At 28.0% G+C, this 121,896-nt stretch overlaps 2 protein-coding genes across 3 annotated transcripts in view; one reads left to right on the top strand and one right to left on the bottom strand.

The window, feature by feature from the left end:
* Positions 1-12,239: 12,239 nt before the first annotated feature.
* LOC105847882 (SH3 domain-binding protein 5 homolog) lies at positions 12,240-59,186 on the top strand. Of its 2 annotated transcripts, none has more exons than XM_065809087.1 (7): positions 12,240-12,442; positions 26,665-26,727; positions 26,872-27,000; positions 28,503-28,664; positions 42,831-42,961; positions 58,270-58,312; positions 58,435-59,186. In XM_065809087.1, exons 1-7 carry the CDS (start codon positions 12,359-12,361, stop codon positions 58,918-58,920), a joined length of 1,098 nt encoding a protein of 365 aa, XP_065665159.1. In that variant the 5' UTR covers positions 12,240-12,358; the 3' UTR covers positions 58,921-59,186. The 2 variants fall into 2 exon arrangements, with proteins under 2 accessions (XP_065665159.1, XP_065665160.1); XM_065809088.1 differs by lacking the exon at positions 12,240-12,442 and adding an exon at positions 22,265-22,336.
* A 31,939-nt stretch (positions 59,187-91,125) lies between these two features.
* Positions 91,126-121,896, bottom strand: part of LOC101234406 (IQ calmodulin-binding motif-containing protein 1) — a 32,982-nt gene continuing 2,211 nt past the window's right edge. The window contains exons 2-13 of the mRNA XM_065809086.1: positions 119,185-119,274; positions 110,193-110,377; positions 109,669-109,759; positions 105,138-105,237; positions 103,326-103,418; positions 102,927-103,001; positions 97,552-97,660; positions 97,179-97,409; positions 95,904-96,074; positions 95,626-95,757; positions 95,379-95,423; positions 91,126-91,593 (exon numbers count right to left, since the gene is read on the bottom strand). Of these exons, the coding sequence (XP_065665158.1) occupies positions 91,297-91,593; positions 95,379-95,423; positions 95,626-95,757; positions 95,904-96,074; positions 97,179-97,409; positions 97,552-97,660; positions 102,927-103,001; positions 103,326-103,418; positions 105,138-105,237; positions 109,669-109,726 (1,311 nt within the window). The 5' untranslated portion in view covers positions 109,727-109,759; positions 110,193-110,377; positions 119,185-119,274 and the 3' untranslated portion in view covers positions 91,126-91,296. The remainder of the gene's footprint in view (positions 91,594-95,378; positions 95,424-95,625; positions 95,758-95,903; positions 96,075-97,178; positions 97,410-97,551; positions 97,661-102,926; positions 103,002-103,325; positions 103,419-105,137; positions 105,238-109,668; positions 109,760-110,192; positions 110,378-119,184; positions 119,275-121,896) is intronic.

Raw genomic sequence — 121,896 nt, 5'->3', positions numbered from 1 at the left:
TTTTTTAAATTTTAGTACGCAGAACAAAACTTCTAAAAAAAGTGAAATGTGGACTTCATATATATGTATATTGCCTATAGAGAGCCAAAGTAAGGTGGAGTCAAAGGCAAATCTACAAATAAGACTGAAGACTAAGGCTGAAATGTGTCAAATATCCGACTATCTTCATCAAAAACCCTCCCCCCTCCTTCTTCGTAAATTTGCCTCTGGATGGAGTCAATGATATTGGTAAGAGTTGCTATTGCTACGTGGTATTTACCAGTTTTGCAACAGTTTATATTTGAATTATCTCCAAAACATGATCTACAAAATCTCTCCTAAACTTGAAAAAATTTCTCCTGCCTGATCTTCTCTCTTTAAATTTTCAATTATGTGAACACTAAACAAAATATCTTTGGAATCCGGAGCATCTGGAGTGGATACACTTAATGCCAGTCTATCATTCATAAAAAAGCTGTTCTACTGCTCACAAACTTGCTTCACTAGTCAAGTATCAATGTGCAACATTCATCTTAATTAATTCATTTTAAATTTATTTTTTAGTTACATAAATTAAAATTAATGAAAAAAAAACATACAGTATAAAGCTTTGTGATAAGCAGTAAATTAGACAGTAAAATAGAATTGGGCAATAATTGTGCGACACGTTCAATAAAAAATGACTAGGAATAGTATTTGATATATCAAAATAAAAAGATTTCAATTAATAGTAAATACTTTGAAAATTTTCTTCCAAAAAAGTACAAAGAAATTTTTTTTAAGATGAAATTCATAAAATTTCTCGTTTTTCACAAAAAGCAGCATCAACGTAATCTTAGAGTTATTTTTCAGTTCTAAAATATTAAATTTAGTCTTCTTGGGTCAAATGACTTAGATTGGAGAGTATAATGTCTTTTCTTTTTTTTTTTTAACGTAGTCTAATGTATATATTCAAAAATGGTTTTGTTGTACCAAAACCATTTTGTTCAGGTTTAAATTATTTTGAAACTCTTGTAATATAAAATAATATATAATTTTTTATTGGATTAAGTGTATAAAAATGCTTGTACAAAGGGTCTATCTCTTTCTCTTTTCTTAATTTTCTCTTTCCGATTGCCTATGTCTGGAATAAGAGATGTTCTTAGACATTGGGCATAACAATCATTTGTTATTTTTTTTATTATTATTGTAATATGTCAAGCCAAAATGGTAGAAAAAATCTACAAGACTGTATTCTTTTGTCGGTAATAAGCCCACTTTTGTATTTGGCCTTCAGTTTTAAATTAAAAAACGCAAATATCTACTAATTGCTTCTTGAGAGAAATGCTTGAAAGGAAGACACTATTTGCAGGGATGTCACTAAGGGATGGTAGTGTAGGTATAGCCCCTCTACGAAAATTTTATTCAAAAATTAGCCGGAAAGTTTGGAACTGTAGTCATCAGGTTTGGACCATTACTTAGCATTCGGTAATTTTGTATTTTACTAACTCAAATCAAACAAAATGTGTTTAACTTTATAATTTTTTAATTTTTAGTATTTACTGAAGACAAAAATTAATCGACTCGTAATAATTATTAGAAAAATAATTAAAAAATATAAACTATCTGATAGAAAGTTTACTTAGTTTTGAACTTTGTTCACATTAAGACAAGTAAAATTATGATATGGCGTCTTATTGAAATAAAATTATTTTTTTAGCGATTGCAATAAGACGCCCCCCAAACTCACACAACTCTTAGTATTTGTATAGCGAGCCTAATTAAGGCCGTTTTCCACACGACGAAAAAAATCGCGCGAAGCGAATTTTTTCGCCATGACGAAACGCTATTTTAATTTCCACTTATAATTTTTTTCGCGCTACATTTTGTGTATATCAACAATAAAAATGGTAGCAATAAATTTACGCTGTATGCTTCTGAAAACAAAATTATTAAATTTAAAAATTTATCATTTAATTAAAGTTAGTTTTTTTATATATAAGAATTTAATTTAATATTTTAAAGGAATTTTAAAGAAAATAAACGCTAATAACCTCTGATAGGAACAGTTCTATTGAAAAACTGCAAGAAGCAACATTTGGTTCAACTCTACATGGAGAAACCTCTTCTTGTGAAATAAAACTTTCGGAATTGAAAGAATTATTAAATCAATCAATCAATCAATCAATCAATCATATGTATTCTGAAAATAAATTTTCACGGCTATTTACAAATAGTATTGAAATACTAATCTCAAGTAAATACCTTAAAAAAATAGTTTACTTATATACAATTAATCTTTGTAATAATAATAATAATAATAATAATAATAATAATAATAATAATAATAATAATAATAATAATAATAATAATAATAATAATAATAATAGTAATAACAATAATAACAATAATAATAATAGTAATAATAATAATAATAAAGTAATTATAATAATTTAAATAAATCGGTATTACTTTTCATACAGCAATCGTTTTTACTTACAAAGTTACAGTTACAAACACTAATAAACTGACAAAACGTAACAACTAACGAGGACATAAAAACTACTACTGCTAAAAAAATTATAAAGATTTAGTATTTATTTAATATTTATTAATATATTAATATAATCATAGTTGTTATAATATAATAATCAAAATATATTGCAAATATTATGACCTATAAATAAATTTACCATAAATAAATACAATTTAAACAGAAAAACACTGAGAAAATCAAAACAAAACAAAAGTTACATCAAACATTAAAAACAAAACAAAAAATTACCTTTGGCAAAAAAAAAACAAAAAAAAAGGATTAAAAAAAATAATAATACACGGTAGAATAAAACATATGTAATAAATGGCTAAAATGAAAATAAAAACAAATAATATGTAACTGTATAAAAAAATTTATATATCATTAAAAATAAATAATAATTGAAAATAAATAAATGACTAACAAAAAATAATAAGTAAAACTATATACGCTAAAAAACTGAAGAAAAATAAATAAATAATAAAATAAATAATCCTAAGAAATAAATGAAAGAAAACTAAAGAAATAAATGAAAAAATAAAAAAAATCTTGATTTGCCGATCGTTCCGATGTTTAAATAGTTTTTTTTTCTTTCTTTGCCACTCTTTTTATATATTTCATTCATTAACGTTTTTTTTCATTTAATTCATTTTTTTTAAACTTCTATTTTCATTACTTTTTTACTTATTTTCTTACAGATATTTCTTTTTCTTTTTTTCTTTTAAAACGTTTATTTATTCTTCTTTTTTGTTGATTTTATTTTTGTTTAATTTATAAATGTTTTCTTTTCCCTTTTACTTTTTTCCTTTCAAAAGTTATTTTCAACCGTTTGAAAAAAGCGTCCACCATTTGCGATGCCATTGCAAAGCCCTTAAATTCATCTTTATTTGATGAATTTACAAATGTTGACAATAATTCAGGGTGAATTCTAAGCAAGTCGATGAGAACGCCAAGTTGAGCATTTTGTTCAGTTGCCATTTTTAAAAAACAACGTGCATTCGTTTTTTTTCACTGTTGACATCACGTGATATAATATTCAAAATTTGATTGGTTTTCGCCGATGGCGATTCGCAAAAAGTCGAAATGATTTCGACTTTTTTTTTTCGCTGCAGCGAAATGCTTGATCAGCAAAATTGTCAAAAATGTTTAATGTGCGCATGCTTATCGACGAAAAAATTCGCTTCGCGCGAATATTTCGCTGTGTGGAAAACGGCCTTTAAGTAACTTACAACATAGCGAAACGCGCTGTTTTTTTGACAAAAATTTATTATTTGGTGCTAACCTTAATCGTACTAAAAGTCGGTAAATTAACAACAAAACTTAAACAAAGTCTCGAACAGGCGTTTCTTTAATGGGATCATAAATTAATTAATTTAAATTTCTTTGAAAACAGCAACCAATATTTTACAACTTTTGAAAACAAAATTTGGGTAGTCAAAAAAAGTTCGCACTCCGTGTCAAGGCCTTCTATAATTAAGGCTTTGGTTTGAAGCTATTAGTATGCAACTTATTTACTGTAAAAAAACTTTTTTTACAGTAAATAAGTTGCACACTACCAACACAAGATCAAGTGTCGAAAACCAACACTTGGTCTTGTGTTGCTTTCAAGTAACACAAGTTAATGTTGAATTTTATTAACATCGTTCCAAAGCGCATGCGTTAAATGCAAATTCTACTCTTTTGCTGACGCAAGATATGTGCTAAAAGTTTTTCAAAAAACGCATGCGTTAAAACCAAAAAAAATTGGAGTTTTGAAAAGTCGTTGTTTTAAATTAATATTTTAAATAACTTGAAAATTGTGTATGTTTTTAAGTTTTTTGTTTGTATTTTTTACTTGGAACATTTTCATCAATGTTAGAATGAACAATGGGTTACTTTTGTGTACTTTGTGAGCCAATCTTAGATTCACAATTTTTCAATTACAGTTAACCCATCAAAAATAATCCAAACAGAAAATATATCAACAATTGAAAGCTAAGTAGTAGCTCAACTGACCTTCAATACGCTTGAACGAATGAGATCAGAAAGTCATGCCAAATCTTTTTATGGAACAATAAAATTTAAAGCTTAAAAATACCATTTCGTTAAATCACCTTCTATTTCAAGAAAAATAAAAATGCTTAACTACAATACTTTGGACATTTTAACGTAGATTGGTTATCAAAGCTAAAGCACATCATGCCCAAAGGAACATTGCATTTGAAATATATTTTGAGATTTCTGATTCCATTATTACAGTAATCAAGGATAAAAAGTGGGAGGGTGTTACATCCCACCACCACCCCTACCACCGTAAAATCACCTCTGTTAAGTGGTACAATAAAAAACAAATGACTTAACAACTTGGCAATTTAAAAAATTCATAAAAAATTTACTGACATACAGATTTATGTAAAATTGGAAACGATTTTATGTCCAAACATGACAAAAGCTTCCACAGTTTGTTAAAGAAGATTTTAAACAGCTGAAATTTATTACCTTTTTAAATATTTTTAAAAACATACATTTTTTACGTTAAAATGAAACAATTGGTTTCATTTTAATGTAAAAAATATGGACATATATAGCACCTTGAATTACAATAGTTTAATAATATCGCATCTAGAGTACCAAAATTTTAAACATTTTATGCTGCGTTACTAAAACTGTCCCCTCCACCTTTTATAACTTGTCGACGGCCGTGTAATAATAACCATTAATAATAATAACAATAATTATAACAGCAATAATACGCTTATGATTATTATGTTCAAAGGTTTATTTTTAAAGCTAAAATGTATTTATTTATTTTTCCTATAAAATCCGGAAACAAAGCTTTTTTTTGCGTATCCGTTTCCGCACTTTTTAGTCATTAGCAAAGTGTGAGGCAGATTTCCGAGTTTGTTCTAATTTTGTTCTTATATTTTTGTAGTTTAAAACCGCGTGAAAAGTTTTTGTAAATTAGCGGAAAAAACAATTATTTTATACCACTTACAGAAATCATATGGTGTTTTACTAAACCACACAGCGTTTTAAAAACAATTGTTTCAAGAGTTTTGCGCAGTAAAAAATTTTTTACCTCGCAAACTCTGTAAACCTGCAATAAACCTTTATTAGCAAACACAATTATATTAATCGCATTTTATAGTAAATAAAGGGGTTAAAAAATTATAATTTTCTACGAATGTACAAAGTTATAACAAATTGATTATCGGTGCAGCCACGCGGTTTCATAAACCTCATTTTTATTTTTCACTTTTTTTTCCGTGAGTTTTAAAGTGCTGTGTTGTCTATCTTTGCAAACATTTTAAAAAAACAATCAAAATAGAACTACTACCTCGTAGTTCACTACTACCTCTTTGATTAAAATCGTGAACAAAATTAACTTTTTTAAATCTATTTATATACGAGAAAAATTTTGTCATATAAAAAATGTTTTACCAATACACACTTTTAGCAGTTTTTAAAACCAAAAAAAGCACGTGTTACATGTTTGGCTACATATAAACGTAAACTTGTATAATATAAGAAGTTTTCTTTAGAGGAATAAATTGCAATTTTATTTTAAAATATAACTTAAAAACCACACAGCGTAATAAAGTAGTTATGTAGTTACCTATTAATCGAGGTGTTTCAAGAGGAATTTTAAAATTGAAATCGATTCCACACGTGAACGATACAAATAAAAGTAAAAGAGCTTTACAAACCATTTTCACTACCATTAACTGTCAATAATATTGACACTTTCACTTGCCGCCATTTTTAATGAAAAGCATCCATATATGTAATACTTTACAGTTAAGCTAAATACAAATTTTCATAAACTAAAAAAACAAAACAGAAATGGTATAAAAAGGTAAAACATAATTATCAACAAGTTATTATGGCAACTAGCAATGTATCACTGATTGTAACTAACGTTTATTCAGGGAGAAGATTAATTGGGTTATATTATCCTTCCATGTGAATAGTTTCTTTTGTGTAGAAGTTTTTTTATTATAATTCAAACCAAAAAGGTCAAGCTTAACTAAATTAAAAGAAACAAAAACTGAAGAAGTTGTTACTAATTGTTTTATAAATAAAAGTCATCTCTTATTTTTATGCAAATGTTAGAGTGTTTAAGAAATAATATCTGGTCTTTTTTATTAACAAAAACTTTCCTTTACACAACTTTTTTTTACTCAAGACTCAAGAGAAAAATGTTTATCCGTTCCATTGGGATGTATGTAGCTCTTTGAGACATATGTAGCTAAAATGAAATAAAATGAAATCTTTTTTGTATTTATGTTTTTCTCAAAATTATGTTAGCAATATTTTTAAACCGTATATGGCTTAAGTTCCATTTTATACATTTCAAAATATAATAACTTTATAATCAAAGTTATAACTTTGAAGTTTAGGTTTTGTAAATTAAAGTTGTTATAAATTGTAAATATTGTAAATAACTTACTGTAAATTAAACCATTTTAAACTAAAAAAATTTTAAATAACAGAATAAAATTGACATTAAACTAGAAAAACTTTAAATTGAAAATGAATTAAATAAGTAATAAGGAAACTTACCTTACATAATTAATATAATAGGTCGAAATTTTTATCCTACGGTAATAATATCCAAACATTGTTTTAATATTTACAGATGCCGTCAACAAGTTTTTTCCGCGTTAGACTTTGTTGTATTGTTGCGTAACGTTTTAATTGGCGTTAAGTATTCTCTCTGCTGTAAAAACTCAATTACCAAAAAAAAAAAATTTGTCTAAAAAAATCTAAATTATAACTGACATGATTTGAATAAGTATTAATTTAAAATAAACTTTAATTTAAAAATATAAACTTTATTTACAACTATTATATTAATATCAACGAAGGTTTAAAAAAATACATTAAAAATTGCAAGTAGTCATAATTATAATTGCTACATACCAACACATTATTCCGCAATTTCAAATAGAAAAATTCAATAATAAAAACAAATAAAAAAGTTTGCAGAAGCAAAAAAAAAAAGTATAAAAATATATTTCTTAAGAAATCATTTTTTATCATTTTTACAAAATGTTAAATAAAATTAAAAATAAATCGAAGTAGATTTTTTAGCGTTTTACCACCTTATGTTTATATTGGTTTGTAATAAATTTATTGGAATTATGCAACCGTTGTACTACCGTCATATCAGAGTTATATTTCAACAGTCATATTCTGGTAGCAAAAAAATTGCATTTTTTAATGCGGTTGGTTAATGTCGTTGAATAAAAATTGTTAAAACTTGTATAAAAACTTCAAATTTCAAAAAATATTGATGATTCAGTCGTTACCGTCAGAATCAGTTTCTAAATTATTTTATATTCTATATTTTTATTATTGCATCAAAAAGAAATTTTATATCTATAAATCCTTTTTTACATTTTTTCGGAATATCTTTTAAATAATATATCCAATCAAAAACTTAAACTTACAAATTTAATGCATGACGTAAATTGGGACAATAAAACTAATTCTACACAATATATTTTGGAATTTGTGCAGAAAGAAATAAGAAAAAGATTGTCTGCATCCACTTACCACGCTACAACACCCTATTGATTTTATTCCAATTAAAGTAAATTATATTATCCCTACCTTCTCAGGATTTGTATTACAAGGTTTCCGCTGATCGAGGACATTTTTTTTTTTTTTTTTTTTTATTAAGCAAAAGTTTTAATGGCACCCTCTCCCTCCACCACGCATCTTCTACTTGCGCCGGTACTTATATATAAAATATATAAGTACTTTTCAGTATACCTTTAAAATTTGGCGACATAAAAGCAGCCACTCCACTTTTTTCCAAATTTAAAAAATAAAGTTTATATAAAACATAAAAATATTAGAAGAAAATTTTTTGCCTTTAGTTACCTTGTTTACAAAAATAAGTTTTGTAAAGTTTATTATATTTTCCGGGTGGTGTTCTGCTTTAGTTGAACCAGAGATTTCATCAGCAGGGAAAGCTGATTCAAGCCTTAATGCATTACATGTATCAAAAAAGTGGTCATATTTAGGAAGGATGAGTTTTATTTTGTGATATACAAACAATTACTAAACATCATTGTTTAGAAAATTTTGAGTAAAAATAAATTCCGTAATAGATAACTGCTGCTACTTTTCATATTTTGATGAAACAAGCTTATCAAGACTACGTGATTCGAAATGAAAGATGTTAAAAACGTTTTGATTATCGGAGAAAAGATTGTGAACAAGTTGACCCCCATTTTAGATAATGGTCAATAACACTCAGATTTGAGCTGATTATATTAGTTTTTGTGTGACCAAAAAAAGGCTGGAAATTTTGATTTATATAGGCATTGCATTTAGCAACTGCTGCCTTGTTGCTTTTTTTACTGGACCATACACATTATTCGCGCTAGTTATCCGTACGTTTAGCAGATATGATTCAACTGAGAGAAACGAATCCAGATATTGCAAGACTATTTTAGAACGGCATGTTTATTGTAAACAAAACAAAAAAATTTTTTTTTCAATTGGGTTAGACTTGAACATGAGCAAAATAATGAATGCGTCAAAGAAGAAGGAGGTTTTTTTTTTATTACAATAACAATAAAATGTCCATTTAAGAAGCTTATCTGAAAGTTTCAAATTGGTTGAATTTGTTTTGGTAATAATTTTTTCTTATTTATAAGTAAAACACCCATGCATTAAAAAGAAAAATTTCAAACTTTATTAAGGTGCAATTGGAATGACGGAAGATTCCCAAGAACTACTCCGCCAATGCGTAAATGAATTTAAATCAAATTTACTATACGCAGAAAACGATGAAGATGATTTTGTGGAAACAAGTTTTAAACATCATGAGCAAAATAAAAGTCATCAAAATTGATTTGGGTCCAAGTTACGAATTTAGTTGATGTAATTTCAAACATGGGTAATCCATTTAAAGAAGAAAGCCTATATCTTCTGGTGTTTGATACCCATGATACCAAAGACAAAGAAGTGGTAAATACTGTTAATTCAATTGAGAATTTCGGAGAAAAAACACTCAACCATTTTTTCCAAACGAGAATAAAGGAGTGTAAGGAGTGTATCTTTAATTCATTAAAACGAAATAAGCTACCACTTTTTAGTTATGTCAATACAAAAGGAAGTTAAAAGATCAATCGCAAATATTTATGCTCAAAAAAAACTGCTATTTGTTTTCGCAACTGTATCTTTCCTGCCAGATCCCAAATGTCAACCTTTATAAGTTTTTTGCTAATAAAAACCATACTTTTCCACCATCTCTTTTAAAAGAAGGACTGTTTCGCAGTCAAAATAAATCAGATATTTTAACTTGTTTCAATGATTTGCACAGCGCACTTTAAGATAAACCCATAGTTAAATGTATGATTATTAATGGAGCTGTAGTTTTAAATATTTTATCACCCAAATATTGTGAAAATTTTACAGATTTCACAACCAAGTTATTCTAGAAACTCATTTTGGAACTGTTACAATTGTATGCAAGAGCTGATATTATTTTGGACATTTACACAAAGAACAACCTTAAAGAATCAGTTGGAGTAAAAAAAGGACAAGGTATTCATCGTCATGCGTTGCCCTGATCAAAGATTCCAAATAATTGGCAGTCATTTCTTCGCGTAGGTCAGAACAAAAACAAATTATTTAAGTTCTTTTTAGTCCAAGTATCTTGTCTTCAAACAGATAGCTTGATTGTTATGACCTACGAGGACTCAATGATATCAAACCAAAATATCAACAAATCCAATCTTGAGTATTGCAAACATGAAGAAGCAGACACTCGTATATTTCTTCAAATATATGATACTGCTATAAATAGTGGACTCAAAAAGCCATGATCAGAACTGTAGGTACTGATGTTGTTGTCATTGGTAAAATTTAATATTTATACTTTAGATTATCTTTAAGTCAGAAAATATTTCATGTCATGAAAATAATTTTTATTAAAAATCACATGATTGCAGTTTTTTAAATTTAGGTTTAGGACTTTTTCATAAGCTACATTTAAAAGAGTTATGGATATAGTTTGGTACTGGTGAAAATCAAAGCCAAGTCCAAAGCGAAGTCCAAATCATAAATGTTTAACTCTATTTCAAGCATTGACAAGTTGCGATCAAGTTTCTTTTTTTGCTGGAAAAAGGAAAAAACTTTCCTGAAAAACTTGGGGAAAATTTGAAGATCTCACTTACGCCTTGAAATCAATTTCTATTTGTCCCTCAAAGGAAAATATCATCAATATTTTCCACTTAATTGAAAGATTTATTGTTCTACTATATGACCCTATAAGTTCTTACAGTTGTGTAAATAAATGCAGAAAAGATTTATTTTTCAAAAAAGGACCTTTACCAGACGCCATACCCGCACGCAACGCTTTGCAACTGCATATCTCTAGATCTGTTTACCACCTTCGTCTTTCTGGGCACAATTCATTGTGTAAAAATCCATCATTGCCTAATCCATGTGAGTGGGGTTGGATTATGGAAGACAAAATATTCACGTAATTGTTTAGACGACAATTCCGGAAGTTTCCAAAATGTGCAGTAAAGTTATACAATGTGGCTGTAAAATAGAGAAAGGTAGTTTAGGTCTTTGTAAATGTGTAAAAGCATTTCTTCTATGTTCCGCACTTTGCAAATGTGGTGGTGATTGTGAGCGTTTAATTCATAATTTACCAAAAGATTAAAGTAAAACGGGTTTTTTAAAGTTTATTTAAAATTTAGTAATTTTTGATCTATAACATTGCGTTTTTAACTATTTATTAAATATTAAAATTAAGTATTTTAGTATTATTTATAAATTTTTTTTTTAATTTTTTTTAAGGTTAAACTATTTGTATCATAAGAACATTTAACTATAATTGAAAAATACGATATCGTACAAAAAAATTACCATTTTACTTCCTGACTTTTAGGTTTTAAAAGACTTGCCTCTCGTTACCGATTTGTTTTTAACATACTGTGTTTTTATATTTTTTGCTGCGTTTTTAATGAGCTTTCGATTGATGCATAAATGACCGTTTTTAAGGATTTTTTTTTTCGCTATGGACTGGATCCGGTTGGCATATTTACATACTCCACAAGGCGATAGCACACATGCGTAAAAATCAAAATGCAAGACCGGAATTTTTTTTTTTTAATAATGATAGACTGCCTGCCCCAACCAAACCCTCAGTCGATGTAGCAGCACTCCCTTGCGGGTCAGGCTATTTGTCAGTCGATGTAGCAGCACTCCCTTGCGGGTCAGGCTATTTGTCAGTCGATGTAGCAGCACTCCCTTTCGAGTCATTTGTTCCATTTTTCGTACTTTTTTTATAAAGAAACATATTTTTAAATTTGAGCCTGACTCGAAAGGGAGTGCTGCTACATCGACTGACAAATAGCCTGACCCGCAAGGGAGTGCTGCTACATCGACTGAGGGTTTGGTTGGGGCAGGCAGTCTATCATTATTAAAAAAAAAAAATTCCGGTCTTGCATTTTGATTTTTACGCATGTGTGCTATCGCCTTGTGGAGTATGTAAATATGCATCCGGTTGCCATGAAGACAGGTGAAGCTATTTTAGAAGTGGGTCAGAGTCTTAAAATGATTATTTCAATATAATCAAAATGTAGGCCAAGTTTCATGCTTTTACCCAAAATAGCAAAAAAACATATAAATTTGTCACTAATTGACTGCACTATAATTTAGTTAATCATTAACTAAACGATCAACGTCATTTGACGCTAATAACAGACACCCGAATATCTGTTTAGTCGTCATACCCAGTCTTCAAGATTACGCAACATTTTGTTTATTGATGGAAGTGAAATCTAAAAAAAAAATTAACATTACTTTGTTTTTATTTTTCTTACTGTAAAGAATTAAATTGTTTTTGGTAATATTATGTGCGATGCAGTTAGAGAACAACCTGACGGTGATGATAATGCAGATGGCTTTGAAGAAGATAAACTAGATCCCAGAGTTGAGGTTAATTAGTTTCCTAACTTTGTGTTTATATTTGCCACAATTGGATTATCACTAAGACTAAGTGACTTACTCAAAAAATGATTAGAAAATAAAAGACAGTAAAATAAAATTTTAAGCAGACTATAGTTTTGCATTAATAAAAACTTGTCATTTTTTTATGGCTGCAACATCCATAAATGCTATGGATGATGTTTAAAATTGTAAAACTAGCAAATTTTATTTAATAAGAACTTTAAAAAATGTTTAATATAAGTCTAAGTACTAAACTATGTTATAAAGTATAAAATTTTCTAAATTTTCTTAAACTTTGTAAATTTTTTTAATTATTAAATGAAAAAAAAGGAAAAATATAGATTTAATCTTACTAAGAAAATTTATTAACATTTGTAAAAGTCAAATGTAACACTTTTCTAATAATGAAACAGATTTAAACAATGGTCTGCTAAAAATGCCCTACAGGAACATATTTAGAAGCAGAATTCCAAATTCAAATAATTAATATCATATTAAGCAATTAAGATGTTAAAAATTAAATCAATACTGTGACTTAATGACATCTTAACTTTAAATGACATAATACATCGGTGATCTAAATATACATTGTAAAAATTAGAAAAAGAATAATTACAATTTATTATACTTAAACTTTGTTTTGCTATAATAATTTTGTGTTAGTAATTATTACGCATATACTATATTTTATTCATGGCATTTATTACTAATGACTGATGTATAGGCATAAAATAATGTAAATTGGTCATATTTCTGAATATTTATGGAGCTAGATGCTAAATTTTTCAAGGAATTCTTATTTCACTAACTACTTCTAATTGATATTATGTCTTAGATTTTGCTGATTTCTTTACAGTACTTATTTCTATTTCTTATAGATATGATATTTGATTTTGATTTCTATACAGTACAAAGAACTGTATTGAAATCAGAAAAATCTAAGATATTTGGTGACTTTTTTAAAAATTTCCGTGTTATTTGACATGGAATCACTCTTACGTTATACTTGCATCAACTTCTCCGATTGAATACCTTAATTAAATTTTAGTAGTTTTGGTTTGAAGAATAAAATAGGCTGAGCATTTTTGATTCTGACAATTATATAGCAAACTACCATATAATTCCCATTTGCATAAATGCCATTTATCTTATGTTAGGCAAAAAAACTAAGTAAAAAAATGTTTCAACTTTAAGGGCAAATTTTTCCGAAACTTAATTGCGGATCATATTGAAATGTTTTACAAGAATTTGTGAATTCACTTTTTAATACAATAATAAAACGTCATTAGAAGTAAATGATTTAGAAAAATAAACATTTATTTTGATACCATAGAATTAACTTACATTACATTAATAAAGAGATTTTCTATCAAAAAAAGCTCATATCTCTACAACATATAATTATGTTTACCCTCATTAGAGAATAATATAATGAGTTGCCTAGTCATAATAACAGACACAAGCAAAACCCATGCAATTGGTCAACAAGATCCAGCATTCAGCATCACAAACTGGAAACAATGACTTAAGGGGTTAACAGATAGAATCTGTTTACTTCTTAAGTCTTTGCTTAAGAAGCCTTCTACAAGACAGTAGCTGGATGCGTTTAATGTCTGTCCAAAATGAGTATTTTTATCCAGACACCATCTCTAGCCTTTATTCAATTGAGAGCCCCAAGTCAGATGGCGTTTGAATTCAGAGTTGGCATCTCCTATTCTTTGCCTAAAAAGACATCCTACAAGACAGCAGGATATGAAACAGGCTGTACTGAGTTACATGTTACCAGTAGCAGGATAACCTGACCTGACATATGATGACGTTTCTTTCCAGATCGTTTCGTCTTGCGATAGAACTTTGTCTAATGCCGCTTTTATTATGACTGGCATAACATTTATTTTAAATCCCAAATGCATTAAACAAAATCTTTGTCCACAGAACAAATCAGTTAAATAAGCCCAGAGTTTCTCACCAATTTTCTTGCATGTAAGCTGAAGATAAATCAGTTATTTAAACATTTTCTCCAGTCCAGTGTGCTGGCAAACTTCCAGTCGAAGTTTGTTAGCATCTGTATTTCTTTGACGCACTAAAATATAGTATTTTATTAACCTTTATTTTTTTTTACCTGATTTAAAACTTGTTCTTATTTCATTTTTTAGGCAATTTTATAATTTAAGACAATAAAATGAAGTTCATTTAAAAATTTGAAAAGATTTATAAATTGTTTTTTTTTAAATTTGTATTATATTTTTACATTTTCTAATGCATTTTACAAAGGGAGACTTTAAATAAAACATTTGTGTTTCAAAACAAATAGAGTAAAACCGGGTCAAACTGCACGCCATATTATTCTGCACACTGATCTAAATTTTCAAATAAAAGCTAAACGGATATGGCTATGAAAAAAATAAAAATAGATTCAAATACAGAACTATCTCCTCTATTCGAATTGATAAAATTATATGCCGATTCAACTCCATTTTTTCTTTTTATATACAACTTTAACGGGGAGCCAAAAATTTTTATCGTTGCGAACAAAATAGCGCTTGAACTGAAACTGATATAAAAATAATTTTAGCACTATCATGTTGGAAATTTAATTTGAATTCTGATAGTATAATTTTTATGCAGCTAGAACAAAAGTAAAATAAAAAATCAAAAAAGTAAAAAAAACTTTTTTTTCTGACACTCAAACCGCACACTCAGTTAATTACTTAGTTTAGTTTTTCGCAAGTGACTAAGCGCCTATCTTTATCTAATTTACTTAGTGTTAGTTCCGGTTTAATTATGAATGTAATATAATGTTATTTGTTAATATAATAAACTTAAACTCATTAAAAAGCAATTATAATATTATTATTTCAATATAATCATCACTCACTCAATTAAATTTAACTCACTCACTTCAACTAAAAAAAGAAAAGCATACAAGGAAGACGATATACTAACCGCATTAACTGATATGAAAGAAAATAAAACATCACTGAGAAAAGCTGCATTCAAAAATGGCGTTCCAGTGTCAACGCTCAAAGATCGCAAAAGTAACAACAACAAAGGCTTCCGTGGTTCAGGTACAACAACGATACTCTCAAATGAAACAAAAAGATTGATGGTGCATGCGTTCCAATTACTTGGTGACTGGGGTTATGGTTTAACCCGAAATAAAAAACCTAGAATTTGTATGTGGCTACCTTAAACGCGAAAACCAATTGCACTTATTCAAAAATGGCAAGCCTGGTAAAGACTGGTTTTATGCCTTTATGAAAAGATGGTCAAACGAAATTTCAACAAGAAAAGCGGATAACTTAGCATCTAAAGAGCCACTTCTTTTATGCTAGAAATAATTGATAGTTATTCATTTAACGAATGCATTGCCAAGCAATATCAACAGACTGATATAACTTCTGGGTCGCATATTTGGAATTGTGATGAAACAGGTTTTTTGGGTGATCAAGGCAAAGCAACAGTAGTGTGTCGAAAAGGTACAAGGCGTGCATTTAAACTTACTGGCTACAATAAAAAAGTTCATTATACTGTTAACAATTGCTGCAACGCTGATAGGCATTTTGCACCACCATATGTGATATACAAAGCTAAAAGAAACTTTCATCCTGACTGGGCAAGAGGTGGCCCAGCTGGCACCAAATATTCAATTTTGAAATCAGGTTGGATGGAGCACAATATGTTAATTGAATGACTAAAAGAAGTATTTATACCGGAAACTGAGAAAATTGGTGGTATTCATATTTTAGTATTAGGCATACAACTCACATAGCCTTGGAAGTGGTATTGCTGTGCAAAAAACACAATATAATCTTGATTTGTCTACCAGAGCATTCTTCACATATTCTACCAACATTGGATAGAGGTGTCTATTGTCATTTCAAACAAGCATGGAAAGAAATTCTTTCAAAGTATTACAAAGACTCAAAATGTAAGAATTTAGATAAACAAAATTTTCCACCATTGCTCAAACTGCTGTACTAGAGTGGTAAATGTTTTACACGTTTGCACTTAATCGCTGGTTTCCAGTACACTGGCTTATTTCCACTTAATAAAAACAACATAAATCATAAGTCATTAGCAATCAAACAAATGTTTGATCTACCTTCATCAACTTTAGCAACCTCCGCAGCACCTACACCACCTTGCTCAGACACAGCTTCATCATCTTCAACAGCTGCCGAAGCACCTACTCCAACTACACACCGATAACCATCTTTCTCAACTACACCGGTTTAAAGTTTCGATAGGTATCAAGCATGTGTTGCGCGTTGCAATAAGAGTATCGAGATAGAGTTGAAGCAGTTTTTTCAAGCTAGAAATCAATCGCATGTTAAGAAATCGAAGCAGTGCAACATGTCAAAACTTGGCGGAAAATGTATTATTGAAGAAAATGTGATTGAGTTTCTCAAACAAAAAGATGAAGAAAAAGCAACAAAGGAAGCCTTGAAAGTTGCTAAACTTAACGCAAAGTGTAGACTCTTTATGCCAAGTACTCAAATGCCTGAGCATAACAATGCTGAGCAACCTTAGCAAAACAATAATGAAGAACAAGTACCAGCAGCCAAACGATTAAAAGTTGCAAAATGTAATAAGTGTAGAGTACAGTTATACACAGAAATGTTGCAATGCAAAAATTCGATGTGTAGGAAATGGCTGTGCAAAGAAACATGTTTACCAAAGAAATATGTAGTTGGAACTAAATTTTTTGGTTGCAAAAAATGTAAAAACTTTAATATAGTTTCTTAAATTTAAGTTGTGTTAAGAAAAAACAATTAAAAAAAAGTTAAAATTTAAAAATTTTAATGTTTTCTCAGGTGTGCGGTTTTATCAGAATGTCGCCTAAAACCACACAATTTTTTTTCTTTATATTTAATATTTTCAATAACTTCATTATTATTTTTTAACATATACTTATATTATCTTATGTAGTTTTTTTTTACCTATCTAATAAAAAAAAGAAGAAAAAAAAGTTATTTAATTTTTATTGATAAATGTGCGGTTCAACCCAGTTTTACTCTATTATTTATTATATTGATTTTTGAAATATTTGTCTACACATTTTTTTCTAAATTTTGTGTGTTATGGCCTGTTACTTAAAGAAATAGTTCAAATGATTTTTATGGTTGTTTAAAGATTTTTTTTTTTTTTTGTAAATTCACCTCCTCAAGGCCGAGATGGCCTTGAGGAGGTGAATATATGAATATAAATTGTGGTTATAACCCTCGCTCAACTCTATAACTCCAAAACACGAACCTTGAGGAACAAGGCTGCTGCGCAAAGAAATATGTTGATCCCGGTACTACCAAGGACATGGTAGTACAAGAACCGCTAGCTTATGATGCGAGCGCTCTACCTCTACACCACTACCGCATTTTTAAATGTAATAACAACAATGTACTTTAAAATTGCTTCAGAACAATTTTTAAAAGCTGGCATCGGACCTTCGGGCTCCAAAACAAAAACTGAATTAAAATTGTTATTGTGAGCATATATTGTTATAAAATTGTTATAGTGAGCATATATCGCTGGATATTATAAATATGTATTGTAAATATATATGTATATATATATATATATATATATATACCTATTCTAGATAAAAAAAAATATTGCATAAAAAATATTTGGCGTTCAAAATGTAAAAAAAAAAAAGGTCCTCAAATTTTAACATGGGCACCCAAATATGGTTGGCGCTATCTAGAACGATAGAATAGCCCCTGATATATATATATATATATATATATATATATATATATATATATATATATATATATATATATATATATATATATATATATATATATATATATATATATATATATATATATTGATATTTAAGGCTATTTTGTATTATAATAATAAAACAAAACTCATAGTCGTAAAAGAGTGCTCAATATTAAAAAGATACTTCAAATAGAGCGATATACATATATATTAACGAAGATATTGGTATTCAATGGTATTCAATATATAATTATTCAATATATAAGTATTGGTATTCAATATATAAGGTATTCAATGGCTGATGATTGCCGTATAGGCATGAAACTTAAAGTATTATAGAAAAAGTTGTTTTTTCTTTGTTAATATATCTATATATATATATACATATATATATATATATATATATATATATATATATATATATATATATATATATATATATATATATATATATATATATATATAATATATATATATATATATATATATATCAGGGGCTATTCTATCGTTCTAGATAGCGCCAACCATATCTATAGTTTGTTGTCTTTGGGAAGAGCGGAAGGAAAAAAGTGATTCTTACGCCAACACATACGTCACTTTTAATTACTTTTGACTTTCGTCCAACATTTGCGTGTTGGACGAAAGTAAAAACCATTAATTTAATTACAAATAAATCGTTTTTTAAAATAACCACAAAAACGCAAATTTAATTGACCAGAATGTTTTGAAAACATTCTGAATGTTTTTAACAATATAAACAATGTTTTTATTTTTATTTTTTTTATAAAATGTTTTTATTTTTAATTTTTTTAATAAAATGTTTTTATCTTTATTTTTTTTTTACTGTAAATCATGCGCGGAGTGTTGCTACATCGACTATCTTATAGCCTGACTCGCAAGGGAGTGCTGCTACATCGACTATCTTATAGCCTGACTCGCAAGGGAGTGCTACTACATCGACTGACAAATAGCCTGACCCGCAAGGGAGTGCTGCTACATCTACTATCTTTTAGCCTGACCCGCAAGGGAGTGTTGCTACATCGACTGAGGGTTTGGTTGGGGCCGGCAGTCTATCAATTAATAAAAAAAAACAATTCCGGTCTTGCATTTTAATTTTTACTTTTTGTCAACAAAATATGGAAAAAACTTTCGGACAACATTTACGGGTTGTGTATATATATATATATATATATATATATATATATATATATATATATATATATATATATATATATATATATATATATATATATATATATATATATATATATATATATATATATATATATATATATATATATATACATGAAGACCTTGTTGTTGTTGACATGAAAAAAGTTTGTCAATCCTTAACTACAAATTGTTTGCAGATGTTTTTAATAAATATTCAGTAAAAAACTCTATAAAAATCTATATCTCTAAAAATATCTCTGATAACAAAAATATTAAGACATTTTTTCGAGATATTTTAAAAAAATGTGCCTATATATGAATAATTTATTTTTATTGTACTAAAAATTACTTCTTTATTAATTATTACTTTTTGCTTTTCTTTTAAAGTTAAAGGTATATAGATACCTTTTACTTTAAGATAAAGATATATACTTTAACATATAAGAGTTCTATATATATATATATATATATATATATATATATATATATATATATATATATATATATATATATATATATATATATATATATATATATATATATATATATATATATATATATATAAATAAATATGTATATATATATTTATAAATAAATATATATATATATTTATAAATATATATATATATATATATATATATATATATATATATATATATATATATATATATATATATATATATATAATATACCTGCCTCTATTTGTAAAGATTTTTAAACATCTGAAACTTTAGATGTTAAGACAAAAAATATCTTAGTCTTAAGCCAATAATATAATTATTTAGATACGTAGCTATGAAAATAACTGTTTTGAGAATATTATAGGTCTGCTACACATTGATCAGTCAAAAATCTTTCATAAGCAAGTATCTTTTCAGAAGTTGATGGGATATTAACTACGTAACCATTTAACAAAAAAAGTAAAAAATGTTATGTGTGCACTAACAAGACAATTTACAATCCAGTTGCATCTTGCTGTTTTAACAGTTTTTTTAGTTGCATGTTGCTGTTTTGACTGCTAATATTTGACTATTAATAATGCCTAATAATTTTGCCAGTTATGTCCAATGGCATATCATTTCTCATTAAATGGTAGACATGTGTATGTAAATAATAAGTATCCACAGAAGAACCAATTCCATTTATAGCATTCAAAGTTAAAATAATATTGTCTTGAATATTTTAAATGCAGCAGATATCAAAATTTTCTTTCCTTTCTTAAGAAGGCTTAGTTTTATTAGTTGCAATTATTTTTATTTAAATCAACATCTTTTTTCCACCTTTTTTGTCTATAACACTCAATTCATTTTTACCAACAAAAAACCTTGTTCAAATTTTTTTCCAATGCTAATATAAACTTATATCACAGTCGTAAGTCTTATAAAAAATACGTTACACTTCATAGAGCAGCTATGCTTAAAAAAATTATTTGTAAGCATAGCTTTTAGAAATAAAATTAAAATTGTTGTTTTAATTTTATTTCTCTCCTTAAATACTCTCTATTAGAAAATACTTGTATTTATTGTATTTAAAAAATACAGTTGTATATATTCAAGAAATTAACTATGTGAAGCATTAATTAACTATATGATACATTAATTAAATAAGTAATGCAATAATTAATTATGTGATGCATTATCAAGCTAAACATTTTTTCTTTTAGTTTTATCTAAAAAATTAACTGTTTGTTATTTATAAAAGTTTACATCTACCATAATTGTAACTAATTAGGTTTGTAGGTATGCAATTTATATGAATTAGGAAAATACAAAGAATGGATAGAATTTCAACACACTGTACCTAAAAAAATATAGATGTATGTAATTTTTTTGAGCACGCTTATAGTAGAAACACAGTGGAACTTAACTAAAGTATGTTGTACACTAGACTACATTTTGGCAGGCAGTACAATAGATAATCACTCAATACTGCAAGTAAAGAAATTAAAAATAAGTTTTGTTTCAGTTGTTCACCAGCTGCTCTATTGCAAACCAAGGCATTCACAGTGGAAGTATTTAAAATCAACTCACTGTTCAATACATTTCTCTCTCTGTTCTAAATAGTTAAAAACTGCTGAATTCTTTTATCAAGACTAAAAAAGTTATCACATCAAATGCAATTAATCAGCAAATTTTTATTTTAATCAAGATGTAAATTAATGGTTGCATTCAGTAACACCAACATCCACATAGTTAATTCTATAAAAATCACCAATTAAAAACTTGTACAACTATTGACAGCTTTAGTTATTTTCCCAGTCTATTGAACAAAAGGAAAATTTCTTATAGAATTTAAAATCTATTCATAAATTTTTCTCTTGTTTAAGAAAAAAAATTATGAAATGCCCATTTTTCCCTCATTTGGGTTTGGTGACCCTAAAACTTGTTTTAAAAACTTTGATAAAAGTTGTTTTTTGTATTTTTATTTGATACCATACAAACATTTAGCCATACAAAAATTTGAGTTTTTTTTTAACATGCCTCAAAGTAACTCACACTAAAATATACTAAATTGATCTTATTCAATGCTTTTTAATTCACTTTAACACTTATGTTCCCTGATATAATTTGTGAATTAATTATAGTGTTATGTATAGATAAATTTTAAAAACTTTGATAAAAGTTGTTTTTTGTATTTTTATTTGATACCATACAAACATTTAGCCATACAAAAATTTGAGTTTTTTTTTAACATGCCTCAAAGTAACTCACACTAAAATATACTAAATTGATCTTATGTTAAAATGTTTTTCCAATGAAATAATTTTTTTTTTTTCACAAAACTCAAAATGCTTGAAAATATTTCAGCAATTTGTTTTGCTTTATTTGTTTTGTCATATTTTCTACTTGTTTATATTGATTCATTTAGTGTGCAGTTTCTAATAATTGTTCATTGTATTTTGAAAGAGCAGAATAGTGCATCTTTATGAAGAATCTTTGGTGTAAAGCTGTTGCACACTTTTATGCCAATACTAAATTAGAAGTAAACAAGTAAACTTCTTTAATAAAAGTAAACAAGTAAACTTTTTTAATGAATCAATTAAAAATGTCCACATTAAAAAAAAAAAATAAACTACTGTTGACAACTGATTTGTTTTTAAATTTTCTTTTATAGCTATTTATATTGAGTTTTTGTTTAATAATATAATTTATTTTTCACATACTGCTAATATATATATTTAGACAAACTGACCACAACAGTTCGCATCTTTTAACTTATAAAGCGTTTCAATAATTTGCGGCAAAGAGGTAAACTTAAAACCAAGAGAAAAAAAGCAATCCTAAAAAAAGGAAACAAAAATGTAACAAAGTATCAAGTTAAATTAAGTAAACTAAAAAATATAATAATTAAAAAAATTAAAAAAGTATTTTTTTTTTTATAAATTTTTTATACAACTTTTGTATTCTTTTTTTTTAGAGTCATTGTTGAAAAAAATATTATCTTTTAAAACAATTTAACCACAATTGAAAGTTTTGATATGCATTTTTGATGTGCATTGGTAAAAGCAGTAAAGTTTAGCTAAGACTTTTGAAAAACAAATTTAAAAATTGTCTGAGTTTCTAGCGCAAATTATAAAGTATTTCCTTAATATACTGTTGCAAAAAAAATTGTATATCAAAAAAATTTTTTTTGATATACAATTCCTCGACTTCTATCAATTTAGGTAATGGAAAATTTGGTAATGGAAAATATTAAATAATAAAATTTAGGTAATGGAAAATAACAAACACCCTAAAAATAAGAAAGCAAAAAGAGTAAAATATTTAGGTATATTATTTTTTTGACAACAATTTTCTTTTTTTAATATTCAATTTTTTTTAGCTTATTTTATTTAGATTTTCTATTTTGTATATAGTCTTTGGTTCTTTTCTTTGAGTATTGCTGTTTTATTCTCTAGTTTCTTATAGCTTTATTTTGCTGTGAGTTCTTAAAACGCTTGCTATATAGACACATGGTCAAGTTGTTTAAAAAAAAATTACTTAAAGTGTGGACAAACATGGCATGCGACCGCACGCGCTTCCCAGGAAGGCTTGATATATAGGTTGTTCCATTAAGATGGACAAAATTTAATAGTAAATAAAACAGTGTTATAGAGGAAAATTTATTGATTTCTTTTTTGGATAATGTAGTCTGATTCGTGGCAATTATTTGTAAAATATGATATCGGCCAAATGCCCGCCAAGGCTTTTATGACACAAATCCACCCGGTGGTCAAAATTTTCAATGACATTTCTGCATAGATGGTCGTTAATGTCATGAATATGCCTCATCTCATTCTTTAGCTCTTGAATTGTTGTCGGCTTGTTGGCATAGACTTTACTTTTGAGATATCCCCAAAGGAAGAAATCTAAAGGCGTCAAGTCGCACAATCTTGGTGGCCAATTCACTTCACTGTTTTGAGAGATTGTGCGACCAGAGAACTTCTCATTAAGTAAAGCCATTGTTGCATTGGTTGTGTGGCAGGTGGCTCCATCCTGTTGGAACCACAGATCTTCACAGTTCACATCATTCAATGCAAGCCATAAAAAGTTGGTAATCATGGCACGGTATCGCTCGCCTGTCACAGTTACAGAATTCCCGGCATCATTTTCGAAGAAATATGGCTCAATGATTCCGTTAGCAGACATTGCACACCATACCGTGACCTTTTGTGCATGAAGTGACTTTTCAACAATTTTCTTTGGATATTTATCAGCCCAAATGCGACAATTTTGTTTATTAATGAATCTGGAAAGATGAAAATCATCACTTCATCGCTAAAGATGATTTTTTGCAAAAAAGCAGGATCAACTTGCCTTTTCTCTCGTACCCAATTGACGAATGTACGGCGCTTCAAATGGTCATCAGGCTTCAGTTCTTGAGTTAATTGAATTTTGTAAGCGTGCATACACAAATCTTTTGTCAAAATTCGATGTAATGTTGTTGAGAGGTTCAATTCTTGTGCACGATGAAGAATTGAGGTGCCTGGATTCTCGGCCACATTCTCACGTACTGCAGCAATGTTCTCATCTGAACGGCATAATTGAGTACGAGTTGGTGTTTTCACATCTGTCACTGATCCAGTTTCTTTAAATTTTGCCACAATTTTTCCAATTGCACTGATGGTTGGTTGATTATGTTGACCAAAGAAATCGCGAAGTGCTCTAAATGCATTTGTGGTTGAACAACCATTTTTGTAATACTCTTCAACAACTTTAATGCGTTGTTCGTTTGTTAATCTTTCCATTATTTTAATTGCCAAAAGCTGTAGTTTTTGAATCTGGAAGAAGAAGAAAAAAATTATTCATCTTTAAAGTATAATTTGCATTAAACTTTTGTCTATCTTAATGAAACACCCTATATATATATATATATATATATATATATATATACACATACATATAAACCAAGCTTTCTCAGTAAAGTGGTGCGGTTGCATGCCTTATCAGACCATGTGCATAATATTTTGTTTTGACAACTTGACCACAGCACTTTGCATGTTTTAAATTATCAAGTTAAAAAAATGCACAGAAAAAACAAATGTAAACTTACACTAAAATCAAAAGTAAACAAACTATAAACTGAAAAGAGAAATAAAAACTAAAAAAAAAAAAATACAAAAACTAAATTAAACAAATAAAAATCTTAACGAATGAAAAAATGAATAAGAAATAAACCGAAAAAAAGAAAAGCATAAAATTTATGTTTTTATTTTAACTTAAAAGTCTTTTACTATGAAGAATTTAGAAAAAATCAAATTTCAAAGTTATTTAAGCCAAGCTTTATTACTTCGAAACTTGATTATTAAAAAATTTGAAACTTTGATATTTTCTTATGTCCACAAAGCAAACAAAATATAAAAAAATTCCTTTAGTAGGATTAGAATCATTGACCAAGGCTGATATAAATGCACCTCATAAATGACACAGTTAATCAACCTATGCTCTACAACAATGATAATGGAAAAATTATTAGCTTTAAACTATTAATTGGAACGCTTTTAAATTAATTAAGTTTTATTAATTGAGACTTTTTTAAATTTATTCGAAAATATATTAGTTTTATGCTTTTATTTTCTCTGGTTTATCCTTTATTTATTTTATCATTCGTTAAGTTAGTTTCTCTTTTCAATTTATTGTTTGTTTATTTTTAATTTTCTGTTTAAATTAAATTGTTTTTTCAGCGCATTTTTTAAAACATGCAAATGATCAGCTTATGCAAATTCTAACCAAATTGTAAAAAAAAAAAAAATTGCATGGATGATTATATAAGGCATGCGACTGCATGCCTTTCTTGAGAAGGTTTGATATAACCTATATTTTTAACAAGTAGTTTGTCTTATAAAGTTTTACATTTTTTAATGCCTGTTTTGCTATCGAATTTCCTAAAATATTCTTTATTCTATTTCCATTTAATTAATGTTAATCAAGTTTTCACAACTTTTTTTCACAGGTTTTTTTAAAAAAGATATAACATAGTCTAAATGCATACATGATATTAGCACTGTACCCATTGTATACATTAGAGTTATACATTAGTCATATAAATTTTATAAGCAATGCTTTACAATAAGCACCAATGGTAGAATGCTTGCATTTGTACGCAATATCTGCCACCCCCACAAAAGTTTTGAAGCTATTGGGTTGATAGTGGTCTATAATTTAAAATTTTAAAAACTGTTACATAAACTTGATTTATCTCTAAAGAAATTTTCAAATGCAAAAATCAAATACTGAAAGTACATAACTGACACATTTACAAATATAAATTATAATTAAATATGTTTAAATTAAATTATAATTAAATATGTTTAAATTTAAGTTGCTGAAATGTAATTTGTAGTATAAATTAATGACAGTTAGTTGTTCTTGAACAATTTGTTGTTCAACCTGAATACGTTCTTATTAATGCTTTTGTGAATTATCTTTTAATATAAAGATTATATTCATTAGTACTTGAATCCAAAGATAAATTAAGTTTGTAAATTTTACAGAAAGCAAGCAGTTCTGGTAATTTTATAAGAGGTTTGAGTATATAAAAATTTTTTTTAGATAATAAATATTTAAAAAAGGTTTAAACAACCTGATAATTATAGAATTTTTATGTTTCATACGTTTTGCTACTGTTAAAACTTATTCTTTTAAAACGAAAAAGTTCACTAATATTTCTAAAGAAAATATCAATTTCATTTTTAATTCATGTTGGATTATATTATTTAAATGTTATGAGTTTAGTTAATTGTCAGTTTAAATGTCATCAATTTAGTTAATTTAAATTTTGTTTAGTTTAAAGTTTTTATCTGGTATATGTAATGGAATTTTAATTTCTAGATTGAACTTGAAAAATTAAACAGCGCTTCAGACTTGATTAATATTTTGGAAAAAGAACTTGATGTATGTTTAAATATTTTGTGTTGATATATGTTTATTTATTTTAAATTACAAAATGTTTTCATTCAGGTAGCAGTTTTTTCTATTGTTTCTAATTTTTTCTTCAAAAAACTGCATATTTGCAATATACTCTGATTAATTTTCCAGGAAGCACGAACTGTTTTCCGTCAAAAGTTAAACGATGCTACTCGTGATCTTCAACAGTTGTCAAAATCATTAGGAAATAGTATTGATAAAGCAAGGCCATACTTTGAGCTGCTAGAGCAGACAAAAAAGGTTTTTTCCTAATTTTTATACACATTTACTATTTTGTTTTATGTATTTTTATTATTGTATAGTTTAAATGATAACATCAACTATTTTGTTAGAAATAAATATAAATTTGTAAAATTTAGCCAATGTATAAAATATGTAATTCTACTATTCAGTTACTTGTATTTGTACTTTGCAGACATAGCTAGAAGGCATTTGCAGTTAAGTTAAGTTGGTAGAAAAAGATATTTGCAGAACATAGATAATAGACAGAAGAGCATATTTCTATAACAAATGAGAAACAAATAAAAGATAAACCTAAAAAATAAAACCTTAGACCTGCATTAAAAAGTCATTAATGTAAGCTGGATCAAGATTTTTTAAAATTGATTTCCAATTCAAAGCATTTTTTACCCAAGGCATCTTTTTCTTTTCTTAAGATTTTTTATACGCATCAATCGAAGAGTGCTCTCAGTTAACCAAGTTTATGCTGCATGAGTTTATATTAGTAATTGCAAACACATTTCAATTAAATACAAATACAAATATTTAAGAAATTTTTTAATCAAGCACAATACAAATACAAATTAGCCTATTTTTACCAAATACAAAAACATGTATGTATTTGACCTGAACCCTGCAACTATGATAAGTATATCAACAGTATCCATAGCTTTGGCAGGTGTTTGTTTAATAAAATACCATACTATAGGTGTACAATAGTGTAATGGAGGTAGATTTATAAGCTTACTTAATAAGAAAGAATTTTTTTAATTTGATACTCATCATACAGGGCTTATTCTAGGAAAAAAATTTGGTTGGCGGTATCCCCTTGTTCTGGCGAACTTTAGCAGAAAATCAGCAAAAAAAAACAATATTTATTGTAAAAAAAAAAAAAAAAAAAAAAAAGGTACTCAAATTTTAATTTGGGCGGTGCCCAATTACAGTTGATGCTGTTGAAAAGGTCTAGAATTACCCCTGTCATATCCCTGGTAGTACTGCATCTAACTTTTTTCTTTCCTGTGTTAGTGTTGAGAGAGGGTTAAGTAGTGTTAGGAGGGGATCACGTAATGTTAAGTGAGGGTTGATTAGTGTTGAGAGACGGTTGAGTAATATTAAGTGAGAGTGGTTAAGTAATTTTAATAAGCAGTTGAATAATCTTGTGTGAGGGTTAAGTAGTGTTGAGAAAGGGTTGAGTAGTGTTAAGTACCAATAGTTTAAAAAATCCCCAAAGGCTATTTTTAGCCTTTTTGCTAGAAATAGCCTTGGGGAGGTTAATGTATGTAAAAAAAAGGTAAAGAGAAAAAATAGGGAATTTAATAATTATGATAAAATCAAATGATAGTTCTTATGATAGAACAGACAAAGAATTTTACCAATCTGAAGTTTAGTCATATAAATTATTTTAAACAATCACTGACCCTTATATCTTTTTTATCAGTCAAATGTTGTTTTGTAAATTGATTAATTTAAAAAAATGATTTCTTCTTGCTCACAAAACTAAAACAGTAAATTTTTTTTTACAGGCACAGCTGCAATGTTCTAGTGCTGTAATAGCATATGAAAGAGCTTGTGACATGCATCAAGGTGCCCGTAAAACAATTTCGATTGCTGAGGATAAATTAATAAACAACCCTGCATTGTTTGAACCAGCTTGGCAGGAAATGCTTAATAATGCTAACCTAAAGGTTTGTATATTGTCCATTTATTTAACCATAAAATCAAAAATTACAAATTTAATTATAATTTACAAAGTTAAGATGGTGTCACTCATATAGTTAAAAACTAGTCAATGGAGTGACACCTTAATAAAATTAACAAATAAAATTAAAAAAAAAAATTAAAACAAGGAAGTAATAAAGAAAGTAAATTACATTAATACAAGTAATAAAAAAAGAAGTAATAGGAACAATAATATTAAAAAAGTTGGAATCAGAACAAAAATATAAAGCAAAGAAAAATGAAAAAAAAAGAGAGAACGAACGGATGAGATAAGATGAGTGAGAAAAAATATTTAAGAGAAAACAAAAATTTTAATCACATAAGTTCAGAAGGATAGAGCGAGAGAAAAAATTTTTCGCAGAAAAATATAAAAAAGCAAAATAAAGGCAAACTTAAATAAAAAAAATATATACACACAATATTAAAGCCTATATTTCGCATGACATAGGTTAGTTAAACAAAAGTAAATATCAAGATAGAAAAAGCAACAACAACTAAATTAACAGAGAAAAATGCAAAAAAATAATTACATTCAACATTTTTTATATACAAAATACATAAATATATAATGACATATAAACAATGTACAAAACTAATTAAAATTGTTCTTTTCCTTTTCTTTCCATAAAATATTGGTGGTAGAAAAAATTTTAGTTCTTTTTTATTATTTTCCATTTTCGAAGACTTTTTTCTTTTAACTTTGTTTTTATTTGTTTCTGATTTTTTTTTCTTGTTTTTTCTTTTTGTTTATTTAAATCCTTTATTCATGTTTATACACTTATTTTTAAAACTTTTAGTACCAAAATGTTTTTTGATTTTTTTTTTCTTCATAAAACTTTTTATCTTTAAACAAACACTTCCTCCATGCGATGTTATTGCGAGCTGGGATAGCTCAGATGGTTAAAGCGCTGCTAAAAAGTTCTGAATAATTATTGGTAATAGCAGCAGGATTGCAGGTTCAAATCCCGGCTCCGCCTACTCAGTGTATGAGTAGTACTTCGGTACAAAGGGAACTCGTCTTGATTAGCTCTGCTATTAGGATGTTTCCTTCTTGGCTAGTAAATAAATAATCTAGTCAAGTAAATGAAAATTATCGTTTTTTTAAATAGTTTTTGTATAGTTTTTTTCTTTAATTAATATCAACATTTTTGAAGAATCAAGCTAATATTTCATGACAAATTGGATAAATCTCAACATGGATCACCTTAAATTTTAATGAAACTTCTTGAGTTATTGCATATCTATAAGATAAGCTCATTATTTTAGAACAAAGGTTTAAAAAAATCTTTGTTTTCTATTCTTTAAGGTTACTTTCATATAACTTTAACTTAAAAAAAAAATTGATCCCATAATGGCAGCTTATAAAAATACTTTTAACAATTGGGTTTGTACAGAAATAGTTATATTTCTTTACCATCAAAATATTTTTTTGCATTGTGCATCAATATTAAAGTTTTTTTGTTGTTGTCTAAACCATCTTCTGTGTGTATTAACATCTAGACTGTGTTTGCCAAAAGCTTCTTGAAGCATTCTACGATATTTAGCATGTAATGTATGTAATGTTGATACAAGAAAATTTAATGTTACATACAAGGAAAGTATGTAACATGAATAAATATGTGTGTTAAAAAACTTGGACAAATTTAAAAAAATAGTAAATAAAGTTATACAAATTAAAATCTAGTTCATTAAAAAAAAAAATTTCCTCAAAGCATCACCAGTTCATTTATTGTTTTTATTTCTGATATATTAAAAGATTTTATTTATTTATTTGCTTATTAATTCTATTGTTTCTTATATTATATTTAACTAGTTGTAAATCAATCAATTTTGATCTTTAATCATTGTTTTAAAAGTATATTTATTTATATGTTAACTGATTATGTAATGGTCGAAACCTGTATTTAAAAGTTAAATGATTTAACATGGTTTGCAATGAACAGGTTTTATGTGTGTAGCATCTAAGAAAATTTTTTAGATTGTGAATAAACACATATAGTAGAACAAGTTTCAAAATCTTTCAATTTTGTCAAAGTCAAATATTTAATATTCAAAAAAACTCTTTTCATATTGAGGGAGTTTTATATGGTCTTTGCTTCAACTTTTACATGGTCACCATGACCATACATGGTCACTTCTAAACCAAGATATTTTCCGATAAAATATGATTTTATTTAAGATTGCCCTTAATATTTTTTTAAAAATATTCATGGCTGGTTTGGGTTAAGCAATTTTTGATAATTTTTGACCTCCTCCCTCTCCCTCACACAACAGCATAACACTTCAGTAACAAGTTCCAATTGAGTCGTCACAAAACCACTCCCCTCTCCTCCTTTAGCTTGATGTAGTTTATGGACAACCCCTTATCTTAATACCATTTTCTTTTTAAAGTTGAAATAAAAAATGTTCTTCTAAAGTTGTATTTAGTTTTTGAAAGTTTTCTTTTCATAGTTGAAAAAAACTAAAAAATGTATATTATTTTTTTTAGTAATAGTAATATATATTTCTGCATAAATAATATTTCACAGAGTATTTATAAATATAAATTTATGTAAACTAACTGTGCAGCCCACCAACAGTAGATGGTGCACTATAATAGCCCGAGCTTAGTCTGTCAAGTAAAACCTTAAATTCATAGACTGATTTTGATTTTTTAACGTTATTCAGAAGATTGTTCCACTCCTTAACAATTCCGTTTATAAAAAAATTATGTCTGAGTTTTTAACAATCTCTCGCACAAAATTTCCTCTAATTTTTCCTGTTTTTTCCACTCTACTATTTCCAAATAATTTTTTAGCTTAAATATTTGGATCAGATCTCCACGATTTCTACTTATTTCCAGTATTGTTAGATTAAGTCTATTCATTTGCTCTTTATACGAAAAGTTTTTCATACAATGTGCAAATTTCGTAGCTCTTTGTTGAACTTGTTCAATTTTAAAGATATCTTAAAGATATGTTATACATGCAGGCATAGCAAATTCTAGATGCGGGCGAATATAAATGGTATATAGCCTTTTCCATATGTGCTCATTTCTTGATTGAAATGTTTGCTTTAAAAGCACAAGTATACTATTTGCTTTTGCTACTATGTAATTTACATGTGCATGGATTTTTAGGTCTTTGGATATAGTAACTCCTAAATCTCTTATTGTTTCGATTTTTTTAACTTTGAAAATACACCCATTAGCATTTGTGATTGAGTATTCATGATTTGGGTTTTTTTTACCTATATACATAACCATGCACTTATCAATATTTAGTTCCATAAACCACATGTTGCATTAAGTTAAAATTTTGTTAATACTATCCTGAAGTTCTAGCGAGTCCTTTAAATGTGTGTTTGGTTTTATAGGTTTTATTAACTTAGTATCATCAGCATAAATTAAACGTCGAGCTTTCTCGGTAAGTGGTTTATGTATAATATTATGTATAATACAAATAGAGTCAGTCCGAGAACAGTTCCCTGTGGTACACCACTTATTACATTCACCCAATCCGACACATTATGACCCATAACTACCCTTTGCCTCCTATTTGTTAGAAAAGCCTCAATCCAATTTAGCAATTTTTTATTTGAACCATACATTGATAACTTAAGCAGTAATCGACTGTGTGGCACTTTATCATAAGCTTTAGAAAAGTCTAAATATATCATATCAACACCATTTTTTCTAGCTATACATTTTGTCGCCAAATCTGTGCGTTTGAGTAGATTGGTTGTACAATATTTTTTTGGGATAAAACCATGTTGTTCCTTGGTGATTAAGTTATTTGTTGTTAGATGATGGTTTATGTGTTGCCTTATAAGATGTTCCATGACTTTACATGGAATCGATGTGGTAGAGACCGGTCTGTAATTGGATGGTACTAGTTTACTACCTTTTTTAAAGATAGGGCTAACATTCCCTTTAGTCCAAGCATTTTAATTATATCCACTATTATAAGAGACCTGAAAAATTAGTTGCAATGGTAAAGAAATGATTTTGCGCACATTTTTAAGACATACGAGCTGATTCCATCTCGACCAACCAATTTGAAAGGATTAAGCTTTGACAAATTTAATTGCACTTCATCAATTGTGAAATTTATGTTTTCTATTGGTTTAATAGCCAATTGAGATTAAAAGAAGGGCAAGCGCTCCGATTTATCTTCTTGTATAAAAACTGATTGGAATTGTTTGTTCAACGTGTTAGCTTTATCTTTACCTGTTGTTGAAATAGTACCATTTTGATTGTATAATGCATTAATTTTGTTAGATTTAATTGCTTGTTTTTTGGTTGTGTATGAATACAGACGCTTAGGATTATTTTTATCGTTTGCCGAGTTTCATTTTATATTTCTGAACACATTTTTTTATTTTATTTTTGACTGAGTTGTGTACTGCCTTATATTCTTTAATTAATGATTTAGATGTCCATCCTAAAGTGTTATTGCGATGCCATAAATTGTTTTTTTTTGTAATAATTTGTTTTACTTCGTAATTAATCCATTTATGTTTTTTGTTTATTTGACTCTTTTTTTTCACAATTTTTATATGTTTGATGCACCATTCTTTGTATTTAGCTAAAAAAAAAACTAAAACACTCTTCAATATTTTTATTATCAAACAAGATTGCCCAATTTGTTTCAGATATATCTTTATTCATACTTATATAGTCTCCATTTTTAAAATCAAGATTTTTACTTGTAAATTGTTTATCATTGTTAGTACTTATCACATAGTTATATTGAAGTATTAGGTGACATTGAAATGCATCACCTAATGGAGAAAGATTGTTTATGTAATCAATTCTGTGCTTGTTTTCGACTAAAATTAAATCAAGTAAGCTAGATGATTCCATATTGGATTTCCGATACATTGGTGTACTTACCATTTGTACTAAAGATTGTTCGTTTATTGTGTCTAAAAAATCGTTCTCCATGCTATTTATCTTTGAAATGATTTGTATTTCAGAGAGCCAGTTCAGATTTGGATAATTAAAATCTCCTGTTATAAGTAAGGCATCACAGTGTCCTCTGAAATAAAGATTTTGCGTATACGATCGATTTATTTATTATTTTTGCAGCTTGTAAGTCGTTATTTGGCAGTCTATAAATAGACCCAACCAACACAAATATAGATCCTATTTTACATTGACACCATACTTGTTCTATTGTTGTATCACATTGTTTTCTTGCTTCTTTGTTGTCAATTTCGTACGCAGATATATCATTTCGGACATATATGCTACTCCGCCGCCATGACATCTCTATTGCATTTGAACAAGTTATAGTTTAATAAGTTAGAGCAAGAAGTTGAATGAAACCATGTTTCAGTTATACATATTAGATGTGATTAGTATTTTTGAATCGAATCAGAAAGTTCCTCTATTTTTGCCTGATTCAATGATGTTGCATTAGTGTACATACAGTTTAGTGTTATTTGAGTCAATTTTGATGAAGTTTGGTTTAAAATGTTTACTTGTGGGAGTTTCTGTGGAGAGAATCTTTATTTTGTTAGAAGTGATTTTTGTTATTTTGGACAGAAAATTGATAGAATTGATCCTGGGATTGCTGTTGGTATGGTTGATGTTGTTGTTGATAATATTGCAAGCAGTTTATTTGTTGGTATTGTTGTTATTGTTGTTGATAAAACTGTGGTCGTCTTTGTTGGGTATTTTTATGTTGTTGATTGCATTCTTGCTGATCAAGTTGTACTTTCCCTCCTACCCAGTTGGAACAACCTGTACGTCGTTGATAATATCTGTTTTTATTAAAGCTTGATGTATTTGATGTATTTGAGAAGATTAAATTGATGGTTGTTTGTGAAACTCTTTAATTGTTGTTGACTGCCTTGTAGATTTTGTAATTTCACATGCTGGAATTGCCTCTTTTCAGCTAACAAATGAATGTTTGTTTGAATCTTCGTTTTGGGTCCTAGTGACATCAACGCAATGGACCCTATCACTGCGGATGACGAAACGAAAGGTATTGTTTAATTTATTATTAATATTTAAAGCTTTATTATACTTGTTCCTTTGCTTAAGGAGATGATTAAACTCTAATTATTCGGCTGGTGTTTGGTCTGGAAGTATAAACATGTCTTTAAATCTAGTATTTAATAGCTTTTTAGCAAGTGATAAAACCTCGTTCCTGCTTTCTCATCTACAAACTCCATTAAGAGTGGAGCGCAGTTAGGTGTTTTCTGGCTGGTTTTTGTATCCGGTCCATTTGATGTAACATTTTTTCTTTTTATTCTTAAATGCCATTTGACATTTACATTTTAATTAATGGCTTGTAAAGTTTCATCTAATTGCTTTTGTCATCTAATTCTACTTCTTTTGATAGTGAACTAGTTGATTCTATCACCCCAAAAAATATGACTTTATTTGCTCGGCTTTTGTTTTCATTTATTTTTACTGCAGTTATCAATGCCGCATTCTCAATAGTACCTGGTTTACTTCTTTTGATAGTGAACTAGTTGATTCTATCTAGATTTGTCTAGAAGCTCTAATGTGATATATACTCCGCTCTTTTCTGGATCAACTGATAGTTTTTTAACCATTTTCTTGTACTTTTCACAATATTAATGTTAAATTGTTTTATATCAACGTGATGACGGTGATTATAAATCAATAATAAAATACATCAATAAAAAAAAAAATGTAATAATAATAATTACAGCTCGTAATAGTATATAGTAACGAACAAAAAGATTTGAAAATATGTTTTAATTTTTGAAGAGTTATATAAGTGTATATAAGAAAAATACTAAAACAACTAGTTTATTTACCAAAATAAACTATTAATAAAATAAAATAAAAAAATACAAAAGACGTGAAGTGAAATATAAATGACGTCAAAAATAAACAAACAGTTCAACACAATCTTTTAAAATACAAAAGACGTGAAGTGAAATGACGTCAAAAATAAACAAACAACACAATCTTTTAAAAAAGTAAATCTACGGCAATTTGCAAATTAAAAAAAAATTCAAAATGTTATGCAAAAAAAAAAAAAAAATGCTAGAAAGCTATAAAAACAAATAGAAAGCAGAGGACTTATTGAACAAAATATAATATTAAACTAAAGAGAAAAATATATATCTATATCACAAAATTATCTGAAAATGAATAACTTTTAAATTTAAATCTTACTCAGCAAAAAAAAACATGTCTCAACACTTTCGAAGCGGAAGCGAATAAGGATATTTTAACTGAGCTTTACTAATATCTTTTAAAATAAAGGTTTGGCTCTAATTTGGGTCCAAGTATGGTTTACCAGTTCTGATTCCATGAAAAGATTTACACAGTTTAAAGTTTTATGGTTTTATATTTTTAAAAATTTTAGTAATTAATTAATCCATTGGTATTGGCATTGGCCACAAATGTCCAATCGATACATCACTGGTTGTTATGGAATAAGTAAAGTTGAGCACACTAATGTTATGGAAGTTACTATTATAGTTAAGGTATTTGGCCAAAGAAGTTCCTTGTACACATTTATGTGCATGTTCTACTAATCCAAAGCACCAATTTTTGGGGGTATAGATCAACTTTCCGAATTAGTTTTTATTATTGTTTCAGATCTATCCACTAGAGCTTCATGATGTAGTTGATGTAGAGTATACTATTCTTATCTTAGATGATGACATAGTCAAGCTAGATAAATGTGAGGTGCAAAGGTGTCCACTTGCCAACCTATCTGACTAGCATTCAATTTATGTGTTATTTAAACACCAATATTAAAGTCTTTCTCATTTTGTGCAGTTGGTATTCAATTGTATCATAAGTAGATCCATGTTTACTTACTATGCAGCCCATAGTTAATCACAAAACGCTTTCAATAAGCTTCTTTAAATGCTTAAAATCTACTTATGTTGGTCTGGTGGATCTAGGTTGACATTGCAATATTCAAAGTTTTCTATGGTGACTTCTAACCTGTTCCCTTATCAGTTGCGCCTCCAATTTAATAAACAAACATCTTATTATGTTGTAAATTTATCTAGTTTGCTTTATTATTATTATTAATTTTATATATATATATATATATATACATGTAAGGAGTACCACTAAATTGACTGTGGGTTTTTAGAATATGTATGTACATATGTTTATATATATATAATATATATATATATATATATATATATATATATATATATATATATATATATATATATATATATATATTTTGAAATATATAAAAAATCGTAGCTAAAATGTTCTAGAAATTTCCGCAATAAAATAACGCAAAACTGGTTAGGAGAGGTGGGACAGCAACTTTTTACTTTGTCTTGCTTCACCCCTGGAAGTTTTTCACAGGAAGACGTGCGATCGTCCAAGCAAATTATATTTTGCCTGGACTTTATATGACCAGGCAAATTATATTTTGCTTTGACGATTTAACTGCGGCTATTTCAAAAAGCATTTTAGAAACAGGCTGAATGAAAAATGTTATGAATTATAAGGGAGAGTGGGACCCGAATTTTTTTTTTCAGGGTAATTGCAATATCTTTTTTATTTGATGTATAAATTGAACCAAACTAGTCTTAACAAATAAAGCAGTAATTAGTGCCCCGAATCTACCCCATAAGATTGACAGAATGTTTTAATAAAGTATATATTTTTTGGTTTAAAAAGAACCCTGCTATTGGGGTAAAATGGGACAAGTGTGCGGGAGAAGCGGGACATTTGGGGGAGATGTGGGACTATATAAAAATGACTCCAAATCTAGTTAAATATTAATTTGAGAAAATTTTGATTTTAAAGTTAAGTTTAGTTTAAATAAAATGCGACAGTGGTGGAGTGTTAAAGCGCTTGGCTTGTAAGCGAGAGGTTCCGAGTTCAACTCTCACCACATCCCTGGAAGTACCACGCTCAACTTAGTTTTTCCGCGCAGGGGGTCTTTTTCGTAAAGGTTTGTGTTTTCGAGTTAAAGGGTTGAGAAAGGGTTGTAACCATAATTAAAAAAATATTAAAAAATGCAAAAAAAAATGCGTAGCCTCCTTGCCTGAAGTGGCCCTCTTAGAGAGGTGAATAATAGAAAGAAAAAAAATCAAATTATCAATGCCTTTTTCAATTAAATTAAGATTGCATTTTAAGAATTAAAATTTCTTTGTTAAAAAAAGAAAAAAGTTATTTTACATTTAAGATGCTAAAGTTCACTTGGAAAATTTCAGCTTTTGTTCTTGATGTTGTTCCAGCAAGTGGTTGAGGCAGGACTGCTTTTATATCATTAATATTCACACTACAAATGCCATTAATTCTAGGTTTGACAAATTTAGAAGTTTCTTTATTCTGGCATTTCAGGAAGCTGACCTCTACATCAAAATTTGTGTCTATTTCTTTCTGCACTATGCTTTGCAAAGAACATAATCACCGACACTCACATTTTGAGTAACGCAAAAAGAAATAGTTTCTAATTCTTCTTCAAACTCTAGTGAGTAACAATTAGCAGAAACATCATTTGTTATTTTGTTGAAATCTACATCAAGGTCCCTGTTCGATTTGCGTAATATGTTTTTCCTCATATTTTTAGATTTTAGAAGGACAATTTTTTTACCTTTTTTTTTTGTTTAATACTTCATTTTATATTTTTAAAATCTTTGGTGTTGATGTGGCTATCATACACTTTCCCTTTTTACGTCCACGTCTTGAAATCTTACGAGAAGGTTCCTGCAAAATATATTATAGTATTATATAATTTAAAATTTAAAGAAAACCTAAACTAAAAATACTTAGTTTAAATTACCTTTGGATAACCTCATACTCAGGAGAAAATACAGTTAAGTTTTCTTTTACTGCTTCATGTTGCACACCCAAACCTGTGATATCTGAAAGAATAGCACTTGTATTAGATTTCTCGCATGAGCCTTCGTTGCATGGTTCTTGAGGCACATCTCTATCTGTAACAACTGCTTCATGTTGCACATCCAAACCTGAGATATCTGAAGGAGTAGCAGTTGTAATCGATTTCTCACATGAGCCTTCACTGGATGGTTTTTGAGGCACATCTCTATCTGTTACAACTGATGGTTCAAATATCATCCCCATATACATGTCTATCATAAGGCCAAATTCCTGTCACGCGAAATCCTGACATAACATTTGTTGGTGTGGAAGATTTTTTGCATGCTTGTCGAATGAGACTGGCCATCTCATAAATTGTAATGGCTTGTCCTGCTAAGCATCCAGCTATTGGCAGCTGCATTAAAATATGTTTTCATTGGCATTTCAAAAGCTAGAGCTCTTACTCGATTTGGTGTAAGGCCATATAACATATCAGAACATGACTTTAGATAAGTGCTCAGTATTTGTTCTTGTGCAACAGAAAAAATCATAGAGTGTTGATAAATTTTATTTCAAATCAACTGTATAAAAACTAAAACTAAAATTAAATATCCCAATTAAACGTCTCAATATTTTTATTTTGAAAACTATAAAAAATCATAGCTAAAATGTTCTAGAAATTTCCGCAATAAAATAATGCAAAACTGTTAAGGAGAGGTGGGACAGCAACTTTTTTCTTTGTCCCACTTTACCCCTATGTAGGGAAGACAAAATAAGACTAAAGTTGCTGCCACACAGTTAAACCTAAAATATAAATTTAATTATTAAATGTTAGATGATAAGTGCATTTGCCTATAAAATAGAAAAAAAGGTGCAACAACAGTCGAAAATAAATACATACATGAGTTACTAGACTGTCAGCAAAAGTACTTTTTGGAGGTACTTTCAAAAAAAGGAGTTTTCACCACGTGCAAGGAGGGGAAATGATATCTAATAAAAAGAGCACATGAAATCTATACATTTACATTAAATAACAGTAATTAGGCGCTGCTGCGAAATAAAATTATAGGGGTGTCCCACTTCTCCCCACTCTCCCCTATCTTAGGTGAAATAAATTTTGTAAAATCTTTTAACAAATGTTTTTATATTAGCGAAACGCTTTTAAATAAAGTAACAATTTACTGTTTTTTTTTAAATTATAATTGACAGTTGTATATTTTTTTAAATTTATAATATATAAATTGTTCAAGTGTGCATTTTTTATTATAAACGTTATTAAAAAACAAAAAGTTGTTTTGTTTTTATAAACGATGGCGTTTTATGACAACGGAAGTCTTTTTAACAAATTTTAATATAAGAATAATTAAAGTTAATACATTTGAAAAGATAATTTGAAAAAAAAAAGACAAATGTTTTAGAAAGCCGTTACAATTAAATAAGTTTGATCTTAAATGCTTTTATATCATCGAAACATTTTAATGAAGTAACAAAACATGTATATATATGTATATATATACATATATATACAGTGTATATATATGTATATATATATATATGTATATATATATATATATATACATATATATATATATATATACATATGTATATATATACATGTATATATATGGATATATATATACAGTATATATATATACTGTGTATATATATACTGTGTATATATATACTGTGTATATATATGCTGTGTATATATATACTGTGTATATATATATATATGTATATATATATATATATATATATATATATATATATATATATATATATATAAATATATATATATATATATAAATATATATATATATATATATATATATATATATATATATATATATATATATATATATATATATATATATACACAGTGGGCAAAATAATTGTCCGTACATTAATGAAAAGTATCTATATTTGATCAAAACAACATTTAAAAGTATTTAGATAGTTGTAATTAAGAGTTTTTAAAGAAATATTATAATATTAAAGTAATTTTAAGTGTATTAGTTAAAAATATATTAATATATATGAAAAGTTATATAAGTTTATTTGAAAAGAGTTAAAAGTTTAAACAAAATTTGTCCGTACACTATGTTATTTTTTAAATTAAAATTAGTTAAAATTAAATTAATATCTTGTTGGACCACCATCAGCTTCAATAACTGCTCTACAACGATTTTTCATTGATGAAACAAGTTTAGACGTAATTTCTTGATTAATTGATGACCAAACATCTAAAACCAATTCTTTGAGCTCGTTTTTATTCTTTGGAGCTCGATCTTTCATTCTTTTTTCCACCACCGACCATAAATGTTCTATAGGGTTCAAATCAGGCGATTGTGCAACCCAATCCGACACGTTAATGCCATTTGCAGCAAGATATCTGGTTACAGATTTGTGTTTTGGACCGTTTTTATGTTGGAATATAAATTCCGTTCCAAGTCCTAATTTTCCTGCCGAAGCCACCAAATTCTGTTCTAATATGGATCTATATAAGTGTTGATCCATTTTCTCATCAATAAATTCAATTTTGCCAACACCGGACGCACTCATGCAACCTCAAACCATAACATTTCCACCACAAAATTTAAATGTTGCCTTCAAACACTTCACATTATATTCTTCTCCGACTCTTCTATAAACTTTTGCACCACCATCAGCTCCATATAAATTAAATTTACTCTCGTCTGACCAAATAATCATATTCCAGAATGTATCATCCTTCAGAACATGTTCCTTTGCCCACTGCAACCGTTTTCTCTTGTTCACTATGCTGATGAATGGTTTTCTCTGAGGCGTCCGTGCAAAAATATTGGCTTCATGCAGTCTGTTCCTAATTGTTTGTGGCGATAATTTAATATTTAATTCATTTTCCAGCTCTTTTGATACTTCTACAGCATTTTTTCTTCTATTCTGCTCAATTTTCCCAACTATGCACTGATTTTGTTTTTAAATACTTTTCCCATATATATTGAACCGAGCTTGATGGTATTTTCAACATTTTTGCAACTTTTCTAATTGATAATCCATTTTCCCTATCAAAAATTACTCGTTTACGTAAGTCAATACTATATTCTTTTCTTTTTCCTTCCATCATAGCTACGTAGTTAAGAAAAGGTTTATTTTTATTTATTATAGTATTATTTAACCTAAAAGTACAAGATATTAATATAAAAATCATTTATAAACAAAAGTTTACCTTTTAAATCAAATGTACGGACAATTTTTTGGTTTTAAAATTTTTAAAACTTTTAAATAAGTTAATTATAATTTAAATTGTCGGGAGAAAATTAAAGATGGTGTATCGTTTTTATTTGTTTTCTTGTGCGCTATCTATTGGTTTAATTTATTTTTTTCTATCATTTAAAGTTTTAGAGCTTTTTTCAAAAAACCTTATTTTTCATTAATGTACGGACAATTATTTTGCCCACTGTATATATATATATATATATATATATATATATATATATATATATATATATATATATATATATATATATATATATATATATATATATATATATATATATATATATATATATTTTTAAATTCACCTCCCCAAAGCCGAGAAGGCCACAACAGATGAGGAGGTTACTTGTGGTTATCACCCTCTCTCAACTCTATAACTCTGAAACACGAACCTTGACGAACAAAGCCACTGCACGGAGAAACAAGTTAATTAAATGTGTTTTTTTACTAATTTATTACTGCTCTGTTCTTTAAAAACATTGAGTTTTTTTTTTAAATACACTAACATATTTAATAACACGAGTTTTAATTTGCTTTTCAAATGACTTATGAAAATAAAACTTAAATTATTCCATGATTTACTTTTTTTATATATATATACATATACATTTATATATATATACATACATACATATAAATTAGTAAAAAAACACTTTTCTAATTTGAGTTCTACTGCCAGTTTCTCTTTCAGCAGGATCATCAGGAAGTTAATTTATTTTAATTTAAAGCCTGATGTTCCTGCTGAAGGAGAAACTGACAGTAAAAGCTCAAATTAAATGTGTTTTTTACTAATTTATTACTGCTCTGTTCTTTAAAAACATTGAGTTTTTTTTTAAATACACTAACATATTTAATAACATGAGTTTTAATTTGCTTTTCAAATGACTTATGAAAATAAAACTTAAATTATTCCATGATTTACTTTTTTGTATGTTTAATGTTGTTTGTATGTTAAATATAAAATGTAGATGGTTTAAAAATCTCAGACTTGTTGAAAATATATAAAGAATCTTTCTTTAAACCTCATTTTCGTTATGCAGTGTTACATAATAAATTCGTGTTATGTCAGTGTTACATATATATAATAAACTTTGTTTATCAGTTATTAGAAGCAGAAGAGGAAAAACTTAAGAATGAGTCATCTCACCACGAAGCAGCTTTAGTGTACACTAATCTCCAACACAAAAAACTTAAACTAGAAAACCAACTTAAAAAGTGCATCAATAAAGCAAGGTATTTTTGAAAGAAAAAAGTTTATTATATTATAATATATTTTATTGCTATAGTTTGGTTAAATTTCTTATCAGTCCTCACTGTTAAACCATAAGTTTAACACTAACATTAAATTTAAACACTAACAACACTTTTACTGAGGCCTTACTGCAAAATATATTGAAAATCTTTTTAAAAATAAGACAATTTATAAGCAGCACTACATTATATATAATTTTGTATGATGATAATTAATGATGAATTATAAACATAGAATTATAAACATAGAATTATTTTGGCATATTAATTATAAACAAGAGCAGCAAAGGTCTTAAATTGAGTCAGTTAAACAGGCCCTGTGGAAAATTTCAAATAAACTATTAAAATTCAACTTATTATGGCGCATAGCAATATTGCATTTCTTTTTAAGAAATATTTTTTTTATAACATGTACTATATTTCTTATTTTAAGAAATAAATTTCTTAAACATGGACAATGGACATATGATTTTACTGTGCGAATGGAATTTATAATTTTCAGTCATAATATGTGCGTGTGTGTTTGTATAAATATGTATATACTTGTATAACTTTGCAACTGAACATGAAAGTCCAGTTACTTTATTAAAGGCGTAAAATCCTCAGGAAAACAAAAGAAAAAATTAAAGTAAGTGTTAGTTGAATAATTATCACAACATTGGTCAAAAGTTAGTAAAGAAGTTATCAAAATAAATGCCCAGTCTAAAAGCAAGTAACTAAGTGAAAGAAATTGTAGTTATTAATCATTTATACATGTCTATACCCAGCAGAGGAACAGATTAGATCAAACTCACTTTTATAAGCTATATAAAGTTTGCAACTAGGAAAAGTAATGTTTAGCCGTTAATGCCTGAGAGAGAAAAGAAATTTTATTAGAAAAGTGTTAAGTATTTATAATATAGTCTTATATGTTTATAGCAGATAATTAAAAGATGAAAGTGGACACAATAAGTCTATTTTACTATTAAAAGGGAGAGACACAGATACATTAAAGTTTAGGTGAGTAGTTAGAGATACGAGTGACAGATGCATTAAAAATTTAGGTGAATAGTTAGAGATGTGAGAGACACAAATACATTAAAGTTTAGGTGAGTAGTTAAAGATTTGAGATGTGCACAGATACATTATTGTTTTTGTAAATAGTTAGAGAAAAACACAGATACATTAAAATTTAGGTAAGTAGTTAGAGATGTGAGAGACACATTGATACACTAAAGTAAGCTTTACAAGAGTAGTTATAAATGATGTTAGATGTTCAAAAAGAAATAGAAATATAGAAAGCCTATAAAAAGGAATTGTGTAGTTGAATCACATACATAGGGTTATTGAAAAGTATGGTTGAGTCAGAACAGAAATACTTATGAAAGGATATGAATGCCCAACTTTAGTTAATGAACTTTTATAACTACAACAGCAATCTTAAATTACTTATACGAAACACATTTTATTTGTCTTTAACTTAATATGATTTATACAGTCAGATAATTGTTATGTATTTTATTTAGTTTATATGGTTTAGTTAAAATATTTGTTTTAGATTTAGCTTATGTTAAGTTAAAATAAATTTATACAGTTTTAATTTTTATTAAATTTATACGCTCAAGTTATTTTGATTTAGTTAGTATATAATTCAGTTTATACGGTATAGTGCTTTAATTTAATTTATATTAACTCTTAATACGGTTTAACAAAATTCTTCTTCTAATATTCAGTATGTGTAATATTTTATTCAATCTATTCGGTTTAGTGCAATTATTTTTTTAATGTTAAGTTCACATTTTTAGTTTAATTTACTTTGGTGAAGTTTAGTAAAGCTATTTGTTTTATATTTAGTTCAGCAAAGTTGTTTGTTTTATATTTAGTTTATATTAATTTTAATTTACTTTATATATTTGAGTGAAGATTTCATTTTATATTTAGTTTGTTTTTAATTTAATTTAATTTATCCCGTTTAGTAAATATATTATTTTTATGTTTGAAGAGATAAATTAAATCCGCAGATTTCATCTCCCCAAGGTCATCAAGGTCACTGCAGTTGAGGAGGCTACTTAATTGTGGTTACAACCCTCTCAACTCTATAACTTCGAAACACAATCTTAACAAAAAGGCTACTGCATGGAGAAAAAAGTTTAGCGTGGTACTACCACGTGGTGGGGATTGAACTCTGAACTTCTCGCTTATGAAGCCAGTGCTCTACCACTACACCACTACCCAATTGTGAGTGTTATAATATATAAGTTTAATACTTTGGTATGTGGGGTTTTCAATGTTTTAATGTTCATTCCTAGAAAACCCTGGGTAGCATCCTCAAAACAAGCAAGTACTTAACTTATGTAATGTACTTATGTATTAAAGTATATGAATAGTTATGATACTAATCTTGTGTTATATTATAAATTTATAAGTGATATAAGTACATGATTACAATTATGTATTATACATTATATAATACATTTTCTTTTGAGTTACAAGATAACAAAATATGTGATTTTTATAACAGAAATTGATAATATTATTCATTTATTAATAATAATTAAAAAATTCTTCCTTATAATCATTTTTTTCCTTTTTCTTTATGTCTCTTTTCTCTTTCTCTGTTGTTGTCTCATCATTTATTAGGGCCTTAATGCATTTCCTCTTGGGCTTATAGTTAAGAGCTAAATTTAAGTCAATCAGGGCTTTTTGAATGGAATTTTTTAATTTATAAAAACGCTCTAGCATAAAAAGTAAGCTGTTCCATTTGGTTTTATTATCTAATATTACTGACATTTCTTTACCATGTTCAGTTTTTACATAAACTTGAAGGATTTCATTTATTTGTCAGTGGTCGTCTGAACAGCTTTACAACTTTTCTAACTTTGCTTATCAATGGAGCCAAATTATTTGCAAGTTCATTTGAATGGTATTCATTTTATTCATCTGAAATCTCATCAGCACTATCTTCATCAGATTCAAAATAATCACCTGTCAAGTCCACGACTGTTGTTTATACAAGGTGTCAACCACAGCCAATTGGATTCCGTGGGTTAGACAAAGTTGTTGGTTGATGGACGATTCATGAGAAATTAGGACATTAAAAAATTTAACTAAAGCGTTTGGTAAAGAAAAGTTTTATAAGAGAAAATGTTACACTCCCAGCACTTTTACAATACACCAACACTGACGAGCACAAAAATAAAATTATTACGAATGCCATAAAAACATTTATATTAAGAAATTATATATTCTAAATAAGTATTGTCTGTGATTAACTAATAACCATAAATAACAATATCGTTGTTGTAAAATATAGAGAGTAGGAAATCTTTACTAAATATGCATATGTTCTTACTTTGAGCTGTTTTTTACATCTTTTACAGCCAATTTCTACATCTAAGAAAGTCTTTTTTTTTATGTCCATTTTTATAATCAAAGTTTTCTTTGGTGATATTTTCCCGCTTATAACTCTTTAAAAATCTCCGTGTCAAAACTCGCATGAAGTCTCATCAAACAATTTTTGAAAAAAACATACATACCGGTATTGAGAGCGGTATTGGTATTGGAAAACCGCTGGTATACCAGGATACCGGTTTTCGGTATACCGATTTTCGGTATACTGGTATTGGATGCCCTAATTCGCTCATTTGGTTACTATGCTCTCCAGTAATCTGATTAACATTTTGCAAATTTCCTTCTATCTTGTTGTTGTTTCCGTGGATGTTTATTTTTAGAATTTGCGCCAATTACATTTTTTTAAATTATAACTGTCTTGTCAGGTTATTTTCTCTATTCATCACAATCAAAAGATAAAAATCCATATTTGATTTTTGTGGTTCAGGATTATTTAGTATGCATTATATTTGTAGTTCAGAATTACTTAGGATGTGTTTTATTCGTTATTTATGTATTCCTATATATGTACTTGTTACACGAAGAATGGCGGCCATCTAAATTGTATGCACTAAAAAATCTGCTTCAAAAATTGACAACTATTAACTTGTTTATCGAAATTTTATATAGCTAGTTCATACATATCAGTTGGGGACTTTGAATACTAGTTTCTCTATTCATCACAATCTAAAGATAAAATCCATATTTGATTTTTGCGGTTCAGGATTACTTAGTATGCATTATATTTGTAGTTCAGTTAATCTTGTAGTTCAGGATTACTTAGGATGTTAAGTTGTATTTTACATACATAAATATGGAAACTAACAATTTTAATTATTCCTTAAAAAATATCCCAATCCTAGACAAAAAAAGGTTATTATTTCTTTAATTGAACACATTATTAAAAGAATTTGTTGGAAAGCCCATTTTTTCTTAGAGTCTGAAAACAATAAAAAAAATTTTAAATCTCTTAAAAATACTTATTTAATATTAATATATCGTACTTATTTGTAAAGACTGAAAAGTAGAAAATAAAATATAAAGTACAAAAAAGATTATATTTTTGAGCAAAAACATTTGCTGAAAAATATAATCTTTTTTGTACTAAAAAGTAGAATATAAACTTTTTAATTTAAATTTAATAGTTTAGTAAACTAAAGATTGGTATGTCAGCGAAAGGTTTGTAAATAAACATACCTGTCAATCTTTAGTTTACTGAACTATTAAATTAAAATTAAAAAGTTTATTTTCTACTTTTAGTACAAAAAAGATATTTTTCAGCAAATGTTTTTGCTCAAAAATATAATCTTTTTTGTACTTTATATTTTATTTTCTACTTTTCAGTCTTTACAAATAAGTACGATATATTAATATTAAATAAGTATTTTTAAGAGATTTAAAAAAAAAATACAAACCCACAAGCAATCTTAACCTATTATAAAAATAAAATGATGTTTTTCTAAAAAGAAAGTAAAGATTATTGAAAAGAAAGAATATCTAAGCCACAAGCAATATTAGCTGATTATAAAAACGAAATGATTTGTTTATTTAAGATAGAATAAAATGTATTATTAAAAAAAAATTACAAACCCACAAGCAATATTAACCGATTTCAAAAATAAAAAGATTTATTCATGAATGAAGATTACATTTAAAATACAAACCCGCAAGCAATTTAGATGCTAATTTCTATAAAAATGGGTAGTTTTCACATACAGCTGATAATGCTTAACGTGCATTTAACATGACAATAACAAAGTTACTTGATGAAGAGCTCATATCTAGTGAGCACAATACCATCAACAATTAACACAATACCATCAAGTGAAAAAAAAGATTATAAAAATGAATGCTCATTTATATAATACAATTTGATATTAATGACTTTTACCCCTCAATTACAGCAGAAATTTTAGATAAAACAATAGAATTTGGAAAAACCTACATTGAAATTACAGACAACACTCTTCGTCTAATTAAACATTGCAGAAAAATTTTACTTTATTTTAATAACGAGATGTAAAAGGAAAAAAACCACGCACAAATGCTTTGATGTAACGATTTGCAAATTTGTGGGCTTATATATTTTAAATTCCCTAGCAAAAATATTTCATTTTAATCAATTAGGCTTGTACCGCGATGATGTTTTAATAATAATGCAAAAAAAATCAGGGCCTCAGCTTGACAAAATCAGAAAAAACATTATAGAAATTTTCAAAAACATTGGCTTTCAAATTGAAATAAACATTAATTTAAAAATTAGGAATTTTCTTGATGTCACATTTAACCTCTCGGAAAATTCATATAGGCCTTATAAAAAACCTAATGATGAATTATCGCATATTAATATAAATTCGAATCATCCCCCTCAAATCTTAAAACAAAATTTTCCAAAGCGTGTATGAAGATGCTCTAAAAAAAAGCGAATTTAAAAATTTCGAGCTAAAATTTAAAACAAAAATTGCAAAAAAGTGAAATAGAAATAGAAATATAATTTAATTCAACCGTACGTACAGCAAAAATGTTTCAACAAATATTGGAAATGCGTTTTTAAAATTAGTTGACAAACATTTCTCTCCCTCTAATAAATTGCACAAAATTTTTAACAGAAACACTATCAAGGTAAGCTATAGGTGTACAAAAAATATTGTAAGAATTATAAACAGCCATAATTTTGCATTGATTAATAAAAATGAATTTCTCAAAGAAAAAAATACTGAAAGTTGTAACTGCAAGCAAAAAATTGACTGCCTTACGAATGGCAAATGCCATTCAAATATATATATATATACATATATATATATATATATATATATATATATATATATATATATATATATATATATATATATATATATATATATATATATATATACATATATATATATATATATATATATATATATATATATATATATATATATATATATATATATATATATATATATATATATATACACATATATATATATATATACACATATATATATATATATATATATATATATATATATATATATATATATATATATATATATATATATATATATATATATATATATAGACTGTATTGGACAAAACGAGTGCAACCAAATAATGCTAATTTAGTTTCTTTATATAAAAGTGCTGCATTTTTTCAATTTAGAGAAATAACTATGTAACTGTTTAGAGACAAAGTTCTTCAAGTTTTATTCATCACAAAGTTCATTATTTGTACACGAAAATTAATAAATTAATCAAAAGTATTAAAAAAAGTTGATTTCCTTCTGGACAAAACAAGTGCAACTCAACAAAATATTGACCAAGCTGTATTTTGCTATCAATATTTCGTGCTAAATCCTTTGTTGTCGATCACAGCCTTGTATCTTCGAGGCATAGATTCGATGAGGTGATCAATGAAACTTTGTGGAATCGCTGCCCAGGCCTTTTGGATTTGTTCAAAAGTTGATCCTTATTACGAACACCTTCACGATTAATTCTGCGGTTGACGATCTCCCACAGGTTCTCGATAGGGTTGAGATCCGGAGATTGAGGCGGCCAACCCATCACCGATAGGTGGTTGTCTTGAAACCACTGCTTGACTTCTTTTGCAGTGTGTTTCGGATCGTTGTCTTGCTGAAAAACCCATTTTATTGGCATATTCCATTCAGCATGAGGTAACATAACATCTTTCAGGATTTTATACATAAAAAGGTCCATTATTCCATCGTTTCGATGTATTGGACCTAGACCGTTAGCAGAAAAACACCCCCAGATCATTACATTGCCTCTACCATGCTTCACGGTCTTATGGCAGTAACGTAAATCGAGGCGTTTTCCGACCGGTCGACATACACAGCAAATGCCGTCGCTCCCAATGACGTTGAACTTCAATTCATCACTGAACAGGACAGTTCGCCATTTCTGCACATTCCAGTCAATATGAGATGTAGCAAACAGGAGTCTTTTCTTCTGGTTTTTTAGTAAAATCAGCGGTTTCTTTGCAGGGCGTCGAGAAAACAATCCGGCTTCAACAGCACGTCGTCTGATTGTTCGGTCTAATACAGGCAGCTCTAATTGCTTTTGTATCTTGACTGATGATATCCAGGGATCCTTCTTGACGGATCTGACAATCATAGAATCCTCTCTAGAAGTGGTGGAACGCGGTCTTCCACCTTTGTTATCTGCTGCCAACTTCCCGGTAGAACAGTATTTGGAACATAGTCTTGATACGGTCCATTTTTTCACTCGATATTTATCACAAGGCTTCTCAAGGCTTACCGTGTTACATTTACCTTGTGATGATACAATAATGCTCTGTGGAACACAAAGTCTTGGTTGGATGCGGACTGTATTGATGAAATGAAACACTTGTTGTATTTCACTTCTTGTATTGATGTTCTTCGATAAAACACTTTGATAAAACTGACTTTGATAAACTGTCTTGATAATACTGACTGATTGACTTCCATATACTGACTGAATTACATGTCGATTTACATGTCTCTTATATAGTAAAATGAACCTGTGTGAACCTGTTCTGGAAGATTCTAGATGGTTCTTTTCGATGCTTCTGGAAGCTTCTGGATGCGTCTGGATGCTTCTGAATGTTTCTGGATATTTCTGGATGCTACTGGATGCTCTCAGATGCTTCTTCTGGAAACTTCTGCATGCTTCTGGAAACTTCTGGATACTTCCTTTAATTATTAAAAAACTTCCGTGACATTGACACGGACCAGACTTAAGAAAATGAAACAAACCAAAAAAGTTGCACTTGTTTTGTCCGCTGCAAAATGGCACTTGTCAACGAAATTCTACCTGTGTGCTGTCACCTGTCAGCTGATTGCTCATGTCATGGCATGCTATGACTCCAGACTCCTGAACTGTTTGCTGTGGTAGTATAGTTCGTTTTGTTTTTAAGACATGTAAAATTAGGAACACTTTTTAGCATTGTTCAATGTTGGTTGCAAATATTTTGTCCAATACTGTATATATATATATATATATATATATATATATATATATATATATATATATATATATATATATATATATATATATATATATATATATATATATATATATATATATATATATATATATATATATATATATATATATATAAATATATATAGGGGAAAAGCGCCTATGATGGCATACTTAACTTTGAAGCTTCATTATTCAGTATCCTGAAGACCAATAATAAAAGTTTTGATATGGATACATTCCTTGTTACATCTAGAACAATAATTACCTTGGTTATTCTTATTGTAAAAAAAAGCACAAGTATGCCATCATAGGCAACCACTGCTCCTATGATGGCATAGGGGAGGATAGGGCTAGTTAGGATCGAGGGTAACTTAATGATTTCATTTAACCTTAGAGTCTTCCCTCAGAAAAGTCAGAAATTACTCGAAACCATCCTAATTTACCATTTCATGCTACACACCAGCATTGTAAAACTTTGCGCATGCGCATAGGATATATTGCGTTTTACGTATTTTTTTGACCAAAAAAAAATGTTGGAGCATCGCTTTCTTTTAACTTTACTTAAAAATAAGTTTTTCTTATAAAAAAAAAAAGGTTTTCTTAACTCGTCAATATTTCAACACCCCCAACTCGTCAGTATGCCATCATGGGTAAAAGTCATCATTTTCATTAAAACAAGCTGTGTCTGCTTTGTTCAAAAGATAAAATTAAAGTAACTATTCCACTAAATGCACAAAACTTGAATATAAAATGCATAAAAATTTCATTTCTGCACAGTTAATAGTAAAATCACAATCATAAATATATGAAGGAAATAAAACTACCATAGCACATCCCAAAATCGATTTTTGTTGATTATAAAAACAATACTTGTGCACAAGGGACGTTTTTTCACTAAAACTAATGTAAAGTCAGTATAGTCATGTAGGTCTAATCATTTTTTTTACCAAAACCAATTTTAATGGAAATATGACCGGTATGCCATCATAGGCGCTATGCCATCATAGGCGCCTTTCCCCTATATATATATATATATATATATATATATATATATATATATATATATATATATATATATATATATATATATATATATATATACATACATACAGCCCTAGGAATTAAGGAATATAGGAATACAGAGCTAACTGCAGACCAAAGGCCAGGTGAATAAAAAAAAGCAATTGCTTTTACTTAGAAATTGGTCAGTTTGACGTGAATAAAAACGTCAGCAGTTTTGGACAAAATTTTATTCACGTAAAGTTAAGCAATTTACTCAGTAATTGCTCAGCTTTGCGTGAATAAAAACTTAAGCAAAATTGCTGAAATTTTTATTCATATAAAGCTGACCAATTACTGAGTAAAAGCAATTGCTTTTTTTTATTCACCCTGCCCAGAGTGAATCATTTCATACAATCTAGCTGGACAAAAATATTCTGTTCACGAATTCCATTGTTCTAGTCACGAAAGGTTGAAATAAATAATATTTTGTTGTTTTATTGATTAATTACCTTGGTTTTAATAACTTAGAAGATTTTTTTTTGCGGAAGATAGGGGAAAAGCGCCTCGTCTACACCCCATCAAGTTACAATTTCTGTTCTCGTCTACTCATCAAGTAACAATTTCTGTTCTTGGAGCCGCAACAATGGGAGCTGGCCAATCGGAAGAATACACGAGTTTATAACTTCCGTGCTATGCATTAAAATGTTATGCACTGTAACAGGCATGTAATACCACAAATATAAATGTAAATATTAAGTCCTTGTTTCAGAACAAAGTTTGACACAATTAATGTCATGGCCAGAAGATATCATTCTTAATAAGACAATAAATTTATTCGACGTCTAATCTTGAAATCTCTCCGCTCTTTTCTGGATTTAAAAAAAAACTGCGTTGCCATCATTTGTATTGCCATAATGAGGTCTCGGTCTATCCACAATAAGTCCTATTTATTTTCTAAACTTTTGCCTAATCTCTTCTGTACGTTCTCTGACACGACATTTATCCTCATTGCCTCTAACTTGCCATTTTTTAATGTCTAAATGGTAGCTAATGTGTAGCAAGCATTCAAAAGTACGTATCCAAGCATGCAAGGTAGACAGACTGAAATTGTAATTTTCTTTTTTATTAACCATACCTTTTAATGGTAAAATAATTCTTCATTTTTGGAGTTGCACCACAAATATAACATTTTTGTGTAGAGCGCGTATCGGTTAAAGCATTGCATAATTTTCTGTCTGTCATTGTAAGTAACAGATTGTGTTTCACAATAAATTTAAATTCACCAATAGTACACAGTGTTGAATGAAGTTCAGATATTTCTTTTAAAACTTTGTCAGTTTCTATTACAGTAAATTCCTGTGTTTCTTTTATGAACTTAATTGGTCGGCAATAAAATGTTGACAATGGCCGAGGATTTTGCCAAATAATAGTATTAGAGTCATCACTTAATCTCATCGAGACAAATGCAAACACAAACAGAAACTCATCATTAGCATCGGAGTTCTCAAATCTTTGTTTATAGGTACTGTGGTCAGAACTTCATTCATTGACACTCCGCAATTGCGGAGTGTCAATGAATTTACTTCAATTCTACGTCTTTTGGTTTTTAAAGATGAGTCTTCAAAGTTTCTCTTTGGCCGACCTTGAGGCCGACTTCTTTCAGATTTTGTGGAAGCACAGGACCAATGAAAACTTATTTTAAATTCTAAGTTATTGCCCTCTAACCAACTTTTATTTTTAAATAAAAAAATGATCCATATTTTAATTGGCTGCATTCCACATTTGCGCAAATTTAGCGGATATGCTTGCCATTTTTAACTGTTTTTTTCACTAGTAACATCTTCTGTAGTATAGTCTTTGAAAATAAAGTCACACAAAAGAGAATTTCGTTCTTCCTTTGTATATTTTTTCTATTCCTTAAATAACTCCAATTTTGTAATAGAATACACTCCGTCTGAAAAAAATTAAATAAAAATGAAACGGGCAGACGCGGGCAGCCAAAATTTTATATTTAGACGCTTTATTGTTGTGGTTATAATATAAAAAAAAATCAGCCTGCATATATTTGGATAAAATTAGTTTCACGCTTTGAAAATTAAAAAACAAAAAAGAAAATGCAATTTTAACATAGTTTTTTTAAATCCTCAGAATATCATTTATGCCAATTATTTTGAATAAGTTTTCAATAAAATACAAAGTACATACCCTCTAATGTAAAATTTATAACAGGAGAGTTAATTATTATTCACAATAAATTAGTTATACGTTATTTTTACACAGCAAAATAGCAGTTATTTTTTTTACAAAAATATGCTTATCTTTAAGTGACACTTTTAATACTTAAAAACGCATGCACTAATTAATATTTTGAATTTTTCTCTAGGAAGTATTCAGTAATATCATGGGAATATCTACTAATTGATTCCTTGAATTGACTATTGTCCAGCTAGATTGTATGTGATTCACTAAGCGGCCTCTAGAAGTGTTTGAGGTTGGCAAAAAATTGCTGATCTCATTTCAGGTATGTTTTATGGTAAAACTTTTGAATCTAATTTTTTTTTGCCGACCTGATGCAGATCTCGATAAGATTATTGCCGACTTCATTTTTCCTAAATCCGAGGCTGTGTATATATATATATATATATATATATATATATATATATATATATATATATATATATATATATATATATATATATATATATATATATAATAGGCTTCTAAAAACAACTTTTTTTGCTGGCACCCCTTGAATGTATTCTATATAACGATATAATAATGGATTTAAAAATTTTTTCAATATAAAATAATTTAAGGGGTTGATACGTACCCTCGAACATTAAATCGGTCCCTAATATTATCAAAAAAAAAAGTCAAAAGTTGAGTTTCAAAATGAAGCGAAATTATATAAAAATTTCAAAAATATGAATCATTTTATAATTAAATTATTATTTTAGATTTTAGTAAACACAAAATGACGTTTTTAACTAAAAACAATAATTAGGAAATTTAACAAGATTTTTGATTATAATTTTTTTTTAATTATTTTTTTTTATCATCTGTGTTTTTTTATAATTTATAATATATATATATATATATATATATATATAAATATGTATATATATATATATATATATATATATATATATATATATATATATATATATATATATATATATATATATATCATCTTCACCAAATCGTCACTGTCCCTACTTTCAAACCTGCTAATTGCCCTATGACAAAGACTCTTGATTTCATCATATGTGACTCTTCATATCGTGCTAGCGAAATCAAAATCGGTCCTCCTCTCGGTTTGTCTGATCAATATCATTGCACTATCAACTGGCATTACAAACTGGCTTCCAGCATAAAATTATCACGTTTCAACAGCTCTAAATTTATATACAAGCATGGTAACTACGAAAAAATCAACAAAGAATTCAATAATGTTGACTGGTCATCTATTTTTAAAGACTTAAATGTAGAACAATGTTACCAACTTTGGCTCAACAAATACAATGAATGTTGTCTTCAATTTATCCCTCGTATGCCAAACAAACCATCCCCCAAAAAACAACCATGGATGACAAAAGAACTATTATCTCTTATTTGTCTTAAAAAATCGCTATGGGCTCGTAACGTCAGTTCAAAATGGAAAATCACATCACTGGTTGGGGAATATAGGGAAACTAGAAAGTTTGTTAAAAAATTAAGTCATTCTTCTCTGAAATCTTTCGAAATTGCCCTTGCCAATGATAAGCGTAATCCTAAAAGACTGTTTTCATACATAAATAGTAAACGCTCTGTAATAAATCAGATCTCATCTATGCGAATCACCAGTTCCAGTGAGATCATTAGCTCTGACAAAATTACAATAGCCAACTCACTTAACAATCAATTTCAATCAGTTTTCAGCAAAGAGCCATCCAATGACAATCTTCCCCGTTTTGATCGTAGAACTAACACAATCCTCAATAGCATATCTTTTGATACTCTGGCCACTCTAATGGAACTCTCAGCACTAGATATATCTAAATCACTTGGTGTAGATAATGTCAGTCCTCACGTTTTACGCTTTTGTTCTACCTCAATGTCTTCTCCACTTACTCTCATCTTTCAAAAGTCATTTGACAATGGTGAAATTCCAAGCTCATGGTCCAAAGCAAATGTAACACCTTTATTTAAGAAGGGCTCCAGAATCGACCCATCAAACTATAGACCAATATCCCTCACCTCGATTCCGTGTAAAATAATGGAGAAATTAGTTAAGAAGGCAATCATGCAGCATTTAAAATCAAACAATCTTTTATCAGATAGTCAACACGGATTTTTAGAGAAAAAAGCATGCATTACAAATCTCCTTGAAACAATGGACTTCTTGACTGGAAATATAGCCAGAAAGCTACCAGTTGACGTCGTATTTCTGGATTTTGCTAAAGCTTTTGACAAAGTCCCACATCAACGAATGCTTTACAAATTAAAAATGTACGGAATCGAAGGCAATCTTCTCAATTGGATAAAAGCTTTTCTACTCAACAGGTCTCAACGAGTCATCCTTGGCGACACTCAATCGAATTGGTTACCTGTGACAAGTGGAGTTCCGCAAGGATCAGTCTTGGGTCCAATTTTATTTGTTATTTTCATCAATGATCTGCCAGATGTAATAAGCAAAGAAAACAGTTGTAAGATTTACGCTGATGACACTAAAATCCTAAGCATTGTCAACTCACTTGCTGCTCAACTTCAACTCCAATCAGATATTGACCAAATTGTCCAGTGGACTAAATCTTGGCTCATGGAGCTAAATGCAAAGAAATGTAAGGTCATGCACTTTGGCCAAAAAAAATTAACACCTTTCAAGTACTCAATGGAGGAATTAGGCCCTTGTTCAATAACGACTCGAACTACATTGGAAGCAACTACCTCTGAGCGTGACTTGGGAATTCAAATTACCAATGATCTTAAAGCAGGAACCCAATCCATCATTGCCTCATGTAAAGCAAATCAAATGCTAGGCATCCTAAAACACACTTTCCAATCTCGTGATGCTTCTTTATGGAAATAACTCTACTCCACCTACATCCGTCCTTCACTTGAGTTTGCAATTCCAGCTTGGAACCCTCATATGGCAAAGGATGAACAAACTATTGAATCAATACAGCGCAGAGCCACAAAAATACCAGACAAACTAAAAAAGTTAGACTACAAGTCCAGATGTTTACAACTTGGCTTATCTTCTTTTGTTGAACGTCGTAAACGTGGTGACCTCATCCAAAAATATAAAATTATTAATAACATCGACACAGTCAACTGGCACTTTCCTCTCATCACAATTCCACCAAGAGCAAATCACAGAGAAAGAATTCACCGTGAAAAGTACAGCAATAATTTAGCTCGTTTCCACTTTTTCAACAATCGCATTGCCAATGCATGGAATATGTTACCAGATAAAGTAATCGGTTCTCCAACTGTCAACAGTTTTAAAGCGAGCCTCGATAAGCTCTAATGTTACTACAGCTCGCAGCTATCCTTAGTGAAAGTTGCAATATGAGCTTCACAAAAACTAACTATAATCTGACATTCTATGATTTTTATTTTGTCAATTATTTTTACTTTTGTTGTGACAAATATATAATACTAAAAAATACTAATACTAATATATATATATATATATATATATATATATATATATATATATATATATATATATATATATATATATATATATATATATATATATATATATATATATGTATGTATGTGTGTAAGTATATATTTATATAGATATATATATGTATATATATATATATATATATGTATATACATATATATATGTATATATATATATGTTTTTATATATATATATATATATATATATATATATATATATATATATATATATATATATATATATATATATATAAAACAAGAAAATAATGTTTCTCTAGACCGTATTTTGACCAGAAAGCATTCTATATAGATAGTTTAGAGGTGAGATGTCTAATTAAATGATCTTAAATTATTTTTGTCAGTAAATCTTTCTCACTGTTGTTTTGTTTTTTGATAATTTTTCTCAAAATTTTTTTAATATTTGATAATATTTTCTATAAAAGAATCAAAAGATACTTGTTCAAGAACTAGAGAGTTCGTATATTGCTGCAAAAGAAAGATATTCTAAAAGTCTACGTGAACTTGAAAATATTAGTGAAGATATACATCGTAAAAGAAATCCAGCTGTGTTCCGCTCAAATAAACGAGACGAATACATTGGTTCTGAGCGTAATTCAATTCCACGACTTCTTTGTAAACAACTTTCAGAAGGCTGCTCTGTAAAACTAAATGAACCGCGAAGACTTAACACTCGCACAACAAGTCGCTCTTCTTTTAAGTTGGATCTCGATGTTGATTTTGACAGTAATGCTATTGATACTGGTACTAGTACAAAAAGTCCTTCAGCTAGAAGCGTTGATATAGGCATTTTAAATAGTGCGAAATATTATACAGACTTTCAATTACTTGATGTTAAAAATCTATTTGATCCAGAATGGCGACAAAATTCGAAAACAAACTTTTTGTCTCAGTCTTACAACATTTCGTAAATAAATTTGCATAAAAAATTAAAACCCAGCATTATTGTGATGTAAAAAAACTTTTCGTATTTAGCTCGACCATCATCGATAAATATTTTTTGTTTGAAAACAACTTTCATGCAAAGCGATATGGACCTGAAGCAAAGCTTCATCAACTTAACGTTTTTAATGTTTTTTCAAACATCAACTTAACGTTTTTAAATTAATTTAAATTTATGAAGTAATATATTCAAAAATGTTTTAACAAATCAGAAAATATTTTGACATTTTAAAAATACTCTTTATTTTTACGCGTCATTTATTAAAAGCTCTACAGCGTTAAAACGGGATTTTTGATTTTAATTTTATTTGTACAATAAGTTTAAAGAACTTATTGTACAAAATAATAGTTTAGACCTAAAAACATGGTTCAAAAATTTTAATGTTATTAATGCATTACTGTTGTTGAAAAGCAATATTCGGATAATAGCATAAAATTATGTACCAACGTTTTTGTTTATGTAAATATTTTAATGTTTCTTACACAATTTTGATTTTATTAGTACTATTAGTTTTGCTCTGTCATAAAGCATAAAAGCATAAAGTATGTTTTTTTTTATAATATAATTTTTTGATGTTTGAGATTAACTTCCAGACATGAAACAAAAACATTTACACTCCAAACATTTATATGTTTATACTTTTATAATATATTATTATATGTTAATGTCAAATAAACACGCTTTGCAAAAAATTGCGATGATTGGAGCCTGGGAACAAAAATAGCTCTAAAATTTTGTCCACAACTACCCTAAAAGCGATGGCAACAAGTTGATAAAATATTATCTCAATATCATGTAATCTCTTAGCATTTAAAAATTATGACTATAGCAAGTTTGAACCTTCAACTTGAGGAGGTTACATTAACTGTTATTACAAAGTAAAAAATGCCTAAGGATAGGCTTACTCAAGTTCATCCAAGTATAATCCTCGATCCTGGTCCATGGTCTAACGGAGAAAATCAGGAGCATGATACAAATGTACGAAGAAAGGCGTTCAAGCTTTTTCTCAAAGATTTTATTGATAAAACCGTGCCAGTTCGCAAGCTTTTTGAACAGAAAAATCATCATTATCCAACCAGATGAATTAAAGCATATTGCCAACCATGCTGCTTGCCTTAAATTTTGAATCAATTTTCTAGATCACACCATCTAAACCAACATTAAAAACGTTGGCTTTTAATTCTTTTGTTTGGCTGTCGTGTAAATGAGCTGTGTTTGATGACTCGTTGTGAAAGCACTTCAGTTTACGCTTTCTTTTAGTAGTGAGTTCAGTTTCGAATCCTAGCGGTCCAGCTACAGCCTTTTGGAAAATTTGCAACCAAGAGTCCCTAATTCGTTTTAGGGACTCTTGGTTGAAAAATCTTACAGCAGCTGTCCAATCAAACGTAGCTTTTTAAATAGCTTTAGCACGGTTTTAAGCACTGAAGTATTTCTTTCAACACATTTTTTTGTTTTTTATTGTTGAAGATCCTGTTTAAAATATTTTTATTTTCACGCAACTGACCGTTACATTAAATCCCAAGAAACACTCCGTTGAAATAAAATATAAGCTTGTTTTGCAACCAAAACAGAACAACTTAAAACAAAAATTATATTATTTTGTAAATTTTTTTTGCAAAAACCAATCTCGCAAAACTTGCCCGGAGATGGATTTGAACCACTTATGTCATGCTTCTAAGGCAAGCGCGCTACCAAAAAAAAATTCTTAATTTTTTTTTTTTTCCGGTAATAAAGTTAGTTGATAATTTAATAATCCTTTTTAAATTATTAAATAACTTGTTTAACCGTATATTATGATAATTGGTTATAATGAAACATCTGATACTTCTACCGATAATTATGTCTTATATAGATGTGACCGTAAAAATGGAAAGCGTGAAGGTGGTGTATGTATATATATTAGTGATAAATTTAATTCTTATGAAGCCACTTTCAACGATCTAAATATTGAAAATAATGAACAAATATGGACATGTATTAACAGTGATAACCTAAAATTATTGGTTGGTTGTATTTATAGGCTTCCAAATACCGACGACACTTTGAATGATAAAATAATCAGCACACTATATAATGGTAAACGTTATGTTGATAATGAGGTTTTTACTAACATATTAATTGCTGGAGACTTCAATTATAACACAATTTTATGGTCGAATGAAGGTGTTTTGTCTCATAGTCCTCATGCTTCTAATTTTATCAGTTGTTTAGAAAATTGTTATTTTTCTCAATGTATTGAAGAACATACGTTTCAAAAAGCTAATGGTACAACTAGTAACACATTAGACTTATTAATAACTGATGATGCTAACCGTATCAACTGTATTGAGTATAATGCACCTCTAGGCAACACAGAACAAGGACATCAATTAATTATTTTGTTTTTTTATTGTAAATGAGGTTCAAAATAATATGTCAAATATTGTTAAATTTAACTATAAACGTGGTGATTATGAATAATTATCAACATTTCTAAATAATAGTGACTGGTCCAATGTGTTTAATAATAAAGTTTATATATATGTATATATATATATATTATTATTATTATTTTATAAACATCAATTAATACGAGTTTCTCTCGATACTAAATTTATTTTTATTTTTTATTTATTTTTATTAAAGAAATTTTCGCTGGATTGTTGTTACCAGCGTTTTCAGCTTTAAAGATTTTTTGTTTTTGTTTTTTTGTATCTTATTTTTAAAACAGCAGTTTTAAAAATAAGATACAAATAGAGCCATTTTAGAAAAAATCATTCTAAAATGGCTCTTTTCACAAGCAATGTTTACTATTAAAGTCCACAAGGCAGCATTGCAACTTTTTACTGTATTCAGGATGATGGTTAGGTCGTTTGTACCTTTGCCAATGCACTTGAAAGTTGTGATGCATTGCCTCTGTTGCTTGTTCTGAGTAAAGTCCGAGAGCTTGGCCGTGTTTGTCAATGAAATCTTTCACATGAAAAAATACAGCATGAACCTTGGGTGTCACAGAAACATTTTGCAGTGCCACATAAGCCACTCTGAAAGCTTCAATTTTTGTACATAACTTGGATCAAGAACGCATCCAAAACAGGCAGACACTACTGCATTGAATTTTCGAAATACATCAACTAATGGTATTGCAGCATAGCATGAGTGTTTCTCGACAATAGATTGAAGTAGATCAATATTTTTTAGCAGCTTCCTGCACTCGTTTCCTGCAAAATGCCCTCCATGATAAGGCTGTTGTTTAATGTGCAGTGAATCAGTCCAAAGAGTTCCTTGAGGGAAAACTTTTAGTAGGGCAGCAAAGAGATGATTGAAAACACCAATAAGGAGATGCAACTCCATTGGCGGTATGAAGTCCAAAACTAATGTGCCACCAGCAAGATCAAATACAGGAGAATGAACAACATTCATGTAATCACGAGCTCTTTTGATGTTTGATCCTGCTGCATTGAAAAGTGAGACATTCTGATCAAGAGATTGGAAAGTTCTTAATTTTCCTTGATTTAAAAGGTCCTTTGCACTTGACTCACACCAGGTGCAGGGGTGTGCACTTGAGTGTGCTTGGAGACCACAAATTATATTTGCCAGTTTTAAGTCACAGGACAAAATAAAATCTTGGTCTCTCATATTGATCAATTCGAAAATTTGAGACACATTTGAGTAGTTTTCTTGCAGGTCCTCAGAGACAGCAATAATAAGTTGCCGCTTAGCTCCAGTGTCCTTGAAAAACTTGTTTGTGCAATTGAGTTTTGCTGGGGGAGTGTTAGGTTCACGATTTAATTCAATAATTCCAAGGCTTACTTTCAGGAATCCTCCCCCACCGTCAATTCCAACTTTCACAGTATGATTGTTTGATGTGCTTCTCATAGAAATGAGTTCATTTTTAAGCTCTTTGAAGTCCTTGCAATGAATGACAGTCCTTCCACATCCAGCATGATCTTTAATCAATAAACTCGTGAAATGGTGAGAAAGCTGCTTACTAACTGCATCAAATTTTACAGCATAGTTTTTCTCAACAATATGTTGTGAAGTTGACTGATTAATTGTAGCAGCTAGTCTCTTGATGCCATTGTTTGAAAGCCCTGTGTTTGTCTGAACTTGAACAAGTTCTTTTATACTAATTGATGTGTTTGGAGGAAATAGTTTTCTAGCTGATGAGGAACCTAAAATAAATGCAGATATTGTTTAATTTCGAAATTACTAAAATATCTTTTTATGAAAGTTAAACTTTTACCTGGCATTATTGGAAGCATTCTTCCACCTTGTGGTTGACTCAATCGAACAGTGCCATGTGGAGAAGAATCCTTACTTGAAACAACAAGAGCAGCAACTCGTTCAGATGCAACAGGATCCTTGGTTGCAACAGCAACAAGGTTATTTCGCAAAGTGCCCTTTGTGAAATGATGAGGTAATCCTCTTCCAATAATTGAAAAACAGTCAGAGCATCGTTTTTGGACAGTTGAAGATGGAGTATTTTGTGCTGAGCTCTGCAAAAGCTGAGTTTTCTGTTGACCATTATTTCTCAGTTTTCCAACAGAACAAATCAAACAGTCACATTGTGTGTCTCTAGTTTGAGGTCGAATTTTTATAGTCTCAAAGTTGTAAAGTGATGGGAGATTGATGTGTTCTCCAGAATCCTTTCATCTTAAACAAGAACGACACTTTTCACAAATTCCAAGTGGAACTTTGTCATTATTAAAATCGATCCTCTCATTGAGTATTGTTTGGCATTTTTCTTTTAGGAAAGGTGTCAGTTCCCTCTGACATTTACTGAAGCAAAGAAAACAGACAGTTTTCCTGCAGTCTTGGTGGTTTTTTGCTGTATTCGGCATTTTTTTGTAAAATTAGATGTGCGCAGTTTTGCTCTCGTGAATAAAGTAAATAAATCATGCCTTTTCCCGAAATTTTTATTTTCCCGAAATTTTCCCGAAATTCAAAAACTGTCTTATTTTCACAGTTAAAAATAATTTTTATGAAAAGTTAAACAGAAAAACAGAAGAATAAAAAAATATTATATTTGTTTGGTAATAAAGGAAGCTTATCTTCTTGATATCTTTTAATTTTTCAACTTTTTTTTATGTTTTCATAAAACATAATGCTCTTTATGCTACAGTATGTTTGTTTACTTGAATTTAAAATTATATCTTACTGTAAAAATGCAAAACAAGCTGTCATTTCGAATGTGTGTGTAATCAATAAATTCAGAAAAAGGGTTTTCTCGGGTCAGAATGTCAAGGTTAGAACCCATTTTATAACACTGTGATATATATATATATATGTAGATATATATATATATATATATATATATATATATATATATATATATATATATATATATATATAGTCTCATTTTGAGATGTGAGCAAAAGAAACTTTCTTTTGCTCACATCTCAAAATGAGATTTTTGGTTATCTCATTGTATTTCCCCTTGACCCTTCATATATATATATATATATATATATATATATATATATATGCGTTTTAAACGGTAATAACGTGGATTTTCTCAATTTTTTGCATCGTCGCCATTTTTTTCACAAAAATTTTTTCGACTTTAGTATTATTGTTCTTGTTGTAACTTTCTAAAAAAATGGCAAAGATTAACAAAATAAAAAGCACTCTGTACTCATAACTTGCGTTGAATTTAGTTGCAGTATCCGGATTTTATAAGCGGCGACGTTGCACTTCTTTCACAATAATTAAGCCACACAAATAGTGACTCTGCAGATCATAGGTATCTAAACTGTTGTACTCACGTAGTAGCCGCTTTATTTCATCTTCACATACCACGGAAAAACAATTTAAGCGTTTGCAGCCATAATTTTCATCACCTTCTTGCGAAGCCGTTCGTAGTTTCTTCATAACATCAGTCAAACTTCCATGTTTTGCCCTTTTTCTCGTTAACTTACATTCGCTAACGGCATCAAGACTTTCTTTACCAGAGTTGGTTGGGCGGTAATCACTATCCATTGCGAAATTATCTATAATAAATGATTATTAACGTTCAATTTATACTAATTTAAGCAATAACTTACAGTAAAAAAATTAAAGAGAGACAATGTATGAAGCCATGCTGTAAAGGGATGGTTTGGGCAAATTTAAAACGCATTTTGCGTAGAATTGCCATTGTTTTTTTTCTTTCGCAATGCAATATTCTGAATGGCGACAAAAAACGCTACTATATGGCACTAGCACGATTTTTTTAGACAAATTTGGAATCTCATCGTTTTCCCCCGGAGCCTTACTGGAAGAGAAAAGATGAAGATTGAAGAACAAAATAACGATTGACAGATGACTTAAAAGATTGCAAACTATATGAATCAGGAAAGCAAGATGAAGGAAGCAAATTCCAAAGAACCGATGTTCAAGGAAAAAAACTAGATGACGAAGAACTTTTGAAGCACTTAGGAACAGTCACAGAAAAAGGATGAGATTTAATTGAATAACGAGTAACGCAAGAATGAATTTTGGTAGATGGCACAAGAAGTTAGCTCTTTAGAGCAGTGCTCATATTTGTATGCTCTTTAGAGCAGTGCTAGTATTTGTAGAAAAGAGAAAGAGAAGCAACCTTATGACGATATGACAATGATTGGAGTTTGGCTGCAAGAACAGATCCAACTATGAAGAAGTGAGATTATTTTCAAGCTCAAATGCCCCTTCCAAGCAATCAGAGAGTGTTGGCTTCTCATTATGACAAGAATAAATGGTAGTATCATTAACGAACAATGTCACCTTAGTTTTGAGAATATCTGGAAGATCGTTAATGCAAAATAAAAAAAGTATAGGATTTAGATGTAGATTAAAAAGATGATAAGGAGGATTAAACCTTGAGGAACCTCTGAAGTTACAGGATATGAAGAAGAGTGTTGTTCATCGAAGACAAATTTTATACTCCAATTGGAAAGAAAGGATTCAATAATCTTAAAGATGTTACCAGATACACCTTAAGAACATAACTTATGGAGAAGAACAGCATGCCAAACTTTATCAAAAAATTTAAAGATTTAGATTGACTTTATCTAATGTTTTATGTTTTTATGTTTTTTGTTGTTTCTGATTAAATAAATAAAGTTATAAGAGTAGTAAGCTTAAACAAAAACTTTTCATCTGTTTTTATTTTATTTTGATCACATGCATTTTTTTGCAACTTGCAAATCCAGTTTATCCTTCTAATTACTTGTTGGTGTAGTAACAAATTTAGAAATCAATGTTTGCCGCTGCACCATCATTGCAGTTGACTGAGCAATTGATAAATAAGAAGAATCACTAAAACAGCTTAAACGATCTTGCTACTTATCTTCTGACTGGTTAGACTTATTTGATGCTGCAGATTTAGATGGCCTAGACTCTAAAACTGATATATCGCTCAATACTTCAGCGAAACCATTAGCGAGTTCTTTTTTCTTTCCTCTGGATTTATCCAAATGATTTTTACTCTCACAATTTTTTTAACTATGCTCTCTTTCTAATAATTACACACTACTTTATTTGGTTGATCACTTAATATGGTCAATTTATCCCACTAACTAGCCTTATTCCCCCCCCCCCCCCCTGAATGATACTTAGTGATGTTTAAGAAAATATAATCTACTTATACTTTAAAAGGACTTAAAATTTTTAAATGATAACTCTATTTCAAAGTAGCTTTAATTAATTAAGCTCATGTATGAGACAATATACCTGTTAAAAATGAAAAACAACGTTTAAATAACTATAATTTGTTCAAACTTTCCTACAAAAAATTTGTACCAAGCATTAGCAAAAATCCAAAAGCCCAACGAAAAACCAAGTTGGTTTGGATTTTTGCCAACCCTGATTTTAGTGAAGTTTTTTAACTAAAATTTTATTTGAAAACTTCAAATAAAATGACTTTTAGGATTATACTATAATGTATGTTAGTATACAATGTTTCAGGATTTGTTGTTGAGAATTATTCGAAATCTTTACAGTAAATGGTAAGAAAACCAAAACAAACTTTTCAGCAGGTTATAAAATATTTATTAACTTGCTGAAAATATCTCTCTGCATGATACGAAAACACCATCAGCAAAATGCGCTGAGCATTCCACAGATTTTTTTGTCAACATTTTTATATTTAACTAACATGGTTGTTTAAAACTAAAAAAATGCTTAAAAAATAAGGGTTTTTTTAACTTTGGAAGCTTAGTAGATCCGAAGTTATCGCATTTTCTGTACTGGAAAAACTGGTTATTTTTTGACAAAACGTATTTAAGTATGGAAAATCTGTTGTGTAATGGCACCAAAAAAAAAAAAGAAACTATCAAAAATCTAGCGCGAAAATCAAAACAAACGATGCGAGAAGAAAAACAAGCAATATATACATAATTTATATATGCAAGTCCTAAGTACCAAATCTTCAAAGAAACATAAATAAATGCTTGTTTTAAATTGGGGAAAGACTATAATTGTTATTTCCACAAGGACTTTTTCAAAAAAACACTGTTTTTTTATATAAGCCAACCTTGAAGTTATTAAACGCTGAGAACTAAAAAAATTACGCATAAATGTTAAAAAGAGTCTACATTCCATTAGATTCCTCATCCCCTCTTTCACATATATGAAAGTTTTATACAAATTAGATGTATTTTGGTACTAAGGAAACATTTAAAAGCTTTTTTGAAAAAAACGTTCCCGCAGCAAGTTTTTTCAATTATTTGGAGTCTCAAGATATGAGTAATATATAAACGAAACCATATAAAACTAACTTACCACATTCTTTATATGGTTGGAAAGAAGCTGAATCCAGTTAATTGATAAAAAAAAATCACAAGGTTCTAGCTTAATTTAAAAAAGAAATATAAGCGAGTAAAGTTCATGGAAATTTTTTTTGTCAAACGTCAAATGTTTTACGTTGCGCTCTGGAATTGCTAGCTAAGTCACAAAAAATAAGTTTTTAGTTAATTTTATTTCAGTATATAGAATACTTGAATCTATGATTTATTTAAATATCAGACCAATTAAAAAGTTTTTGGTCCTAAAAATGCGCAACTAAAAGTAGTTTAGTTTTTTGTTTTTATTTCTCAAAATAAAAACGAAAAACTAAACTACAGTTTACTCGGACCTAGCTCGTTTTGCAAATAGGCTCCTCATATAAATAATGTAAAATATGCAAATGATGAACAAATTTATTCTTACCATGCAATTGTGTAGAGATCAATACAAACATTTAATGAAAGCTTGCAATAAGTTATTTTAGAATAACATAGAAGCAGAAGGACATAACATAGAATAACATAGAATAACATAGAATAACATAGAATAACATAGAATAATATAGAATAACATAGAATAACATAGAATAACATAGAATAACATAGAATAACATAGAATAACATAGAATAACATAGAATAACATAGAATAACATAGAATAACATAGAATAACATAAAATAACATAGAATAACATAGAATAACATAAAATAACATAGAATAACATTTTAACGTTTTCTATGAAACTTTATTTGATTAAAAAAAAAAATTATTTTATTCTACACTGATATTCGGGAAGAATAAAATACGCAAATATATGTGTAATTAAAACAACAATTTTTTGAAAAAACAAACAAAAAGCAATAAATAATAACAATTAAAAAATCAATCAAATAAAATAAAAAAAAATTAAAAATTTATCAAATCAAATAAACTTTTTTATTCTTGTGATGATGTTGAGTCGTTTTGAGGTACTAAAAGTTGAGTTGAGTTTTCAGTTGTTCGGCATTTTTTGGTGCAATAAAACTCAGCGCCTTTTACGTATCGTTTTGGCATGCATGTTTGACAAAGCCACATCTTTCAATTTGAATTTTCACACTGGTACCATACCATATTTTGACTTGCTGAAGCCTCGCCTAACACTTTTCGGCACTTTTTACACTTAAATTGGCTTGCAGCTAATTTAAGTGTAAAAAGTTTTCGTTGCAGCTAATTTAAGTGTAAAACTTTTCGTTGAACTTGTTGCTTTGTTTATTTGCTGTTCGCCATTAGAGCTAAGCTTACGTGGTTTTTTAGCTTGCTTTGCTGCTTTTTTGCTCTCAGCATCTTTTAACATTTCAAGTATTTCTCAGGTTTGTTGAGACACTCCCCTTCGAATATTGGCATTTTTTTTTATTTTTTTTTGCGACAACGTGTTAGATACAAAACATTTGTTGCAAAGCTGCTGCAAGTGGTTGGGCTGATTGCATTTGTTTTTCAACCTCTTTTTGAATTTCCTTTTGAATAGCCGGAGTTAATAAAATATTGAAGGTTGTTTGCACACAGAGTGACTTTTGCGGTGACTTTGGAGCTGATGCTATGTGGCAAATGCTAATGCTAGATGTTAGTGTATATTCAGAGGGCAGTGGCTGAGGTAGTGTAGTTACTGGTGCTAGTATTATTGATGGTACTATCATAGATTCTGGTTGTTGAGATAATGAAGGCTCAGGTTCTGATGACGGTGTTTCAAACGTAGTAGCAATTCGCAACTTTGACTAATCGATTTTATTGATGTCGAGTGGAAACAAGCAAGTATTCTGAAACCCCGTGACTATTAGGGTACTTTTAAAAACTTCACCAGAGCTGATAAGTTTTTGATAAGTTGCTGAACTTTGTCTCTGTATAAAACTGTTGAAGTAATTTGCACCAAACTCTTTCGACATGGCAATAAACACCAACATCTAGTGGCTGCAGAACATGTGACGAGTGAGGTGGTAAGCAAATTAACAAAATATTGTTTCGATGTAAATAAGTGCGACCCGAAAGTGACATGTGACATCTATGTGACATATACGACTAAAATATGAATACCTTAAATTAGATAACTATAATTAGATTGATGCAATCTTTTGTGAATGTGTTGAAAACTAGATAAATTTAGATTGAACTAATTACCTGGAATTTTCTTAATGGCGGTAACATACAAATTAGTGAGCCACTGTACAAGTTGCTTATCTTCCATCCATCCGGATGGAGATATAGCGTGTATGGCATCATCTGGACCACTTAAACACCAATCTCTGTACAGACGGTTTTTTGACTTAAAAATAATGTATGGAGCAAGACGATTACCAGGAGCGTAAATACAAGTTCCAACTGTATAATGGATTTTTTAATTATTGCCAACCCATTTCAATGGTCGCTTTGCCATCATGCCTGCAAACTATATTTTGCTTACCTTGATCACCAGAGAAGCCAATTTCATCAAAATTCCATAAATGACACGGAGTGTTTTCGTTGATACCTGCTACTTTAAATTCTCTTTGCAGTGTATTGAAATACTTTGCTACTATTTCTTGCGTGCAATAAGCACTCTGAGTGATGAAATATTGCCTATAGCTTTAATGCTCAACCTATGACTCCACCTGTTTATGGAAAGGTTATACCGATCTCTTCTAGGTGTACCATTAGGGAACAAACGAGATTGACTTTGGTGTTGCAAATAGTTGGTAACTAGTGTGATGACATTATTGTAAGTTCTACCAAAGCCACAATCAGATAATTTGATGAGTGTATCTACCAAAACTAATTCAAGTTGTTTTGACAATCTTGTGCTTGAACTTCTGCCAATTGTTTCACCATGCCGTGATTGAACCACTGCCAACTGTTTCACCTATCACTCGGTGTATAGTGTTTCTTTTTTCTTTGTTTGCAAGTTGTTTCGAGGCATATTTTATATTAAAATAGATTTAAAAATAATCGATTTGAAATTTATGCACAAAATTTATAGAGATTGCTTGGTCACTTGAGACTTAATTAATAAAAATCGCATTTAACAAGGGAATAACTAGCGTATTTCATTCGTTATAATCATTTAATAAAAAGCAGTCAGTTAAAGTCATTCATTTAAATTCAGAAAAATTTCATTGATAGAATTTTTTCATTACAAAAAATTTATAGTTGCGAAGATTTATTGGGATTTGAGATTTAATAAAACAAAATTGCATTTTAAGAAGTGAGGTTTTGCTTTACTTATTATAAAAAGTTTAAGCAACTTTTATTGCGAATGTAAAGATTTTTTATTTTAAATGCATTGGATTTCTTAATATATTTCCAAAAAGGTTTCAACCACTTCTGTAGCTTATTTAGTTCCAAAGATATACGTGTTTTAATATTTTCAATTCATAGATTTTTTATGAAATATTTTCTTAAAGCATCTCGTTCAACTTTTTGCACCAAAAAAAACTTTTTATAATTTTTTTTTCGTGCTTAAAAACTTTTCGTGTCAACAAACTATTTATATAAATTTTATTAGACATAAACTCGTAATCAAAATCATTTGAACAATTTATAAGTATCATTTTTTTTAACAGAATTAAACCATTTAAAAATTTATGTTAAAAAGTTATGTTTTAAACTTTTTTAACATAACTTTTTAACATAAATTTTTAAATGGTTTAATTTTTAATACGTTTAGCCCATAGCCATAGTCATATTTAACTGGAAAAGTCGTTTTCTTATAACATTTAAGTTTTTCTCTATACAAGTGCTCAGCCTACTTTAGAGTGCATCAAATTGTAAACGATGTATTTCGCTCTAGTTAAGTTGCATATATTCTGGGATATATATTGAAATGACCGGAGCAAATTGCGTTTGTTTTGGTTATTTAGTTTCAAGACATTACTTTTGATTGCATATATATTACGTACTCCGAATAAAAATGATAAATATAGCATAAAATAAAGACATCAACAGTTAATAAATGTAGATACGTGACAAAGTTTGGCTTGAATAGGCTGTATAAAAATTTATAGATGCAATCATTTCATTGACTGTATAACTAGATGGATGTCTACGGGTATAAATGCTTACTGTCATATATTCAAAGCATATTTATTTAAAATGTGAGATAATAGAACTTAATAAACTCTATATTTCATATAAAGTTTACTAAGCTGAATTAGATGATAATTTATATATCACTCTTAACATTATGTTGGTATATTTTTTGGAAACAAGGAAAAATTCAGGTACAATTTTATCATTTTGATAGATTAGATTTTAAAGCTCTTATTTCTGGATCACGCTCTAAAAAAAGTTTTAAATTTCTACCTTAGGGTAGGATATGTGGTATACCCTTATTAAAATAGCATTATTTTCTACCTTCTAAAGTAGAAAATTATACCTTAACTATTACCTAAACTATATTGCAAAAAATTATTTGTTATACACTTTTCTAACTTAAATGTATAACTTTCTACATTAGAAGTAAGAAAATTATATTCAAAAAAACTTATTCAGAAAATCATTTCAAAACAAATAGTAAATATTTTAATTTGCTGAAGGGTAAATTAGGGTAATATGAGCACCTTGGTAATATGAGCATACTTAAAGATTTCTTAGATGTAAGCAGTGAAGTTAAAGTTGCTATGTATTTTTGAATCGACTTTATGTGGTGATCTTACAGGAATCAGTACAACTAGCGTAAATCTATATGCCGTAATTAGCGGGTATCATCTAATTAAAACGCTGTTAACTTTTTTGCGTTTTTAAAATAATATTATCACGCATGAATTAGTCTGTGGCGCGAAATTTTGGTGCTAAAATAATGAAATTAATTTTTTCATAAAGAAAAATATGTTAGCTAAAAATCCAATCCTTTTTGGCTTGAAAAACAATGCATAGAACTATTTAATTTTGACTTTATTTAAAGATGCCATTTTTGTGTAATATGAGCATGCTCAAATTACCCAGTGATTTTCATTGAAATTACCTAGTTTAAAGTCCTAAAAAAGCAGTGGTTTTAATTGGTTTTTTGAATAAAAATAAAATATAGTAAAACTTTTTAATTTTTTAACAATGCTAAATATTTTTCTGTAATTTAAATTCAAAAAAATTGAATTTTTATCGTTCAATGGTTTGAGTTGATAAAATTTTAAAAAATTACGATTTTTTTTTTCTTGCGGAAAACATAGTAGTATTGTTTAAACAAAAAGTGGCTTAAAATTTGATCTTTTAATGATAAGTTTTGTTAATAACGAATCATTATATTCCAAAAATTAGTTCTAATTGTCAGGTTGGTATTTTTTTTTACAAAATTAATGTTTTTTTATGAGCTAATTTAAAGTGCTCATATTACCAAATGGTCTGGGAAGTATGAGCATTTTTGTTATTTTTTTAAAACCTCTGTGTTTTTAAGAAAAAAATTCGAGTGCCCAAATATCTAAGTGGATCATGTAAAGGGATCCCTAAATATTGTTTATTCGCAAAAATTTTGGATCCAGCTTAATTATTTTTGAAATTATTCCAATTTTTGCTTAAGGTGCTCATATTACCCTAATCTACCCTACTAATTTTATTATGCCGTACTGCAATTATTATGCCGTACTGCTATTATGCGTATTAGCAAATAAAAAGTTATACTTGACGCAAAACAGATCATGCAAAAAAAGTTTTTGCATCATCTGTTTTGCGTCAAGTTGTTGCTAATAACTTGCAACGAAGTTGTTGCTTGCAACTTGCAACGAAGTTTTGGCAAATTGCAAGTTGCTGAAAAGGTATTTTAAATGATTTATCTATACCTGATCCACCGCATTAAAATAAGATAACTCGTTATTGTCTTATTCAAATATGATTTATTCAACTTAAAACATACACATAAAAAAGAAAGGGTGCCATGTTTATACTGTGCTGGATATTCTATAAAGACAGAGGATAGGGTTTTATATTTTTCTAAACCCTTTTTTGAGCATATAAAATTGACAACATATTTATTAAGAAGTGTAAAACTTGCTGCCTAAGTAATAAGTTTTTGCTGTATTAAAAATTTTATTACATTATGGAATAGCTTATTTAAAAATTATTTTCGACATCAACAATCACCGAGTGTTTGCAAGGAAAACCCATCTTTTAAAGACTTTGGCTTCGATAATAACACAATAAAAAAACTAAAAAATATTTGTAGTAGCAGGAAATGTAATGTATTTAGCTAAAAATGTAATATAAAATATTTTAAGATTGTAATATAGCCATGCCAAATAAAAAAAAGAAGCTAAAAGCAAGTAAAAGTTGTTTGCATTATTTACAAGATAATCTTATTGGATTAATTTAAAACTAAATATATATATATATATTTTAAATATGTGTAAAATAATAATGGTGTCATTATTTATTTTAAAATTAAAAATACAGTTAGAGTAAAACCGGGTCAAATCGCACACTTATCAATAAAAATTAAATAACTTTTTTATTTTTATTTATTTCTTTTTTCTTTTTTTTTTATTAGATATATCTATTTTATTACCTATAGGTAATAAAAAACTACATAAGATAATTTAAATATATGTTCAAAAAAAAAAAAAAATTATCGAAAATATTAAACGTAAAGAAAAAAAAATTGTGCGGTTTTAGGCGACATTCTAATAAAACCGCACACTTGAGAAAACATTGAAATTTTTTAAATTTTAACTTTTTTTTAATTGTTTTTTTTAACACAACTTGTATTTAGGAAATTATATTAAAGTTTTTACATTTTTTGCAACAAAAAAATTTAGTTCTAACTACATTATTCTTTGGTAAACATGTTTCTTTGCAAAGCCGTTCCCGACACATCGAATTTCCGCATTGCAACATTTCTGTGTGTAATTGTACTCTACACTTATTACATTTTGCAACTTTTAATCGTTTGGCTGCTGGTACTTGTTCTTCATTATTGTTTTGCTAAGGTTGATCAGCATTGTTATGCTCAGGCATTTGAGTACTTGGCATAAAGAGTCTACACTTTGCGTTAAGTTTAGCAACTTTCACGGCTTCCTTTGTTGCTTTTTCTTCATCTTTTTGTTTGAGGAACTCGATCACATTTTCTTCGATAATACATTTACCGCGAAGTTTTGACATGTTGCACTGCTTCGATTTCTTAACATGCGATTGATTTCTAGCTTGAAAAACTGCTTCAACTCTATCTCGATACTCTTTTTGCAACGCTCAACACATGCTTGATACCTATCAAAACTTGAAGCTGGTGTAGTCGAGAAAGATGGTAATCGGTGTGTAGTTGGAGTAGGTGCTGCAGAGGGTGTTGAAGATGATGAAGCTGTGTCTGAGCAAGGTGGTGTAGGTGCTGCGGAGGTTGCTAAATTTGATGAAGGTAGATTAAACATTTGTGTGATTGCTAATGCCTTATGATTTATGTTGTTTTTATTAAGTGGAAAAAAGCCAGTGTACTGGAAACCAGCGATTGCGTGCAAATGTGTAAAACATTTACCACACTAGTACAGCAGTTTGAGCAACGGTGGAAAATTTTGTTTATCTAAATTCTTACATTTTGAGTCTTTGTAATACTTTATAAGAATTTCTTTCCATGCTTGTTTGACATGACAATAGACACCTCTATCCAATATATTGTGTTTTTTGCACAGCAATACCGCTTCCAAGGCTATGTGAGTTGTATGCCTATCTAATACTAAAATATGAATACCACCAATTTTCTCAGTTTCGGATATAAATACTTCTTTCAGTCTTTCAATTAACGTATTGTGCTCCATCCAACCTGATTTTAAAATTGAATATTTGGTGCCAGCTGGACCACCTCTTGCCCAGTCAGGACGAAAGTTTCTCTTGGCTTTGTATATCACAAATGGTGGTGCAAAATGTCCATCAGCGTTGCAGCAATTGTTTACAGTATAATGAATTTTTTCATTGTTGCCAGTAAGTTTAAATGCACGCCTTGTACCTTTTCGACACACTACGGTTGCTTTGCCTTGTTCACCCGAAAAACCTGTTTTATCACAATTCCAAATATGCGACCCAGAAGTTATATCAGTCTGTTGATATTGCTTGGCGACGCATTCGTTCATTTAATAACTATCAATTATTTCTAGCATACAAGAAGCGGCTCTTTTAGATGCTAAGTTATCCGCTTTTCTGGTTGAAATTTCTTTTAACCATCTTTTCATAAAGGCATAAAACCAGTCTTTACCAGGCTTGCCATTTTTGAATAAGTGCAATTGGTTTTCGCGTTTAAGGTAGCCACATACAAATTCTAGGTTTTCACTTCGGTTTAAACCATAACCCAAGTCACCAAGTAATTGGAATGCATGCACCATCAATCTTTCTGTTTCATTTGAGATTACCGTTGTTGTACATGAGCCATGGAAGCCTTTGTTGTTGTTACTTTTGCGATCTTTGAGCGTTGACACTGGAAGGCCATTTTTGAATGCAGCTTTTCTCAGTGATGTTTTATTTTCTTTCATATCAGTTAATGCGGTTAGTATATCGTCTTCCTTGTATGCTTTTTTTTTTTTAGTTGAAGTGAGTGAGTTAAATTTAAATGAGTGATGATTATATTGAAAAAATAATATAATAATTGGTTTTTAACGAGTTTGAGTTTATTATATTAACAACTAACATTATATTTCATTCATAATTAAACCGAAACTAACACTAAGTTAATTAGATAAAGATAGGCGCTTAGTCACTTGCAAAAAATTAAACTAAGTAATTAATTGAGTGTGCGGTTTTATCAGAAAAAATAGTTTTTTTTACTTTTTTGATTTTTAATTCAACTTTTTGTTCTAGCTGCATAAAAGTTATAGTATCAGAATTAAAATCAAATTTCCAACAAGATTGTGCTAAAATTATATTAGTGATGATTATATTGAGAAATAATATAATAATTAGTTTTTATTGAGTAAGAATTGATTATATTAACAAATAACATTATAGTTCATTTTTAATTAAACCGAAATTAACACTAAGTTAGATTAGCCTGATGTACGAATGGATGTCTAAAAGTAAAATAAGAACCTAACTTTTTTTTTCTTCAGGTTCCTCTTTCGATTCAAAAATATCATTTTTTCCGAAAATAGACTAAAAAAGTAATCTATCCGGAAGGCATGCGTGCGCAAGCCAAATATGTTTAAAATGCTGAAATAATTGCTCCTCCGCGTCCACGTTTTAGTTTATCTAATATTATTGACATCTGTTTTTTAACAGATTTTAAAATATCAATATCAGGAAAAGATGCCTAAAACTCGTAAGGAATTTTTTTTGCAAAGTGTTTGGCTTAGCCAAGGAATTTAATAAAAATGTTCTTCCTTCACAAGCAGATCTTATGAAAAATTATCTTTTTTTCAGACTGGTATTAAAAGAAAATGCTAATGGAAAGGATCCTTATTTGAAGGATATTTTAAATATTGCACTGCGAGATTTGAAAAGTATATGGCAAAAAGCATCTAATCCAATAATATCCGATCAACAAATTTTGAGCATTCAAATATTTTTAGAGGATCTAAATAAAAAATTTATATTAAAACAGGTAAGGACTGTTGGATGTGATGGTACCGTCACAAATACAGGATAGAAAAACGTTGTTATAAGTCAATTAGAATTATTCCTTGGCCGTTCTGTACAGTGGCTTATTTGCTTACTACACATTAATGAGTTGCTTCTGCGCCATCTAATACCCATCTTAGATGGGAAAATAAATAATCCTATTGGATTCAAAGGTGCTATTGGAAAAATGTTAGAAAATTGTGAGAAACTTTTAGTTGTTTTTTTTTTAACCTATTGAAGTGGAACTCCCGAAAATTAATGCAAAAGAGTTAAGTACTAATCAGAAATATCTTTTTGACATTTGTGATGGAATTCCAAAAGGTAATAACAATGAGCAGCCGTGGCGCAGTGGTTAAAGTTCTGGATCAGAACCCATAGGTCCGAAGTTCGAATCCAGCTCTAGTCCAACAAGCGACATTGGTACGGTAGAAGGCGTGAACTTCTTGTTAAAATGCTTTCCCGCGGTGCTCTTTGATAAGACCGCATGGACTACTAGGAGCACCTAAAATAACTACAAAAAATAAATATATCAATGTCTTTTTCACTGCGAGATCCTGGAAAATTTTCACATTCACGTTGGTTAACAACAGCCAACAGAATTTTAAGGTTATATGTTTCAATATTAGATCCATCAATAGATCTGAAAATTTTAATTAACTATGTGATTAAAGTATACTCCGCTAGCTGACTTGAGATAAAAATGAAACCAATCTGTTTGTATGGATCCAATCATATCTTTGGAATGATTAAAAAATCTCGATAATTAGCTTTAAGGCGAATCATCATATGTAGAGAATCATCTGATAATCAGAGGACTATTCGACCATTTAAAGTTCCAAATCTAAATTTTAATGCCAAAGATTACATAGATATCATTAGTTGGCAATATGTTAATATTACTGAGCCTCCTTTAACAAGACACATCCAATCAATAAGTTTGAATAATCCAAGGTTTGAAACAAAAAAACATTTCATAAATTCATTAAAATAAATATAAAATCTGTTAAAATAATTTTTAAAAAAATGTTTCAGTCAAACGTTTTTCTATTTTTATTTTCTTTCTTCTGTTATGTCCAGGGTTCCCATTTTACATTGTCCTTGGTAATGAATCTTTGCCATCAATATAGAATCTATGGCCTAGCTACCTAATTACAATAACAAAGTAAAGGAATTTAATGACTATATGAGACCTCAGTTTTGTTTGATTTTACCCTAAAATTTCTTAATAAACAACATAATTAAACAGTAACTTATTTCATTTAATGTAAACATTTTTCAAAACTAAATCTAAAAATATGAAAAGTAGCAATTACAAAAGTAAAGCCTTAAAAAGTTGCCGAAAGCAAGCCGAAAGCAAGCCGAAAGCAAGCCGAAAGCAAGCCGAAAGCAAGGACTAACAAGCATAAATTAGACGATGAATGGATTGATAGATGATCATGATATTTATATATGAACTTAAATATGGTTTAGGGACTTCAACTAAAGCTTTAATAAATGTTCTGTTGTTGATTTAATTTTTTCATCAGTATAAATCTTTTTTGACAGTTGATATATTTGCTGAAATTAAAGCTATATAATAAATATGCCGTTGTTATGAGCAATAGATGAGCGTTGAAGTCCTTAGCAACATTAGTCGTAAAAGTAAAAACCATTTTTAACACATTTTTCTCGCATTTTCTGTCTTTCTTTTGTTAAAAGTAACGTTTATTTCATGTTCTAAAATAACGTTTTTAAATAAAGTCACTTTTCCGAGAAATCAAATAGTACCAAAACAATATTAAACTAGGAAGAGTATGAAAATTTATTAAATCTATGTTTTTTTAAAAAATATATATATATATATATATATATATATATATATATATATATATATATATATATATATATATATAATTTGTCTTGGCTATTCCGTTCATAAACTAGACAAAATTGTCTAACTTACTAAACGAAGTGCACCAACGAGAAGGTAAGCCATAGGAATTTGCACTTATCAGTGAGCTGTCATGTTTCCTAAGATTAGCCCTCCATTTCTGGATTCTTTACTTTATTTGAAGTTCATGTAAGAGTAGTAGTAATTTTGCATAAAACCTTTTTTTTTTTTTGTTATTTTAATTTTAATATTTATAATAATGTGCAGATAAGCATAGGGATAAAAAATATTGATATATAATATAAAAATATCATTAAATTAAACAAAATTGGTACATATAAACATATTAGATATGATTTATACCACTTATAAAGATAAAAACCACCGTACTCAAATGAAGTAAAAACAAATTATTGGAACATATTAATAAAAGAAATAAGACAAATACAACATAATTGTAACTTTTATTAAATAAAATTATCTCACAATCCTAGCTACAAAGAATAAGATCATATTTTCAAAATCAATTAATAAAGGAAATCACTATAATTCATCAGGTTAATTATTATACTTAACAAGGCATGTGGTTCGTTTAGCGTTTAATTGATCAATTTGTACCACTTGCGCAATTTCCCAAGATACTTCAAGAGAATTTTCTTCTCTAACACGATGTTGTATTGAAAAGCAATAAATTTTGATAAGCAATTTTTTTTTTATTGCTCTATTAATTTGTTTAGTCTTGCATCCTATATTTTTTCCATTAATTCTTTTTTTTTTGCTTTCAACAGCTGCATCACGTACTATACGAGGCTTTAAATTATTACTTTATATTAATTAAAGATTGTTTGTTTGGTGTTAAATTTGCTTAAATAACAATTGGGAGATTTTGATATAATTCCTCCGAAGACAAGTTTATTCTTGTGCTTCCTTCTACCTTTGTTTTACAAAAAAGTTTTTTCTCACATTCGACACCAAAGATTTATGCGATAAAAGTTTAGTTGAGAAAGGAACACTTTTGCCTTTAATGGCTTTTCTGTATTGCATATCTTCAATACTGCATATCTTCAACATCTATTAAATGTGTAAAATAATCCATTTTTAAATCATAGATTCAATTTTCTTTTCAAATTTTTTTTTCAAGCATTTTGTTTTCGTTTTTTAGTATTGTTTCTTTAGGAATTTCAGATGCTTTCACTGTATTGTGAGGAAAATTTGTCACAAGTAGAAAAGAGGCTACACCTAACAACTTTTAATAATAATTTTTTGTTGTTTCTTTAATTATCTGATGGTGTCAACTAATCTTTATCTTTGGCTGAATTTTTCTTGCAGCAAAACAGTTTAACATTGAAATCCAAGCAAAATCTACAACATATTGTATCATAAGATGTATCATTTAAATGTCAAATACCAATCATAAATACTTTCATTGATCATTTTATCTAAATAAATATAGATTTTTCAGTCATCATTTTGAACAAAAATATAAATTTATATAAATTTAAAGTATTCATTTAATCATCAATAAAATATTTAACTAATTTATTCTTATATAGTATTTTATATTATATTATTTATAAATTATATGTATATATATATATATATATATATATATATATATATATATATATATATATATATATATATATATATATATATATATATTTAAACAACTTTAAAAAGTATTCTACACAATAGAGTGCTCAATGTTCTTAAAAGAATAGATATATTATTAGAAAATCACTTAACAAAAATTAACACAATGTTAAATGGAAAAAATTTTTGTTAAGTGATTTTCTAATAATGTATATATATATATATATATATATATATATATATATATATATATATATATATATATATATATATATATATATATATAACTTTAAAATTAGGTAAATTGTAAAAAAAGTAAATTTTAAGTTATGAATAGGACTTACTGATAAACTGTTGTTATTAAATTACTAATTGGTTAGCAACAACAACATCAAAAAAAATAAACCGACTTTAGAATGCTGTAAGTGATTTTTGTAATAAAATCTCAGCTATAAAAAATAAAATTCAATGTCTGAAAAAATCTTCAGACTTGTTAAAGAAAAACGGCAAATTTACATTATCAAGTTTTGATTGCACTCAAATATATCTAAAGACGGGGGAAATTTAAAAAAACTCCACTTAGAAAACAAAAAACCCACCTTATTAAACTACAAAAAAAAAAGGTACTAATACTTAGTCACAGAATGTATTTTTATGTGGGGACGAAAGAATTATCTTAATTTTCGAATTTAAACAAAAACTGAAACATTTAAAATGAAATATCTTTATTAGTTCTAAAGCAAAACGTCGTCCTTTTCAAAAAAAAAATAACATCTATATTTACGTTTATACTATTAGTTTTCATGGGTGAGTTTTTATTCTTTGACACCTACATAAAATCATTTCTTGCGAAGTATTTTTTTCCGCGACAAAGTGTCACGTGACAAAACTCCCTACTTATTGTTAGCGTATTTCATTTAACCCCACAATTCTCCCAAAAAGGTGATAATTAATTAAGAGCAAAATAATAAACATTGTCATAACAATTTTATTCAACCCGCTATTTCATTTTACCTTGTTTTATTCAATATCCTAATCGAGCAGTTTTTTTTCTAATGAAGTATTTATTTATATTTTTGTCTTTAAACAACACATTAACAAGCTAAATGTATATAAATTCATTTATTATGTTTATGTAATGATATTACTTTAAAAATATAAATCAATATCATGAAAATCTTTGAAATATAATAGCTTTCATGCACCTAAAACATTAAAATTTGACTTCATCACAATATTTAACGCATTCATATGTATATTCGCATTCGCATAACGCATGTATATAACATAACATATGTATATTCGCATTCGTATAACGCATTCATATGTAATTTAACGCATTCATATGTATGTATAAGTCATATTCATAGTATGCTCATATGTATGAGCATACTAAAAATAAAACAAAACAAAAAATTACAAGCAATATCATACAGTGATAAACAATTGAAATAGATTAAGAAAACATTTTTTAAATAAATTATAACAATTTACATTTTTTTTTTTTTGTATTAACTATTTGATAAAAATAGTATATATAAATTTGATAATTAATAACTTCAATTAAAAAGAGTTATAAAAAGCTTATTTCGTTCTATCTCTAGGATCTATCTGAAAGATGTAAAGCATTATTCTATTGCCAGTCAAACTTACCTGCTTATAATGCAGTAGTTTAAATAAAATGATAAAGTTAAAATAAAAGAACTTTCGCACACTATTAAATTAAAAAATTTATCATATTTTTACTTTATTTAAAACATAATAAATATATAACTTATTAAGTATAGTCATGTAAAAACATAAATTTTAAAGTGTGTGCATAAATTAATTTATTTTTAAGTCGAGTACGTCACATTAGTTAAATATTAACAAATAAAAATAATTGTATTATCTATATAATAATGCTGAACTTAATAGTTGTAGTAGTAGTAGTAGTAGTAGTAGTAGTAGTAGTAGTAGTAGTAGTAGTAGTAGTAGTAGTAGTAGTAGTAGTAGTAGTAGTAGTAGTAGTAGTAGTAGTAGTAGTAGTAGTTACCTTCACTTGAAAAATGCATTGCGTCAATCTCTTCTTAATTTTGATCTGTAGTATTAATTTCCGTTAAAAAAAAATATTATAAAGTTTTAAAATTTCGTAAGTCAACGTGTCATTGAAAGTTCTGATTTTAAATTTAAATTAAACCATTTTATAAAATTTATTATTTTTAAAAATAATTAAAAGTTTAAATTATTTAAAATTGATATAATAAGGAAATTTAAAGTTTCACAGTTATATTACCACGCCCTCGTTAAAACTTCTAAAACAATTGGGCAACAACGACAACAGTCTACAGTTTTTAATGGTCTAAGATCTTCTTAGCTCTGCCATTTTTTTGTAGCGTTGCGTACAAACATCTGTAAGTGTAAACGTCTTGAGCATATGTTGAGTTTGCAGTATATGGAACAACTTTATATAATTAATCTTTGAAAATGAAAAAACCTTTGAATTTTATTTTAACAACTAAAAAACGTTTTTGCTATATTAATACTTTTTTGCAATTAATATTGCTATAATTAGCACAACAAATTTTTAAAAAAGTCTTGCTTCCTGAAAAGTTTTAGGTGATTGTGACAGGTACCTATAGGGTATGCATAAATAGTTTTTGTTTTACTGCATCACGTAGGAACTCTAAGAAATAGACATTTATATGTTTACCTATTTAATCACGTTTATGTTCCGCATGAGCCATTAGTTCAACAGAATTAAAAATGTTTTGCTCCTGATTTTCTTTTGTATTCAAATTCTGGTGCATCACGTTGCAGTGTCCAACAGTAGTCAGCAAGCATTGATGGATTCCAGTTGCCCTGGTATCGTTTCTCCATTGTAGCAATGCCCTGGTGAAACCGCTTACCGTGTTCGTCACTGACAGCACCGAGATTCACGGGAAAAAAGTCCTAGTGCGAGTGAAGGAAATGAGCCTTGAGTGACATGTTGCACTTCATTTTCTGGTACGCGCGGATAAGTTTGTCTACGACTTCAACGTAGTTTGGCGCTCTGTGATTGCCCAGGAAATTGTCAACAACGTCTTTAAAGGTTTTCCAGGCATTTTTTTTCCTGGCCTACTAACAGCTCTTCAAACCGCTTGTCACTCATAACATGTCTGATCTGGGAACCAACAAAAATGCCTTCTTTGATCTTCACATCACTTATTGTTTCAAACATCTGTTTTAAATAGCGAAAACCTTCACCTTCCTTGTTCAGTGCTTTCACAAAATTCTTCATGAGTCCAAGTTTTATGTGTAGAGGAGGCAAAAATATCTTTGCTGGCTCGACAAGTGGTTCATGTGCAACATTTTTCTGTCCTGGAACTAACTTTTTGCGGAGTGGCCAGCTCTGTCGACAATAATTTGACTCTTTGGCACGGCTGTCCCATTCACAGATGAAACAACAGTACTTGGTATAGCCAAGCTGCAGTCCCAGTAACAGAGCAACGACTTTCAGATCTCCACAGATATTCCAGTTGCAACTGTTATACTTGATGTGCTTGAGCAACAGTTCCATATTCTCATATGTTTCTTTCATGTGTACCGCGTAGCCAACAGGTACTGACGGATAAACGTTGCTATTGTGTAGCAGAACAGTTTTCAGGCTTAGCATTGACAAATCAATGAAGAGACGCTACTCTTCTGGATTGTGATCACAACCCAAGGCCGAGAACAATCCTTCAATGTTACAACAGAAACAGAGACTGTCGACTTGAGCAAAAAATTTGGTGATATCATGGTGCCGGCTTCTGAACATAGAAATTTTTGTACCTGGTGACAGCAGACACCATCCCTGAGGCCTGGAATCCAGCAACTCGGCTTTTGCTTTTGACAGACCCAAATCTCTAACCAAATCGCTAAATTCTGACTGTGTTATTAGATGTGGATCACCTGTTGAGCAAGATTCAAAATCTGGGTCAATGTCACTGTCAGTAACCTGCACTGGAGTTTCTTTATCTGGTTCATCTAAGGTCCAATCCTCTGGTTGTTTCGGAATTGGGAGACTGTCGTTATGTGGCACAGGTCTCATTGCTGAAGGCAAATTAGGATATTCAATTAACTTCTTGTTTTAAGAAGAGAAGCCAGATATATTAGTCAAACAAAAATAACAGTCCGTCACATGGTCTTTTTGTTCTCGCCAGATCATCGGAACAGCAAACAGCATACTCTTACGAGTGCCTCTGAGCCAGGTTCTTAGATTGACACCGCATGTTGTGCAGCAAATGTGAGGCGCCCATTTCTTGTCTTGGTCACCAATTTTGCAGCCAAAATACAGATGATAAGCTTTCTTCACAAGAGCAGTTATAGAACGTCTCTGAGACGCAGGTGTATATTTGCCACAGATATAGCAGAATGTATCGTGACTGTTACAACATTGACGAGACATATCGCCAGACAGCAAAACGGCTATAGCATTAAATTTACTTACTGTTATATTGATACAGACACTGTACTTTATAATAATGATGAACACACACTAGCTGCACAAACTGTTGCTGATAAGTCCCTAACTGGAGTGAGATATTTGGATACAAATCTAAGCTAAAACTTAGATAAAATTGAAGATTTCTCTTAAACGGTACGTGATACGTAAATTTTGATGTGATATTTGTGATCAGCACCCAAAAATCTTTAAGAAACACCTAACAGTGTTCAAGAAGCAAAAAATGTGCTGTGCGGTGTTGTTATAGATATATACGATAATAAAAATGTTGCTATAAATATTGTTATAAAAACAGCAAGATTGAAAAATATCCCAAATTGTTGGGAGAGGTCTTTTCTCCCCAAAAACGACACTGATGACAGAGCACTAAACCACTGAGTGGTTTATAATTGAAATGAATTATTTTACGTAAAAATATTGAAGTAAACAAGTAATAGGTTTGGAAAAATGATTGAATATGATAATATCCAGTGACGTAAAGACAGTAAAGGCCAAGACCAAGACTAAGACGAAGACATTTTGATTTAATACCAAGACTAAGACCAGGACAGTTAAGTGAATATCGAGACGTCTCGGGACAAGAATTTAAGTCTCGAGACCAACATCTTTGATAATATCACACTAGCTCTCATGACCCGTAAAATACGAGTCTTGGTAAATTATTCCACATTTTCTATACTTATTCCTTACTTCAATATTTTGTGTGTGTGGTAGAAAAATAGCTATTTATTTTTTATCTATTTTTTATTTTTTTATTTTATTTTATTTTGCTGTTTATATAAATTACAATTCCCTTTCACAAAAAATAAAAAATAATTACAAATGTATAAATAATAAACAGACAGGAGCTCAAAGAAGATATGGATGGCAAAATAATAACCTAATCTTTTCATAGAGCCCCTACAGATCATAACAATAACAGTAAAATATGGTTAATAAATCAAGTAGAAAATTTAGAGAAAAAAAGAAATAGTAAAAAAGAAGATACAATATGTAAGAAAAAAAAGAGAGAAAAAAGAAGATGTATCAATTAAAAGTACAAACATCCTCAATTAGTCAACAATGAAGATATAATATCTAAAAATACATATAGTGAATAAAGAACATATAGTATTAAAAAATATAAATAGTTGCCAATAGTCAAAAAAAGAAAATATTTAAAAATACAAATCTGTCAGAATATATATATATATTTTTTTTTTCAGTTAAATATTCAGATATAATGCTTAAAAATTTTTTTTGTAAACAAAAACAATGGAAAAATGAAATTTGAAAAAAGAAACGGATATCTGGAGAGCATTATGTAAAACAGGATGGGAGAGTAAAAGAATCTAGGGTGATGAAAGAGTCGTGTTGTTCCCTTGGTGTAAAAAAATGTGGTGAAAAAATTATTGATGTTGACAGAGCAGTCATATTTTCTAGCATTTGGGACCCTAACAAATCTTGGACTCAGAAGGCACCTTATATTGCTTCACTTGTGAAAGAAAAACCTATAGCACGATCCAGGCCTAGGAATAATGCTCAGAAACAACGCCGTCAAAATATATAATCCTATTTATTTGAAGTGCGCGACACAGTAATAACTGTATGTATAGTATTTTTTATTAACACACTACCCATTTGAGAAAAATTGGTATCTGTGGCATTAGATAAAAAGGAAAAGGCTCAAAGGAACCTATATCACCCGATCAAGGAGGAAAAAGGTGCCTCCAAATAAAACTACGGAGTTAGTTTTAAATAGTATTAAAAATCACATTAAAATGTTTCCCGTCGAAGAAAGTCATTACAGTAGATAACGTACAAAAAGGTCATACTTAAGATGTTTTTTAAATTTAAGTATCATGTACAATTTGGAGTGTAGGGAAAAACATATTTGGTAAAGTCAAGTCGCATCTCATTACATTTATTGTAGAATGTTTAACGAAGATTTTAACTACTCTTTCAAAGAACCAAGCAACGACACATGCGATGTGTATGATTCGTATCGTATAGCCTTGGTTAATGCTAAAAAGAAGGCAGAAAAAGAAGAAATACAAACAAAGACAATATCAAAAAAAAGTTCAACTGCAATATGAGCTCAAGAATTCTGACAAAATATTCGCTAAAGATAGCAATTTTCAGAAGGTTTTAATGGTTGATCTTCAAAAATGTCCACCAACTCCCTTTCTTAATAATTCTCAAAGTTTTTAATTGAGGAAAATCTGAACCTTCAACTACACTATTTTCGATAATACATCCAACAAAACATACTGCTGAATGTGGGATGAAACAAAGGCAGGTCGAGACGAAAATAAATTAGCTTCTTGTTTACTGAAGTGGGATTCAGGTACTTTTTTGGAAAACGTCAAGGAACTAACACTCTGGTCAGATTACTGTCCGGGGCAAAACCAGAATTCGTCCATGCTTGCATTCTACTCTTGAGCTATTATAGCCCATTTTGAGAATATAGAAATGATTAACCATAAATTTCTTCTACGTGGGCATACACACATGGAAGTAGATGCTGTACACTCTATTATAGAGAGAGAAAAGAAACAATTAAAGAAATTCAGCATAATTTCTCCATATGACTGGATTCAATTTGTGAGAGATTGTAACCCGACAAAATCATTTGTAGCGTTTGAATTGAATATAGAAGACTTCAAAAATTTTTTCTCCTTACTTAAGGACAAAGGTTGCCTTGTCAATAGAAAAAAGACAACTAATGGAGAAAATTTCAATATATAATTTTGTGTTTGGTTGCAATTCAGAAAATCCTATCCCAGCATTGTGTTTTTCAAGACCGATTTTAATGGGGAATTCAAATCCGTTGATTTGCGCCGTAATACGAGAAAATCATTGGTAATGGTCAACAATGTTCCTTAAATTCGAACAATACCTAAACCTATTGCTGTACCAAAATACAGAGATCTCTTGACAGCCATACAATGGGTTCCTAGTACGATGCATTTATTTTACAAAAGTATTTCTACTACGAACAATAACAATGATGCAAGCATTGAATAAAAATAATTAGTGATGTCGAAATTCTCCAAGCAGTAATATTATCTTTTTTATTTTTAAATATTTAAATTTTTTGTTTATGCCTTTTACTTAAGTGCAATATAATAATAAATAATTTCTTATTTTTATTTTTGTTTTATCAATTATTTAAAAAGTCCCAATTCTGAATTAAGAAGTCGGATGTCCAAAACTTATTTTTAAGTTTTTTTATTTTCTAATGCTATAAGGTCGAATGTCCGCTAAAAACGTTAAAAACTACAATATTATTATTTTTTTGTCAAAATAATATTTCATGTGCCTTAAGACAAATTAAATAAAGCACGAAAAAAATTACATAAATTTAACCATCAAGAATAAGTCAATAAAGACTAATTATTTTACTATTTCTTCTCTCCTGAACAATTTCTCAAATGTGACAACTGACATTTGACTTCTGAGGTACAGAAATTAGGTAAAAATTAAATGAAATTTTTAATATTTTTATGTAAAGACATAATAATGTCAATATAGATTAGATTAGATTAAAATTTAATAGAACATTGATACATGTTCAAAAGGACACGCAGGTCCATAAAATATGAAGGACTCTGACAACGTGCCCTACAATCACATAATACATATGCGAGATAATTTACAAAATATACATATATATATTACAATTATATATAAGACCACAGTTGTAAAACAAAAACTAGTTAGCTGGAACAATATTTTTTAATGTCGATGGAATTAATTTTAATTTTGAAGTTGTTGATATTTTTGGTGTTCACGACGTCAGACGGCAAGTTATTCCAAATATTTACAACTCTGAGTGAGAAAGAGTATTTACGGACATCGAGTTTGCATTTTAGTTTGCGTAATTTGAAATTATATCCTCGAGTGTAAATGTAGTTGTTAATTAAAAAGAAACTTTATTTATTTAAGCAAACTAAATTGTTCAGAATTTTGTAACATGTAATCAAGTCTTGCTTAAGGCGACGAATTTCTAGTAGTTCCAAACCAAGAATTCTAAGTCTATTTAAATATCAAAAGTTATTTAGGTTAGCAATTCTCTTGGTAAAACGTCTTTGTACTCTTTCCACTGTTTTGTTCATTTCAGTACGGTTTGGCGACCAAACCGGAGAGCAATATTCTAAGATAGGTTTTATATAGGTAGTGTAGGCCTTTACGATAACACGTAGATCACGACTTTTAAAACACTTAAGGATTACATATCCTTGAATGTTTGATGCGCGGACGATATTTGAAATATGATTATTGTAATTTAAGTAAGAATCCATGGCTACACAAAGATCTTTTGGGTTTGTAGACCGAGTTAAATTGTGATCTCCTAATTGATAGTTGTAATTTATATCTTTACAAAATGAAATGGGCGATATTCTATGAGTAAAGCACTTATTATTGGCTACTTTTAACTGCCATTTTTTTGACCAGAGATAAACTTTATAAATGGCAACAGCAAGATCGTGACTGTACTGTACATTTATTTTCAAAATGCATTTGACTGAGTCAAATGCATTTTGAAAATAAATGTACACCACGTCAGTAATTGAATTGCTGTCTAAAGCTTTATTCCAGTCATTAGTTGACTCTAAAAGATTTGTGCACGTAGATCTTTTGGATAAAAAGCCGTGTTGATTAGGTGTTATTTATATTAAGATAATCAGCGATACGTGAACTAACAATACTTTCCATTACTTGACAGCTAGTACATGTGAGGGATATAGGTCTATAATTGTTAACATCTGAAGTAGATCCTTTTTTAAAAATAGACAAAACCGAAGCTTGAAGCCACTGATTTGGTAACGAGCTTGACGTAAAACTTGATTCAAATATATATGAAAGCGGGATACATATTATATGTGCTAACTTTTTTAAAAGTATATTTGGAATACCACCAGGTTCAAATGATATGCTAGGTTTTAGATTTATTAGTTTTTGATGAACAATTTGCTGAAAAATCTTTTTTGATGAACTTTTATAATGAACTATTTTGATGAACTTTTTGATGAACTATTTTGATGAACTTTTTTGATGAACTATTTGCTGAAAAATCAACGAAATCCATCTTAATATATTCACTAACAAAAGTATTAATTTTAGGCAAATTTCCGTCATCAACGGTAAAAACACTTCCAAAGTGTTTGTTACGTAACTAAAAAACTTACTTGAATTATTTTCTTTGACCAGTATTAATTCCACATCTTTGTGGTGTGTGGATATGGCTTTTTTACATTTTGATGCATATCGGATAAAAGCCTTTTTGTGCAAGATGGGCTTAGTGATCGACCATCTTTTCCATAAAAATAATTTGTAAATTAGCATTTTATAAATATACTTTGGATAAGAACAACTTTTTTTCTTATGGTATATTGTTCTGATTGGAACAAAACGATCCATACCTTTAGGAAGATAATCAGAAAAGATGTTCCAATACTCTTCAGTTGTAAAAACAAAAGAAAAAATCGATTTCCCAACTTATTTTTAATAAATAAGCAATAAAAACCAATTACATCTGTATTATTGAAATCGTTAAAAGATTCAGAGTTTGTTTCGGGCTGATAATATTCAAAGGTGTTTATATGAAAAAGGACTGAGTTATGGTCGCTTGTACTAAATGGACACTCAACAGAAGTATTACTTAATAGGGAAATGATATTTGAAAGAACAAGATCAAGAATATTATTTTCTCGAGTGGGCTCCAGTACATATTGGTGCATACCAAGACTATTTACTAAAGTTAAAAAAAGATACGAGTAACCATTTCGTTCTTGCTAATGTTTATAATGAATATGCTATTGTGAATATTTATAGTGAGTATATATTTATAACATTTATAATTAATATTTTATGAAATTTTATTTTAAAGAAGGGCGTTTTTAAATTCAGTTAATAACAACAGGCCAAATGTTTTTCCTTGTACAATTTACTAAAGAATTTTGAAATAGAGTATGTAAAGAATAAATGGGGTTAAGACAGATAATAGACCTACCATGAAACGATTTACAGTTTTTACTGAATAAATTACTGAAAAAATGATTTACAGTTTTTAATAAAAATAAATACAGTAAAATTAATAAAATAAAATTTGCTAATAATAATAAGTTAAAAGATTTACAAAATATAATGAGTAATATAATATTAATAAAATTTTTTTTATTTTGGTTAAAATAGTTTATCGTTAATTAAACTACAGTCATACAAAACATCGGTATTTTTTTTCCACCATGGCTGATTTAACGATTTCATATAATCAACGTGCGCTTGTCGAGCCGCAATAATAATAGGAGTAGCACGTGAAGAAAGTTGCTCAACATGAACATTATTAACATCTTTAAGTGAGGGAAGTAAAGAAAATTGCTGATTTTGTACTTGTAAATGTGCTAATAAAGCTCTTCGGTGATTATCTTTGCGTCGAATTTGTTTCAAATTTGACATGTGTGCATTTAACATGTTAAAACTCTAAAATACATTCCATTTATTATAAACATATTATTTGAATTTTTGAAAATAACGAATAAATCACTCATAGAAACTTGTCAATGAATTGACACATAAAAACATACAATGGGTGGCCAAATTATTAGGGACACTTTATTTTTAAGTTTAAACTACTTAAATGAATAAATACGTATCTTGTAGTTATTTTTTACCGTTTTTATTATAAAAGGACTTCATTTGGGAATATAAAACAACATAATTACTTATTCATAGCTATTTAATTTTTTTATAAAAAGTTTTAAAATAACAAATAAGGTAATAATCTTAATATTTTGCAATGCCACCCTTTGCTACAATAACGGTTTTCAGGCGTTAGGACATGCTTTTTATGCAGACTTTTGAGTTGTCCTGGAGACTGGGTTGTTATACCACTCTCTAATAAGGGTTTCTTTTAATTACTGCTTGGTAGTGATGATCTACTTGACAATTTCCCTTTTAGCGAACTTCCATAGGTTTTTATGGGGTTCATGCTAAGTGAACTCCAAGACAAAACGCGCATATTTTTTTCAGCTAGGAATGCTGTAACACTCTTAGATTTATAGCACGGCGCCGAGTCATGCATGAACATATACTCTACATTACCAGGGAACCATTCTTGGACCTGGGATAGGAGGCTGTTTTCCAGTAATCGCTTGTACTGGTCCTGACTCATGATCCCTTTCACAGTGTAGAGGGAACCCATACCAATGGCTGAAATCACAGACCACACCATTACACTCACAGGATGTTTAACCTTTTTCATAATGCAGTCCTGGTGGGATTTTTCTCCTAGGCGGCGGGCGGACAAATGAGCTTTTATCCACCATGATTTGAAATGTTGAATCGTCCGAGAAGCAGACCTGTAAAACATTACAAAGATATTTTAAATTATAAAACTATAATTGTTTAGGGTTCTTACAATATAAAGGTCATATTTACTCTACTCCAATCTTCAATAGCCATTTTCTGGTGTTTTCTAGCCAATTCCAGTCGCTTTTTTTTCATGGTTTAGTTAAACGTGGTTTTTTGGTTGGACGACGACCCATTAAATTCTCTTTAGCCAACAGTCTCCGAACCGTCCTTTTGGAGACATTGATTCCTTCATTGTTTATCATTGTAGCTAGTTGAGCCACACTTTTTTTTCTGTTTTCAAGACAGATGTCCCTGATTTTACGGTCGTAACGTGGAGTAGTAATCTTTTTTCTTAAAAAAAATTACTCCACATTTCTAGAGACACATTTGTATCAATTTTTCTTTTGATTCGGTTCACTACTGACTTTGAAACACTTGTAATTACTGCTATCTCACTGAGAATGTGTTGAATGAAGTAGTAAGGCTTTTACTTCCCTACATTTTCTAGGGGTTAAGTCTGAAGGTTTTAAAAAAAAATCAATCAGAAATGAGAATTTAGTAAATGTAAACAAGAAAGCAGCTGAAGTTTAGTGGTTAGAGTTCTGACTTCTGAACTGGAGGTCTGGGGTTCAATACCGGCTTTAGCACAATATGCATCGTTGGTAAGGAACTTCCTGGTTAAATTCCTGGTTCCGCGGTGCTCTGTGATAAGACCGTAAGGACTTCTTGGTGCACCTAAATAACTATATAAAAAAATTACCTGGCTTATTTCTGTAGTTACTTATAGCTTTCATAATTTATTTTATAATTTTAACAAATTTTGGATGAAATAGTTTAAGAAATGGTTTTTTTGCTACTCGAATTTGGCTTTTTATATTTTTAATTTTTTATTTTTTAATTTTTAATTGAAAAATTTATTTTTAAAAATTTCGAAAATTTTAAGAATTCTTTTTAATTTTGAAAAACAAACGAGAATTTATCCTCTAATTTGTGTCTTAAATCTAATAACTTCATTTATCCTGGCATCTTAGAAACAAATTAATCAGTCGTTAAACACCATTATCAAGCGTAATAAAGGTAAGGTTTATCTTATTTATGTATTTATTATGCATTATAAGGTTTATTTTATTTATTTATTATGCATTATTTAAAAGCCATGTTCTTAAAATACCAAAATTTTTAACAAAGCCTTATCAAAGTTGTCCTACATAGAAAAAACTTTTTTTTATCTACAACAACCTCTGGGGCTCGAAGTGGTAGATAAATTTTATTCTTAAAAAAATTTAGTTGTTTTTATTCTAGTCGTTGTTGCAATGTTGAAATTCTCATACGATATATGATGAATGGCTCTTTACAAGTCCTATACTTTATGCTCAGATTATCTCTCATTACAAACTGTTCATAGAAAGCATGTATTTAATTTATTGTTACTACCTAAGATTGTCTCTGCTTGCCAATATTTTTACTCCTAATTCCTTCTCTACCTCTAATAATTTCTTATCCGCCCGTGAATAGAAATGATATTTGAATTTTTAATAATGCTTTACCACATTAATTAATCTTAACTAATTAATGTGGTAAAGGAGTAGTGGTAGAGCGCTCATTCATAAGCAAGAAGTTCCAAGTTCAATACCAAGTACTCTACCATGTACCTGGTAATATCATGCTCAACATATTTCTCTGCACAACAGTCTTGTTTGTCAAGATTTGTGTTTTGGAGTTAGAGAGTTAAGAGAGGGTTGTTACCATAGTAACCTCCTTTCATTCCTTCTGAAAACCATAATAAAGTTCCTTTCATTTCTTCTGAAAACCATAATAAAGTAGCCTCCTTTCGTTCCTTCTGAAATAAAATTTAGAAGCTTTTTTTCATTCTCTTTAATTTTAAGTCAATCCTCATTCTGCTCCACATTTTTCATTATCTTGAGCAGTTGCTTTATTAAACAATTTTCATTTATTAAAAAATATCTCTTAAGAACAAATGTCCTTTAACTATTGCAAGAGACCAATGTAAAAAGGTCATTTCTGATGTTAAGCTCTGTTATTCTCAGTTTCATCTTATTTCAGATGTTCTGAAGAGTTTTGGAATGTCTTCAACAGTGTTACTAACTATAGTAAGTCTAACATTTAATCTCTAATTAATGCGTCTGATCTTTTTACTTCTCCCCAGAATAAAGCAAAGTTATTTGCAATAAAGTCCCAAGGGGACACTTCAGTCAAAGAGGCTACTCTCTCTCTCTCTCTCAGCCCTATAGCTGAGAGAGAGAGAGAGAGTTGTAACAACATTGTAACAAATTTGTTTAATGAATATTATGTTAAAACATAACATTCATTAAACAAAGCCACTTCATAGAGAAACATAAACCTTAGCCAACAAGACCATTGTACAGGAAAACATATACATTAGCAAACAAGGCTACTGAACAGAGAAACAAGTTAATTGCATGTTACTACAAGCAAAGTGTAGTGTTATAACTATATATATACACTTACAGTGAGTATATATATATAAATATAATACAAAGCAACACATTGTATTATATATAATATAATACAAAGCAATACATTGTATTATATATAGTATAATACAAAGTAATACATTGTATTACATATAATATAATACAAAGCAATACATTCTATTATATACAATATAATACAAAGCAATGCAAGATTTGTGTGTATTTCTTAACATTAGCAAAAGTTATGCACATTTGACTTTAAAGATTTTTTTGCATTATTATTTTTTTTTTTTATAGTTATACTTTAAGTTTTATTTTTTAAATTCTAATAAAATAAAATATTTAATAATTACATTATATTGAAAATTGTTTTAAAATAATGTAAATTTCATTTAATATTTAATGCAGCTTATGAGATAATAAAATCAGTAGTGTGAAAATATTTTAAAAATTTTTTACCTTTTCGTGAATGACTTTCAGGTTTTCATCAGAAATATTTGAAACCTTAAAAATCATAAAAATTCAAAAATGCAAAAAGTTTTTTAAATTTTAAAAGTAATTTAATTTTTTGCTGTTGCCTAAAATTAGGTGATAGTAATAAATTCAAAAATATTTCAAATTTGTAAACTATTTAAAATTTGTGAAAAACTGTAAAAAATTGTATAAATTTTTAAAGTTTAAATATGCTTGAAACCTTCAAAAATACCTGGAATCGTTCTCTTATGTTTCCAATAAGACATTGTAATTCAACTTTCCTTTCATCAGATAATCCACTAGGGAGAAGTTCAGTTAATGCGTCATGTTTTTTCCTACGGATGTTTTCTAGCCACTTACGTACCTAAACAAAACAAAATTTAAGCTGCAAATTAAAAAATTATATATATATATATATATATATATATATATATATATATATATATATATATATATATATATATATATATACACACATGTAAACTTTTAAATTAAATTTGTTAAAAATACCATTCTCTGAATTAAAATAGCAGCCTTGGTTCTGATTAAGTGTGGAACTTGTGAATTTAATATTGTTCTAGTCTTATAGCCAACCCAAACAGCTTGAATTTTTTTAGCCGCCTCATTTTGTAGACTATGAAAAAAATCATCAACTGTTCCAGCTGGTATGCCTTCAATGGCCTTAAAAAAATGCATACAAATATTAGTTGAAAATGTTGATATAAAAGAGTTTTGTTTTATATTTTTAATCTTCACATTTGTTTGATGTTAAAATTTTACTGAAAACATTTATAAAAAGAAAAAAAAATTATTTATCAACTTTAGTAAACTAATTATATGTGTAAATAAATATACAAAAGGAAATTGATATTTATGTGAAATAAAATTCGCATAGATTAAATTATGTAGCAGGTATTAAGATATTGCAATCTATTTTTGTATGTTTTTTGTAGATGCATAAATTGTTTCTGTTTTGTTATGCAGTAAATTAAATTAAGTAGCAGGTATTAATGCATGCTAAATAGTTGACAAACAAAAAAAAATTATTTTAATTCAAGAAAAAAAAAAAAAATGATATTACGTTCGACCATGCTAGTGATATGAAAAACTTTAATTAACTATGTCTTTAAAATAAGTTAAGGTTGAATGTTGTTATGCTGTTTATGAAGGCAATAACTGTTCACTTTGTTTTTGTATCAATTTTCTTTTCAATTTTTTTTTTCATATAATATTAAATTTTTTTAAGAAACATGTGTGACATCATCCAAATTAGAAAAAATTTTACTAAAATATTTTATCATTTTACAAAATTTTCATAAAGTTCAAATTTATTGCATTTAGTTAGGTAGAATTAAAGTCAAAATTTTTCAAAATTCTCTGCAAATGTTTAATTTAGTTTAATTGAATAAATATGTAAAGTGATGGGCTTTACTTGCTTTAGTAAGAGAGCTTAGGGTTAATAAATGGAAGAAACAAGAAAACAGTGAAAAAAGAAAACATTCAAGGTTAAAAACAAAATTTAAGGAAGCAACCAAAAGCAACAAAATTGTAACCACACAACACACACAAGCAACAAACTTGCATTATGATATTTTCACATATCAACAGCAACAACAATGTAATATGTTTTCTATTATACTAAACCTTTTTTTTTGATTTTTTTTAAATACAATTAAACATATAAATATAATTTTAAAAAAAATATATAATTTCAAACAATTCACATCAAAAAACTGTCACAAAAAGGCAAAAATGCAACATTTAAAAATATAAAATTTACTTTACCTGCAAAGTTTTTTGTCTAGAGTCAAAAAATAATTGTCGCTTTTTTGAAGTTTCGTAATCTACTTTCTCTTTCTCTAATCTTTGGTCCAATTTTTTCTGTTCCTGGTCTTTTTTTTTTTCTAGATATGTCTTTTTAAGTAAAGTGATTGCCCTGTGTGCTTTTTTAATTTGTTTTCTACAAATATACCCTCTGTAAACAGACTGTATTTTTGTTGCAAAAAAGTTCATTTTCTAAAAAATTAATTAAAATGATTTTTGAAGAAATTAATGAATATTATTTTTTGCAACTATAATTATTAAAGTTGTAAATAAAACATTACTTAAACATTTGTAAAGTTTAAAAAAAAAGGTAAAAAAAAAAAAAAAATTATACATTTGAGCAAAATTGTTGTTGTTCAAATGAATCTAAAACTTTAACTAGCCTTTCAATATCACCATCAAAACCTTTTCCTTTCCACTTAACCAGGCATTTTTTGAAACCTCTAAAACATTACAACATATACACTAGGGTGTGTCATACCTTGGTCAAAACTTAAAAAATCAGATTTTCCATTGGAATTATTAAAAAAAAGGTGAGGTCTAACATATCAAATTCAGAACTATCAAAAAATTTAAATTTAAATGAGTTTAAGCTACCAGGGAACTTGAAAATTGCAAAAATGTTGATTTTTTCATATCTTCAGGGTCAATTTGAACATTTTTAGACTTTAATCAGCTTTACAACAAACTTATTTTATGAACATTACAGCAAACTTTTAAGGCCCAAATTGATTGGAACTCTTAGTTCTTATCAACTTGGGCCTGCTGATTTGAGTCAAAAAGATTAATAAAGGTAGAAAGTTGCAAACGAAAAAGATTATAAGAAAAACTAATGAGAGAAAAAAATACACGACTTAAAACAAAACTAATGCTCAAGATAAACAAAATAGCAAACAGGGAATTTTTGAAGAGTTCAAATTTGATGAAAGTGAGATTTCTATTCAAAACTCAGGTACAAAATATTTAAAAAATCTAGAAACTATGAAGATATCTCTAATATTGTGTTGGTCAGTATTTGATATTGTGTTGGTCAGTATTTGATATGGTGTTGGTCAGTATTTGATATGGTGTTGGTCAGTATTTGATATGGTGTTGGTCAGTATTTGATATTGTGTTGGTCAGTATTTGATATGGTGTTGGTCAGTATTTGATATGGTGTTGGTCAGTATTTGATATGGTGTTGGTTTAAGAGCAATTTTTTGATGAACGAAATAATCTGACTAAATTATTTTTAACTGTAGATGGATCAGACAGACAGTACCCTGCTAAAGTTAAAGAAAAACATTACACAGTTTGTTCTGGTGATGGGAAGTATTTATTTCATTTCACACTTGCTAAAGAAGCAGAAAAGAAACATGCTAAAATTATAGCAGATAAAATCTTTGAGTATACTGAAATGAGAAAAATTAGCACACTTATAACAGAAATTGGTGGAGACTCTACCAATGTAAACATTGGTTGGGAAGGAGGAGTAATGCACTTAATGGAGTTAAAGTTAGAGCGAAAGTTAAATTGGATTGTCTGTGCTGTGCACACCAATGAGTTATCATTAAAACACCTGATTAAATTGTTAGAATCTAAAAGAGGAAAGAATGGAGTGTACCTATTAGAAGCTTACTTGACAAAGCAACCAATCTTGAAATTAACCCTTTTTTACTAAGATTGAAATTGGTGAACCTCTTATTAACTTGAGTAATGATATAGTGAAAGACCTTTCTACTGATCATATTATTATGGCTGTCAAATAGTTAAAGCTATATGAAGTGGTCAAGTTCCTCAGTAACTAGAACTTCTTAAAATTAGCCCTGTTAACATAGCCAGATGGCTAACAACAGCCAATTGAATCTGTAGATATCGGGTATCTCATCGTGGTCTTCAAGGCAATGCTGCTCAAAATCTTCTGAAACTTTTAGAGTATATTGTAGGAGTGTATTTTCCTGTCTGGTTTAACATCAAAGTTAAACAGAGTTAGATAGAAGAACCAAAACATGTTCTTTACCAGCTTAAGTTGCTTCAACACCAGTCACTAGATGTTCAGAGTATAGTCATTCCAACTATAAAGCGATCTGCTTGGTATGCCTTCTTCGAGTCTATTCTTCAAACTATGTTTTGTTCTGAGATCAAAGAAAAGAGAAGTTTCAGTGTAAACAAAATTTTTGAATTAAGAGGAGAAGGTGATGAAAATGTACAACTAGGAGACTTATCTGTTAGATCAAGAAGGACACCAGATATCAACACTAAAGCAATTTTTATTAAAGATCTATTGATTGGAATGAAGTTTTTGAACCACCATTAACTTGTTGCATGATAACTACAAATATCAAAGAGTACTTGTAAACCAATGATTGTACCAAACTGATGTTGCCATACTCAAGCTGTTAAAAGATGTGTAAAAAAGTCACCCAGGCATGTGAAAATGTTTTCACAGAAGATAGGAGAGATAGTTGGATTATTGAACAAGAGTTATCTCAGAAACTAATGTCGCATAATCTATCCAAACAAAACCTTATTGGCTTGACAATGTTTAAGAAATATATAATATTGTACTGTATTTTATTATTCCAGTAAATATGTTTCATGAATCTATAAAAAGCATTTTATGTTTAGACCTATAACACATTTTATCTTCTTTATCTCATTATTACACTTCCAGCAGTGTGCTGGGGGAAGGGTGAAGGAAGGGGGAGGGGGGGGGGGTTGAAGAGAGGTCATAACTTTTTTTGCTGTTTTTATAAAAATAAATTCTTGTTTTAGAAATAGGAAACAATTTTAACAATTTTAGAAATAAAAAGATAAAAAATTACAAATTTTTTAGTTCCACTAATACCAACTCCCTCCCTCCCCCCCTTCCCCATGGGCTTTTTATAAAACATTATCACTGATTCCCTGGTAGCTAAAACCTTTTTTTTTTTGTTTAATTACCAGTTTTGAACTCTTAATGATAAACCTCAGCCTTTTTTTAGTTATGCAAAGCAAAATTCAATTTTCAAAAAGTATGACACACCCTAATATACACACATATATACCGACTGTCCAAGAGTGTGTATATATGCATATAATTATAATATATATATATATATATATATATATATACATATATATATATATATATATATATATATATATATATATATTATATATATATATTATATATACATGTAACTAGATAGTTGATGTATGTACTGAAACCCCTTCAGCAGGCTATTTCAATATATATAATATATTTATATATATATATATATATATATATATATATATATATATATATATATATATATATATATATATATATATATATATATATATATATATATATATATATATATACATATATATACATATATATATATATACATATATATATATATATTTGTATATATATAAATTTATATATATATGTATATATTATATATATAATATAATTATTTATATATATATATATACATATATATATATATATATATATATATATATATATATATATATATATATATATATATAATTACAATATATATAAATATATTGAAATAACCTGCTAAATGGGGCTAAAGTACATACATCGACTATCTTATAAATATATATATATATATATATATATAAATATATTTTTATATAAATTTTTACCATAAAGTATATATATATATATATGTGTGTGTCAAATATGTAAGTTTAGTTAACAAAAAGAGTGTTCAATGTTCTTAAAGAACAGTAATAAATAAGTAAAAAAACACTTATCTAACTTGAGCATCTCTACTGTCAGTTTCTCTTTCAGCAGGATCATCAGTAGAAGTTCAAGTTAGATAAATGTTTTTTTTTACTAATTTATATATATATATATATATATATATATATATATATATATATATATATATATATATATATATATATATATATATATATAATGACATTAAATATTTTATAAACTAAAAGTGATTTTTTTCTTAATTTTTTTTTTTATTGAAATAAATCAAATAATGACAATACAAATTTATAATGAAATAATAAAAATTAAAAAAATTAAATACTAAAATATTGAAATTAAAACAAATGTTCATTTGTATCAAAAAAAATTTGACCAAAATAAACAAACCACAAAAGCAAAATTAACAAACCTTAATAAAAAAATATTAACAAAACATAAAAAAAGAATTAATATCTTGTTTTTAAGCATTCATTTATATATATTCGGCATGGAGTTCACGAAATTCTGAGTAATCACTTTTGGAACACTATTCAGTAATTTTGTTACTAATTCTTTTAGCTGGTCCAGATTTATTTCAATTTTACCAAGATTGTGGTTTAACCCAGACCACAAATTCTCTATGTAATTGAGATATAGACTAATACAGGCCAAGGCATGATTTTATTGTTGTTTTCTTCAAACAATTGTTTGCAAATCTTAGAAGTATGGAGCATTATCTTGTTGGAAAATGTTCTTTGGAAAAATCTCAATAGAAGACATTAAATAATTATCCAATATGTCTAAATATCTTTGAGAATCGAGTCTTCCATCAAATATTTTAAAACAACTAACACCTTCATAGTTCATGCAGGCCCAGATGCCTATACTACCACTGCCATGTTTTGTTCTATACGTAGAATAATTTGGATCCATTTTTTTTATGTGGCTTATTTCTCAGCATTGCTTGGTTTTTTCTGAAATCAACTTCAATGTTTGTTTTATCTCTAAAAAGAACGTTGTGCCATATGGTCATAGACCAAATTTTATGAGCTAAACACAAGTTTTTTCTTTTTTTCGGATGTTTTATCAATAGATGTGGTTTTTTGCAAGCAGCTCGTCACATGCAATTGTGTTCTTGTAGTACTCGTCTAATTGTTTGAGCACTAGCAATAACACCAGAAGGTTTTTTTCCTTTTCGACTGAGATCAGTAGATAATAAATTTCTATTTTTTTATCACTATGTGTATAAGTGAAGGTTCATTTGTTTTATTTGAAATGCTGAGTCTTCCAGGACATGGAAGTATTTGAATTTTATTGTATCTTCAATATCGGCTGATTATTCTGATAAAAGTGGCATGTGTTGTGTTAAAATGTTTTGCAGTTTCTCTCATTAAGATGTTTTGTTCATTTATTACTATGATTTTACATTTTGTTATATTATTAATAATTTTTCCAGTCAATTTGATTGTTTTATTGCTGAAATATTGTAGTTAATTAGATATTAATTTTTTTTTTTTTTTTTTACGCAAGTTTTCAAATATTTATAACAATTTAAATAAAAATTCTCAAATAATTATAAATAGTTCCCAAATAAGTGGAAAGTTTTAATCAAAGACAAATGAAATTTTGAAGGAAGTTTGAAATAATAGAGTGGTTTGTTAATTTTGGCCATAATAACTTTTATAGATTATGAGTATATGTCAAAAAAAAGGAATATAATTATCAATATTCATCAAATAATATTTTTATGAATATCTATATTTATTTGAAAGAAAATAGGATGTTCATCAATATACATTTTTTATATTTAAGAAGAGTCAAACAGTCATTGATTTAATATTAATGATTGTTTGACTCTTGCTGGATTCTTATTAATGGCTAATACTGTATGTATGTATATATATATATATATATATATATATATATATATATATATACACACACACACACACATATACTGTTTTATAAATATTATTTAATAGAAATATATATACATTATTATATAATAATATATTCATAGTATTTACTCATATTGTTTATTTGGAGAAAGACATATATGAGGATGAGCAGAAACCAACATTAGGTATGTATTGATACCAGATCTAGATAAAAGTTTTATAATATTAAATTAAAAAAAAAAAAACTATTACTATTTATTCAAAACCAATTAATTCTGAAGCTTTTTTAAGTATTAACTAAAAAAAACAATTAAGTTCTCTGCTCAGAAGAGCTAAGAGCATTTTAAAATTTAACTTGCTGGAAACCATCTATAACATAATACAAAGGTGACACAATGCTTTTGTATAACTTTATTATATTTTCAAAAATTAAAATGAACTTATTAAATTTTTATTAAATAAAATATAAGTTTGATAGTAATGAAGTGTAAAATAATTAATTGCATTCCACACCATAAAATAACTTACCTTGCAACAGTTCTTTCATGTGTAGAGGTGATCTTAAAAGTAATTTCATTAAGAATATTTGAAAGACTTTCAGGTACATGATAAAAAGCACTTCTAATAAAAGAAAAAAAAAAAGTAAACCAATTTCAACTTTGCAATTAAAAAATATTAACACTTTGTTAAATACCAGTAGTACCTGGACAAAAAAACACTTGTCTAATATGTGATAAGTAAAAAACACTAATGGAAATATGGAGCTATTTCCATCTATTTGATGAAGCAAGCTTAACATAGTAAAACTTACAGTCTTCAACTTTAGGCTGGTAGTAAATTGTTTACCTAATACCTAGTCATTCACTATTTCTCAAAAGTCTATTCTTGACTTTTGTTGTAACATTCTTAACCTTTGCTAATAATTTGTAAACAAATGCTTACATATTTTGATATTTTATTGATTCAAGATTTATTAAGGCACTAATGTTAAGGCTTCCCTAATCTTGCTCTAAATTATCTAATTTTAATTAAAATTTTTGAGTTTTTTTTTGGACATAAAATGTAAGAACCATTATGATTCAATCAAGTAATACAGTAATACAAATACAAATAATTTTTCTTGATGGAAACCAGAAGTCAAATTACTAGCAGACAAATACACTATTTTATCAAATTCAGATCTACAATGAAGAGTTATCATATGGAGTCTTTTTCTTCCATCATGGAAACTTTTTACCATAAAAATATAGTAATAAACTAATGTATCTAAACTAATACTTTTCCAAAAACATTTCCACTCAGCAATAATGAAACTAGTGTAGTAATTAATGCAAATTTAACATAAATTAATGCAGATTTAAGATAAACCTAGAAAATCTTCAGGATAAAACTTCAAACGAAATAAGAGTCAAAATTTCATAATCAACATAAGTAATCATGAGAATCAATATAAGAATCATGAGAATCAACATAAGTAATCATGAGAATCAACATAAGTAACCATGAGAATCAACATAAGTAATCATGAGAATCAATATAAGTAATCATGAGAATCAACATAAGTAATCATGAGAATCAACATAAGTAATCATGAGAATCAACATAAGAAACCATGAGAATCAATATAAGTAATCATGAGAATCAATATAAGTAATCTTGAGAATCTAAGAAGAATAAAATCTACAATCAAATTTATCAATCAATTTATATGATCATAGTTATCAAATATTTAAGGGCAATACGATTAAGACTAACTTATCAACTTAACAACCATAAACAAAATAAATTAAAAACTTGAAAAAAAAATTTTGTCATCATTAATGTTCATAGTAATCAATTCATTAGTTAAATTTTTTTTAAATCTAAACAACCAATAAATTATTTTAAATTCTTCTATTCTAATACATCTTCTAGAAAAAGTTTTTAAATAAGCAGATCTTTAAAGATATCATGCTCCTTCTTCAGGAGCAAGATAACTTTTAGGGATATTTGATATTTTCGATAAAAAAACAAGAAAACTATTTAGAGTTATGTAAAAAAAATTTTTGCTGAAATTTTTATTAAAAAATTATTACCAAATAATGACTTGAAAACTTAGACTTTTATATGCATTGTTTGGTTTTTATAAAAATATGTTGCATAAAATGTAGAACCAGGCACAAACATTATGCAATCAGTTAACCAACAACTGTCAATTTTTTCTGAAATTGTATACAGTGATAGTAAAATCATAACTGTGGTTGTAAATCTTTAACTGTAATCACTAAGTTATAAAAAACGTAGAATAGTCTAACTTGAAGAGCATCTAATTAAAATAAACTAAAGAAAAATAAAAATCACTTGTCAATTCTGATTGTGTTTTTTAAACAAGAAAATGCAACCAAGGATACATTTTCATCTTCGTAGATAAAAAACTGCATGAAGCTTTTCGATGATAATACTATTAAATAAAAAAAAATAAACATTTCATTTTTTAATCCAAAAATTTTAATTTATTAGGCATATTAAAAAAATTTTATTACAATTAAAATTTTCTTATTATACAAACTGAAAGTTTCTAAAATGATAAAAGAATAGTAATAAAAAATACTAAAAATTTGATTGTTAAATTCAGAATAATTCAAAATTCAAAAAAAATAACAATAATAATAATTGAACTAATGTCAAATCTTCAATATTTATTTTAGTCTAAGAAACTTGAAGAATATAAAAATGCTTTTTATTTTAATATTTTTCATTATTTCGAACAAATAAGCAAACATTTATTCTAATCAACAACATCGACATTTGCATAGTTTGTCTTTGGCAATTTTTTTTCCTACTAATGTCCACTTTTAATCAAATCATTAGCTTTACTTATTGTTTTGCCATTCTTATGCAAATACCCTTTGCCAATTCCCCAAAATTTCTCAATAGGACGAAACTGTGAGCAGTTTGATGGTTTCAAGCTTTTTGGTATGAATATGATGTCTCTTGAATTGTACCACTCTACGGTCTTCTTAGAATAATGATAAGAAGCAAGATCAGGCCTAAACCAACAGGAGACACCTTGACTTTGATAAAATGACAAAAATCTAGCTTGCAAGCATTCCTTGATGTAAACATCCATGTTTAAAATTAACAATGTGACAAAAGCTCGAGATCTCAAACCACAGCTGCATATTGCTTGTCACAAGAGAGGTTTCTTACCAAGTTTATCCAATGATTTATACTTGAGCTTGTTGCTGACACAACTACAAAAATTGAAGTGTAAAACTTTAGATCTGGGAGCTGTTATAAGTCACATTTGATGTATGTTTTGTCATCCATAATTATGCAGCCAATAAATTTTGTCATAAAGTTTTCGAGCTTGAGCTTTAGCAGTCAGTGATTGGTTATCTGATCGGTCTGGATATTTAATGGCTCAATAAGACTTTACCTTTCCTGATGAAAAACTCCAAAACCCTATACCTCTTGGATTGTTTTCTGTTCGATAAGCCAGGATTTTCCGTGAATGATTATTGAATACTAATTGCTGCTTTCTTATCCCTTTTTCTTCCAGATCATTTTGCTTGTTCAATAGATAGAGAGCTCGTGAATCATTTTATGACCCTATAAACAGTAGTTTGACAAGATTGAGATGCTTTAGCAATTAAAAGTAACGATGCAGAAGGATTTTGTAGATAGCTGTGCAGAGTTTTTTTTGTTTTTGTAACTTTTTCAATGACATTTTTATTAAGAGAAATATTTTGACTTGTTTGTTGATGTTTTTAGTTAATACTATCATTACTTAATGTAATTACGCAAAAAAATAACTTTTAAAATGTGTCAGTGACAAGTTTTAAAAAGAAATTCATTGTTTGGAATTTAATGATCTCATACTATAAATGTGCAAATACTTAAAGCAATTACCATTATTTTATTTAAATTATTTCAAAATTGGTTAAAAATAAAAATAAAAACTGGTATCAATTTTTGGATTTATTTTTGCAAGTGAAACTTATTTCTAATTTGATTAAATGGTACCATAATGATAAAAAAATCCAAGGTGACACACTATCAAATCTAATGGGTTTTCTTGATCACAGTGGGGGATTAAGTCAAGAAGTTTATATGCTCCTCCAAAATATTTATAGGTTATATTAAATGAAATATTATATATACATATATATATATATGTATATATATATATATATATATATATATATATATATATATATATATATATATATATATATATATATATATATATATATATATATATATATATTAAGGTGGTTCTAAAAACAACTTTTTCTAAAAATGACTGCTGGCACCCCCTGAATATGTTGTATATAATTAAAAAAATGCTAGATTTAAGAAATTTTTGAATAAAAAATATTTTAAGGGGTTGCTACCAACCCTGGAACATTATATAGGTCCCTAATATTATTAAAAAAAAAGTTTTTCAAAATTATGTCATGTTGGGTCTCAAACGAAGCAAAATCATATACAAATTTCAAAAATAATATTCATTTTATAAAAAAACATAGATAAAAAAAATTATAATCAAAAAATCTTGTTAAATTCCCAATTTTTCATTTTTATTTAAAAAACGTAACTTTTTGTTTACTAAAATCTAAAATAAAAACTTAATTATAAAATGATTAATATTTTTAAAATTTTTATATAATTTCCCTTCATTTGAGACCCAACATGACATAATTTTGAAAAACTTTTTTTTTAATAATATTAGGGACCAATATTATGTTCGAGGGTCGGTAGCAACCCCTTAAAATATTTTTTATTCAAAAATTTCTTAAACCTAGCATTTTTTTAATTATATACAACATATTCAGGGGGTGCCAGCAGTCATTTTCAGAAAAAGGTGTTTTTAGAACCACCTTAATATATATATATATATATACATATATATATACATATATATATATATATATATATATATATATATATATATATATATATATATATATGTATATATATGTATATATATGTATATATATATGTGTGTATATATATATATATGTATGTGTGTATATATATATATATATATATATATACATATATATATATATATATATATATATATATATATATATATATATGTATATATATATATGTATGTATGTATATATATATATATATATATATATATATATATATATATATATATATATATATATATATATATAAACGCACTTTGCATACTTAGCTTTGCATAAAGATGATTACATAGTGAAATACCCATTTGGGGGCGGGGCTTTAATACAAACATCAACTGAGGGTTCAGGTTTGGGCAGATACTGCAGCACAGCCAGTCTCATATGAGGAAAGTGAGCTGTGATAAGAGATTAATGAAGACAATTTACTTAGGAAAAGGAAAACTCTGATAAAAAACCCCTAATTTAATTGTGGGTAGAGGATGGTAATCTTAGTGGAAGTATCACAATAGAAATAAAAAAACTGCTAAGTAAGTTGATGCCAGAAAGGGCAACTGGTTCTAAAATTTACATTTTTCACAATGTCATTTGAATTATAAAATGGTTTTATGGAAACTTGTCTAAACCATATATTTGAAATCGACTCAAAGCTGGCTAAAACACAGCTCCCATAATTTTCTTTATCTTCAAAAAATCAATGAATGTAAAAACATTCATAATTGAAATCAATTAAACTTTAATATTAATTTAAATTGTTACTGCACATTTTTTATTGAATTTTTTAAAGGACTTTTTGAATGTGGTAAACTCAAAAAGTTTATATTAAGTTTCTTTGGCATGCTTTCTGGCAATTCTATTTTTCTAATCTTTGTGATTCTGATATTTTATTTTTACTTTCTTATTTTCTCATTATAAACCTTGCATAAAACATCATAGATGATGTCATACTGAAATTATGAGCCGTGGGGGCTTCTGTACATTCATGAACTGAGGGCTTGAGTTTAGATATTATCTAAACATTAATATTTTTTAGTTAAAATTAAAATCTGCATTTTTGAACATTAAGTGCATAGAATACATCAGGATAATGCTGATCTAAATGAGCAAGGATAACAATATAAATATAATTCATGAAGGTCAAACTTGTTCAGATATGCCTAAGAATGCTAAAACTATATTGACCTACCTAAATATATTTATCTCAACAACTTCAAAATATTTTGAACAGTATTGGCACAGTATACCAATAATCTGATGTTTAAATCTCAAATACATAATACAATGTGTTTGTACCCATCAATACTTGGACCCATCAAGACTCACAGATCTTGATGGGTCAAAACGTAAGTCTATTAATGTGGTATCAAAATAATCAAAAAAAAACTTCTAATGCTTTACAATCAGACTGAATTTTGAGTGCAACACCTTATCTACAATATGTAACTTTTAATTTTCCTTTATTTCTTCTCAATAACATAACATAATATACATCAACTATGAAAACATAATAACATACATAAACTACAACAGCATAACATACACACATTAACTATGACAAAATAACAAACATTAACTACAACATAACATACACCAACTACAACATAACATACACCAACTACAACAACATAGCATACATCAACATAACATACATCAACTACAACAACATAGCATACATCAACTACAACAACATAACATACATCAACTACAACAACATAACATACACACATTAACTATGACAAAATAACAAACATTAACTACAACATAACATACATCAATTACAACAACATAACATACATCAACTAGTAAATAATGAACTTATAAATACATCACTAAATTAATTGGCAAAATTGAGTTAAATTTTGTAAAATTAAAAAAATGTTACAATACATAATTGTAACATTAAATTGTAAAATTTCTTAAAAACAATATTTCTTAGTGATATATTAACTTACCTGATACTATGATATACGGATAATATTTCATACAGTCTGTTAATGTAGAAACTAACATTGATATGTTAGAACACAAAACTTGCTTGGTAATCTATAATTTTGCAAACAAGTTACATACATATATAATTGAAAAAATATTTTATATTTTTACACAAAACTAAACATTTAGCCTTATTTGAAGTAAATTAGTTAATATATATATATGTATACACAACCCTCGGAATCTGGAAAAAATATTATAAATATATATATATATATATATATATATATATATATATATATATATATATATATATATATATATATATATGATGATATATATGTGTGTGTGAATATACATACATACATACATACATACATACATACATACATACATACATACATACATACATACATACATACATACATACAATTTTAAATACAAAATTATATTTCTTATTAAAACTTAATAAGAAATTAATGTTATGGCAATAGTAATGTTGGTTGACTCCATGCTTGTTCAATAATCAGCTATTATGACTTACTTTATCACCACCTTTATGATTTTGGATTATTTTTGAAATGACTTTTAATATAACAGAAACAATAGTTAAAGGATATCCATCTTTGCTTGCATCTGCATAACCATAGCAGCATTCAATTAATATGGAACATAACTGACATGCAGTAAGCCAAGAACCAGTCACTAAACGGAAGTCTTGTTCGAGTACTAAAAAGAAAAAGTTGATAATATAAACAAAAATGATTGAATAAAAAATAAAAAAAAGTATCAAAATATAAAAAAAGTTGAAAAAGTTACAAAAAAAATAGTCAACAATAGTCAAATAATTTTCAGTAAAGAAAAATTATTTAAAAAAAAAAACTTTAAATAGTCAAGAAATGATAAAAATTGGAAAGAATTCTAAAACATGATGTTCAAGGAAAAAAAAACTGATGATAAAAAAAATGATGAGTAAAAAAACTGAGTAAAAAAATTGATGAGTAAAGGTTTTTAAAAAATAAAATTATATTTAAAAAGATGCAACTTATCTGAATACCAAGCCAAGAGATTTGGGTTTTGGTTGGATGGTTCAAATGGCTGGAGGAATAAGAGAAGAAAGCATTATTTTAGTTTTGATAATAAATATAAAATTTATTTAAAAAGTTAAAAATGAGTATAAACAGCATTTATCAATATTAGGAAAATAAAAAAGTTACAAGCTTATCTCTGAACCACTAAGCTGTGTCTTAGAGCAGTGAACAAATTAGGAAATAACAAGTCAACTTCAAGGATGCACAACGAAAAACCCATAAGTAATGTCAACAAAAATTTTCTGCCTATCCCAAAAGGCTTAAGGTACCTCAATAAAATTACTCATATTGCTAGATGCATTTAGCATCTGAACAATATGAATACTTCTATTGAGACACTAACTATAGCCTTTACTAAACCTAAAGCACAAAGACAGGGATATTTTAAATCACAATAAACTTCTGCAAGCCTTGGTCTAGAAAAGCAAATCCTTCAAAGAAGTAATTATTTTAAGAATCACACACCTTTTTTACAAAAATTACACACCCTTTTTACAAAAATCACACACCCTTTTTACAAAAAAATGACTGAATACATTAACTGTACTTGTTACTTACAAGTTAAAAAAAAATCAGAACAAATTAATAAAGAATAATTGTGAATATGTTAACTTTTTTTTCTTTAATTAAACATATTCATACTTTAAAAACAAGAAATTTTTTGTATTTCTTGATTTAACAGTCTAAACTTTAAATTCCTTTTTTTAAAATAAAAGTGAATAAAAGATATATTGACAAAATCATTTTTTCTAATTATGATAGATAATTATTTCTTCTTTAATTAAAAGAATAAATAATTTTCTACTATAATTATGAAAAATGATTCTCTTCCGTAATTAAATTAATACCGTAATTATATTAAAATTAATTATGTAAAATATTAAATATATTAATATAATATAAAACATATATTATATAATATTAAACATATTCATACTTTAAAAACAAGAAATTTTTTGTATTTCTTGATTTAAACTGTTAAAATTTCTTGACTTTAAATTCCTTTTTTTTAAAAACTTTGCTAAAATTTTATCGCAAAATGCAAAGCGGACAACTAATTGTCCGCTTTACAAAACGGTTCGTTTTAGGATGGATATTTTATACATATATGTCTGCTTTAAGCTGATTTACAAACATATATATATATATACAGCATTTAAAATAGCGGTTGATCAACAACCAATGATTGTCTGCTTTTGGAAAAAATGATATTTGATCTCCCAAAATCAATTCTGGACGATCAAATTAATTCGGCAAGAATTGCAAGTCAAACATTACATTAAAAATTCAAAAAAATTCCAAAACAAACATTATAAAAACATTAAAAAGAGAAAAGTAAAACATGGACACAAAGACATTAAAAGTAAAATGTCGTTTAAAAAGAGAAACAAAGGTATTACAAAATTTATATAAACAAAAAGTTTACTACCCGTTAATAAACAATTTTGAATGAATTGAATTTTTTTTAATAAATCGAATTTGCATAACCATATAGAAACAATTAAGTTTCTGTGAAAATTTTGAAAAATAATAAATAATACAAGTTTATAATTAGTAGAAAGAATGTTGACTTGAAAACATCATAATGCTTTAAGCTAAATATAATTGCTTTTGTTTGTGCTTGAAAAATTATATAAAAAGTATAAAAATAATCATAAAATGAATGCATATTCAAAATCGTATTCAAAAGACAAAATTTATTGATTTGCTAACAGTAAAACATTTTCTTGTCAAAGAGACTGAAAAGGCTGGAAAGTTTTATTTCAAAGGTGTCGCACTTAACAATTTTGTAAATGCTAAATGTTCAGTAAAAAATTCAAAGTCTATTCTTATTAAGTTAGTAACGAATTAAATCATAGAACGTTTAGAAACATGTGATAATATCCCTGATGTGTAGAGTACAAAAATTATCAAAGTATTGAAAAGAATGCATTCTTGGATGAAGGAATAGAAAAAGTTTATGACTAAGTAAAGTACTTAGTACCACATAATACTGGTTACCGCAAGTTATGACACCAAATATTTTCCAGCTTGATGAAAAATGAATGGATTCCAGTTCAACTTCCCATCGAACTATTATTTACTTTGCCTGTACCTAATGCAAAAGTTGAACGCCTTTTTTCAATGCAAAAGTTGAATGAGTTTGATACATGAACGCCTTTTTTCAATAATGAAATAGAGTGAAAACGGACACACACAATTCTCTGAATAAGCACTTTTTCAAAATTTAATTCAAGTAAGTTTGCAAGGAAAAGATTCTAATGTATTTAATTTAAGTCCTGCTATAGAGTTATAGGCGAATGATGTAGTGGGAAAGCTAACACAAACAGAAAAAAAAATTACTCTAAAAGAGCAAAAAAAATTGGTTTAAAAAAAAAACATTTTTGTAATTAAACTGAATGAATGAGCTTGATACTTTGTTCTAATTTGCGCATTTTTGTCGATTTTAAATAATGTTTTTACTAAACAATCGTTTACAATTTTACAAACAGTCGTTTAGTTTAAACTATAGTTTTAACTAAATGAATTTAAAAAATACATTTGATATTATAAATATAATAACAATATTTTTATTATAAATATAACAAATATATTTTGTAATATATATATAAAAAAATAATCATAAATGGACAAGATATTTATATCAAAAATCTTAAAGTTAATGACAAACTAATAATGCGCTAAAAAATAACTTAAGGTGATTAGAAAATAAAGTTTTTTTTAACACTTTGAATGAATGACTTTGCATAATCGAATGACAAATCAAAAGTTGACTTGATCAACTTAATTCATTTCTTATTTGTTAATTTTTATAAGTTAGGATAAGCCAGACAACTTATTATAAATTTTTTTTATACTTAAGCCGGACAACTGTTTGGCCTAAGTATTAAATTTTTTTTTTTTTTAGGCTTGCTAAAGTGTCTTTATAACAAATATAAATATATATATATATATATATATATATATATATATATATATATATATATATATATATATATATATATATATATATATATATATATATATATATATATATATATATATATATATATATATATATATATATATATATATATATAGTATAAAAAAAAGTTTATAATAAGTTGTCTGGTTTATCATACACCTTAAGCAATTTTATGTAAGCAGTAAGTGATTTCGGTTAGGCGACTTTTTACAATTTTTTAACTTTTAAATTATTCTATAAGTGGTAAGATAAAAGAAGTAATTAATTTAAAAAAAAGTCAAATTAACTTTTGAATGACGTTTATGTAAGAACATTTGTTAAAAAAGTTTGAATGACAATTATGTTTAATATAAGCGCTATTACTAATGAAAAAAAACTCAAATAAAATTAAAAGTTCATTTTTTATTTTGTTTTTATTTGTATTGTTATTTTATTTTTATTGTAACATGTGATAACTAAAAATCTGGACAAAATTAAAAATGGTATAACTTTTTAACGGAGTCATCTTTTTTAACAATTTAAAAAGTATAATAACAAAAAACATCTAAATAATAAAAATAAATAGATTTATAAGTTTTTTATGCAATGACAACGAACAGTGTCTACTCTTGTAAATGTGGCAGCAGCAAGCCGATGTACACGTTCTATGTTGATTCTTTTAATTGAAAACTCTATCTGCTTTTTAAGTTTGCCTAGGTTTTCAGCTTGCCAGTTTTTGTTGTACATTAATCTCTTAAGTTCAATTGGACATAATTCTGGCACATTTTCAGGATTATGCACTTTTGGTACAAATTCAATATTTTTTGCTTCAAGATAACTTTGTACTTTATGTGAATAATGCGACGAAGCTAGATCAGGCCAAAAAACAAAATTTTCATTTTTATGATGTTTTTCAATGAACTTCTCCAATCAAACAAGACATTTTGAAATATACACATCTTCATTGACTGCTTGGACTGACGGAGCAATGTACTGCTGAGAGATTCCCTTTGTAGAGAATACAATCCAAACAAGTAATTTTGTATCAAATTTGTCTTTTCTTTTTAACCTTACATCGTTTGATGCTGCATTTATGTCAGAAGAGTAAAGTCAAGCATTTCCAGAAATATTAGTGTTGCTTAAATAAAAATACAATTCATCGTCAATAATAACAATTTTTTTCCAAAAAATTAAAACCAACCTGTGGCACTTTGAACAATCAGCTGTTTTCTGAGCCGGTGTTCTTTTTGGTGTTTTAGTTTTTTTACAATAATGAATGCTAGTTTTTTGGTGAATAATTTTGCGTATGTATGGTTGTGATACATGAAATTGTTTTGCAAGACCACGCTGTGAAATACCATCCTTTTGATCAATCGATTTTTTAAGGCGCCTTTATCTCTTTTGCAGGCATCTTTATTGCTTTGCGAGCACTTCCGACTTTTCTTTCTGGTCCTATATTGTTCCCCTTTCTTTTTTAGTATATTATAAATAGTAGATTTTGGTATGTTCTCCATTCGAAAATGATTTACAATAAAGTTTTTGTTGTCATCCGGATGCAAATTCAAAAATGCATACACTCATTTTCTTAGGGAGTCTTCGTTATAAGCTTTTTTTTTATTTTTAATTATTCCTAAATAAATTATTTTTTAATAATAGATTTAAAGAATTAAATTTGCAACACTATAGAAGTGATTGCAATTATATAAAATTTTTCCTTTGTATTTTTATATTTACACAAACTTTCCAGATTTTTAGTTATCACATGTTAATGATTGATTTTTTAAGCTTGAGGCAAAGATCATAAAAACATAATTTAATTCTGATAAAAAATAAATGATTTAATTTAAAACTAATTTAATAAAAATATATAATCTTATTCTGATAAAAAAAAAAAAAAATTTAAATCAGACTTTTTTATTCAAAAAATATATTTAAGTTTATTAAAATTAAAGTTAATGCTTGGGTTTAACTTAACTGTCAAATCTATTTAAAAATATTACTAATTATTGTTCAATAATTTAATTTTTTTTGTTCTTAAAAAAAAAATTCAGCTAATTTAATCGCAATTGTTTTTTCAGCTTTCCTTCCTGAACATTTTTTTGTTACTCAAAATTAAATTTTAAATAAATGACTGCATCAAAAATTTGCACAAAACGTAAGTTAAACTTTTTTTTATAACGCAAGTTAAATTGCAGCGATTATTTTTTAATAAACAATATATTCACCATTATAATTTTAACAATAAAATAATAAACTAAAATCAATAAATAAAGTAAATAATAAATAAATTAAATAATAAATAAAGTAAATAATAAATAAAGTAAATAATAAATAAAGTAAATAATAAATAAAGTAAATAATAAATAAAGTAAATAATAAATAAAGTAAATAATAAATAAAGTAAATAATAAATAAAGTAAATAATAAATAAAGTAAATAAGTTAAGGTAATTTTTTATTTGCTACTCACTAATTTTTTTAAATAAATAATCATTTGTAATTGCAAATAAATAATCATTTGTAGTTGCAAATAAATAATCATTTGTAGTTGCAAATAAATAATCATTTGTAGTTGCAAATAAATAATCATTTGTAGTTGCAAATAAATAATCATTTGTAGTTGCAAATAAATAATCATTTGTAGTTGCAAAGGCGCAATTTAGAAATTTAAGAAATAATCATTAGTAGTTGCAAAGGCGCAATTTAGAAATTTAAGAAATAATCATTTGTAGTTGAAAAGGCGCAATTTAGAACTTTAAGAAATAATCATTTTAAAAATTCAAAAAATTAACATATTTTAATTCATTTATGCAAATGTAGAGAAAAGAAAAAAATTTGTTAATATCAAACATTTTTAAAAATGCAATACTAAATTTAATTATTTAATATTAAAAAAAAAATAAAATAAAATAAACATTCCTTTATAGTAATATAAAGTTAAATTACAATCAATTCATTTTGTAATAATTAATATTATTGCAGTAATTTAAAAAAAGTTTAAAATGTCTTTAAAAAATTAAAAAGTAAAGAGAATTTTGTGACGCTAAATATCCCATTAAAAAATGCGTAATGCATTAAGCATTTTTTATTTAAAATAAGACCTGATATATATATAATATACATTGCTTGCAAAAAATATAATACCGTTTTTAATACTCTAAAAAGAACACATCAATAGCACTTTAAAAGTAACACAATGATAATTTTTTTTTTAATTCTGATTCACTCCTAACAAGGCTGCATGCAACCGCTTTTAAGTTACGAATTACTAGGAAAAAAAAAAAGAGTTATAGAGCAAGGAAATAGTCGACAGGAAGCTTGAAAAGTTGTAGGTTGTATGAGTCAGGAAAAGATGATGGGAGAAAGTTGAAGTTCAGGGAAAAAAAAAAAAATTAATAAAAATGAGAATAATGCATTTTTTTAAATTTAAACTTACCTCCTCAAGGCCATGAAGGCCACTACAGTCGAGGAGGCTACTTAAGTTGTGATTACAACCCTCTTAAAACTCAATAACTCCAAAACAAGAACCTTGGCAAACAAGGCCCCTGCATGGAGAAACAAGTTGATAATGTAAAAGAATGAGACTTTGTTGAATGATAAGTCAAGCCAGAATGAGTTTTAGTTGATGGAACTAGAAATGATGGCTCTTTTGAGCTGCAACCATGATAGTATTTGTAGAAAAGAGAAAGACATGCAACTTTATGATGATGGGAAAGAGGCTCAAGTTTAGCAGATAGAGCGGGTCCAACTACGTTTACAATGCCCTTTTGGACCTTGTCTAGAAAAGAAAGAGCATTATTAGATGAACCAGCCTAATTATGACAACAGTATTCAATACAAGAACAAATGAAAGTTTTTCACAAGTAAAGAGTGGAATCAGAAGTAAGAAAATGGCAAACACAATAAAGAAAAGCAACCTTAGCAGATGCTAACTTAGCAATCAATTATATATATGGCTTTCATGAAAGGTCAGTAGTAAACAATATTCAAAGAGGACATAAAGAAGGGGACTCGTTGAGAGGGTTGCCATTCATTAATATAGGAATGTCCACAGTATTGCGATAGTTGTTTGCAGTGAATAACTGAGTTTTGCTGGAGTTAAAATTTACAAACCACAATGAGCTCCAATCTGTTACAGAAGTGAGATCAGATTCAAGATCGGCTGATTGCCATTATCAATCGAAAAGAGAACATTTTTTCTCAAGACAGGAATATAAAGTTGAGTCAACAGCAAAAAGAGCTGCTTTATATGTAAGGTTATCCTGAGGATCATTAATGTAGATTAGAAACAAAACAGGCCCAAGGATAGAACCTTTAGGTACCCCAGAAGTTACTGGAAATGAAGAAGAGTGTTAGCCTTCAAGGATGACTTTAATAAAGCTGTTAGAAAGAAACGATTTGATAATCTCAAAAACCCAGATACACCATATGAAGCATGCTTATGGAGAAGATAATGTCAAAAGAAATAGCCCTCGCTTCTCCGTTTCTATCTAATGCATGATAAAATCTTACAGCCACAGTAGTTAGCAAGTCAGCAGTAGAGCGAGAGAATCAAAAACTGTATTGATTGTCTGACAGTAAGTTATTCAACTAAAAATGGAGTATGAGAAATTTGTTGATCAAAGACATAAAGATCTTACTAATAACAGAAAGAAAACTGATCAGACGATAATTAGAGGGGTCAGAATATTTTCCAGATGTTTTTGAAACTTGAAACAACAGATGCCATTTTCCAGCAAGTACTGCTTGAAGAGAGTTCTGGAGAACAATTTTGTAAGACTATGACATGGATGTTGTCTGGAATACACTCAATAGAATAGTTTAATTGAGATATGATTTTAGCAACCAAAGCTGGAATGATTTGAATATCTAACAATGGGTTACATCAATTTCTTGCAAAAATAAACAGCTGTTTATTCTCAAGAGAGTTGTTCTTTGGAAAAAGATGTAAAAAATGATTAGGATTTGATATAGCAGCTGCACGAGAAGATGAAAACCACGGAGTAGAGTAAGGCTTAACTTGAAACCAACCAGAAGAAATTATAGCTTCCATTCCTGCCTGAATCCAGGAGGTTACATAGGAGGCGCATTTATCAGCTAAGAAAGAACAGATATCAGCCCAAGGACAGTCACAAAGAAGATCACAAAAAGAATTCCAGTCAGCTTTAGGGTACCAGTAAGCAGTGTGGTGATAGGTTGAGTTCAAAAAAGAAGTATGAGTTGAAAAATTTGTAGAGATCGTTGCATGATCGGAACCACCTAAGGAAGAAAAAGGAGAAACTGATCACAAGCTAATGAATTGCGTATGTATACTCCCAATCTAAGCATGTGACTATTGGAGTCTTTTTAGTTCAAAGGATAGTACTCATCAACACTGAGATCTGAACAAGGAATTGTGAAATTTAAATTTTCTAAGAAGTTAATTAGGTAAATTAGGTAAACATATCAACTAATCTTTTATTGAAATAATTTTGTTTGTTTGTATAGTAAAAAAAAAATAACCTGTTAGTATGATTTGAGGAAATTCAAATTTTCGAACATCAGACAGAAGTAGTGCACGTTGCTTATCTGTTTGCTCATTGTCAATTATTTCTGAAAATAAAATAAACACTTTTTATAAAATACACCTTTTTTATTTACGTCAACTTTAAATCTGAGTATTTAGCAAGTTTAAATCTGAGTTTAAATCTTTTTTTATGAAAACAAGGAATCACGTATATATTAGGGTGTGCAAATTTTAATTTTTTTTAAAAATCATTTAGCTTGGGTGAGCTAAAGTTGTCCATTCATTTCAGAAATACCTTGGAAAAATATCAATGCTCTTGGAAATTATCTTGAGGTGCCCCAAGACCTTTGAAAATTTAATGGGTCCCTAATATTATAAAAAAAAGTATATCATGTTGGATCTCAATTGAAGAGAAACTATATAAAAAATTTTAAAATAATAATCATTTTATAAAAAACTAATTAAAAATATTATTACGAAAAAAACTTGCATAAGTGCTCATTTTTCATTTTTAGTGGAGATATTTTATTTTTATTGTAGTAAAATTAAAAGTAATTATTTTTTTTTGTAAAATGATTATTATTTTTGAAACTTTTATATAGTTTCGTTTCATTTAAGACCCAACATGACTAACTTTTGAAAAACTTTTTTTTATATAATATTAGAAACCCATTAAATTTTAAAGGTCTTGGGGCACCTCAAGATAATTTCCTAGAGCGTTAATATTTTTTCAGAGTATTTAAGAAATGAATGGAAAACTTTTACACACCCAGGCTAAATGAACTCTAAAAAAAATGAAAATTTACTGCATCTTAATACATATATATATATATATATATATATATATATATATATATATATATATATATATATATATATATATATATATATATATATATAATATATGTATAATATATAATATATATATATATATATATAATATATAATATATATATATATATATATATATATATATATATATATATATATATATATATATATATATAATATATGTATAATATATAATATATATATATATATATATAATATATAATATAATATATATATATATATATATATATATATATATATATATATATATATATATATATATATATATATATATATATATATATATATATATATATATATAATATATGTATAATATATAATATATATATATATATATAATATATAATATATATATATATATATATATATATATATATATATATATATATATATATATATATATATATATATATATATATATATATATATATATATATATATATATATATACACAGTGGGTTGCCAAATTATTAGGGACACTTTACTTTTTAAGTAATTTTAAAGTTTAAATGATTTTTGCAAGCAAATAAATTGTTTTTAAATAATTTTGTTGTTTTTAAATTGAGGCAATTGTGTCAGTCCACCCTATCTGTCAAAAAGTTAGCTTATTACTCAATTAGCTGTCAATTGTAGAAAAGTGTGGTTGGAGTAAGTTCAAAATTGATTTCAAGTTAATAGTTCCTTTAGTTATGGTTAATAATTTATTATTCATGCTAATTTGCATATGCATAAATCCTGACATAAAAACTAACCTTTCTCACCTCTCATTGATTTTTTTAGTATGGACAAGTTCTTCAGACTTAACGCCAAGAAAAAGCAGGGGAAAAAAAAACCTTACTTCTTCAATCTACACATTCTCAGAGAGAAATAGCAGCAATTGCAAGTGTTTCAGAGTCAGTAGTAAGCCAAATTAAAAGAAAAATCAAAACAAATGTGTCTCTAGAACCAGACCATGTTGGCAAAAGTGGCAGAAAAAGAATCACTACTCCACATTGTGACAGTAAACTTAAAGAAAACAGAAAAAAAAGTGTGGCTCAACTAGCTACAATGATAAACAATGAAGGAATTAATGCCTCCAAAAGAATGGTTCGAGAAGGTTGGCTGAAGAGAATTTAATGGGTCGTCATTCAAACAAAAAACCACGTTTAACTGAAGCCATAAAAAATAAGTGACTAGAATGAGCTAGAAAACACCAGCATATGACTATTGAAGACTGGAGTAGAGTAAATAAAATTTATGTTATTGTAAAAAAAAAAAAAACAGCAAAATCATAGGTTTAAAATTTAAAATATCTTTGTAATAGTTTTTAGGTCTGCTTCTCCGACAAGTCAACATTTCAAATTTTCATGGACAAAAGTTCATATAATCGATGATGCACAGGAGAAAAATACCATGACTGCCTTTTGCAAAAGGTTAACATCCTGTGATTGTAATGGTGTGGTCTGTGATCTCAGCCAAGGGTGTGGGCTGCCTCTACATTGTGGAAGGGGCCATGAGTCAGGACCAGTACAAGTGAGTACTGGAAAACAGGCTCCTGCCCAGGTCCAAGAATGGTTCCCTGGTAATGAAGAGTATATGCTCATGCATGACTCAGCACCGTGCCATAGAACTGGTGTTACTGTAATTGAGTGCCATAGAATTGGTGTTACTGTAATTGAGTAGTTTTTTTGTGAATTTTTACTTTTTAAATATTTTTTAAAATGTGTACTTTTGCTTTTGCTTAAGTATATTTTTTTTAAACATTAATTTTGCTGCATTTAAAACCATATGAATTAATAATTTTAGTTGATAAAAATTTATCGCCTGTTTTATAAAATTGTTTCCATATATTTTTCATTGATGTTTTAAATAAAGTT

Source organism: Hydra vulgaris, chromosome 11 (assembly GCF_038396675.1).
Source record: "Hydra vulgaris chromosome 11, alternate assembly HydraT2T_AEP".
Taxonomy (NCBI): Eukaryota; Metazoa; Cnidaria; class Hydrozoa; order Anthoathecata; family Hydridae; genus Hydra; species Hydra vulgaris.
This window is presented reverse-complemented; position numbering and strand designations above follow the sequence as displayed.

Bases quoted from the DNA above. Each gene is read 5' to 3' on its own strand.
- LOC105847882 (XM_065809087.1), top strand. From the start codon at position 12,359: ATGTGCGATGCAGTTAGAGAACAACCTGACGGTGATGATAATGCAGAT. The intron at 12,443-26,664 runs GTTAATTAGTTT...TTTAATTTCTAG, and splicing joins AACTAGATCCCAGAGTTGAG to ATTGAACTTGAAAAATTAAA. The intron at 42,962-58,269 runs GTATTTTTGAAA...ATGTTTCTCTAG, and splicing joins AAGTGCATCAATAAAGCAAG to ACCGTATTTTGACCAGAAAG.